Consider the following 144,179-nt stretch of genomic DNA (forward strand, 5'->3'; position numbering starts at 1 on the left):
TGAAATAAAAACTAATTACCGAAAAAAGAAAAATAAAATAGTGAATCAAGACTAAAACTTCATAACATATAATACCAAAATCGTAAAAAAAAAAAAAAACATACAAAATAAAAAAAATACAGTTTTCCACTAATATTATTATGTTCGCAATTATGAAGAACAACAATTTGCCATGCACAACTTATTTGTGATAACTGATTAAGATTTTATGTGAGTATTTAATAATAATACAATAAATAAATAAGTAGTTTGGATGCTTATGGTGAGAATATAAAAAAAATAGATTAGGAAAAAAGCATAAGATTCTAATATATCTTAAGTGAAAGAAAATTAATTGGAGTCAAATATTTCAGCCTGCCTGTAAATATCGATCGATCACTTTTTTGACGAATGTACCATTAATGGTTATGCGGGTTCAAATCCGTACAGAAATATATATATATTTTTAATATATTTTATTCGTTAAAATATATATAATTAAAATAAATTAAATCAGGTCATTAACCATTAATTACTCAATAATAATTATCGAAGTCAGCTATTGTTGAAACCTAGACGTAATACGTTGCTTCTTCGAATTGAATTTCTCATTCTCATGATAACGACAAATTTAAATTTGATGAAGTTATTCCTACACGCCTACACCATTCGTATTTGTGAATATTTGTGACCACCACTACAAAACGAATCGGTGAATTATAAAATATTTTTTTAAAAAATAAGGTTAAGTAAATTAAATCGTTCATATATAACTTGAAGTAATTAGCATATCCCTAATTAATTAGTTTAATATATATCTATATATAATTTTGTCTAGTGGATCAAAAAATTAATAAGATATAATTATAAACTGATTATTATTATAAAATTTACAAGTAGAATTAAATAAATCTTCTGTATATTAGCACATGTTGAAATGAATCGTGCATGCAAGATATGGATATGACACAATCTAAATCTATTTCACATCTGTATATAAATGCCGCATTTTTTTTCCGCATTTTTTTAAAAGCTTCTTTCATGATCGTGCTGAAATTAAAAAATATTAATTTAAGTTAATGCTCAGTAAATGCACCAATTCGGTTAATGGAGATGGCATTCATTATTATATACATTTCGATCAAAAGATAAGTATCAAAAAAAAAAAAAGTGATATCTTTAATCAATTAATTTTTTAACTTTTTCTTTGTCGATCTGCCAATAAGTGCTTAATTTTCGAACCAAAGTTTAAGTGACACGGTTATTTAAGGTAGTTTATTCAGTTGATTTTGTAGTGTAACACGTTTTTTCTAGGAGTTAATTTCTTAATTAAAGCAGATTGTTTACTTTTAACTGTTTGTCCATTATATTAATGTAAAATTACACAAGGACTATGATGCCACTTGCTTGCGCATGGATGATCGATCTCTTATACCTTCATTTATGATATCATAAAGTTGTTATGTCTGGGCAGGTCGACGGAGAGTGATTCCCGATTTCAAGAGGTTGTATGAAACGACGACTTTTAACAAATTTTTAGGTGAAGGGAAAAATAAATCATCCTCACGTTGGAATGAGAAAGTGAGATTTCAAGATTGTATAGACATGAGACTGTAAAGATAGTTTAAAAGATTTGATAAATACTACTCATGTTTATAAGACAACTTTTTTTTCGAGATCTCATCGCATAAAAAATCTAAATTTAGCGTGTTTGACTTGGAGTAATTTCGAGATAAATGACCATTTGAAAAGACTGTTATTGGTACTGTAGAGACAATCATTAAATATAATCTGAGACTTTACGTGATAAGTTTATCCCAATTGCTACACACATAAAATAATGTTTTTGAAGACCATATATATATATATCACCAGACATTTTGGTATATCGTACTGATAAATGAACGGTTAATTATAATTCAGTCTCCAAACTTAAATAAAAATTAGTGATCAGTCCCTGTCAAAAAAAAACTTTGTTTAAACTCCTTGGGCCCACATGTTTTGTTTCGGATAAAATTCGATACAAAACATGAAAAATATGGTATAAGTACATGATATTTGAGTATCAACTGTTTCAAATCTAGTACTAATATATGATTTTTGAGTACTAAAAAAATAGTGATATTAATAAAACATTTATCTTATTTGGATGGAAATCGGTACAAAAAATTAAAAATATGGTACACATATATGATATTTGAGTACCCAATGTGTTAGATTTGGTACAAATATATGATTTTTGAGTACTCAAACATATGTTGCAAGTTTACATTAATAAAGATGTTTAGATTTTATATTCAAAATCTTATTTTTTGTACTCGATCTTGAACAATTAGTGCTCAAATATTATATAATTGTACCATATTTTCAATGTTTTGTACTCAATTTTATCCGAGAAAATAATGTGGGCCCAGGGAGTGCAAAAAACTTTTTTTTGATAAGGAACTGATTCTTAATTTGATTTTTGGTTTAGGAACTGAACATCAATTCACCCATAAATGAATGTATTCATGCAAATAATTGCGTTTTTCCTCGGAGTTTGGGAACCAAACATGAGGGAACTGTACCGAATGCTACCTCGTCTCTTACGTTAATGCCAAGATTCATGATATTCTACTAATCTTGGACCATATTTTATATATATAATCTATTAATCATTCATTTTTATTTTCAAACACATATAGACTTGTAATTGATTACTTAGGGATCGGATCAATAATTAATAGCGATGGAGAACCCAATTCCGTTTCAAATGAAAGGATGGCGGAGAAACCGTAACGTGTAATTTGTCTTGATTCAAAGGTTTTACAAAGGACAGATATATTACAATATAATTTTAGTTACTTTATAATATATGCTTAGGGCATCCACAATGCATGTTAAATGGGTGTTATTAACACCCATTTAACATGCTCTCTCCATTATTCCCCATTGTGGAGGGGAATTAATAATGGAGAGAGAGGGTGGACGTTCAATGTTATGAACGTCCCCCTTTCGATTTTTTTTTAATTTTTTATGTTAGTGGGTGGGTCCCACGTGTTGTTCCAATTATTTTTCCTTTTTTTTAATTGTCTTATTTTTTGAAATATATTGATGGTTTTTTTATGTATTCATTTTGTATTTTTATTATATATTTAATTGCAATTTAATTTATTACTAAAAACATTGAAATTTAATTTTTATATTTGAATTAAATAATATATTAAAATAATAATATTATTATTTAAATAAAATATTAAAAACGGTAAATAAATAATTAATAAAATTTTAATAATTTTTAATTATTATTTATTTAAATTCATAAAATAAAACTAAAAAAAATAAGATTATTATTTCGAAAATAATTATTATTTTAAACATATTTAAAATGTAGTTATTTAATATAAAATATTTTTATATTATTGAGTGGAATGCGGGACCCATAAATAATGAGTGTTAATGTTAATAGGATTGTGGGTGGAAAGAATGATGTGTTATTAACAATGGGACCCATAACTTTTGATGATGTGGATGATGTTATTTGTGTTATTAATGAGATGGGTTGTGGATGCTCTTATAAATGATCAGACTGATGCACACGTATCATATTATATATAATTTATTTAATTCAATTCAATCTTTGGACAATATCTTGCCATTTGTGAAGAATGGCATGAAGAAACTTGGTTTGATTCTAACATATATATTGAGAAAATTGGAAATAACTAAAAGTCTAAAATGTTTAATGTTCATCTTCAAGATATCTTGAAGCCAAGGAATGCTGATTAGTGATTCCCACCTTTGTATATTTTCCTTGATATATTACACATATGTCGGTCTTAAAAAAAAAAACCAAATTCGTTTTCCTTAATCATTTTATTGTATTAAAATAAAAAAACATAAGCTAAGCAGTTAAACGATATTATCATTAATCACTTATAATATTTTTGGTTCAATTCAAATTTCACATCGGTCCATCAAAGGTCCATAATATCGTGCACGAACTTTATCTAAATGATTAGAAGAAATTAGATATGTCTAGGAATCAAATTTAATTGGTCTTGAATCAAAACATATGCGATGTTATTTATCACATTGTTTAATAGCTCGTAAAAGTGAATCCCATTATTTACAAATTTGCCACTTTTGAGTCCACTGGTAGGCGCACTCGCAATTGCAAAATTAACGTCAACTCAACTCAACTCAACTTAAAATTTTATCGAGGGGGCAAAAAAAATAATGCTAGAGGTAATACAACGATATTTATAACAATTATGTCATTATATTTTGTTATTATCTCGTGAGATTTTGATATGATATCGTGAGTTTTTGCATTTAATGTATCGTGAGATTTGATAAATTAAAATTTTGTATTGAATTTTTTGTGGTGTAAAAATTGTTGTACAAATTTGATTGTACATATAGCATTACTCGGGCAAAAATACCTTCTCACCTTTAACTTTGTTTAATTTCTTCTATAAGAAAATATCTTCTTCTTCTTCCTCTTTTTAATGACAAAAACAACATGGATCTCTCTTACTTCAATTATGAGTCGATCGGTTCCCCAACATGAGGAGAAAGAGTTACTCACATAATCTGACATTTTGTATAACATTGATTGCATGTTATTTGAATTTGACACGATAGATATCGCTATTTATATTATACATACATAGGATAGGGTAGAGATGGGGTGGGTTAATTCAAGGAAGGTGGTAGCTTTGAATTTATTTAGGAGTCTTACATAAATCTAAAATCTAGTTTGTACAAAATTAATCTAAAGTTTAGAAACCAAATCACATAGATTTATAATATTAGATGAAGCTACATGTACACTAAAGGTTACACGTTGGGTTATACGTTACACTTGACATTACATAAATATCCTTGATGTATTTTGGAAAAAAAAATTTCAAATAAAGTGGAGGGATAATTTTGTAATTTCATGTAAAATGTGTAACTCAATGTGTAACTCTCTATGTGCATGTAGCATTTGCCCTATAATATTACATCCGAGTACGAAACTAACCCTTTTACCAAAATAATTAACCAATGGCTAAATCAGATTATGTCTTCTGTAGTTCTGTCATCTGTGCAACTATCTTATATATCTATATCCGTCGAATGCCTCGAAACTTTTTCGCGATCAAAGAAATTAAAATGTTGATAGACTCCTCGTCGCATGAAGCTTCCTATTTTGATCGGGGTAGACCGAAAATTAGGAACACATTTTGAACCAAATACGTATGATATTTAGATAATCTATTTCCACTCTGAAATTGAGTGGGGCAGTCTACTCGTTGACAAAGCGCGTATCTTTTGTCCTAGTGTAATAATCAATTCACCTGGCTTCAGCCAACCTCACCTTTATCCTCTGTATATATACCGCCAACTCCCCTCTCCATTTTCAAACAAATTCAAGAACCCCATTCCTTTTCTTAATAATCACTCGCAAAATTCTTGAAAAGTGTGACAATTTCTTGGAGTGAATTAAATTCAAACAACAGGCGAGGAGAACCCTGTTGGGACTGGTGCCGATTCCATGCACCGAATTTCTGTGAAGAAACTGGAGCATTCAATACTCTGATTGATCTTCACACTTTCTTGTCTCCCGCCGTGGAACTATACATATATATATATATATATATATATATATATTCTGAAATTAAATTTAATATTTTCTTGGTTTTCGGATTCCCCAACAAGAAAAAAATACTTGCAAAAAAAAAAAAAAGATGGCTGCCGAGAATACAGGATCGACCCAGAATCGCCAACCACAAGCCTTGGATGTCTCCATCAATGTAGCTACTGATCAGGTTGGCTTCAAGTGTTACGACGACGATGGTCGCCTCAAAAGAACTGGTATAGTTTCTTATATTCACAGCCAATTTTTCTTTCATGTAAAGTTATGTTCTTGATTGAATGGTTTTCTTTCTTTCTCTGCTGTGAATAGGTACTCTCTGGACTGCAAGTGCTCATATCATAACAGCTGTGATTGGGTCTGGTGTTTTGTCTTTGGCTTGGGCCACAGCTCAACTGGGGTGGATTGCTGGGCCAACTGTTTTGTTCTTGTTCTCTTTTGTCACCTATTACACCTCTTCTCTTCTGGCAACATGTTACCGCACCGGCGACCCGGACAACGGGAAGAGGAACTACACTTACATGGACGCTGTCAGAGCCAATTTGGGTATGTTTTTCTTGATACAGGAAGCTTGAAGTTTAATTTGTATTCATGTGAAGTAATTCTGAAGATTTTCTTGGAATTTCAGGTGGGTTCCAGGTTAAAGTTTGTGGGGCGATTCAGTATTTGAATCTTTTTGGAGTTGCCATTGGTTACACCATTGCATCATCTATAAGCATGATGTAAGAATCAAACTACTACTTTTTACAAAGATTTTTCTTTTAATCTGTATGAGAATTAGTGTTCTAATCTGTATGGGAAAATTTACTATTAATGGAACAGGGCAATTCAGAAGTCCAATTGCTTCCATTCGAAAGGAGACGACAGCCCTTGCAGAATTTCCAGCAATCCTTATATGATTGCATTTGGTGTGATAGAGATAATTTTCTCACAAATCCCAGATTTCGATCAGATTTGGTGGCTCTCCATTGTTGCTGCAATCATGTCCTTTACTTATTCCACCATTGGTTTAGGCCTTGGAATTGGCAAAGTTGCAGGTGACTTTAATTTTCCACACCCCCTCTTGGATTTTAGAATTAATACCATTTCATAAAGAAGTATATTTTCTGATCTATACCGAATTTTCGAAACAGAAAATGGTAAAATTCAAGGAAGTCTCACCGGAGTAAGCATCGGAACAGTCACCGAAACTCAAAAGGTCTGGAGGAGTTTTCAAGCACTTGGAGCCATAGCTTTTGCCTACTCTTACTCCCTCATTCTTATCGAAATTCAGGTATATATATATATATGTTTGATTTGATTTGATCATCTTTTGAACTAAAACATGAAATAATTTTAGTAACCATGTAGTCTACTTTGTAATTTCATTACAGGATACAATAAAATCTCCGCCATCAGAGCACAAAACAATGAAGAAAGCCACATTCCTGAGCGTGGCCGTGACAACGGTTTTCTACATGTTGTGTGGTTGCTTTGGCTACGCCGCATTCGGAGACAGCTCCCCCGGAAACCTCCTCACGGGTTTCGGATTCTACAACCCCTACTGGCTTCTGGACATAGCCAACATAGCCATAGTGGTTCACCTAGTGGGGGCATACCAGGTTTACTGCCAGCCCCTCTTCGCGTTCGTGGAGAAAACCGTGGCGGGATGGTACCCCAACAGCAAATTCATCGCGAAAGAGATCGCGGTCCCTGTTCCGGGACTCAAATCTTTTAAACTGAACTTGTTCAGGCTCGTGTGGAGGACCGTTTTCGTGATCATAACCACCGTGATTTCGATGCTGATGCCTTTCTTCAACGATGTCGTGGGGATCCTCGGAGCCTTCGGGTTTTGGCCGCTGACCGTTTATTTTCCGGTGGAGATGTACATTGTGCAAAAGAAGATTCCGAAATGGAGCGCGAGATGGATCAGTTTGCAGATTTTGAGTGCTGCTTGTTTGATCATTTCGATTGCTGCTGCTGTTGGCTCGTTTGCTGGAGTAGTCTCTGATCTTAAGTCTTACAAGCCTTTCAAGGGTGTTTCGTGATCATCGGCTCGTTCGGTTTGGTTACAAGCGAGAATTTATACGGAATGGGGCTTTAATTTTAGTAGTTTATTTTCATTCGAGAATTTTATTAGGGCTATGGGTTTGGATGTAACAAGGGGAGAAAAGTGGGCATTTTTAAGTATTCGATGGGAGTCGAGAATCACACATAAATTTTTCTCCATGTAATCTTTTCTTTGTTTATTATGAAATATTGTGACACTCAATTCAAGTCCTATAAAGTCTTCGGTTTCACCTAATAATTCTTATTTAGAATTCCAAATTCAACCTGAATATTTAAACTTTCAAACTAAACACATTAATCGTTATCCTACAAATAATGTTAATCAAATAAACCGTAGGCCAGTCGTATGCAATGAATCAACTAAAAAAATATTAGTATGAAAAATTAAACTGGTCACCAATGGACACCGTCGTCACCCACCAGAATAAGTTAAGACAGTACGTACCCACATCCCTAATGCTGTCCTTAAGCTACCCGTGACTAATGATTATGGAATCAATACCATTATTAATAAAACAGCACACGGTTAGGTTCACTGCTTGTCTTCAATTTTTTTTTGAAAAAAAAATAAAAATGCAAGACCCAATTTTTTTTTTTTTTGTTTTTTGAAAAGAATGTAATTTGAAATCTACAAGTTATGGAAAAATATATATTGATGCGACCCCAAAAAAATATAGATAAGATTAGAGTTGATAAGAACCATGAAATGTGTGTTCCCCCCAAACACACCACTGAAGGAAGATAATAGTTAAGTATGCGGTCCATGTTGAACGATTTAGAACCGATCAAATCCATTGCGCAAGCTTTGATTTGGGTTCACTAGTTTGCAATAGAGCCATGTTTTAAAAAAAAAAAAAAAACAACAGAAATAAGTTACTTTAAATTACTACTTTTAAAAAAATCATTGATTTTATATTTTATGCACAAGTTTTCGGAAAAAGAAAAGAGAATTGTATATATTTTTATCACATATGAATTTAAGGAGCGATGAGTAAACCCGTCTCATCACGTGGACTCATATCTTGATTCTTGGAGTCAACACAGATAGTTTTAACCATTTAATTAACAAAATTAGACGTGCTAGTTAGAGGTGTTCAGAAACCAAATCAAAAGTATTAAACGAAGTCAAGATGTATGATATAATTTTACTTATAACCATTCTAGTTCACTATCAAATAAAATGTTTAACTTTCATACATTAGTTAACCGTGAAATTTATCACTTAAAAATTAAAATGAATCATCTAAACTAAGGTCAATCTGAACCACATCCAATTTTATGGTTTGGGTTTGAAATTTTTGAAAACCAATTAAATATTGTTTGGTTAGAGTACTCTTTATAAAAATCGAACCAAAACGTAATTGAACACACATATATATAGTGTGCTAGGCTGCTAGCTCGATATTCCCACGTAGGCACGTACAGTATTTTTTTTCACTCAAAATATTTATTTGAAAATAGTTTTCCCACAATTTTTTCTAGAATTATATCTTTAATTTGTAGCTCGAACTCGAATTCTAATATATAAATTTTTAATCTAATGTTTTATTTTCACTTTGCAATTATTTCAGTCAGGTTTGAACATATAGGTACAAAAGTGAAGTTTGACTTTGAAATAGAGTGCTTAGAAAATTTGTCACGCTATTACTAGTCTCTCTGACTTGCAAAAGCCACTCATTATTTATTGGAAAATATCCCAAAACTCTATTGGATAGAAATATTTTAAAACATATATCCAATAATTTTTCAAAGATTTACGCTACCTAAAATATTTGTTCTTTTATTTTGTATAAAGTTCCTAGTATGCATGTATTCTCGTGTGATTAACTTCATATATAATTTGAAAATTACATATTATTTTGAACTCTATTAATTACTATGTGCAAAATACATACTAAATATTAAATTATTTTTTAAGTACGTTCGTTCTTTATATGCTTGGAGAACTATTTCTTTCAAATATATACGGGCTACATTCTAAATTAAATAATACATATACTACATACATTGTGAATCCATAAGCCCATATAAGATCAGATGACCACATTGCCTGGACCAAACACTAATGCACCCTATGGCCCAATTAAGAAAATACTATACCATCCATTTTCTGAGCCCACACACAAACACACACATGTATGTGTATGTATAACATGTAGGGGATATTAAAGGAACCATCTACATTAATTTTGCCATATGTGATCAACACTTACTACTACAATAATGCATGTCACTGAAACTTTGAAGATATATAATTTTCCTTACACAATTTTAATTTGCAAACACACATATATATATATATATATATAGATAATCCTACGTTATGAATTTCTTCACAGAAGCATGCATGAAGAAATCGAATGATATCTCCCATGAAATCACGAGTCCCTCTCAAGTGGCGCCATAATCGCTCTGCAAAACAATATATTTCAAAAGTCATATATATACCAAATTCATAAAAAAATGGTGGATTATAATCTATATATATTCGCGATCGTTACGTACCGACGTGCCGAAATCTTGAAGATTAGGATGGCTAGGCTGCAACCTATAGGGATGTGGATTCTGCAGAGTTGCTAATTGTAGTTGCACAGAACTTGGCTGTTCTCCAATATCTTCTCCAAAGAATGGAAACTGGTTCAGTAATGGCTCTTGTTCCATTAATCTGAGCTCTTTCATGGCCTCTTGATTGTGCTCTATTTCTGCCTGTTTCTGAATCTGACTGCCCATTAACTGTAGAAATATATATATAGACATCTCATTTGAAAAATGTTGCCTGAATTTTGTCAAAATTTGATCCAAAGGGTATTGATTAAAAGAGAGATTTTACAGTACCCAGTGGTACATTTCTTGATTTTCCTTCTCCAGCAGTAATTCCTGAAGTATAACATTATTTGGAACAAAAGTTACTGAAATATTATTTATAGGGAAAATATCAGATTGATAATTAAACAAGATTTAATTACCGTCTTCTTGAGATTTTCCAGCTGCTCATGAAGTAGCTGAAACTGCGTGCATGCATGCATTCAATCCAACAATCGAATAAAAATTATATCCATGAACTACCAAAATTAATCATCATGAAAACCAATATTATATGTATAGTAGTTTACTAATAATTTTCAGATGTAGTTGGTAATAAATAATTCTACCTTCCGGGCGCGAACCTTGTCGACTGAGTGCTCGAGCTGCTGTTCGAGTTGGCGAAGCTCCTCGAATTGCACGCTGCTCAAATCATCTCCTTTGTATCTCTGAAGGGTTAATTGAAGATTCAAAGTTTGCCTTTTCATTTGTGTTAGTTCTTTGAACATCTGACCCTGGTATTAATATATATAAATTTATTTAATTATAAACAATAGTTATGATATAGTACTTTTAAGTTTGTAATATATACGTACATTGAATGGGGCTGGTCCTGTACGATTGTTTCCATCTGACAAAGAAATTCCCTTGGACTGCACGTACCTATCTATCATTTGCTTCATGCTGTAAAAAAATATTTAATCAAAATGAAGATATTGTATGTATAATCGGTTTGTGGCGAACCTCGATCTGAATATATAACTCACTTTCTTCCAAATCCCAAACTTTTCTACGCGAATTTTAGTCGATTTTCTCATAAAAATTTTGGAATAACTTAATTTTGACTGACTAGTCCTTCAAATTGAATACACAGAGTTATAATTTTATCTTCATATTTTGGCTCCTCTTGAACACATTTTTTCAGACAATTAATTTGGCTGTTTTGAAATATTTTATAATATACTATAATCCACCACGTCGGATGTATGAAATTGTATAGTCCTCAATCAAATAAAACTAATTCAAGAAACCCTTGAAGCTAGCTGATTATAGTTGCTTTAGGCGGCCTAATCAAACAACAAAAATCAATGCCTTCAATAATACAATATAATTAATGAGAAAATTAAGGGAATAAACAAGGAAAAAAAGAATGAAAAGGGCTAAGCTAATTCCCTTTTATGTGTGCTTAGTATAAATATTAGATCAAATTAAAAAGAATATATCATATTAGCTCATCACAACCAGTGACCAAAGACATCCACATAATATACATGCATTTCAAGAAACCCTTAAAAAACCTAAAAGAATTTCATATGTTATACTTTGAAACAAAAAAAACAAGAATAAGCTGGGAATTTCATAATATAATTTTTTAAAAATGAATTTACCTCGACTGAGGAGTGCAGTATTCAGTGAGCTTGCCTTTGCTAGAGAAAACAATGAGTCCAATCTGAGCATCACAAAGCACAGAAAGCTCATGTGTCTTCTTCATCAAACCGGCCCTCCGTTTCGAAAACGTGACTTGCCTGCTCGTGTTGTTCTCAATCCTCTTCACTTCTATCTTCCCTCTTCCCATATCTAACTTGCAAACTATATATATATATTGTGAGAAAAAAATATCCAAAACAAACAAAGAGATTAGCGAAAATCAGAAGGGTGGAGCAAATTTACTGATTTAAGATAAAAGAAAGCACTTAGCAGTGATTATCAAGCAAAATAACTCCAGTATTAGAACGATGACAAGACTAAACAAAGGATCTAGTTTGGTAAAATTTACTACAAAATAATTATCTTGATTAACCATGGCTGAAGCATTGTGACAGACCAATATTTATATTATATGTATAAATGTATAATACTCAAGAGGCTAAAAAAATCTTTTCGAAACTGAGATAATCTGAAGTAGAAACTCAAGATTTTTGGCAAAAAGAAGCTGAACGAAACTTACTGGAATCTGTAAGAAATTCTTAAACTGGAGAAAGTAGAATTTAGTTGGGGCAAAAGAAACTTTGTTTTACCTTGTTCTTCTGTGCCCTGTAATTTGTTGGTATTTGGGATTGGGCTGGACCGTGTAATATACGCCATGTTTGATTATTGCGTCTATTATATATGTAAGACAAGATAAGATGATCATGCATGCATGAGCATGTAGTCACATGCATTCAATCTCTATATATACATACACAATATATATGTATATATAATATTATGAAATTAAATGAGAGTTTCTTGACATGAATAAGCATTGATTTTATCATGCACCATGATCAGGAAATTATTTCTCCAGCCATAAATCAAGATGTTAATGACTTAAATGCACTAGTTGATACAAACATGAGAGTGCTAGATTATTGATTTTTAGCTAGGGAATTAATTAACTGCTTTTCGAATATTAATTATCCATGAGATTTAATGACAAATATTTGAGAGGGTGAATAACATGAATTAAAACTACAAGAATAGTCAAGAAAGTGACAAAGAAATGGAAAGAATATATATAATATTATATTAATGCATGGATGTATGTATGAGGGACATTAAGAATTTTGGTGTTCCATCCCTCTCATGCACTTATATCGGTAATAATAATATTGTGACTTTTAGCAGTTAAAGTTTTCTTTTGCTGTAATAGTGTAATTAAATTCTTGTAAGAAATATGTCCTCCTTTGTGTTTGAGGAAATACATCGTTGTTGACATTTAACCACCACTGCTCCCCCAAGCTACCAAATATTCCTGAATTTTCCCCATTTTGGCTGTCTTTTAAACGCCAAAAATTCAATACGCTTCTTTTAAAGGGAAGAATTGGGCTAAAAAACCTTTGTCATAAATAGACGGGACAAATGTTATCATGATTTTATTCCCACCATCCTCTCATTTAAGTCAATATAGATGAGTACTAACTAGTCAAGCCAGTCGATGGTATGATCGATTGTTTGTCATTTTATCAAAAGCTGATTATAACGATAGACTAAAATATTTTAATTTAAACCGTACATAGCTCAACACATTTCAATTGCTCTAGCCAAGACAATTATTGCAATACCCAAACATCAGCCTCGAAATTTGTTATATATATATATAGAAAGCAAGAAATGGGATCCTATTCAATAATTTATGGTTGGTACAGGATTTTCATATCAGCAATATTAGGTAGCTTATTAAATGAATCCGACTCCGATGTACCAAGTGATTATCCTAGTAGTGTTCATGATCAATATTGTAATAAATTAGTAATAAGCCTTGTTTTGACTTGTCTTTAATTCATTCATTAACTTGGGTTAAATTCTGAATGAATCGGGCAATAAATCACAAAAATCTTTCAAAATTCCAAATATTAATACTAAGATAAAACGTACGGGGCCACAGTTCGAGGTTAAAGGTTGACAAAAGGGTCTTCCAGATAGCTCTCATGATATTAATAGTCAACATATTGAATTATCAGAAAACACATGCATTATGTTTGACTCAATTCTCAGTCATTGATTATGATGTATCATTAAGCACAAGTTTCAGATGAAATTTAAAAGATTATAACTTTTACTTGAAACAGAACCTGCTCCAATATGGTGGCCAGGGAAGACTGAAATCTATTTATTTTCCAATTGGGATTTTGAATTTGAGCTTTAAAAGGCGAGCAAGTTTCTTAAAATTGTTACACTAATAATTTTCTAGAATACATATGGACACGTTGCCTCCAGTGAAGAAATCTAACTCCATCCTGCAACAAATTCTGAGCTCATATATATCGGCTGTACAGATGACATTGTTACACACTTACACTTCCAACCATTAAGCATGACCTTTGCTCCAATCTAAAGGAAAAAAGAAGCATAAGCAACGCACAAAATTTGGTTTGAGTCACGTTATGTGAATGAACTATGTGCAAAAGAAGAGAGACGTAAATTTACCTCATTCAGTCAGCATCACCTAGACCATCACTGCCATCTCCTCTCTTGGATATAGGAGTAAAATGAGATTTACCCTTTTTCTTTTGAGAGGCGAATTCAGCATTTTTGCGCAAGACTGCCCCTGGAGACGGATAAGGCCGCTGCTGAAAGAGGGGACCCTGAAATTTGAAGTTTCGGGGCACAACAACTTCAACAAAAGGAATCACATACCGATTATAACATCCCAGTAAGGACATGCATCACATGCCACCAAAATAAGAAACATGATTATCGACGAAGGGAATCAAAAACTTGTTTATTCAGGAAGCTGTGCTTGCTTATAAGGAACATACAGCTTCAAACTACGTTATGTCCTTCTACTCGGGCATCGAAAGTAATAAAGCATCACACTGAAACTCTTGCTAACAAATATTTTTTTCGAGTTGGCCTTTTTTTTCTTCTTCCATTTTTTACAATTTTCCACATTGTGTTTCTTTCATGTACACTTTGAAGGTAGGTATACATTCAAAATAATAGTTTTACATACCGTGGCAGTGGTGTCTGCTGCTCTTGGTTGTACTCCTTTAAGTCCAACAACCCTGTAAATTCAGCAGTATGCTAACTCAAAAGTGGGAAGTGCGCTTCTTTAAGATCTCGAATAACAACTAAATTGCACAATTTTGAAGAGAGTATTTTGTAGCTCTATAAAGTAAGTAAAAGAGATTCTTTGTCGCAATGCTTGACATGAAACTAGTATCATACCAGCCACCACGAGGAGCATCTGAATAGGAACTTGGATCCATTGGATCCAACTCATCATCCTCGGCATGGGCTCGCTTCTTCCCACCCTTTTTGAAGCCTTTACTAAGCGGTGGCTTAAGATCAGATCTGTACTCCCAAATATGGCAATTAAACTAGAGGTACTATAAGCCTGTGGTCTGTGTAGCAATTTATAGAACATATAAAATCACATTTCCCCTGAGACTACACAAACATGACGAATTCAAGGAGATTTGACATGCAAAATGAACCCACCCAACCCTTTGTTTGTTTCTACTTTATCATTATCAGTTTGCACTTTTTTATCCTTTTAAACTTAAGAAAACACCATTTGCCTTGCCCCAAAAAATGAAACCACACCATATAAAAACAGGACTGATACAAAGCAAAGTGAAAGAGAATGTGCATGAGCTGGACGACTTAAAAGAGAATACCTGTTTTTCGTGGACTTCTTGTCCAAGTCTTCATTACTTTTAGCAGCAGAGGTCGTTTGCTGCAGGCTGTCTGTGGAGGCTGATGAATACTGGGCTTGTGGAAGATTGTGAAGTCTGAACATAAAAGGAAAAATTAAGATTTGTAGACTCGCATCATCCGGGAAAAAAACTATGCACAAATCTATCCTCCAATTATCGGAGATTAAAAAAAAAAACCACTCACAAGAACTTTAATATGAAACTCCTAAATTATACCCACAGCACGAACCTTGTGCAGTGACGACAATAGCCCCAAGACTGGACAAGATCCACTCCCCACCCACCACATCCCATGCATTTAGGAAACTTGAAAGGCTGATCTCCCAAATTTCCAACCACTGCAGTAGCAGAGGGTATTCTGTCATAAGGTTGTGAGTTGAGTTGCTGTTGTCCACTTGGATGCACCCACTGAGACAAATTAGTCTTTTGGTTGTAGTAATACTTTTGACCTGAGAAAGCAGTGGTCTTACATTTGTGCAGACTTTAGTTTTAAGAGAACGGACAACAGAAGACTAATTAATATCAGAACATTTGCATAGATGCAAGGTTGAGAAGTGAGAACCTGAGCATCACTCGATGCTTCAAATAATGGCATCAACCAAAAAATAAACAGCACATATAAATTTCCGACTGAAAGTCTGTATTAAGAAACAGCTAACAGATGAGCTTAGTATCATATGTGCACACATATATTATGGATCAGATGAAAAATCCCCGCAAGTAGAGAATATTGAAGATTGCTTGTCAAGCTGAATAGCAAATAAACAAAGAAATCAAATTACTTGATTTTCATCCACAAAAAATTTAAATCAGAAAACTGGAAAAAATATAATATACTTACTGAACCATAAAATAATACAATGGATTCTGCAATTTCTCATGTAACTTTTATACAATACGATATCTAGATTTTGAAGTTATTTAAACCGGTGGTACCTGTTGTTTCATCAAATGCCTCTACCCAATTTTCTGGAAGAGGAGGCGTCGCCAATACATAAATTGAAGCAGCATTGAGAGGTCTTTCCCACTGACTTGTCCTTGAATTCTGATTATAATAAAATACAGCACTACTTTCGGGGTCCCTTCCCTCAATCTACATAATAATTTGGAGAAGAAAGACAAGCAAGCGATGAAATAATAAAATGATGCTACAAGGTAACTCATGGTATGACAGGATATTAACATATTTTCTGATGTTCAAAACAAAATGCTATAAATTTCGGTAGCAGATTTTTGGAGAGTTTCAGTTCTAGTGATATCACAGAATCACTTAAGATGCATGGAATCAAGAAACTGATCTCTTGTTAAAGTTCCATAAAAAGTGAATATGCATACCATATTCACATCAGAAGGTTTAACAAACAGGTAAATAAAGGGAGAATCAACGTGTATGAAAGATGGATTGGTCTTCTATGAAAGCAGATTTCAACTAGCTACAGTACAATTCATGTTTCAGCTAATTCATTTCAAGAAATAACAGTCATAATTTTACAATGATATATCAGAAGACAAGAAACTGATGCTCACCCATCCCGGAGGCAGGGTTGCCTGAAGTGAATGAGTCTCCAACCTCTAGAATGCAAAGTTCCACATAACAGTTTAATAAATAGTCATGGAGATATCAAAAGGAAGCATAGATGAAATAAAAATGAAAACCGCTAGAAAGTGATCATACGACCCCAAAACTCATTAGGATAGCCATGTAACCAGGAGTTTGTTTCCTAACTCAAAACTCTTGATAAATAAACTAAATAGGAGGATGAATAAAAAATACAAGAAAACGATCAACTAACATGGCCCGACATGCCAGGATTCACTGCATTGTGATCATCTTTCAGGATACCCCTTGCTCTAAGTTTCTGCTTGAGATATTCAGGTAAATCTTTAGCCATTGACTTCTGTCCTGACTCACAATCAAGCCCTGCTTTGTTTTGGCTCGTTTTCTGGGCATCTCTTTCTAATGATTCAGAGAAGCTTAATGTCAACTATTTTTTCAGTGAACTGATTCAGGGAAGAAAACTATTTGTACCATGGTTTACAACGTTGGGAATGGAAGCGCCATAATAAGCACCTCCACCAGGAACTCCATATCCATTTCCAATCTCTGAATTGCCTAGCCAAAAGAAAAAAAAAAAAAAAAAAAGAAGAAGAAGAAAGAAACTCATATCAGATTTAGTCATTTCTAATACCTAATATTTTAGCTAGATATCTTTAGACAAAAAGAAATATTTTCTGAATTCTATATTCTTCATCATCACTGAATCGGTTTCACAAAAGCTCAAAGTTTACTTAATGAAAGGCTACAGTAGAAGTCTTTAGATCATATTACAGAAAATCCCAAATTAGTACTTAGTTCAAAATGCGATCCTTAAAAAGTATTATTTGGCAGAGATTGTCTAGCATCCTTCAAGTATGAGACAAAAGCTAAAATTCACTGTTCATGTTGAAACATCATGACTCTTTCCATTAACTAATTAACTAAAATGATGATAATATCACCATTTTTTTCAAATAATTGTCCTGATACCAACTACAGTTGTGGTCAAGTATACCACTGTCACACATAATGAAGTTCACAATGCAAGGTCAGAGTCAGTTAAAAAGAATACATCGGCACATCTGCGGTGATATATGTGAACTGTGTGAGCAGGTAACTTAATCAGGGTGGTGAGCAATTTCCACGAAATAATGTAATGTTAACACAATATCCTTGCTATGATCAGGAAAAAGGGCAAGGCAGGGAAAAGCCTTTAAAGAAAACACATAAAAATACCTTGCCCTGCAATTGAGTCCAAAGTGATGAGCTTATCATGATACTACTTTTGGGAAAAAAAAATCACTTTATTGAGCCAAGAACTAACCACAAAGTAGGTTCATCTATTACTGAGAAGAAAGGAATCAGTCCAAGCTAACATCCCAAATCAGATTTATTATTCCATGGACTAGGACAGGGAAATATTTTAAAAGTTTTCTCAAGCATCTTTTTCCAATAAATGCATAAAAAAATTATTGAAAAGTACAGTATTCAACCATCCTCCATAAAGGTCGGCTTTCCACGTTTTAAAGCCATTTCTGTTCGATGATGAGTGGCCATTTTAAGTAAATGTTCCTGTGACATAAAAATAGTCAATTGAACTAAAATAAGTCGCCAAGGTGTAGAGAAATAAATTGTCGCGAGGATAATTATCAAATGGAAAGAGGACACATAATGAAAATAATAGAGAAGGAAGTAAAACGGTGGTAGATATATTAACCTTGAGAGCATTTGGGTCATGGTATTCAGACAAAAAGTCTTTACGGTACTCAGAAGGACCAGTTGCAACAATTGATTCTCTGAAATCATCATACATGTAAAAACTTATTTTAAAGCTGGTTTCATTGTACCATTTCCCACGTAGAGCTTAAACCTATAAGATGAAATTTTGGTACAAACCTGTGGCTTTGAATGATCTTTTGCGTGGAAATTTCCTGAAAAAGTAACAGACAATTGTAATATGATTAGAGCATCAGCGGGATACCCTAACGAATAATTACTAATTACTAAAACGACGTACTTGTTCATGAAGCACAACATGCTGAGCCGCAGTTTCAATATCACTATTACTCTCAAATTCTGCTTGAGAACCATTGGATACGGGGATATACTGGTGTGGAAAAGTTTGATTGGGTACATTCGACTGGCGAAGAGGAAAAAGATTACTCCTAGAGTCAGCAGCCGATACAGAGGTCACATCGTTGGATGTTGGTACTGGTGATATATTTTGCAGGGATTGGGTACCCTGGGGAAGCAGCTGATCGGTCTCGTTGCCCATAAGTTAGGGCAGAAATCACTGGAAAGTTCAAAAATAACAGGATAATCTCAGGAAAAAACTATCCCGAACATAAAACACTAACATCACCAATATACTTGCACGAATACTCATCTTCCAAGTTGACGTTTCCAAACGCAAAAATCGCAGCTAGCTTACACTCAGAGAATCCAATAACGCACACATCAAGAAAAATATATATATAATGACGATTTATTCAGACCTAGATTGCAGCATTTTACAAGAAAATCAGTGAGAATCAGAATGTATTGAACCTGCTTCAACTCTCCGAATACATATACTCGCTTCAATTGAGCCGCGCCCGCAGAGGAATCTGACTATGGGAGTTTGGCACAACTGGGAAGCTAAAGAGAGGAAATTTTAAAATGACCCGATATAAAACACCTAGATGTACCGGGGTTGAAGCGCAGAGTACAACACCTTCGTTGATTTTATAGGAACTCTGTGTGGGCCAAAACCCCTACTTTCTAGCCCATTCTAATGGATAAATAAGCCAATTGAAGCCCAAAATTGAACTTCGTGAACCCATAACATATTCTAAATTCATGGGATCTAGATGGAATCTCAGCATACTAAACAGATATTATAAAATGATGATGATCTTGAAATTTACAAATATATAGAGTTCGACTTCTATTTCAGTGTTCATTTTGCAAAAACTGCAGAATTTATAAATCATAGACAAAATTTGTACCGTTGAATGGCAATGCACATAAACAGCACATAGTATCAGTTTTGGCTATGATTTACCGTTGAATAGCAGAGCACATAAATAGCACAAAAATAGCATGTAAATGGCACATAAATAGAACATAATATCAAATTTGTATAAAATCCACATGTAATTATGTGATTCTATCGGTAAATATATAGTTTTGTGGTTCATACAAAAACAGCAGCATATAGCCCCCCTCCCTACATGGATCATATCAACTCGGATGCTCATTCCGAAGGCGGAGCTAGGCGGAGGAACGATTTCGGGACAGAACTGCGGTGTTTCAGCAGGTCCTCCGCCTGTGAAACCTGCAAGTTCTCCAGCGAGAACCGAGCTTCATCCACCTCTCTGTTGGAGCTTCCCCTTGCTCTTTCTTGTTTCTTCTTGTCTGTGCAAGCAAAACTCATGGGGGCAGCAGTGTGAGCCTCTCTCCTCCTTGCTTCTCTAGAGTATGGAGGAGTGTCTGAGCAACATTAATAGCTACTGAGTATCCATAATTCACTAAGGCTTTAAAAGGCATATCATGAAGTAAACGGCTTCTAATTTAAAAGGCAAAAAACAAGACAATACGCAGCCAAGATGTAAAAAAAGATCTCCATACCATCGTATAATTGCTCGGTAAACCCCTCCTTCCTTTCGCTCTTGATATCGCATCCCTGATACCAAGGGCATCCATGAATCTACTAGGCCACAATGTTGCAAGCTACATTTATATGCGAAACACGTACTTTTAATCCATAACATTTACAAAAACTGGCTGATTTAGTGCGAAGTAGTCCATTTTTCATTTCAGTTTTTTAAAATATATATATATATATATTATAAGTGATAGCTATCCAAGTAACCTTGAATATCAGCACAGTATGACAGTAAGAAAAGATACTAAATCCATTGCATCATAAATCCTCAACACTCTATTGCATGTTTAGTACATGTCATTTCCAATAATTGCAAAAGATTGCACAATGATTGTCATTACCGAACCATGAAAGATCTTTTATTACACGTATCACTTGAGATGATGTGAGATACATCATACATGGATTGTCTTAATTCAATGAATTGGGGAATATGTTGGATGGAAGGAATAACTGCAGTGTCAATGTGCATATGGTAACCAGATGCAAAGATTGGTTTGTGCACCTAATAACTCACAATTCATACACTAGCTCGTAAAACGAAAATGTGAAAAAATTGCATGTGAGAGTGATTCAACGATAGACGATATTCTGAAGAAAAAAAAATTCTAGTGATAAAGCATAGGAGATCTGGTAAAAAGTCATACCTCTTTGTAGAATGCTTCGACTTGCGGACCTGAATTTTCCTCTTGTCTCTGGAATGAAAGAAATTAGGGATACATGATCAAAATTTACTGGTGGAAAGTCCCTAAAAGGAAAAAATGAAGTATCTATTACCTCGACATAAAGGTCGTATAAGACACAAATTTTATCCTCCAGTGCATCATCCATGCTGTATTTTCGTATCAAAGCTTCTTTCTCTGCAGGACCAGATTCTCAAAAATCATTTGAAGTCATAATTATCTTCTCAACCTGCAAATTGTGTGGATATTCAGATGAAGAAACAAAAATGAATATTGACACTCGGATCTCCTCACAAGCACAAATTATGCACAGTGCATAGTTTTAGCTTGTTTTCATTGTTAAAATAAGATATCTATATTTGATAGGTACAATTATACCAACTAAATCTCAGCTCTTGAAACCAAACAAGCTCAAAGTAAAAGGCATACTTTGTATTTCATGAATGGAATCCACAACTTAGCCATCTCTTCAACTTCTTGTTTGATCTTGCGCACCCGTTAATCTGTCTCCGCTCTGGCAAATAGGCATGACTCAACCATGACTTTATGGTATCTCTGCCAGACCAAGTAAGTACGCTTGATTAATCAGGAAAGATGGAGATTATAGTGCATTAATCATGCACAACACTTAGATGCAATTAGTTCCTAAAATATGAGACAAATAAGATTCCAATAAGTATAAAAAACACACTCATACAATATAGTGCTTGAAGGACCTACATATACCTCTTGCAGCTCCCCAAATCCACAAAATAAACAGAAAAGTAAAACAAAAATAAAAGTAATCAGGCTAAAGCATGGAAAAATAAATTAGCATGATTTTGTTTTGAGGGAGTACGAGCGTCCATCTTATAATTAAACCGAGGAATAACAACCGCGCCTATCCTCCTATTTCTGTATTGGATCATAGGTTAACAATGCAACAAGCAATCAAGGCTTAAACAGAGAAAGAAGAAAACATTTCAACCTTAATGCCATGATACAACGTGGCAAACCAAATAAGATGGTTTTGTAGATAAAGATATTCACAACGACAACCAACATGTATTTCTTTCCTCCATTATTTTACATAACTAATAGTCTAATATGTGACATTTAGAACTTCTAGTTAAATTAATGTCACCAGTTTGACATCTCATTTATGTTAGAATAAATGTATTTTGTTTGACATGCATCCCAAGTATGGATATTTAGCAATAAATAGTAAATAAGCCTACTATTTTTGCTGTGTTTCTAGCAAGGATGCAAATGAATCGAGCCAGCTCGCAATCTTTTTGAGCTAACTCAAAAAATATTCGATTAATATTTGAACCAAATTCAAACATACGAATGTTTTTTCAGCCGACTTTGAGTCTAAAATATTTTGAGTCTTTATTTTCGAGCAATGGTTCGAAAATTTCACAAACGTGCTCAAATTTTACTACAAGAAAAACATGCGGATAGAGACTAAAAAAACCGTCGCTGTCCGTGGCAAAATCGCGACGGTTTTTACTACAAAATCGTCGTTAATCCAGACCTATTCCAATTAAACAAGGCGTGTGCCAATAACGATGCATTTCAAAACTATCGATGCTAATCGACTTTGGCAATGGTTTTTGCAACAGTTTCGGCAGTCGCAAATTCTGCATTTTTCGTAGTGTATTTCGAGCCGAACTCGAACTTGAGCTCTAGTTCAAGCCTATATATTTAACCATTAGTGCTTTATATTGAGCTCAAAGTTCAAATATACTTATTTGAGATAAAATTCAAACCTTAGGTTTTTCTTAATATTCAGACTGATTAGGTGCTATATACCCTGCTCGCTACGACTATGGTCAATGTCGCTCCTTCGGGCGACTGACCTTTTTAATCTAGTATTGTGTCGAGCTTCATATCTAGACACCGATACTCGAGTCTCTTTACTGGTTAAGTGTTGTTCTAATTGATTAAGAAATTGTAACTCATTCGACTAGACATTAACGAAAACCCATATCGCTGCTAAATCTTCTCGTTCATGAGAACAAACGCCTAGTAAATGTTACCAAAACCACAACTATGTACATCTTAGAGAAAGCTTTACCACAAAAACAATAAGAAGAATATCATTCATTTGTAATAAAGGTCTGCCAGATTGAATAACCTATACCAACTTGAACTAATCATCCGAGTTTCAAGAGGGATTAAAGCCAGGGACCTGGGTTAGGGAGGACAAGATTTTTAATCAATCATTTCATAATGTTTGTGGAAGTGACGCGACAATATTAAACTAAAGTTGAATATACTTATTTAAGCTAAAATCCGAGCCTTAAATTTTTCTTATTATTCGATGTATTAATTCAGTTTTATATACCCTTCATTTTCATGTTCTATACTCAATACTTTTGTTTCTTTCCTAGTTAAGTGATGTTCTAATTGACTAAGAAATAGTTAATTGATGTTTCGATTGATTAAGAAATTGCAACTCATTCAACTAGACACCAATCACCAATGAAAACTCATATCGTAGCTAAAATTTCTCATTCATGTGAACAAAAGCCTAGTAGATGTTCCCAAAACCACAACCCTGTACTTTTTAGAGAAAGCTATAAAGAAAAAAAAAAGGAGTATAATTCATTTGTAAGAATGGTCTCTCGGATTGACTAACCTACACCAGCTTGCACTATGCATCTGAGTTTTACAAGGGATTCATCTAACATGTGGTAGATTAGGTAGCCGAGGTTAGGGATGACAACATTTATAACCAACCATTTTCATAATTTTTTAGGTAGTGCGTGCAACGAGACAATATCAAACTAAAGTGGAAGGTTTTTCTAAAAAGGTAAGAAGTAACTTCCCAGCCAGTGGGCGCAATCGGCCACCCTGGCTTGTACGTTTCGTTCTAAAACGAAGGACATCATCAATTTACATTTGGCATGAATATAGAATTTGAAAACCTTTGGTAGAAAAAATGCCTTGGCACAGTATAAGTGTTTTAGATGATTCAAACACTTCAAATTGCGAAACATACATGTAATGAAAGTCAAGCAGAAAGTTGCTATCACTTTTCGGTGTTTCTGTGCATCACAGAATCAGCTTGTTTCATATAAGATGTATGAAATATTAGATAAAAATTATAAAATTTGGTAATCATATAAAATTGTGTTCAACACCACAATCCATCTTAAAGTTAAGACATCATTGATTGACGTTCCTACAAATCATGCCCAAAAAAGCATCTAAGAGCAAAGGATGTTCAGAAGAAAGCCATTCCGTTTTTTGGTCTTTAAGATTAGATTTTCTCTTAGCCACCACATACCTGTCCCTCATGAGAAATCTCTATCACCACAAAAATGTAAGTAAATAAAATAGCAAATTTCGTAAAGACGAATGTTAATAAAGTGGTTGGCTTCATGATTTTATTTAACTTTTCCAAGTTTTAAGTGGTTCTAGCCCATCAATGAAGTGCTACACATGAAGAAATTTGCCAACAGCCACATCATTATCAGTAACTTCACAATCTTTATACCCAAGACAGCAAAATCATGGGATCAACCTTATCTTCAGTATCATTGCTTTAGATACCAATGAAGAAAGGGGGAGCAGTACAACAGAAAAAAAAAATGCAAAACTCGGTGATTGCTCATTAGTAATTTTTTACTAAAAGAATACCTTTAGAGTCCTAAGCTGCATTAAGTGGCCAACAATGTCCATCAGACGAGCAAGCACGTGCTTTGGGGGCTTATCATATGTATCGTCCTACAGCATAAAAACAAAAGATAATTTCTCCCGAACAAAGCCAAATGGAAGCCCAAATACATAAAGTAAGCAATTAGGTACAAAAACAAACATGAACCAACAAGACATTTGCTAGTCACTAAGTACCATCAATCTAGCAATTTTGGCAAGCATCTGCTTTATTTCACCCGAAAGCCTCTTTTTGACCGCCTGAGAAGAATTATCAGGATCATGGACTTCTTTTGCCGGTGGTTGGACTGTTGATTTTCCAAGGATACGAGAAAAAGGTAAATAACTCTGGCTAAGTTATAGTAAAGGAGAGAAAAACAGAATAACAACAGAAGTAATCAAATACATTCGTCAATTATCAGACATTTGTACAAAGATTGTAATCTAGATGGAATCTCAGCGTACTAAACAGATATTATAAAATGATGATCTTGAAAAATTTACAAATATATAGAGTTCGACTTCTATTTCAGTGTCCATTTTGCAAAAACTGCATAATTTATAAATCATAGCCAAAATTTGTACTGTTGAATGGCAATGCACATAAACAGCACATAGTATCAGATTTTGGCTATGATTTACCATTGAATGGCAGAGCACATGAATAGCACAAAAACAGAAAATAGCACATAAATAGCACACCATATCAAATTTGTATAAAATGCACATGTAATTATGTGATTCTATCGGTAAATATATAGTTTTGTTATTCATACATAAACAGCAGCATATAGCCCCCCTCCCTACATGGATCATATCAACTCGGATGCTCATTCCGAAGGCGGAGCTAGGCGGAGGAACGATTTCGGGACAGAACTGCGGTGTTTCAGCAGGTCCTCTGCCTGTGAAACCTGCAAGTTCTCCAGCGAGAACCGAGCTTCATCCACCTCTCTGCTGGAGCTTCCCCTTGCTCTTTCTTGTTTCTGCTTGTCTGTGCAAGCAATACTCATGGGGGCAGCAGTTTGAGCCGTCTCTCCTCCTTGCTTCTCTAGAGTATAGAGGAGTGTCTGAGCAACATTAATAGCTACTGAGTATCCAATTCACTAAGGCTTTAAAAGGCATATCATGAAGTAAACGACTTTTAATTTAAAAGGCAAAAAACATGACAATATACAGCCAAGATGTAAAGAAAAATCTCCATACCATTGTATAATTGCTCGGTAAACCCCTCCTTCCTTTCGCTCTTGATATCGCATCCCTGATACCAAGGGCATCCATGAATCTACTAGGCCACAATGCTGCAAGCTGCATTTATATGCGAAACACGTACTTTTAATCCATAGCATTTACAAAAACTGGCTGATTTAGTGTGAAGTGGTCCATTTTTCATTTCAATTTTTTAAAAAAGAATATATATTTTATAAGTGATAGCTATCCAAGTAACCTTGAATATCAGCACAGTATGACAGTAAGAAAAGATACTAAAATCATTGCAGCATAAATCCTCAACACTCTGTTGCATGTTTAGTACATATCATTTCCTATCTTTGCAAGTCATTACCGAACCATGAAAGATCTTTTATTACACGTATCACTTGAGATGATGTGAGATACATCATACATGGATTGTGTTATGGACTAAAGTTTCATGGGCTTTCTTATGAGTTTTGATAGATTGGATTGAGGCTCAAGAGTCTCAAGCCCATAGAAAAATCTAAAACGTGGGAGTTGTAGCTGGTTAGGGATATTATGTTATTATTTTGGATTTTGTAACTAGCTTTGGCTAGGGAGTTACTAGCAATTCTGCTAGGGTTTACAGACTTTGCTCTGGGATATATATATATATTCTATATTGAATTAATTCATATAAATCGGGATCATAACAGATTGTCTTAATTCAGTGAATTGGGGAATATGTTGGATGGAAGGAATAATTGCAGTGTCAATGTGCATATGGTAACCAGATGCAAGGACTGGTTTGTGCACCTAATAACTCGCAATTCAAACACCAGCTCGTAAGACGAAAATGTGAACAAATTGCACGTGAGAGTGATTCAACGATAAACGATATTCTGGAAAAAAAATCTAGTGATAAAGCATAAGAGATCTGGTAATAAGTCATACCTCTTTGTAGAACGCTTCGACTTGCGGACCTGAATTTTCCTCTTGTCTCTGGAATGAAAGAAATTAGGGATATAGGATCAAAATTTACTGGTGGAAAGTCCCTAGAAGAAAGAAGTGAAGTATCTATTACCTCGACATAAAGGTCGTATAAGTCACAAATTTTATCCTCCAGTGCATCATCCATGCTGTATTTTCGTATCAAAGCTTCTTTCTCTGCAGGACCAGATTCTCGAAAATCATTTGAAGTCATAATTATCTTCTCAACCTGCAAATTGTGTGGATATTCAGATGAAGAAACAAAAATAAATATTGACAATCAGATCTCCTCACAAGCACAAATTATGCACAGTGCATAATTTTATAGTTTTAGCTTGTTTTCATTGTTAAAATAAGATATCTACATTTTGTGGATATTCAGATGAAGAAACAAAAATGAATATTGACAATCAGATCTCCTCACAAGCACAAATTATGCACAGTGCATAATTTTATAGTTTTAGCTTGTTTTCATTGTTAAAATAAGATATCTACATTTGATAGGTACATTATACCAACTAAATCTCAGCTCTTGAAACCAAACAAGCTCAAAGTAAAAGGCATACTTTGTATTTCATGAATGGAATCCACAGCTTAGCCATCTCTTCAACTTCTTGTTTGATCTTGCGCACCCGTTCATCTGTCTCCGCTCTGGCTGATAGGCACGACTCAGCCACGACTTTAAGGTATCTCTGCCAGACCAAGGAAGTACGCTTGATTAATCAGGAAAGATGGAGATTATAGTGCATTAATCATGCACAACACTTAGATGCAATTAGTTCCTAAAATATGAGACAAATAAGATTCCAGTGAGTATAAAAAAACACACTCATACAATATAGTGCTTGAAGGACCTACATATACCTCTTGCAGCTCCTCAAATCCACAACACAAACATAAAAGTAAAACAAAAATAAAATTAAGCAGGCTAAAGCATGGAAAAATAAATTAGCATGATTTTGTTTTGACGGAGTACGAACGTGCATCTTATAATTAAACCAAGGAATAACAACCGCGCCTATCCTCCTGTTTCTGTATTGGGTCATAGGTAACAATTCAACAAACAATCAAGGCTCAAACAGAGAAAGAAGAAAAAATTTCAACCTTAATGCAATGATACAACGTGGCAAACCAAATAAGATGGTTTTGTAGATAAAGATATGCACAACGACAACCAACATGTATTTCTTTCCTCCTTTATTTTACATAACTAATAGTCTAATATGTGACATTTAGAACTCCTAGTTAAATTTAATGTCACCAGTTTGACATCTCATTTATGTTATAATAAATGTATTTTGTTCGACATGTATCCCAAGCATGGAGATTTAACAATAAATAGTAAATAAACCTACTATTTTTGTTGTGTTTTTAGCAAGGATGCAAATGAATCGAGCCAGCTCGCAAGCTTTTTGAGCTAACTCGAAAAATATTCGATTAATATTTGAACCAAATTCAAACATACGAATGTTTTTCGAGCCGACTTTGAGTCTAAATTTCACAAACGTGCTCAAATATAACTACAAGAAAAACATGCGGATAGCGACTAAGAAAACTGTCGCTATCCGTGGCAAAATCGCGACGGTTTTTACTACTAAATCGTCGTTAATCCAGACCTATTCCAATTAAACAAGACGTGTGCCAATAATGATGCATTTCAAAACTATCGATGCTAATCGACTTTGGCAATGGTTTTTGCAACAGTTTCGGCAGTCGCAAATTCCGCATTTTTCGTAATGTATTTCGATCCGAGCTCGAACTTGAGCTCCAGTTCGAGCCAATATATTTAACCATTAGTGCTTTATATTGAGCTCAAAGTTCAAATATAATTATTTGAGATAGAATTCAAACCTTAAGTTTTTCTTAATATTCAGAATGATTAGGTGCTATATACCTTACTCGCTACGACTATGCCAATGGTCAATGTCGCTCCTTCGGGTGACTGACCTTTTTAATCAAGTATTGTGCCGAGCTTCATAGCTAGACACCCGATACTCAAGTCTCTTTACTGGTTAAGTGGTGTTCTAATTGATTAAGAAACTGTAACTCATTCGACTAGACATTAACGGAAACCCAGCTAAAACTTCTCGTTCATGTGAACAAACGCCTAGTAGATGTTACCAAAACCACAGCTATGTACATCTTAGAGAAAGCTTTAGCACAAAAACAATAAAAAGAATATAATTGTCTGCCAGATTGAATAACCTATACCAACTTGAACGAATCATCCGAGTTTCAAGAGGGATTAAAGCCAGGGACCTGGGGTCAGGGAGGACAAGATTTTTAATCAACCATTTCATAATGTTTGTGGAAGTGACACGACAATATTAAACTAAAGTTTAATATACTTATTTCAGCTAAAATCCCAGCCTTAAATTTTTCTTATTATTCGATGTATTAATTCAGTTCTATATACTCTTCATTTTCAAGTTCTATATTCAATACTTGTGTTTCTTTACTAGTTAAGTGATGTTCCAATTGATTAAAAAATTGCAACTCATTCAACTAGACACCAATCACCAATGGAAACTCATATCCGCTAAAACTTCTCATTCATGTGAACAAACGCCTAGTAGATGTTCCCAAAAGCACAACCTTGTACTTCTTAGAGAAAGCCATAAAGAGAAAAAAAATAGTATAATTCATTTGTGAGAATGGTCTCTCGGATTGACTAACCTACACCAACTTGCACTATGCATCTGAGTTTTACGAGGGATTCATCTAACATGTGGTAGATCAGGGTAGTCGAGGTTAGGGATGACAACATTTATAACCAACCATTTTTATCATTTTTTAGGGAGTGCGTGCAACAAGACAATATCAAACTAAAGTGGAAGGTTTTTCTAAAAAGTTAAGAAGTAACTTCCCAGCCAGTGGGCGCAATCGGCCACCCTGACTTGTACGTTTCGTTCTAAAACGAAGGACATCATCACTTACATTTTGCATGAATATAGAATTTGAAAACCTTTGGTAGGAGAAATGCCTTGGCACATTATAAGTGTTCTAGATGATTCAAACGCTTCAGATTGCGAAACATACATGTAATGAAAGTCAAGCAGAAAGTCGCTATCACTTTCCCGTGTTTCTGTGCAATGACAGAATCAGCTTGCTTCATAAAAGATGTATGAAATATTAGATAAAAATTATAAAATTTGGCAATCATATAAAATTCTGTTCAACACCACAATCCATCATAAAGTTAAGACAGCATTGATTGACGTTCCTACAAATCATGCCCAAACAAACATCTAAGAGCAAAGCATTTCAGTCATTCCGTTTTTTTGTCTTTAAGATTGGATTTTCTCTTAGCCACCACATACCTGTCCCTCATGAGAAATCTCTGTCACCACAAAAATGTAAGTAAATAAAACAGCAAATTTCGTGAAGACGAATGTTAATAAAGTGGCTGGCTTCATGATTTTCTGTAACTTTTCCAAGTTTTAAGTGGTTCTAGCCCATTAATGAAGTGCTACACATGAAGATATTTGCCAACAACCACATCATTGTCAGTAACTTCGCAATCTTTATACACAAGATAGCAAAATCATGAGATCAACCTTATCTTCAGTATCATTAATGCTTTAGATACCAATGAAGAAAGGGGGGAGCACTACAATAGAAAAAAAAAATGCAAGACTCGGTGATTCCTCATTAGTAATTTTTTACTAAAAGAATACCTTTAGGGTCCTAAGCTGCATTAAGTGGCCAACAATGTCCATCAGACGAGCAAGCACGTGCTTTGGGGGCTTATCATATGTATCGTCCTGCAGCATAAACACAAAAGATAATTGCTCCCGAACAAAGCCAAATGGAAGCACAAATACAGAGGAATATAAAGTAAGCAATTAGGTGCAAAAACAAACATGAACCAACAAGACATTTGCTAGTCATTAAGTACCATCAATCTAGCAATTTTGGCAAGTATCTGCTTTATTTCACCCGGAAGCCTCTTTTTGACCGCCTGAGAAGAATTATCAGGATCATGGACTTCTTTTGCCGATGGTTGGACTGCTGATTTTCCAAGGATACGAGAAAAAGGTAAATAACTCTGGCTAAGTTATAGTAAAGTAGAGAAAAAAATAGAATAACAACAGAAGTAATCAAATACATTCGTCAACTATCTTCTTCAACTCTGTAATGGCATCATCAAGCAGCACAATTTTTGCATCAAAATCAGATCCGTCTACTCCCGGTATGAAGGTTACATCCTGCAAGTCAATATTCTTGCCCTTTCTGATAGCAGACGGTTCTGCAGGATCCTGTGCACTAGTTGTGCCGGCAATGTTCTTCTTCAATGGAAATGAAACCCCAGAAGCAATGGTCGGAAAGGCTTGAACTTGCGCATCTGTCGCAGCCACTGTGAGTGACTGACTTGTTGATTTTTTATTCATCGACGACGACTCCTTTTTACCTTTGACAGCCAATTTCACATGTTTAGTCCCATCATTTCCATCATCACTTCCGCCATGACCTTTCGCCAAATCTTTGTGCCTCCTCTTTCTTGGCTGCTGGTTATGTGGTATGGTGGGCTCACTACATCAAAGTAAGGGTAAACCATTACTCAATCAAATAAGTGGTACTCCGAAGACTGACTGACTTTCACATAACGCAAAGAGTAAATAAAGTACAGATAGCCTCGCAAAACTCACATGTGCTCCAATTTCCCACGATGGACGAAGAAACCATCATGTTTTGTTTCCATGTTATCAACCTTGAAATACTCATCCTGCACAAATAAAAAAACTTGTAAGGAGCTTAGCAAATAATGCATAAAATCTACTTTCAACTTTGCCATAAGGTTGAGTTCGCGTTGTATCCGCAACATAGCCAAAGGATTGTCGTGCAACACCTACCAACTCAGTATCATCGATGAAGGAATCATCTGTGTCATAATCATCATCATCATCTGGTGCGTCATCCAGCATCGCATCTTCGTCATCACTGCTTCCACTGCCCTGTAAATTCGACAAAAGCACATGAAATGGAAACCAAAAATTACCCGGTTCACAAAGATTAATTTTTTAATTAAACATTAACATGATCAAACAAAGTATTGAAAGCTGGTAAATAAATTCTCACGAACGTTAAAAACATTAAATTTTTTTTATTAACATAAATCTAGCTTAATAAATCATTAAGCTGCAGAATCCAATCCTGTGTGATTAACGACGTAAATTAAAGCAAAGATCGATTTAAATGAACATGCATCACTGATACTGCATCTTTATCAACAATGCAAGCATGATTTTTCATTTTTTTCTCCGAAATTTCAAACACGAAGACATTAAATGCGCAAAAAAACGCGATCTTTATTACCTTGTGCTTCACATAATTAAATCGTTGAATAACCAGACATGCATTAAACAAAAGCACCGCCAAACAAGAACTTCGACGCGAAACCTTAAAATTAACATGAAATCGTTCGATTCAGTTCGACGTACCGCATACATGCGTTCGATTCTCTCGATCACATTGTTCAGACGGCTCGACCCAGCCTGGCGCTGTGAGTCACTGGCCTCTTGCTTCGGAAAAGTCGAAGCCATCGACGTAGGCGGAGGCTGGGCTTCCACCTGAGGACCCGAAGCTGATGCGCCAGCCTCGGTTGAGTTACTGGAGTTGGCCTCTTTCAGAAGCTTCTTCCAGGAAACGACTGTGGTTTCTCCGGGAACCAGCTCCACGTGGAAGCGGAGGCGATCACCGGAGGACTCGACGGTGGCAGCCGGTTTAGAGCGGCGGACCGGTTCAGGCGAAGAGCTTCCACCGCTTTGTTCCATGGTTGATGAAAGGGTGTAATGCAAATTAGTGAGGGAGAGGGAAAAAGACTGTTGGCTTGCAAAATGTAACGGCTGCAAAGGAAAACTAATATTTCTAGTTTTTATTTTTTATTTTTTTTTTTTATATTTTCAACCAAATAATAAAGAGGGAATCAAAAACAGGTGGATTCTTGTAATCCAACATGTAATCATCATTTATACCAAGTTGGACTTTCTACTACAGTACAAATTTATGCAATAAATTTTTTATTTTTTATTTGAAAAAAAGTTAAAATTATTTTATGAATTTTTAATTCACTTCAAATATGCAAATCTTAGTTTAAAAATCATTTTCTTTGAGGATTTTTCTTTACAAAAATGAATCAGATTTATCTTTGGGTACAATAAATCGGGAGACAATCTTTTGTATTTTTTGAAAGATAATATAATATAACATAACATAATCTAGTTTCTACTTTCTACCATCTTTTCTTTTAAAAAAAATATTTAAAAATTTGTAAATTTATATTTTTTTCAGTCGTGTTTGAATTTAAATATAAATAAATATATTTATTTTATTATATATTTATTGATATTCAATATATTTTAATCGTGTATATGATTTATTTATTGAGTGTAGGTTTATAATATATATAATTTTTTTCAAAAAATGGATGATTATTTTATTATATCTTACTATATTATTATAATAGAGACTATCTAATTAATTAACTTTTAATTAATTGACGAAGCTGATTTGAAATTTTCATTATATCCTAACTTAATTTTCATTAAAACAAAAATATTAGGCTAATTAGTCATTTTATATGACTTCCTCTTTTTTAGTCATTGTATGTTTTGTTATTTACCAAAATGACACTCAATTTGTGCCATTTGATTTTTTTTATTTACAAAAATGTCTTCCACTTTATAAAATTGATATATCTATTGTATTTTTTGTGAATATTTGTTTAGGAAAACATTATATATTTTTTATTTTTTTAAAATTTTAGAAATTTTTTTTTTATTAAAAGAAAACGGACTATATGAGCACGCAACGGGTTTTCAGCAGAATTATAGTATTTATTAATATTTATAAATATATTATATTTGAGTAAATAATTTATTAATGAGTAAAATATAAATATATTATTAAAATTTTAAAATAATACACTTATTTCTTATAATTTTTAGATAAAAACATATATAATTGAGACGGGCAGAGTTGGTGTCATAACCATGGAATTCATGCATACATTTGTTTGTTTACACGCAAATACTGAGTCGGTGTCATCACCTTCGATTTCGTGCATATTTTCGTTTGTTTTCAGTGTCCACATCCACCGTATTTGGTGTGTTTAAGGAACAACGAACTATTTTAATGCATCTTTCTTGCATTCTCTCGCATTCCGGCCAACACTCAATTCTGTATTCCGCTGTTTGTATTGCTAAGAGTTGTAATATTAATGGAGTCAAAAAAAAAAAAGGAGATTATAAAAATGTGCTAAAAATTTTCCCCACAAAAAATGAAATTATCATGGTAAATTTAATCAGTAACGTAGCAAAATAATCAAATCTAAACTCTTAAACCACTTAAATGGATAGAAATAATTATGTTCCTCTGTTCGATAGTGTTGCAAATGTTTAAAAAAATGATTCTTAACTTTTCTTACAAAGTTTTCAAATTTTGTAAAGAAAAGTTCATAATCATTTTTTAAAGTATTTACAAACACTACATTAGTCTGATATTTTTTTACAATGACATTTGTGGAATTATAGCGGTAAGGAATAATGTAGTTGAGATAAATTTAAAAGTGGCACGCCATAGAAATCAAACTAGAGCCATAAGTTCCCACTCCTTTGGTATACGACGTTGATTTGTAAGTATTTTATATTGATTTGAGATTAATAAAGTTAACAATCAAAATTAAAAATAAATGCACTCCTTTACTTTATGAATAAAATCATTATTATTTTATATATAAAGTGGAATTTCAGTAATAGAACATTTAAACATAAATAACACCGAAGGTAATATAAGGTAGTAGAGGAGGTGAAATTGCATACAAAATGAATTATACTTTATGCATGTATTCTTCTCTTCCAAAATGTGAGAGAAAAAAGAAATCATATAGAAGCAGATGGAGGACTTTATTTTTATATTTCAGGACTGGACTCCCTTGAACCTTGTTCAAATTTCATGTCCATATGTATACACTGGTTCACTCAAAATTCACTAAGCCTCCACCTTAGTCAGGTTCCTGGATTTTCCTTCATAAAAATTCATACAAAATCCAAAAAGCCATGATCACAAACAATGCATTTACAACTTAAAAAAATCGAACCCCTTCGATCTTCCACTAATTTCTCCCAGACACTTGCTAATATCGTTTGAGTAAACTTCTGGTTTGTACTACACACCAAGTTTTCAGCAGTGTCTTGTGCTTCCTCCAACCATCAAAGTACTTTCCAATCACCTTTTTATAGCTAGGCCTCTTCTGCATCAAGTCCCAATATTCGCATAAATTTGGCCTGCTGCTTATGTATTTTTCTTCTAGATTCATCAGAACCAATCGACTGAGGATAGGAATAAAAGCAACATCCGCCAATGTAAACTCTTCTCCAACAAGGTATGTTGTTTCACCAAGTTTAATCTCTGCTTCATCAAGAATTCTTTTGAGATGTTCTTCACTCAATCTCACTGCCTCTGACTCGTTCAATTTATCTTCTGTTTTGTATTCCTCTTTAAGCTTACGATGATATGCACTGGCTAATTCTGGGCACTCAGCCATCCTAGCAATTATCACGCGCCTCAGGAATCTTGAAACAGAGAGGCGATGCTTTGGGGGAAGGTGGGAGAGGGTGAAGAACTTGGGATTCCACTCTTGTAACTTATGAATCCATTCGACAACTTCTCTGGTGCTAAGAGCTGTGTCATCACCACCAGAAGAGACCATTGCTATTTTCTCAATATACCTGTAATAGTGGGAAAAAACAAGAAACGGATAAAATGAACTGTTCCCTGAAGGGTTGATCAAGAAACTAATGGAAAAAGGGAGATGAGACATACAGGATGATCTCTACAGTATTGAACAAAATGTGTGAACCATTTTGGAAGACTGGAAGTTTGCCACTTGGGTTCATCCTGAAAAAACCGGAATCATAATTCTTGCCTGTGACGGGATTAACGTGGAACGATGTGTAGTCAATGTTCTTCTCTTCTAATGCAAGCCTCACTCTTTGGCTGTTCAATGAATAAGGATGATGATATAGCTGCATGATGTGATAAATTATACTGTTTGAATGTACACTTTATCATTCAGTATTCGTGCAGTGGCTCACGAAAATCACTCGCCTCACTTTGAGATGAAAAACCTGCACTTAATAATGGCAAGTCATTTGTCTAAAACGGTGCACATGATAAAAGGCAGCAATAGTTCTATTTCAGGGATTAATGGTCATATCTCCTTGTTATATAAACTGGGAAGCTACAAATTAGGTATACAGTAAGCTTGCTTTGCTGTCCGACTTAGTACAAAGGGCAAAATTGGTGTGGAAGCAGAAGGTAAAATATGTTCATATGATCAGTACAGACAAGTAGTCCACTGGACATATTTTCACACACACATAGAGACTCATTTTTTGCACTGGACATATTTTCACACACACACAGGGACTCACTTTTTATGTAATTTTACTGAAATAAATAGGTTTTGCCAGGCCCAAGTCTCTCTTTCTGAGATTCTGGTCCTTCAATGAGAGCAAACCGCATCTTATTAACACCAATCAACCATCATCATTACAGCATAACCACATAACCAGAACCGATGACAAATACAGAAACAAAAATAATACAACAAACTGTATTGCTCAACAAACCAGTGAATTCACTACCAAGACAGAAGTCAGCCAGGTCCAAATCATCCCCCAACCCCCAAAAAAATCAGTGTTCTTTCTCTTAATGCCTAAATTTCGCTGTTTAATTAAATTATACAGCAATTCAAGTAAAATCACACATTCGCAATAATATAAACACAAAAGTAACTAAATGAAACACAACCAAAAACCAAGTATAGCTAATGTAATGAATAACAGAAAAGAAGTAACATCATCTAATGAAAGCCCTGAATTCACTACCAAGATAGAGGTCATCGACTACAACATATACTACAACATACTATATTGCTTTAACAAAGCACTGAATTCACTACCAAGATAGAGGTCATCCAGGTCTACCAAAAAAAACTAAACTGTTCTTTTTCTTAATCTTATCTAAGTTTCGCGGTTAATTAAATTATATTAGGAAACCAAGTATAATCCACACGATTTGTAATAGTATAAACACAAAAATAACTGACTGAGACACTCACCAAAAAACCAAGATAACCAAAAATCACACTCTCCAAGATGCCTGAGAAAAAAAGATTAAAACTTTGGGACAAAACAAAAACAACGGATACGGATTGCACCAAGAAAATCAGAGGAAAACCAGATGATCTCAGGGAAAAAAAGACTTTCTTCAGAAAATTATGGGTTTTATTGTGCAGATATATTAGGAGCGAACCAGATCAGAATTAAAAGGTCGTGTCTTTACAGGAACACTTGATCAAAAAGCTAAAAGGGATATAAAAAAAAGCTAAGAATAAAGGAATAGGAAAAATTTCGACAACGCGGGGCGACAGTTTCTGCTGCTTGATAAGAATTTATTATGCAGAGGAAAGGTACGAGAAGTTAACTGTGATACTCGTTGATTGATTCTTGATTTCTTTTTCTTTTTTTTTTTTAAGGGATTGTTCTTGATTTCTTAAAACAATAATTTCCCACCACCCCACCATTTTAATGATTATGATTATTAATTTTTAGAGAATTCCCCCCGATTTTATATTGAACTATATGTTTAAAAAAGAAAATTAATCAATTGGGTTCAAAAAATAAAAATAAAAAAATAATCAATTAAGTTTGTCGGTTCATTCTCCCTTGAGGACAAAATAATCAAATGTCGAGATTTATGTTGGTTCGATAAAAAGAAATGAAATCGGACGATGGGTAACATAGTATTTCATTTTTAATTGACTCAAAACATAATTTAAATGATTTTATTTTATTTTTTATAATATATTTTTCCTCTCAAAACGTATACCGTTGCCTCGACTGGATTCTGAAATTCGTTTGTTGTTATTACACGATTCTTAAATTCTCGAAGTGATCCCCCGTTCTAGCATTTGTCTGTTAAATTGTGTGGCATACATTTGTCTTACTTTTTAAAAAGAGAATTACAAACATGATTCCTTATCCACAAGTCACTGGTGTACATAGCCCATTTGCCTCCATACCAACATTTCAACAATACTCTGCATATCGCAAAAATAAAACAAAATAAAAGTAACAAGAAGCCATGGCTGCAACTTCAATCAACATGGCCTCCACCGGCTTCTCCATGCGCGGGTGGAGTAATGACCAAAAACACCTCAAAAAGAGAAGCTTGTTCTCAATCTCAGCTCAGCAAGTAGAGGTGCAAGAAGAAGAAAAAGAAAAGGATAGCATGAACCAGAAACAACAGGCCGCAGAAGCAACGACGCCATTGAGGCCGGTAGAGCGACAATTGAATGTGAAGAGTAAGAACATGGGCAAGGAATATGGAGGGCAGTGGCTGAGCAGCACAACACGGCATGTAAGGATATATGCAGCCTATATTGATCCCGAAACATGCGAGTTCGATCAAACGCAGATGGATAAGCTTACCATTATTCTTGATCCAACTGACGAGTTCGTGTGGACAGATGAGACTAGTAACAAAGTTTACTCTTATTTCCAGGAGCTTGTGGACCATTATGAGGTAATGCAACCCCTCTGTGTTTCTTTTCCAGCCTTCAGCAATTGGTTTCCAAATAACTGAAATCTCAAGATAAAGGAAACAAACAAGGGTGTTCTAACACAAATTGCAAACAGAAACACTATAGAATGCAAAATACCTATTGTTAACATAGTAATGCTACAATGAAACAGGGAGCTCCATTGACAGAATACACACTACGCCTGATTGGTTCAGACATTGAGCACTACATCAGAAATATGCTTTATAAAGGAGAAATTCAATACAACATGGATGCCAAGGTCTTAAATTTCAGCATGGGAAAACCACGGGTGGGATTCAATTACGATGGACAGCTTCAAGATGTGCAATAGTGGAAGTTTCGTACATAAAGATTCAAAGGTAGGGAGACTTATATGCAAGGAGAATGGAAATCATATCATCCAATATATACACTATAAATTTTTTTCACCATTTTGTTTCTCAAAAGTAAACTTCTAATGCTAATTCAGAGTGTGCAAATTCTAATGGTTGAACTAGTAGCGTAGCAAAATGGACAACCTTGATTTCGAAATCTTGAGCCACAAACATCCCATTTTTAGCTTTTCCTTCTCCTTTTTGGGGAAAATCCAGGATGGCAAACTTCTGGACTTATAGCCAGGCATTCTGCATCCATCCAAGGTTCAAATGATTCTTCCTGCAAAAATTTCTGGTTTCACAAAGGAAACACAAATTTTAATCAGGGGATAGAACCTTGTAACAGATAATTAAAATATCAATAGGTCTAGTGCATGCTTGATTCTGGAGTATTTTCATAAGATATGCTGCATGTCACGCTTGTAACTTCTTTCACCGTCTAGTCATGAAGTTGTCACCATCTAGTCATGAAAGGGTCTGCTGGCTTTCGACAAGGGCAGACTACCCGTGGCAGAGGAATGTACAATGCAAAGAGGGGCATTGAAATGCAATTGGCAGGGATTTTGAGTTGAGTAACTGACTTAGAGAATCATATAATTCAAGCTTAGGAGAATGAAACTAAGGGATTGAACCATGAAATTAAGTACCAGATTAGTTCATCGCACCTAAATAAGTATGTTCATAGATTTGGTTAACAAGCAAGGAAATTGACACTGAACAAACATCTGCACTTTTCAAAACCAAGGAACCATTTTTTTTTTATCCCAAATAAATTCTATTTTATTTTGATATGCCGAGGTTTTGTTTCAAAACTTTTGACTTTTTGAGTCACCTACTTACCAAACTGAGTTCACCCAAAAACTTCCATAAACATACCTCGACCTCCGACATTGACAAAAAGAGAACATAGACGACAGATGCCCACATGCTTCTTTTCAACCAAAAAACTCCACATCTTATTTTGGATAATTATAGACAAGTGAACCAAAAAGAAAGGATTCGACTTATGTGATTTTATTCACCAGCCACGGAAATAATTGCATTTTGTTACAAAACCATGTGATAGGGTAGAAATGAACTCTGACAAAGACACCGACCTGAAGCCAGAAGAAGAACCCACGTAAGAGGTTCAAACATTTAGGTTCATCAACTTGGAATTTTACGAGCTGTTTTCGCAGACCTGCATTCATTAAATGCATCAATTTTCAGGAGGCAATTATTCCAAAAACATGAGCGAATTGGGAATAAATTCATAAGCAGATGGAAACAATCAAATGATGTTGAAGCCACAAATTGGAGGACAAACAACAAAAAGCCCATGACAATCAGCAAGGACAAGATGGCTGGTGGCCACGGTAAATTCACAGAAAAATGATTTTTGCAGCGATTATAACTCAAACAGACAGATGACATATTACTTAATTATTTAACATGAATTGGAATGTGAATAATAGAGATTATGTCAAATTCTACTTTCAATTTGAGAACATAGTGAACAAGAGACTTGTTACTTCATCTGTTAATTAACAGTATACTTAGCATTCCCAACAGTGAACTGACGAGAAAAACACCATCAACTCTCTCCACTGACAGTTGTAGTTCATCTAAACAGCAATCCAGACGATGATTTTGGTGATCTTGATGCAACAGACACGACAAATCTCAGAAGCGCAGTAGGCAACTTTATTTACACTGCAGGCTGAACAAGAAAAACTCTACACACTTCATTTTTACACTACTGGCTGAGCAAGAAAAGTTCTATGCAAAAGGTTCAGTCATTCAAATTCTTAACAAAAGCGAATTCCAATGGTAAGTATAAGAACGAACGCAAGCCAAGGAACAACCAGCAAGGTTTAAGAGCCATCAGAGAAGTTCCCTCAATGACCAGAGTTTCTAATTCAATTATCATCAACAGAGTTTCTTTTATTCGTCATTTTCTCACAGTAAATAACCAGTAATAGAGTTTGGAGCTAAATATCACATAAGTAGGTGATCTGCAACAAAAGATCTTCAAATCTGTTGCCGTCCCAGTATGGATATAACATGTCAGACCACAGTATAGTGTTATAAAGTACAATGATAGACTGTTTAAGTGCTGATCAAGAGTTTCAATTATATTGATTACGAGAACCAAAGGATGAGAAAGGTCATCGTAAGGAATGGCCACATAAACTGCTTTACCCGATCCAAATGATTCCAAAACAATAAGAATCCAAAACTTTCCTTCCACAAATTACCCAGATTTTCATAAGACTGCATTTCTTAATATGAAACTAACTACTCAAACAGCCAAAAAATTAATTAAAGAGATGCAATAACTTCAAGACAAAACTCACATGCACAGAAATCAAAGTGATCATTAAACATGAAAAATTAAGACATGGTAATGTCAATCTAGAGAAAAAAAAAACAATATCTGACCAGGGAATCTATCCATGTAAGATTTTCCAATTTTTTCTGTTGCACATGACCTTTCCCTCCCTCCACGCAAGTCCATATGGCGATCTTCTGGTTTGCGGATTTTAACTTCTTGCAACAGCTTCTTGTGCTCCTCTTTATCATATGGTTTTCTAAGAACAGCTACTAATTCTTGCCTAAAACTAGATTGCATGGTTTGACCACTGAGGTTCCGGAAGATGTTCCCATTCATCATCTGCGTAAGTAAATCAAAACTCAGAAATTGGTATGGATTGTTAAATAGAAAAGGAGAATTGGTGAAAGTGTGCCGCACTAGAATATCAGCAAACATGTTCACTAACTTCAGGTGAAGCATTCACAGAAGGTTTCGACTTTCCTTCCTTGTAGAATGCAGATGCATCTAGGATTTCCACGTCAGAAGAGTGCTCATCATCAGAATTCTCTTTCTCCTGATTATTCTCCATGTCAACCTTCTCATACACTATTGTACCACCCCCAAATGTGCAAACATAGTAATCATCAACAAATTTGGAACTTTGAAGGAAAGTAAGATAGTCCAAATCTGACACCATTTCACTAGTTGCGTGTTTTCCTGCCTCTAACTTCAGGTTCTTGACCTCTTTCTTGGATTTTCTTGGGGTCAAGTTCTCGTTCATCTCAACTGAAGTAGATCTCAATAAATGCTTGCACTGATTTTCTATATGAGGCATCCGATTTGGAAGTCCATAATCATGTTTTATCTCACTCCTTAATCTCCTCTCAGGTTCTGAATCACATTCCTCATCTAAACTAATTTCTCTTTCGTATTTAATGGCCCATGGTGAACCAGCTCTCTCAAATTGAAATACATAAGACTTTTCATGTTCCTTCAAATTTTTTAAAAACATTTCATATTGAGGGTCATTCTTCGCCTCCTCAATGTAGCAGTCATCATCACTATCATTCCCAACGACTTTGTTGCTCGTCTCTTTTCGCCTCTTAACTGGTCCAAACTTTTTGTCCAATGTCAGGATGTCCAATATAAAGTGACTGTAGTCCATATCCACATCATGACTTTCCTCCATATTAACAAGCTGTGCGCCCCTTGACCCGGAAAGTACAAAATCATTATATGCATCATGGTCACGTAAGTTCTCCAGTCCAGTAAACTTCTCTTGTTTTCGAACCATTTGACTTGGACTTGGAAGAGACCACTTATTTCCTCCTTTTTCTGGGTGAGGCCGTTCTCTTCCCAGTTAGAGCCTTGAAAGATCAACCATCAGAGGAAAGGAAAAATCCAATCTTGAAACGGGAAAAAATGTCATTGCATATGAAAAACAAAAGTTCGAAAATCGGCATGAAATATCAAAATCCCGTATCTATTCTTGCCCAAATAACAGAATCACAGAAAAAATGACATCGCAACTGCTTCCTAACGTTCAATATGAAATAAAAACGAGGCAGTAACATGGAATTCATTTATGACCGTTTAAACATTCAATAAGTCACAATCCCAAGCCACGTAAAATATAAAAGAAGCAAGAAGCGAATCGTGTGGCAAACCTAAGTATTAACTCCACGCAAATTCAAAAGATTTATCTGCCACCACTAAACAATACCCAGATTCCAAAATCATCAATAAATTCATACCTGAACTTCTTCATAACACTATCACTCAAAGGCCAGTAAACAAGAAGATATACATAAATGGTCGTTCCGATACAAACGTGGATTATATTTATTTGCGGTGAAGAGAAATTGTTGCGATTGCTGCGAATTCTCCAGGAAAACGACGGCGTTCTGCGCTGCTTGTAGCTGTAGCTGGTCTATGAATATGAGAGGACGCATCTTGCGGGTTAGGGCGTCTTAATATTAATATTAATATATATGGGGAAACGAAGTTATGAAAGAATTATTGTTTAAAAGATTTTGGAGGTGCAGAAGAAAGATAATTAGATATGATATATCTTCTTGTTCTTCTCTCCATTTTTTTATTACGAATTTATTAAAATATATGAGAAGATATAGATATATTACGAATTTATTTTATACACTTGATTGAAATATATTTTGTGATGAAATTTTTTTTATTTGATGAATAAATTTTCAAATAATAATAATTTGAGTACTTTTGAGAATAACTTATTATCCGAATTGTATTTAGATCGTGTTTTGCTAAACTTAAATGCGTTTGGATTAAAAAGTTAAAAGAGAAAAAAAAAAATTAAAAATTGATTTTATTATTTCAAATGTGCTTGGATATAAAATCACTTTATTATTCAAAATTAAGTAATTTTTTTTAAAAGCTCATATTTATAACTTTTCAAATGTTTTTTCTTTAACTCAACTTAAAAAAGTGCTTTTAATTTATTTATTCAAGCATAAAATTATAACAAATTTTACTTAAAATTCAACTTGAAAAAACACTTTTTTAAAGTAAAATGCTCTGGTTTAATAGCTTATAAGCTGTCACGATTTATTTTAAAAATAAGCTGTTAAATGTTTGGATAAACTTATTTTAAATGAATTAAAGATGTTGATGTGTTTGACATTATAAGATCATTTTATTGTCAAAATTACCAAAAAATATAATACTATGAATGTTATTTAAAAATAGTTTTAAAATTTTATCATAAATATTAAACCTATATTACAATAAAATAAAAATATTTCACATTTTAATTTAGAAAAATCGATATTAAAAACTATTTGACTGCTTATAAGCTTTTTGACCAAATAATTGCCAAACAAATTCTAAGATCTTATAAGCTTCACTGTTTTATAGAGCTTATAAGCTCAACCAAACCATCTATTAATTTATACACTAATTCCACAACTATGATAATACTTGAGGTAAATCCATATCTTATCTTTGATATTCTAATATTTTTAATATTGCTAAAAATATATATTTATCATTACCTATCCATTTGAATTTTTGTTTAACTTTAATAATGATTAATAAAATAAATTTCTTTTTTTTAAAAAAAAAATTACTAATTCAATTGGAAACTAGTAACAATAGAATCATAAATTAAAGTGCAAGAAGTCAATAACTAGTACAATCTTCAGAAAATCATTTGAAGTCCACGAGAAAAAAAAAAACATGAAACATGATAAATTTTGTCTAAAACTAATGTAGTCCTCACAACAACAGCAGAAATTACAGAATTAACAAGCAGCAAACCAGCAAGGCATACTCCACAATGTTGCCTTTGAACTATATCTCATGCTGATCCAGATCATATATCAAAACAAGGTTGCATCCACTTTAAGGCACTCTTCATCTTCCCATGGTTTGAACGATCCTTCTTGCGCCAAATTCTGATCAACAGACACGAGGTTCTTGAGTTCAAAGATCGAAAAAGAGGAAACTAAGACGGGAAAAGGCGAGATATAACATGTATAAATAATTAATATGCAACAGCTAGCCTGAGAAAAAAAAATGTGATCTTTAAATCAAATCAAATTGCTAAAATGCATCCTTCTTCAAAAAAAACCATGGAGTGGATCATGTCACTGACCCTCATTGTTCTTCGAAACGTGTTTTTGAAAGTATGCACGATCAGAACAAAACTCAACCAGAAAGAAACAAGTAGTGATTTTTCAAATACAATATTAGCTTTCATTTTCAATGTATGCTCACAAATAAGTGATCAAGTACTATGGAAACCAAACGAAGATGCTTAATTGACTCAATGCAATGAGTTGTGGCAAACAATGTGATCAGAAAATTCACTAACCTTGACCCAAAAGAAAAATCCACGTAAAAGGGCCAAGCATTTTCCCTTTTTTTGCCGGAATGTCGTGAGTTTTTTCAGAACCTCTTCATGCAATAAAAGATGAAAGCGTTGTTTACTCAAAGGATCCATATAAATTGCATTTAGTAGCACCGGCACAGAGCAGAACTAAACATATTACTCGTAATAGACTTAGTGCTACATTAATTGAGGCACAGGTAGAAGACTAAAGAATCAAACATATAAAAGGATAAAATGCTTAATGTCATGATTTATTGTTTCTTTTGCCTTCATTGTAAATTAAATTAGATATAATTGTGACTTTTTTGCTTCGTTCTAACATAAAAGACCGCAAACTGACCTGAATGGAATTTGACATAAGTTCCGGCCATGAATTCTTTCTGAAGCCTCTTGCTCTCCTGTTTGTCGTATGGTTTCCTTAGAACATTCATGACCTGTCTCCTAAACACAGATTGCAAACTCCTCTTTCCAAGTAACTCAATGCCGTCATCTTCCATCATCTGATTAACAACATCAACATGGAATCAAAATTACAAATTCTTCGCAAGTTTTTTTCATAAATGCAAAGACAACATACACTTTTGTGAGATTTCTTTGAAGACGAGATTGAGCGTTGGTTCGCAGCCCTGTAAAATGATGCACTGCCTAGGATTTCAACATCAGAATCACTGTCATCCAGCTTGATTACTATTTCTTTCATGGTCATTCTACTGCTTTGTTTCGGACGAGCTTGATCAATAAAATTTTTTGTCACCTGATTTTTCCTTACACAAGGCTTGTGAGACAGAAGTTTATTTTCTATTTGAGCTGCATTGTTTCTGCTGGCTGCATCATCTACTTTAATCTCGTGATTTCCAAGGACCACTTTCCTTAATTTTCTCTGGCTCTGCGCCTCGTATTTCTTACCTGGTTGAGTTTGATCAACATCTTTGTGATGATGTTCTTCCAGCTTCTTCTTTGGACTAGGCTTCGGATACAAAGGCTCGTTGTCTCTGTAGCGCACAGCCTTTTTGTTGGCCACACAGTGATAAGTCACCACATTCTTTCCCCCCATCACTTTTGGCAAATTTGGCTTGCGCTGGAACTCCTTCTCTTCCTCACTTGGTGCGACTTGATTGACTCGATCAACCTGATTTTTTGTCATGGAACTATGTTTTGGTTCAGGCTTTAGATATACATGTTTCTTTGTATCCAGGTTGTGCTGGCTTAGAACTACATTTTTGCCTTTGAGAACTTCTTTTCTCTTGATTGTTTGAGCTTGACCAGCAGGCTTACTCTGATTCTCTGACTTTACATTATCTCTCGGGCCAGGACTCTGATACTGATTCCCACCGTCGGGCACGTAGTGTGCCTTGGCCACATCCTTTCCCTTGTCAGCTCTTCTCAACTCAGCTTGGCTATCATGAGGTTCACTATGATGTTTAGTTACAATATTTTCTTTCCGGACAAAAGTCATATTTTTGGATACTTTACAGCTTCTCAAATTGTCCATCCTTTTTCGTAGAGATTTGGAAATCCCAACCTCTGATTCTTTGATGATCCCCTTATTCCTAAGATCAGGCTTCTTCTTCAAGATTTCATTTCTTCTATTGTCAGATGCAAGCTGTTTCACAGGTGGCTGTTTATGTGGAAGCCTGGGACTCTGATCAGCAGCAGCACCATCGACTCGTCCGATATCCTTCCTCATCTTCCTTGCACCTTTAGGTTCAAGCTTTCCACCAAATCTTCTTTCTCTTTCGTATTTAACACATACCGGTGCACCATTGATCTTGCCCTCGAGAACATACGACTTCTCGTATTTCTCGAGGCTCTCGAAGAAGAGTTTGTACTGAGAGTCACTGATCACTTCATCAGTATCATCATTCTTTACACAAATTCGTTTGACGTTCTCCTTTTTTTGTGGTTTGTAATTACTTTGTGGTCTTCTCAAGTTGGATAGCAGAAACTTTCGGTAATCAGGATTTACAGTCTCAGACTTCAACTGTTTTATAAATTCATTCATTTCATCATTCGACCTGTTTCGCTTATTCATTGTTCCTTTCAAATCCTGTGCTGCACCACAAGCATTTCAGCCAAGAGCATAAATTATACATGCAGGTAACAAAATCACAAACCATGATCAGCTAATTTAACTCTCTACTGTGACGATTGGCGTTCCAAAACAAGATGGAAAAACTGACACAAGAATTTATCAAAAATGTTAAGGCATGTAACGCTTTTTAAGGTGCATGTGAGATGATTGCAATGATATTGAAAGATACTTTGATTTGGTGTTTATAATTAAAGAAAGCTATCAAAAACACTGACCCCATTTGTTCTTACACTTCTCGGAAGTCTCAGAGTTTTTTCACCAAAACCTCTTCTGAAATATCAAAAACACTTTATCGCCTTGAAAATTGATAAACTTCCCAGCCCTTTATGGGAAAAACACGATTTACCCTTGCTAACTTAATTTTTTTAAGAGACATCCGTATCGCATCTTAAAAACCAATTTTAAAAAATATTTTGTCCAAAAAGGTCACGTGGATTTTCTATACTAGAAACCACGACCTTCGAATGGTTTCTGGCTCAACCTTGATGTGTGATTAACAAAATAGCATTTTTGTATATTTGGTGTAAAATCGTTCAAAAAACTGGTTTTTGAGCCACAAAAAGTAGGTTTTTCAAGAAATCGCATTTATAGATTAACAAAAGACTATTTTCGTAAATTTGGTATATAATCGTTCAAAAATAAGTTTACGAGCCATAAAAGTAAGCATTTCAAAAAATCGCGATAGCAAGGATGCATGAATCAAGTGATTTTTAAAAAAATTCAACGACTTACATGTCTGTTTTAATTTCTATGGCGTCGACACAATCATCCCCCATATTTCACGTGGGATTTTGGTTTTTTTTTTTTTTTTCCTTTAAAAAAAGGAAAAACTCAGCAGTCTCATTCTTAACTTTCTCATTTTTTTAAAACTGAAAAACCAATTATTTTTTCACTCGTCAAACGTATCCCATTTGAAACAACACAAAAAATTTCTCATCTTTTCAAGCTTTTCCTCTAGTCATAAATCAACACAAGTACATTTAGACAAATGATACACAGATCGAAAAAAAAAGCAAATGATATTCAAGAGTTTAATGGTGACAAATTCACGGGTTTATCGTGAAATAAGTTATAAAAACGTTTTAAAAAGAGAGTAAATTAACTACATACCCAAGCCACGGAGAAATCGAGAACTCCGAGATCCGCCGAAATCAGTATCCCTTGTTAATATGAATGCTGACAGTTGGTGTGTGTCAGTGTGTGTATTATACTTGTTGGGAACATAAATCATTGTCAGCATTTTTGGTAAACCTCGTACATTCAATGCAATAATATAATGGTAAACATAAAACAATGTGTATATATATATTATGTTTTTTTTTTTTAAATCAATATTATGTTATGCATTATAATTCTGCTTGTAAAAGATTTATGTAAGTTGTAATCCCAACTAGGATTAACTTTTCTTTTTTCTTTACTTTTTGTATGAATACCGTTTTAGGAGACAAATCTTAAATATTTAAGTGATATTTTATAAATAATAAATCTACATTTTTTTTCTTTGGAAAAAATAACGATGCAATATTGTGGTTTTTTCAAGGCAACCAAAATTTCCAACATTTATCTAGGGGTGAGCAAAATTTCGGTTAAACCGAATTAACCGACCGAACCGAATCAATTCGAAAATTCGGTTCAGTTAATTCGAAAATTCGATTTTTATGTTATAAAATTTCGGTTAAATCGGTTAATTCGGTTCGATTTTCGGTTTTAAAAAAAAATTCGGTTAATTCGGTTAACCGAATTATAAATAATTAAATTTTGAATTTTTTTTTATTAGGCCTTATATATAATTTATAATATATTTTAAATGTTTTTATATTTAATATTTTACTTATTTTTTCTTATTTTAATTTTTTAAGCTCAATATATTTTTAAAATGATAAAAATATCATATTTAAATTATTAATTTTATAAATTTTTTAATTTTTTAATTTTTTTAAAAAAACCGGTTAATTCGGTCGGTTAACCGAATTAACCGATTTTTAATTTGGTTCGATTAAATCGGTTTTAGTATAAATTCGGTTCGATTCGGTTAACCAAAATGCAATTCGGTTAATTCGGTTCGGTTTCTGACCGAATTAACCGAATGCTCACCCCTACATTTATCTCTATTTTCAGATAATTGATTGGTCATTTAGACACAAATGTTTTCAAATATTCGGTTGTCAAACCAATTATGTACTTAATCTTTTAGATGAACTGCTAAAGGTTTTTTTTTATATATATATAGCATGTTTCTCGCGAAACGATATCACGGATCTATATATATCATATAAGACGAATCGATACAATCCATACACACAATAAAAAGTAATAATTTTGACATAAAATAATAATTTTTCATAAGCCAAGTTCGGTCGAAGATCCATATAACAAAATGGACTGTCTCATGCATGATATGAGTTTTTGTATTTTTTATAATCCTTATTTGGACAATATTCCATAAGTGCATGCTGATAAACATTAAGAAATTATGGTGAACAATGGTGAAAAGTTCAAGAAAATCATTGTGTTGGCAAATAAGAAAAAAAGATAGTTTGCATCTAACTTCAAATATAACAAGAGTTCTATATAAAGAAATTCCAGCAGTTGTTACGAAATTTGATCAAAATTAGTATTTATTTGTTCTTGGGTTGGTTTTTCACGTCCTGGTTGCAAAAATTTGTTCATCGATGTTTTATTTTTTATATTAAAAAAAATTGAATTTGTTTGGTTCCACTGCCGGAACCACAAATTTAACAAGAAGTTTAGCTTGATTAATTTACAAATTGCAACAAGTTTATTTGTACCTTATTTGTGTTGGATTTCGAAGTGATGTCAAATTATCCCAACCGAATCATTTGCACCAACATAATTGTGGAAGTTCAAATTATCTTCAAAATTGATAACATTAACGTCATTCTCACGAGCACCACCACCATGGCTTGAAGAAGAGGCCACTATAAAAACTATTGGATAATAATATTAAATTAAAGATAGTAATGATTTGTAGTATACTCAAAAGAAATAAATTATATGGTGGGAAAAATAATTTTGGAGAGAAAACTGAATGATTTAGGCAATTGGTAAACTTTATAAAATTGCAATAATTGTTGGAACTTAGAAATTAAACAAAAGATAGTTGGAATTGACAAATATGTGATATTTTTAGCAAATGAACAACTATTTACAACAAAAAAATTTGACAATATGCAGATAAAACACCTCATTTGGGGGCTAATATGCAATTTATTGACTTATAGCCGTTGAGAGTCACACGAAGATTATAATAATAAGGACTAATATGCAATTTATTGGTTTATAGTCGTTCAGAGAGTAGTCGGTTGGTCCCAAGTCTCAACGACTATAATGGGCAACAACTATTTAGCATAGCCGATGTACATTTTTAATTAGAACCAGAGTCGAATTTGGTCTTAATTATGAAGAGGTTTCGGAATGCAAATTACATATGCATCTCTCAGGTTTGTATCGAGCTTATATTTACAGCCTTTTATAACTTTAAAATTTATGTATACTTCACTTAAAATATATTTCATTCTTACAATTATCCCTAAAATATGAGTATTCAAGAAATGAGTTCAATTAACTTTACTTTTAATATATTTAAGTGAAAAGTTAAACAAAAAATTATAATAAAAGTTAACAACAAATTATAAATTCAAATTATATGAAATAAATTTTGGTTCTTTTCTTTTTTCGATTTTAATTTAAAATACATCAATTAAAATATAATATTTTGAGTTTTAAAAATTCACCACCAAAATATATAAAAAATTTCATTTTCATTTTCAATTTGGTTTTATTTTAATTTAATTTTAATTTATTTTAAATTTTTTGTCTTAAATTAATTTATAAAATCCATACTCTTTAATATCATGAACAAGAAGTGGTAATTGTAATGTATACAAAAACTATGGGGAGATATACGTAATTTTTAAAATTAGGTGTAAGTCATGTAAGTTTGATACAAACTTAAGGGAAGATATATGTACTTTTCAAAATTAGTTGCGCTTTTTTTAGTTATGATAACCTAGAGAAAATATATGTAATTAACTATTTCTTTTTTTTTAATGAAATGTAATTAAATATTTATTTTAAAATTGTATATGAATTTTTTTATTTCGAATTATGTTAATCATGAAAAGTCAATAAAACCATAAAACAATGTACGTTATTATACTGCATACATGAATACATATCTCATATACGAATTTTGAATAATTTTCTGTTTATGATATATTCACATAAATAAAATCAACACAACGATTCTTGTAATATTGTTAGTTAAAAATAGGCCAAGCATGAGATGATCAGTTGCATTTCATTTGGAAATTTTTTTTATTTGATTTTTATATATCCTATTGAGTTACATATATAGAATTAAAAGAACTTTTTCTCGCCTTCTTCACTTGTGGTATGGTGACATAAATCTCTCCAGATAGAAGATATACATGTCCGGGGTTGATTCGATGTTTTCTATTTAATAAAAAAAAATTAGAGAGTATTATTATATCTCCGTGGATAAATGATGAGTACTTGAAAAAAAAATTTAAAAAAAATGATTACAATTATTTCTTCTCGTGTCGGCCGGTCGTCATTTGATTATAAACAATTAATCATGAATTTATTATCGCGTTGATAAATCAAGAAAATATAAGCACCTCCAACGACTTTTAACTGTAAATGCGACTTCTATATATATCGACCAATCGGAAAATAGGAAAGAGAAACTTCCGTAAGAAACAAATAACAAAAGATGGAGAAAAAGGACTTGGAAAATTGGGAATTGAATTTTGTAATCTTGTAATCATTCTTCTACGTGATATCCTCATATATGCATACATTATAAATTATACGCTGATTTGCAGGAATAATTATTCTCATTAATTATATTGCCAGTGTTTAACTTTGAATATCATATATTAATTATATTGTGATCACGTTAATTTTATATACGTGGTTAGACTGACATAATATGTTGACTAATCATCATTGAATTAATTTAAAAAACACATACATATCTGGTCTTATAATCATAAATATATCAGAGAGTTTCATAAAAATTTTTGTGTATATGATAAACGAGAAAAAATAAAGAATTATATTATTTTAAATAATTAAAGGTTGACGGTGCAGTTAGATATTATATTACAAAATATAGAGTAGACATTTTCATGTAGCCGGTTTGAATAGTTATTTGTCGGTGCGCCTACGTATATAAACTTGATTTGGTCATAAATACTTGAGAATACTATTAATTACTTCCCTATATAAGAAATTAATATTATAGCCGTTTCGAATAATGGAATTTGATTGTAAAGAAAGGAAAAGAAACGGCCATTAAGATAAACCTAACATATACCTGAAAAAATTTGTGTTACGGTTCCGAGGGATATTCAAGTTAGTAGAGAAGGTGAGCGTTAGATCAGATGTAAGGATTTCGATTTCTCCTGTCAACACTTTCTTGTATTAACCTGTCGCACATGACTTGTCTAGTGCGGTTTACCTCATTACTAGCGTAAGTTGCAGGCTATTGCATTAGTTTAAAATTTAATTACTCAGTGCACACCGAAATGTATCGGCGACAAATTCTCAAGTCATAAAAAAACAAAAATTTATGTGCTACGTTTTGAGTTTTATTAATGTTTATTCATATTGATTCACACGAATATAAGATAAATAGAACACAAAAAAAAAAAAAAAAAAAAACAGGGTCATGCAAATTTAAAGCAACATCATAAACACCCTAACGAAATATGAGAAAAACTATCATGAAACTATATGATATGTCAATTATACATGAATCGAGCCGATCCGTCTCACGAGCATATAGTGCGCACACCCCACACATGAATTGATAAACGAGAGGTCAAATTAATGTGGCCAAATCAAAACCAAGAATTTGGATCGGATATCGAAAAATCCAAAGCGGGCCGGGCAATAGATTCTATATTCATCGTCATGAAATCTCTGGGATATGCGTGGAAAATGAATAAATAAAATGAAGAAGATATATATAGCAAAAAAAATGAATTAAATTTCAGAATCCGATGTAGGAGGACTAGACATCATAACCTTAAACTCCTCAAAATCAAGTGCCCCGTCCAAATTTTGATCATAAACATGAATCATCTCCTTGCAATCTTGTCCACGTTTCTTGTCCCACAAACCTAATCTCGAGAGCACGCTTTGCAGCTCCTCGCTCGAAATGAATCCATCGCCATTCAAATCAAACACTTTAAAAGCCTTTAGAAGATCGTCGACACGATACTTGTCGTCGTGTTCGATATGATCGTTGGAAGAACCATCCTTACTTTCGGCCATTCTGGCCTTGACTATTGTCTCGTAAAAGAACAAGAAATCCATGTACCCGAGACTCGTGTCACCCACGAGCTTTTCGAGCTCTTCCAACGTCGTGTGGATGCTGACGTTTTCGAGAAGATGGTGCAGCTCATGTATGCTTACTCGGCCGTGGTTGTTCTTGTCCAAGTTCTTGAAAATCCTATGGAGGTCTTCTATGGTAACAGCAGACATTTCACTTTATGTTATTATTACTAGGAAAGAAAAGAAGAAGCTAGAGGGGAAATAATATAGTATGAAAATTTGATTTTAATGTGGTGTTGATTTGTTGAGTTTATTTATGTATACAAGCTAGGCAAGGGTATTTAAAGGCTACTATATATCCGTGTGTGTTTAACGGTCAAATGATGAATAATGGAGGGCCATTAAAGTGTTTTAAATAAGACGATGTTGCTTGGAAATTTAATACAAGAGAGGGTTCTATGTTTCTTCTTCTTCTTTTTTTTTTTTTTTTTTGGAAAAAGGAAGATTCCATGGCTTGTATTTTTAGTCCTATATCACGAGTCCATGACCTTTGGCAAGGGGAAAACTTTATAATATAATGTTAGATTCTTTTCTCTTTTCATATTTTCCATATTATTCCTTTTTCATTTCCATTCTATTTTCATGAATTTTCCAATTTCAAAATGGTTGTTTAAATTGATGACACATGCGTATTGTGTATGTGCTAGCATATATTAAGTTCAAATTAATAATTTCTGTAGAGACATTTTGGTCATTTTGAAAAGACGGTCATGATAATAACACTAATTTTTGGTGTCCTATTTTAGATTAAAGTTTTCTTACATCCTTTCCATTACATTTTTCGAGCCTTAACTGTAACAAAAAATCTCTTCCCCCAACTTAAAAAAAAAGATTGGAAATAAATTAGTTGATGAGAAATTTAAGAAAATGGACGATAGGGTCTTAATTATTTTACAATGAATTTCCATCTAAAATTCATTTCCCATCTCGTCCACAGTATGAAGTGGTCGGCATGTTAATCTCGTGTACAGTTAATTATCCCATTATTATAACTTATAAGTCGATTTATATCACATAAAATAATTTCTTAAAGCAGCAAAATCTACAAGAAAACTATATTCCAATCCTCAACTTGCACACTAGCTATTTTTTTTTTTAAAAAAAAAAGAAAATTCTTACAGATAAAAAAAACAAAGAAATAAAGAAAAATCCTCGACTTGCACTTGTATTATGATTTATACAATTTTATATTTGGCGTGTTTTCCATTCTAAATAAATTAATCATGTCTAAATTATAAATACGTGTAACAAAATTTTTAAGAATATTTTGTATATATTTCACAAGTCATCAATATCATTATCTAACAAACAAGCATAACAGGCAAGCTATAATCAAGAGTCAAGACTCAAGACCACCATTAATTAATAATAAAAAAAACTAATGGTCTTGACACGCGATATATACGGCATATGTATGCATAAATTTTAAAATCAAATATAATTTTAGCCACAACAATATATATATATATATATATATATATATATAGAGTTCTTTTATGGTGCCCAACAATATATGCCCACCTCATGCCCATCATGTACAAGTAAACTCATCTATTGTATCTAGGGGTGCAAACGAATTGAACCTGTTCGTGAGCTTTACGAGCCCGCTCGATAAATATTTGATTCGTATTCGAGCTTAACGAACTCGAGCCGAAATCGAACATGTTCGAACTTTTTTTCGAGCCGAGCTCGAGCCGAAATTATACTGTTCGATAGTCCGCGAATAGTTCGCGAACCTTAATATTTAATTAATATAATATAATTATATAATAAATATATATACATTTCGAACTTTTTTCGAACATTTCGAGCTTTTCGAACCATAATATCCGAATAGTTCACGAATAGGTTCGAATATTTCGAGCCGAACTCGAACTCGAACTTCATTTCGAGCCGATCTCGAGCCAAAATATTTGAAATTATCGAACTTCGAATCGAGCTCGAACTCGAATACACTCTTATCGAACCGAATTCGAGCCTTAAAATTTTACAATTATTCGGCTCGATTTGGTTCGTTTGCACCCCTAATTGTACCGGTCACACTTCAAATTTTGAGTTCTATTTTGCCGTGTTTTATTTATTTTTTTCCCTCGAAATAAAGATATTATGTGGAAGGAATATTTTGGAAAAAGATAAAACCTATTGAATTCTTATATATACTGAGAGATAGTATAAAGATTGAGGGAGACACGAATGGTGCAAAACCGTCAAATTTGTATATAAAAATTCAATACAATTATCTACGACTAATGAGATATATGACCAACATATATATATATATATATATATATATATATATATATATAACCAAAAATTGGTGTTCAATTCTCCACCTCAAAAACCAAGAATAACGGACACCATTAAAAAAAATGTCAAATGTTGTTGGAAATAGATTCTGATTTCATATATGTTTTCAAAATTATGAGGAAAAAAAAAAGAATGAATTGTCCTAAAATTCCTAATACTCTTCCTAATTTTATTATAACTCTCTAGGCAAAAGATTCTTTACTATAACTCCCTAGAACCACCAAACTTGAATATTTTAATATTTAATTCTTGTGCTGGATTTATGCTAATCTAGACTTGAAATCTATAGGTTCTATACTTAACTTGTAAAGGTTTTATGCTTGAATCTGAAAATTTTGTGCTCATTTGCAGTATAAAGAATTATGCGGAAAAATGGTATCAAAGCCTTAGGTTAATTATTCAGACATAATATTATTCGTTAATTCATGCTTTTCTTTGTTGAGGAGAAGATTTTACAAAAAGATGACTTCAAACGAAGGTTTGAATCAAGAGGATTTTATTCATACGAAATATCCTATAAACAAGTTAATCTATTCACAATAGATTACTTACAACAGGTTGCGACTAATTCTCTCAAATTTGAAGAGATAAAGAAAAATGATTTCTAACTCTAAATTTTTAGAGATTACCCCAGATTCCTCTAAACTCTCCGGAGATCTTAAAAAAATTCAAAAGACGGTACAATATTACAGCACTCAGTTGTATGAAATACCTCGGAAAATTGAAGAAATCCTTAAGAAACAAGAAGAAATTCTTGGAACTCTAAAGGATCTTCAAAATAAAATCCTAAACCTAGAACATACTTCTGGTTCTAGAAAAGGAAATACAGGAGGAAGGTTACCACTCTCGTTTGGTACCGAACCTTTGTTAAATCAGAAAGGTAAAACCAAAATGGTTCAAAAACCTTTAACTAATGATGAAATGATGATTAATCTTATAAAAGCAGTATCAGAGAAAAACACTATCTGATGACTACTTTAGAAAGATTAAATCTCGAGGATCTACAAGATCTTGCGGATTTTTTTGCGAATCTCAAGGTTGTAGATCTAAAAATGAATTCCCCTAAGGGTGAATAAACCATGGGAAATCCCCCAAGATATGTGGTAAAAACAGAAGAACCACATAGTGAGTTTCATGTGGGAGAAAATTCACATCCAGCAGGAACCAGATCAAGAAGAAGTAAAATACCACTACATCAAACTCCTTATGGAAAAACTGTTTTAGACCCGATACATCCTTATGGGGTTATGTTAAACCTTGATGTTTTGGACTTCAAAAACAGAGAAGATCTTATAGATGATTGGACGTCAGCTATGAGAATTGCAGCAGGGACATTAGATCTCAATAAAGAAGGATTCATTAAACTTCTAGAAATGAGTCTAATGGGATCTGTCAAGATCGCATTGGAGATGACTATGCCAGATACGAAGGAATCAATCTTAGCAGGAGAATCCCTCAGCGAGATTGGAGAAAGAATGGCCACCCTATTTAAAGCACAATTCATAGGGGTAGACTATTTCAATAATCAAGATACAGAGAAAAAGAGAAGATATACTTAAGCTCTGTATAGCCTCGAGTTACATGATATCTGTTTAGTTGATGAATACATTATGTTATTCACTAAATACAGATGGAATTCGGGAGTCGAGAAAAATGTAGCTATTCAGCTATTTTTCGCAAAAATGTCAAGTCCCTGGAGAGAAATGCTGATTAAAGAATACATTCCAGGTAATCTTGATACATTGGCAAGACGCGCGTCCTTTTTGAGAGGAAAATTGGCAGAATGGTGCCATATGGCAGCATTACAAAAGAACTACAAGAAAATAAGGGGTATAGATAAGCGTACACCTTTGTGTTGTAGAGAAAATGATCTTCCAACGATCATTGGAAACAGAACACAGGGATTTAAAAGGAAGAAATTCAGAAATAATCCCTATAATAAAAGAATGAAGAGTTCTTGGAAACCAATAACATTTTGGTCCAAACAAAAAGCCAGATCCTATAGATCAGGTAGAAGAAGTGGACCTACAAGAACGTCCCCAGCAACAGGCTCATCACAAAGCAGGAGAAGAACACCATCAAGAAGAACTTTCAGAAGAACTCATACAAGGGCAAGTGAAAGTTTCAAGGATTGCAACTGCTGGACATGTGGAGCAAAAGGACATATATCTACAAATTGTCCAGAAAACAAGAAAAAAGGAGTCAAACTCTTTGAAGCAACACCAGATATGGATGATGCGGTTTTCTTTCAAGATCTAGTCTAATTATATCAATTTGAGGATATCCCCTCAGATGAAAGCATATACGAAGAAGAGATATTATTTAGTCAAGAAGTTTCTGAGGATGAATCAGAATCAGAATCAGAGTAAAGAGGAGGTGTTTCGACATGAAACACATGAAAGTTTGGCTGGGTTCTTTAGTCAAACCACGATATCTCATAATATGGTTCAAAGGATTATGAGAGAAAATCCAACACTACAGAAGTACCAAGGATTTTCGGCAGGACAAGTTGAAAGAGTTTTAGGAAACCTAGGGCTAAGACAAAGAAGACATAATTTGATTTATAAGGTATCCAGAAGGGAAATGGCGATTCCTATGGAATTAACCAGTAATCAAATTGAGATGCAGTTGATTCCCTTTGAAGAAATTCGAGAGGAATTATAGAAATTAAAAGCAGAAGTAGCAAAGACAATGTATTGGATTCATATTGGAGCAATCCAGATTATGATCAAAGCTACTTTTAAAGAAGGAATAGATTCACCCATAGATATCGTAGTATGCGATAAAAGAATGAGGAATATACAAGATGCGGTTCTAGAAACTATCTCAGGAAATTTGTGCGCAGGAAAAATTGTGGGAGTTATTTATCCAAGAATAGCCTACAATTTAGCTGATAGAGATTTTAGTCGAGCCTTGACGTTGCATCAAAACTTCAAGGAAAAAAAACTAATGAAGGAAGGTAATAGGCCATATTCTATTACATATCAAATTTCATATGCTCTTTCTAATACTCAACATTCTGAATTATTTATTAGAAATGAGTTCATTGAAATTCCAGAGATATTTGGGAAAGTTGCTCATGCAATATACCCGAAAAGAATCGAGTTTCCTTTAATTCAGGAAACAGACATTCAAATTCAAGACAGACCTGTTCTATACAGAGACCTTAAAATAGAACCCTGAAGGTTATCTTTCCAAGAAGACCGAATAACAAGTAGGAGATGGGACAAATCTCCTATTCAAGAAATTCCACCAGAAGAAAAGGAGTTTTCTATAATAGAAAAACTTAGATCTCCAGAAGGATGGAAAGAAGTGAAAATAGTATTCGAAATTACAAGTCATCGGAATCAGTTTCCTTGTAACTCGATTTACTATTTGGAACAACAAGAAAAAGGAACTTACCAAGGAGTGATAAATATTGGAGAATTGGAAGTTCAAATCTGTGAAATTCCAGGAAAAGAAATGGATCAGCTCATTCTTGGCCTAGAATTTCTGGAGGACCATAAACCATGGAAACGCCTTGAAAAAGGAATAGAGTTTATGGCAAAAGAGAAGATTTGGAGGATTCAATAAAAATTCTACGAGATGGAAAATCAAGAGAATTGGATAAGGGACAATCCCTTAAACAGATTCGAAAACTCTGTTTACAAACAGAGGAAGAAGCAACTATTGAAATTAGTAAGTCATAAACATGATTTACTAGGACGCATCAAAGAAGTAGAAAGAAGTAACCATACTCTACCTTCTGAAGCCTTAGGAAAACTAAAGGAGAAAAGTCTTAATCGGATTACTGAGTTGCAACACAGTCTGTTAAAAATGGCAGGGCCATTTAGTAATCCCTTTAAAAAGTGACAACAAATCCTTTCTCCATATACATTCCAATAGGAATGTTGTATGAATAATATAAGGCTGAATACTTTGCAGCTTATATTGACTCGGGAGCAGGAATTTGTACAGCAAAAAGAGGAGTCTTCCCTGAAGAATATGAAGAAGAATTGCCAAAAATTGCTGGACGGGATTTCTCTAGAAGAATTTTAATTCTTTGCAAAGGAATAAAACAAGCAGAAATCCTCATGGGAGGAGCAGGTCAAACACCTTGGTACAAGGTAAAGACACCACCAATCTATTTCCATGATACAGGAGCTGATATCCTGTTAGGAAATAACTTCTTACAAATTTTTAAGAAGTACACACAAGATAATGAGTCAAGAAGACTTATGTTCACTACAATTTGTGATCATAAAATTATCGTTTAAAGACTCAAAATTGCTTTTTATCAACAATTGCCGATAATATTTCGCAGCCAGCGTGGTGATAAAGGAAAACTTTTTCACCCAAAAATGAAAGATCTAAGAAGGTTTGGAGAAATCATGTTGAAAATAACAATAGAACAAGAACTCCAAACAGAGGATATGGAGTTTCTCAAGGTGACTCTAAATCTCAGAGATATAGAGTTAGAAAATAAGGTATCTCTTGAAGATGTCAAAAAAAGGCTCAAAGAAAGTTACAACGAGCATCCTTTGGCATGGTGGGATAGAAATCAACTCAAAGCTAGTCTTACTCTAAAGGAAGGCAAAGAGTATGAATTCGTCAGATATAAGTCTATCCCGATGAACATAACAGATCAAAGGGATATGAGAATAATTATCAAGGAACATTTGAACCTTGGTCTAATCAAAGAAGGAGTTTCACCATATAGCAGCCCAGGATTTCTGGTCAGAAATCATGGTGAAATAAAAAGAGAAAAACCCAGGTTAGTTATTAACTACCAAGGTATTAATAAAATCCTGGAGTTTGATGGGTACTTCATACCGAGTAGAGAACACCTAATTAGTTGTGTACGAAATGCTAGAGTGTTCTCAAAATTTGATTGTAAGTCTGGATTTTACCAGATTCGAATGGAAGAAGGCAGTAAGAAATTTACAGCCTTCTCTACTCCACAAGGACACTATATTTGGGAAGTTATGCCTATGGGATTGGCTAATGCACCCCAGATATTTCAAAGAAAGATGGATAACCTTTTTAAAGATTATTTCAACTTTATGTTTGTTTATATTGATGATATTCTTATAGCGTCAAAAAATATAGACGAACACGTTAAACACTTAGAGATTTTCTCTAAAATTTGTAAACAAGAAGGACTTGTCTTATCTGAAAAGAAAGCAGTCATAACAACAAGGAAAATTGAATTCCTTGGTATTGAGATTGATGAAATTGGAATAATTCTACAACCCCATATTGTGAAAAAGGTAAAGAATTTTCCAGATAAACTCAAAGACATAAAACAACTCCAGAGTTTTCTTGGAATAGTTAATTTCGCAGGGATGTTCATTAACAACCTAACAATGTACAGAAATGTGTTCAGTCATTTGTTAAAAAAGGATGCTAGGTTTATATGGACAGAAGACCATACTCAAGGGGTAAACCAATTAAAGAAGATATGTAAAAATCTCCCAAAAATGGCTATACCTGAAGATGAAGATGATCTGGTTTTATTTACGGATGCTAGTGACGATTGGTGGGCAGCAGTCCTTACCAAGATCACTCCGGATGGAGAAATACCATGCAGATACTGTAGCGGTCTTTTTTCAAAATCAGAGGCCATCAGATGACATATCAACAAAAAGGAATTTTATACAGTTAAAAGAGCTTTCGAAAAATGGCCATTATTTTTACTTGCTAAAAAATTCACGCTAAAGGTTGATAACACCCAGGTAAAAGCTTTCTTAAAAAAATAAGATTGAATCTAAACCTGAGAAAGCTAGGTTATTAAGATGACAAGCATTATGTCAAAATTATATTTTTGATATTGTTATTATTAAATCTCATGAAAATATTCTTGCAGATTTCTTAACAAGAGATGGAAGGCAGTGACGTGGATTCCATCATGAAAATGCAGAGGCATCTCAGGGAACACCTTGGGTTGCTTCAAACCGAGTTCAACCAGTTAGCCATTAATGCTGAAATGGCCGGCAGGTTACAACAAGCTGATCGGATCAAAGTATCTAATCGAATTACAGGGTGTATGCAAGCCAAACACAACTATGGGAAGCTATTCAAGGGCCAATTGTGAAAGCCATAGAGAAACCATTGGTTTCTCATAAAAAAGATATGCTAAAACCATTGGTTTTACAAAAATAAGAAATACATCCACCGGTTGGAAAACAAGATGTTGAGGAAGCTAAAACTCAAGAAACAAGTGCTAATCTATCATCAACTTTTGATGATCTAGGTGAAGCAACAATTGATGAGGATTCCTCATCAAGTCAACCCTCCGCCTCTAGGGTAAAAGAGGAAGAGATCAATCTTAGGTCCAACACTGACAAGGGCAAATCTAAGATCGATACTAATCCAGCTATTATTTCTCCATTTCAGGTTTATCAACAGAGGTGGGAGAAATTAAGTACAAGAAGTGAAATTAACTCTAACACTTGCAGGGTTGATGTTGCAGGGATATATCCAAGGGTATGGCTAAAAAACAATGTCAATCCTAAGGATGTAAAGCTTTGGTATGAATTTGGAGCCTTGGCCTCAGTTTATACAACGTCACCAATCTTTCCGGAGATATCACAGTTACCCAAATGGATTCAGGAAGCAGTCCAAGAAACATGGGCAAATAACGACCATTTGTCCAGAGGAGATGTGCTTGAATTATATTTCTTTAGTGCAGCTCCAGAACCAACAGGGAAAGGATCACACGAACCCTTTCATTTCATCAAGCTAAGGAGACCTGACATGAATAATCAAAGATTCATTAAGGACCCTATTCCTGAGGAAATACCATTAGTGTCTACTTTTGGAGAAAATGAAATCTCAACCAGAAGGGCATGGGGTATTTGGGTTTGTCTCACCGAGATGGACAAGGTCAAGTTTTCGTTCAAATTTTATCAGAATTCTGTGAACGGATCATTCTTGTTAAACACAATGACAGGAAAAACTACGGCTTTTGCGGAAGAACTCTTCGAAAAGAAGAGAAACTTTTTATGAAATAACAAGCTGTCGGGGAGTAAAGAGACTCGCCAAAAATTTTGTAACATGGCTCATATCGGAAGATGGTCAGAGAACATCTGCCCAGAGTGTCCCAACCAGAAGGAGCCAGAATTCGAAAAAAACTTCAGACCCCGAATGGATCGAAAAGATTTTTTCGAGACAAGCAAAGGTGGACAAGGACCACCAAAGATGCGTTTTCACAGGGGCCTACTTCAAAAGCAAAAGATGCCCCGACAACAATAAAGCAGGCATGTGGGGAGAATAAAGCCAAAAGAAAGTGGCAGGCATGTGATTCCTCCACTAGTAAAAGATGCCATCAATAATGACATAAAAAATATAAGACAGCTGCCTCCTCCACTAGTAAAAGATGTCATCAATAATGACATAAAGAAATAGAAGATAGCTGTAAGATTCCCTGAAGTTTCTCGGTGAAACGAGTGAAACCTCAGCTATAAATACAAGCGTTCAAGGAAGCTGAAGATATCGATCATTCCCTTCAGTTTTCTTACAAATAAATTGTTGTAATATTTTTCTCTTTATTGTATTAAGTTTTCTTTATGTATTACAAGAACAAGGCTACTATGAGTAGCTAAACAAGTTGTCTTCACATTTTCAAAGGAGTTGATTTATGTAATAATATCATGTGTCTGAATAATTTCTTTAAAGCCTCTTGTTCTTTCATGCTCATATTTTATAATTAAATTTATATATCATACGCCTTAAGGTAGAAAACGAATTAAGGCTGTGCTGGGTGTCGTTGAAGGAGCTTGTGCAGAAACCATCTGTTGCGACTGCGTGGTTGGAGTGTGAGGAGCACTTCGTAAAACTCGGCAGGTATGACCCGACGACATTTTGGTCAAAGCGGTATTTAAATTTATTTCATCTTACGGAAGTATGTTGGACCCTAATTCGGAGTATATCGACTGGAAACCTTGCGTAACTGATAGTCTTGCATGGATTCAAAAATGAAGACCACTAGGGAGTTGAAATAAAGAAAATTGTGATTAGAGAGTTAAGATCGTAGGGATTTTTAAATCATTTACCAAAAAAAACAAGATAAATTAATTGCAGTACGATCCGCTACGAGTGATTTTCTTTGTAATATGTATTTTTAAATATTTTTATCACGTATGTAATATAATACAATTAACGATAATTTTATTTATTAAGATTAAGAAAATAGACGAGAAAGATCTACAAACTCGAATAAATTCACCAAATGGCTAAAAAATATGCCAAGTTCAGTCGCTACTCATCTTTAAAAAATACGTGATCAATATATAAAGAGAATACTGATCAATATATAAAGAGAATACCGAACGAGTCCCCTATAGTTTGTCAACATTTTTTCGACTCAATTTCATTTATTATTGATAATGAAATGCTTAAATCAATCCGTCGTGTACACAAGTACTCCATCAATCAGAAATTTCACACTACCTAAGTGAGTTGAATATTTATAATATTCTACAAAATAATCGATTTCTCATGGTCGATTCATGGTCTGCCTCAGGATTTGAGAGTTGTAATGTAAATATAAAACCAAACGAACCAACCTTTATTGCGAAATTCAATCTTACGGCTATAGCAAGAAACTTTCAAGCTCATTTTATGGCTTCTGCAGTTGCTCGACTTTGTTTATTCGGAAACCCCGGATCCTCACTTCTTCTGGTGCTGAAGTATCCTTGTAATCAACATCTTCAAAGATCCATCCCTTGTTTTGTACAGAACCCCCAACTTTAACCTGTCAAAGAAATGCACAAACGTATACAAGTGAAGAAACATCTTTTTGTTTAAAATAAATTAGAATCCGTCAGGCAGAAATGGCGTCCATTGTTCCTAGTTATTGTTTTTGAAAACAGAAGCCCTTGAATGAGATTAATGGCTTGTTTATTTTTCTGGAACACAACTGATAAATGTGTTTTGATTCTATCATACAGGTCATTAGGGTCAAGATACCGCAGATAAAATTTTATGAAGTCACGTGTTCAAGGGTTAACCAGATCACAAACTGGCATTGTAAGGTTAAAAAATTAGAGTACCTCAGCACCATCGTCCGTCCCATTTATAACAAGACCTCCATCTAGGGCAAGATCTTCAAGATAGACGTTTTTGCCATTAATGACGATGGTAGATTTTGCTGTAATGGAGCAATTTCCCCTGACTTTGCTTCTGATGTCTGAAAAAGTGAGCCCCCATTTGGGCTGCCACACGATACGAGGCCATACTTCCACTTCCTGTCCATTGAATATGCGATGAACTGGATCGTCTACCTTAACACCAGCCTGTGATAACACAAGAAGGGAAATGATTTAGGTTAAGTAAAATAGTAAGGGATTTGTGGTATTGGGATTTATGAATCCACTCGAGTATTCCACGTCCTCATTATCTCCTCTAGGTTCATTTTCAACGTCAAACAGATCTTTTGTTTCTCTTAGAAGTGTCGAAATGGATTCCCATTTCTTTTCTAGATAGAACAAGACTGGTTCCGGATTTCTCCTCGATACAAGTTTAGTAGATGTTGTTAATCCATTAGAGACACACGTATATATTCTTCAATTGAACTTTCAAGTTTCAACTTGTTAGAGTTTTAAACAAAGCAAATACCTTTCTCAAAATTAAGCTGTTCACTTTATAAATGGCCATTTCCCCGGAAGTAGCGCTATGATATGGATTGCCTTTAGGAACCTTCAAAATAGGAAGGCAGGTATATATGAGATCCAGAATGTATTATGAAACATTATATTCATAAAATGCAAAACAAGACATTACACGACCCCAGTCACAGAAAAATGGTAGGACGAAAACAGTATACATTGCGATAAATCATTGATAAAAGCTGATCAATATGTTTAACATCCACATGCACTGCATGTATCGGTTTCTCTGAACAAAGAAAATATCTCCAGAGCTCATTTGCCTCAAGGTACCAACTCATCAATTCAATTCAAAGTTTTTTTCTCTTTCAACTACCCATTACGTTTTTCCAAACATAATATCAATCTTCAATGATAGTTTTTCCTTCATGCATACAATAAAAATGATCTTCATACCTTAGCCGCATCTTCAGGATTGTTCTTCACAGGTGCATAAGCCAACCAAGTATCCATCACCTGCGCGGTTACCCGAACAGTATTTGTTTCATAACTGTAAAACTGTATCAAAATATTCTAAAAAAGTAAGCCACAGTTTCCGCTTACAGTAAATCCAACTCTAGCAGAAGGAGGAAGAGTCTTAGGATAATCTTGCATCATGCATTCAAGTCTAGTGGATGACTTGAACGCGGTTTTGGTGGCATCTTTGTATCTGCATACAGAGAGAAGTTTATTAAATTTTAGCAAGCAATTGAAGAAATAAGTCAAAGTAAAAACCAAACCGATCTGAATTCCTAGACAAGCAGGGGCGACCTAAGGAAAATGAAAACTAAAGCACTTGAAAAAAGAATCACTAACAATCATCTGCTGTTAGGGTTTTCTCTTCCATTAATTTTGGGAATAAATGCCATCATTCAGCTTGTACTCCACGAATAGACAATGTAAAAATGAAGAAATTCTGCTTTACCCTCTCAAGCAGAATGAAAATCAGGTTAGCCCATATTTTGTTGGATAAAAAACTGTTCTACTTGATTTAGATCGAAGGCAATCGTATCTCCATCGATTTGAGAAAATAAAAATGTACCATCATTGAGGCATGCAGTGAGCTAAAATTCTCAAGAAACATTTGGTAACAATGTGACATTACTTAAGACTTATGATCTAGAAAGATTGATCACATGAGATTTCAGATAGCTTTGCCTCAATTCCAGATAGCACATGAGTTTTATACAGAAATGCAGAGACAGTGAAGGAGAATTTACTTGGGGTTAACAAACTCCTTTATCGCACCTCCTGTTTTTGAAAGTTCATCCAAATAAGGTGGGATTTCAATGATCAACTGCACCAAAAAAAACAATATGTGACTTCATATGCAAACAATTCGGTCAGCAGTTAGATTGTAAATTCATTGCCTGCTATCAACTAGAACCTGTAATCCATGGTCTCACAAAAAAAAAAAAAAGTTTACATGATTCAACACTTTCTGCAGTAGCCTCTAGACTATTTTTTTTCCCAATAAAATGGGTCCACAGAGAGAAAAATCTACAAACTAAAAGTGATTCAGCATAAAGATATGCAAACTAAAAGCATTACCCACTCTAGTTCAAAAGATGTCACTGGACTTACACGGACATGCTCATGCAAACATATAAAATTGTTTGTCGTACTCTCTTGCCTGAGACTAGCGCATGGAGGCGACCAAAAATAAATAAAATAACTTTGGGACATCACCAAAAGAAAAAATTCAAAACAAATGCATAATGACTTTCTGTAAAGTATGTACTTGGTTAATGTTTCCAGGAAAAGGAGAAAAGCCTGTTTCAGAGTTGACATCACCATCTGGATAACCTGTAGCTCTCAGCAAAGGGTCAAGTTGATTGTATTCCACATTGATCACCATTGTCCTCCCTGAGCAAAACATCTGCTCAGTGACAAACTAAATACAACAGCACAAGCAGCTCTTTCAAAAATTAACAAGAGCTAATACAAATTGAAACTGCTGCTGACATGCAAAAAAGTGTGGTCATCAATTTAGAAGAATATTCCAGAGACAAGAAAGTGAGAAACAAGTTTAGCAACTTCAAGACTAAGCCAGAAAAGGAGAAATTCTCTAAAGGTGCATTAATTTTATGGTCGATAGGCCTTATTGTCGATAAAACACACCATCTTGATGTGTAAGCTTGGCAATTCCACCAATAGCTTCCTTAGCTTTCCGCGGAACTGCAAGAGAATTTACTTGGTAGCCTTTGGTGGCGCTGACACCCAACGAAGCTGCAATTCCCTGTTATAAGGCATAAAAAGAATGAAAAGTGCAATTCTATGGAACATATATATTAAATTTTAGAATCCCAGATGATTGAGTTTTAACAAAACCTTAAAGAGAAGACCATTAGTATCTTGGAAGAACACAACCCATTTTCGACCAGCATCAAGCCTAAACGTAGAGCAGAGTATAAATCATCACACCATGATACACTTGCAAAAAGAGAATAAGCTTCAAATAGCATGATAACTTGCAGGTTTTCTAGTACCGCAAAAACCAATTATCTTAAACAAACTAATGGCGTGAAGGCCAAGATATCCAGGCATGAAACTTACCATTCTTTAAGGATGCCACTGGAATAAAGAAGTGAATGAACATCACCATGACCATGAGGCTTTGTCTGCAGAAAAATTGGAACAAAAAATATACAATCATATTGAGTTTCTGCACCGATAAGACTATGTGGATCACATCAATCACTTCATATGACAAGAGTTCATGCATCCCATTGACAACCAAAGCTACCTGAATTCTAAACTTATTTTGTGGATCCACGGCTAGCCTGGCATCATTATCATCTAAACAAGCAACCTTTTCCTGTAAAAATGCAAAGGCCATATAGTAGTCAAATTATTACCGCCAAAGTAATTCCAGAAGTCAGTGTACATGATCGGTTGAGTACCTGCTTTAGCAGTCTTATTTGAGTGGATTTCATCCCAAAAGAAGCATTTGATTCTAACAGCTTTAAGGTACGCGTATGAGTGTCATCTGATGTCATTATGACCAAAGGAATCTCTGTCGGTCCTCCACCTACATTTATGGAGAGAGGAAAAAGAAAGAAATATGACCAAATCAATTTTTTTTTTCTGAAGAAAACTGTTTATCATCGAACTCAAGGCAAAATAAAATATTATTCTGATCCTCCTATTGACATGATAGGACTGAAATCTCTGGTTCACCCAATTTTATGTGATATAATCGTATTATTTTCAACAAGCTTCTGTAGATATGAAACACAGAAAAGATAACCAAGACTCAGATTATGAGAAGTACATAGAGTGACACTGCTGTGTGTGGAAAAATTATTGCAGGGCATCAATACAAGATGCAATTCAAGAACCAAAGATGCTTACAAGTAATATTATACGCCTTAATAGAAGTTCATGGACAACTTCAGTTACCGAAATAAAAACCTCAGTAAACGAACCTTGGGATAGCCTACAGCTAGTCTCTTGCAAGGCTAGAATAGATTCAATGTAGTGCTGTAAGAAACATGTTCCAGTAGTTGATTCTAGAGGCAGAGCAACCTGCAAAGTGGAAGGATAGTGGTCAAAGAACTGCAGTTGATTCTTTTCTGCTATAAGACATTAGATAGGTTTCTACTAGGCTGTGTAAATTTTTACACCACATAGTCTACATTCTGACTAGTCCTTGTAACTATTTACACATTTATTAGTTATTTTTTTATTTTGTTTTGACCAGTTGAATATCACAAAGATCAACCTGTCATCAATTCAAAATTAACTACTTCAAAAAAAATTACAAATCAAATATTCATGGATTACGTTTACAGTGAAAAATGCCCCCTACTCATGCAAGTGACATTGTCTAACCTTTATACCATTGTAGCCTAGTCGTTCTCCAAGGCCCCCAGCAACAAGAACAAAGGCAGTCTTCCTTGCCTCTTGGACACCAGCATATTCATATTGAATGAAACTATCATCACCGAAAGTCAAAATTTCTCCAGATGGAACCTGTTAAAAATCATACAGAATTCCACTTGATAAGATTTTGTAGGTCAAGTTAAAGAAATGAGCAAATCATATATGAATGCGTTTTAAGGGAAACCAGCATAAACGATGGCGCCAAATACACTTTGCAGAATAATCGACATAGTAGGTTATGTCACCAAAAGCATGTGCAGTAAATTAATAGCAGGAAAAATTTCTCCAAAAATCTAAAAGCTCATTCAAGAAAGATATTTAAAGTCAATAAAGAACGGGGGGAGATACAATTAAAATCCTAATCCCAGAAACAAATAAACGGTCATCCAAGGTATTAGATAAACTTCTTCGAAAATTAGAAGCTCAAAGAGACCAATAACTTACAGAAGGCGTAAATCCATCAAATGGGTTCTTCCCAGCTTTTGAATCTGCCAAAAGTTCCCTGGCAGTTTTGATGTATGATGATAGACCTCCAGGATAACTTGCATCAAGTCGAGCAATCTTGAAAGAAAAAAGGAAAATAACACATGCCAAAAAAGTGTATTCACATTATTCAAAGTGGAAATCAGTTTTTCATCTAAATAAATAAATGGACAGGAAAACATAAAAATAAGCATTTCATTTCGCGCAGAGAGGATGAAACAAAAGCCACATTTGTCAAACTGGGTTGCTATGCACTAAGCCACTAACTGAGTTACAGGATTCATCGGAGCAAAATAAATTGCCCTTGGTAATCAAGATTCCATATCCTAGATATCCTAGACCATTCAACACACTGTTGAATTAGGAAGTTATCGATAACATTATTACTGAAAAGATCTGACACTTAATTCTCATATTTTATATTCTATTTCATAAATGAAATGAAAGACGAGAAACATATACAAGATCCATCAAATAAATAAATAACACAAAAATTAAAATTGAAACCTTACATCAAAGGTCATGTCCTGATTCATCTTACCATACAAAGGTCCCATTTTCCCAATGGATCTGATGCCATACCAAAGATCTTGCACTTGATCTAAATTCCAGTTTTTTTTCTCTAATAATTACAAGATAGAGAATTGTTCATTCTCATGAAGAAACGTAATCAATTCTCAAATTCTTTATCAGCATTGAGATTTCGTTAGAATTAAAAACAAAGATGCAACCGAACGTATAGATGCAATTACACAGATGTTCACATGAGTGGCGTCGCTCAATTAATGTAAGAAAAAAAATAGCGGACCTGATCAAAGAAGGCGAGCTTCTCATCATCACTGATCCCAGGCTCTGGCCAGTGTTCGAACAAATGGCTCTGATTCAATCCCAGTAGCATCTTCGCCAACTCCACCTGTCCACACGCACATTCAAAACGCCCCCAATCATAATTCTAATACAATTCGATCATATTTACTCATGCATGATGTACACGATTAAAATTTTAGCAGTTCAGTAAGAAAGATAAGAACCTGCTGGGGAGAGAGAATAGAAATATTCTTGCGTAGATTAGGTGCAGCTGATGCCCAGTCATCGATGTTGAGTCTGGAAAGGCCACCGGCAGCTGATTCGACGGCGGAGGATGCCATGACGTCACTTCACGGTGAATCTGACGTGTTTGTTGAAGGGTGGTGAAGCCGAGGAGGTTAATACGTGATTGTTAACTGAACAGTTCAGGAAATAAATAGTCGCGCGGATATTATTATTATTATTATTATTATTATTATTATTATGTATAGCTAGTTTACGTACCTACACTATGTTTAGTAATTTAGAATTTAAAATATAGTTTTAGTGTTTTTGTAAAATGAGATTTGAAAATATGATTGATATTTGATGGAATATCATAGGATTTTATTCAAAAGTATAAATTCAAAAAATTTCACCCTATTTGACACTTATCTAATAGTGCAAGCTTAAGCGAGCTTAAAACGAAATTAAGGATAGTAAATTATCAATATAAAAATAGTTAACCTCAAAATATTGATAAATATACACCTTTTAGATGATCTTGCAGCCGTATCATACAAATAGAATCTATTGATCTAATTTACCTTATTAGATAGAGTCATACAACTTACAAGTAAGATCTAATTTAACTCGTCTGATCAACGTAGCGTGAAATAGAAACTGCTTCTTTATTGTTTATTATTATATCGAGGAGCATTTTGTTTTAATAGATGTTGAAATCGAGATTTTGTTTCGAATATGGGACCTTTCATTTAGAGTTTAGACTATAAACCAACGAGGGCTTACCTTTATCTATCTTAATATTAATATTAATATTATAAATCTTATATACGAATAATTGAATTATTATTAGGTTACATGGCATCTAGTATGAAAAATGTGACCTAAAATATATTCAATCATGATACGTATTTCTCAAAAATATATTTTTTGATAGGGTGGTAGCCTACCATACCCTATGCATCATTATATTATATTATTAACCAACCAAGAGGTCCACGTGAAAAATTACATAAACAAACAGGTAACAGTACATTGATTAGTATTCTACATCTCACTCCTGGTTTGGCATATTCCTTCGAACATCCCTTCTTTGCGAATTTTTATGCCATCAATTTGTTATTACCTTTTTGGATAAAAAGTGGCTTTGCGTGAAAGTAGACTTTTTACGGTTTCACAATTTCCACCTTTTGTAAAGGGATTCCAGTATCATCCACGTCTCGAAGGAAATATTTTCAAATTCATAAAAAGTTTGTCACCAAACTATACATTAGCCCAATCCGAGATTGCCCATCTAAAGCCACTGAAGATAATTTATATATATGCGGTTCAAAAGATAAAATTACCACCAACTATAGGTACAGCTCACGGTTCGAGTTACACTGGATGTGGATGTGGATGTGTAAAAAAAATAATTTACCAGACTGGTTTTCCCCAGTTTTCCAAATAATTAAGCCAGGGTTGCTCTTTTGCCCTTTGCATCCCTCGACTGCGTGAAATGCGACAAGTAAAAAATCATGTAAGTTGTTGAACAATCAGCACTTGTTCCGCATGTTACTTCGTGTGTGCAAGTGTGTGTGCATTTGTAGCGTGAAGAGAAGAGAGAGACCTGTGCCGTGACAGATCGCTTTGCATCAAGAAACTGGCCGTAAATGTCGTATAATCTCCGCTTCTCGGCATCTGCAACTGATGGTTTAGCCATGGATGCAACGGACTTTAAAAGAGCATCGGTGATCACTGGCATCTTTCCAGACGTGTTGCCACCTTCGCTGTCCAGAAGCTTGTGGACTGCTTCAAGCTGTGTATCTGAAAGGAGAGCTTGAAGGTCAGCTCCACTAAAGCCTTCGGTCACATAAGCTACATCTTCCAGGTTTACATCACCAGCCATTGGTAACTGCGATCGAAAAAATGGAATTGAGGGATCACGAAGAATGGGGTTGTGAGGGTTCAAATGTAAGGCGATGGTCACTTATTCACATAACATCCGGTGAAAGCTAATGTCTAGCACTTGACGAAACCATCATGTAGGAATAATCCATATTCTATGCAAAAATGTCGACTTGAGATATCATAGCCACGAAATGAGTTAATTGTTTGAGCCTTCGAGAGTCTATGGTAACCTTGCAAATACTGGCATAACCCAGTTCGGCAGTTCCAACTGCAAGAGGCCAACATGGATAATTTGCACCGAAAAAAGGTGTCTTGTGACTAACCATGCTTTCCCTTCTACATTTTGCCTGTGTCCTCAGATTGGCAAGAAAAGAAAGAGGAAAGAAAAATCCAAATGACCTTGTTCCATAATTGCTCAAAAACCTCAGTAATTTGTTTAAATTAACTCAGAAAGTAGGCAAACAACCAGGATACGAATTAAGTTGGATCCAAGAACGAAGATTGCATTTCCAAACACAAAAACAAAAAACTAAAGTTTATCAACTTTTAAGCATAGATACTTACCTTTCTTGAAAGGACTGCAAGGATATCCAATCTTTCTCGTCGTGATGGAAAGTCGCAAAATAAGAGGCGGTCCAGCCTGCCAGGCCGTAGAAGTGCAGCATCAAGCAAATCTGGTCGACTGTTCGGCATTAATCAAGTGCAAAGAGTCAACATCCATCAGAAAGCAATGTAAAAAGACCACTTAACCAGATACCGAATCTTCTATATGTATTTACATAACAAGTAATCATCACAAACAACATAAAGATAAGAATTCGTAACTTGGGACTGAAGCCTGGAGGTGTATTTACATAACAAGTAAATGAATAAAACAAAACTGCAAGCGATTTTCAAACAATGATCTCATCCTGCCTGTGGAAAGTCTATAAAGAAAGCTTAAAAAATATGGACTACAGTAAGTGGGTAGCAAGATCACCTTGTTGCAGCAAAAACAAAAACTCCAGTCAACACTTCAACTCCATCCAATTCTGTTAGAAACTGGTGAAAAGTACGATGATGAGGTCAAGAAAAGAAGGAAAAAAGACAGAAAAGTATGGCAGAAATAGACAGGAGATAAAAGAACCAACTTGATTGACTACTCTATCAGTCACTCCGGTATTATCGTGCCCTCTTTTTGGAGCTATAGAATCAAATTCATCAAAAAAGAGAAGGCACGGTGCTGCGGCTGCTGCTTTAGAGAAGATATCTCGAACCTGCAACAATTAATAGAATTTAGTTGGCTGCCTACGGATTGTGACATCGGATGTTTTATTGCCGCTGTTTGTAAGAAAAATTAATCTACTTACAAGGTTATTGATGTTTATTCAAACAAACAACAAATCAGAACAAGCATGCTAAATGGTTCATCCTTGGCCAAAATAAGTCACCACACATGATCTTTCTCCTTCCAAATCATAAATTAAACTTTCGATCCTGAAGTTTTTTGTGGGAAAATAAGGAAAAAGGAACCAGCTCATTATTCTTGTTTGTGTTTTCCTCATGTCCTAGGTCACTAGCTCTTAAATCATTAGAAGCATTTTTATGCCTCTCGGTCTTCTTTTCAAGATAAGGTCATTGTAGTTGACTGTAGACATCTCCAGAAGTTAAATCAATCCGCCAGTACAGTTGATATCTTCCGGGACCAACTAATTTAAGATCTAAACAGAAAACTAGAATTGACTTGCATGATGTTCACTTATTTTTGGTCCACGGGATTATTATTATGTTACTAAACATGGGAATTAGATTAGACGTGGCATCGCCAATTCAAATTCCACACTGGAACTTCAGGAGAACACCTCCAATAAATAATCAGCACTAAACATAATCACTCTTTTGAACTGCTTTACCCTTGTTTTACAATCAGTTTTATGATATTTCTGTAATTCTATTAGAAATTACTTCAGCATTCACAGTGGCTGCTGGTCAACCTATAAACCAGTGGTAGAAAGAAGAGAGAAAGAAATATGAATAATAAAAGAAAGAAGGTAGAAAATGGAATAGCTTTAAAGTAGATAATGGGAAGTCTACTATGCAAAGAATGTCTTACTGCTTGTTCAGAAGCACCTATGTATTTATTGAGTAACTCAGGCCCTTTCACTGATATGAAGCGTAGTGAACAGGCTGCAGCAGCAGCACCAACAATATGGGTTTTACCACAACCAGGGGGACCATATAATAGAACATTGGACCGCATTCTCAATGGAGCTTGTGCAAAGATATTTGGAAATTTTGATGGTAGCTCAATCATCTGATGACAGAAATAGGAAACATTATAAATGCTTTAAACTAACTCAGAATTTTCAAAGTCATTATGAACAAAAGCGCGTAGCTTGAAAAGATGTAATAACCTACACACTGCACCACTACTAGTTAAAAACATTGACCAAATTAATTATACACACAATCCAAAAGTTTTGAGAAAAAAGTCACCCCAAAAGAAGAATGACTTGAATGATAAATATTAATTTGTAAAATTTCATTTCTAGGGGCAAAATACTAACTGAAAAACAGATTTTCTAGTATTTCAAATACAACTTCAGGATTAAAATCTTTTTAGTCTACACTACCTGCACAAAAGATTTACCTCTTTAATAGCATTCCTAATATCGTTAAGGCCTCCAACATCCTCCCAACCAGAGCGACCACCATCAGTAGACGGTTTAGTGATGTCACGCATGGCCACCGGAAGGAAATTTTGCAATGCTTGCATGAAGTCTTCCTTGACCAAAGAAGGTTTCTCATTTTGTACAGAATTCGAGTTAGCAGACAATAATCGACCAATGGCAGCATGCACAGTTCTGTCGACCAGTATTTCCTGCAGTGGAGACGTTTTTATCTAATATATCTCCTCGTCGACTTCGGCATAATAATTTTTCGTAAGAATTCCAAATCCAAAATTTACAGAAATACTACAGTAATCTAAATTTCAGTCATATTTTAGTCAGTTGCTTCCAAATTTAAGTATCAATCAAGTACCAGGTCATAAGCGTCATATCCATCACATTTGGATGAAATATCTAACAGCAAATCATCAGAGCACTGCAAGGATCTCTTTCGGATCTCATATTTCAATATCGCAGAACGTTCTGCGGCAGCAGGTACCACCAGTTTAACATGAAAGTCAAATCTTCCTGAATCCAGTTAGTTTATTTGTAAGGTTGAGCGATTCAACAAAAAAAATTTACAGGATACTTTTCATGGCATTCTGCTGTCAACAAAATGAATGGTAACTAACCAGAAGAGCTCAAGCTCTGTGGGACACCAGTTAGGGACTGGGAAGTGGCAATAAATGCTATGGGGCCAATTCCACATGTGGCCCTTCTCTTTTCCTGATACAAACCAAAACACGTAAATTTCTGTCCAAATTTGTATCATAACCTGCCCAGTGTACGTGTCCTAAATAGAAGATACTATAGCCAAAGAAAATTGTGACGGCTGCAGTATAACAAAAACTACATGCCAGATGAGACATTATATATGCATTGGGAGACGGAATACTGATGGAGCAGAAGAAAGCATAAAGGTCAAAAAGATCATCAACAGTCGCACACTGCTCAACTAACACCAACAAGGAGAGGGAAAACAGACGAAATTTTCCATCCATCCAGAAACAATTCAGCGTCAAGTCATTTTTTCAAGTGCAAGTTTTAGAATGGTAACAAAAAGACAACACATTAGCATTGGAAAGGAAAATGTGAAAGTATAAAGAACTTGCCTCGTATTCATCTAATATATCTGTAAAAAACTCTATGAGCGCTGCAGATGTTTGAGATTGAGATCCCTCGAAGTCCGAGGAAGGTGCAATAATGCTATCAAGATCGTCAAAGATGATGACAGAGGGTGAGTGATCTAAAGCCTCAGAAACATAACTTGACAGTGCTTTGTGTATATTCGAAGACTTCTCCAAAGCTAGTCTAGAACAAGATACAAACACTCTGCAAAATAAATTTTCAAATTGAGAGAACATTCGGATTCACCATTTAACTTAATACGATTAAATTGAGATTTTACATAACCCATAGAGAAACGAGTAAAAATTTTACATATCTCAACATTTATACTGTGCTCCAAAACCACAAAAGTCCAAATTCCTAACAGAAAAGGACTCACACATGTGCCAAAATATCTTTACATCCTTCAATATATTTTGCAGAGGCTTTGGCCAATAATGATTTCCCAGAACCCTACACAACACAAAATCTTAAATAGTCAATATTAAAGCTTTGCTTGCATGTACAGGCATCTGTGTCATATCCTTGCTCTTTTCCCTGAGATAAGCTTATCATTGGGAATGCAATAGAAAATGAGAAATGATCATCATCATTTCAGGCACGCCGCTTTATGTTTCATCAGATGCCATCAAACCAGCTCAAGGCACCTATTAATCTTTTTATCCCATAAAGAAATACAAATAGAACAGTAAAATAAAATAAAATACGTTGTTGATCAATTTAACTTTCAGAGCTAATCAGTGACACAGAAATCCTCTTGGGTACTAAAATTACACAACATTTCAACATAGTCCTTAAAGTGAGTGTAAAAGTTATTTCTTATTGCTTTTCTCTATGGCCCTAGAAACAATGTTTAAAATAAAAAAAAAATTAAAAAAAACGTGGTATACACTTAGTGATCGCATTCATGAGCAGGTCCTTTGCAGTACATTTTCTTTCTTTCCCCTACTTCATTTATCAGCGTCTCCTTTCACACAGCAATCTCAATAAATTCCAAACACCCAGCAAGGAGCATAGGAAATAGTGAAGCTAACCATATCAGATTACATAGAAACTTTCATTCTCATTGATCATTGACCTTAGTAACAAATGAACTACAATGTATGAGACTTACTGGAGGTCCATAGATTAGAATATGCCCAGGCAACGGAAGATTATAACTACTGAACAACATTCCAGAAGTAGGAGATAATAAAGCTTTCAACCCTGTAGGTTATCAGCAAAGTTAGAAATAAACAGTTATGCGCGCACACACACATATGTATATATAATCTGCTACAAGGGAAATGAATATTTCACGATCAAGCTGGAAGAACGTAAATAAATGACAGCAAACAGCCATTAAGCAATAAGTATAACTCAATGGTGGTGGCTTGGAAGGTTATTCACACATCCTTCTGCAGTCAAGCATGTTCAGTAGTTAATAAGTAGCAAAAAACTACATTTAGAAAGGTGAAGACAATGAAGAAATGGCCAATCTGGCAGATTGGGAGTGATACTGCGCATTGAGGATGCTAAACTCCATACCTATGGAGCAGGATTCCGGGGGACTATTGCTTCACATTTTGAGATACATTAGTTTTAGGGTGTGGGACATAACCAGAGTAGGATTAGTGTTGCATACAGTGCCAAAAATCTGCAGAAAAGCTAATGTATCCTTGAATCATTCACAGCATGGAACTATGCATGTATCTGAATATTGTATTGCACTTGACTTGTTTGTTTCCTTGAGCTTCATCTAACATCAGTAGTATGCTACTTATTAGCACACCGAAGGATTTTACTTCCCTAATCACAAATAGGAGTTCAGACAAAAGGTACTCTATTTATCATTAGCTCATCCAATAGAAGAATCAGAGAGAACAGTGGATCAAACTAAAAGAAAATTAGGTGAGAGAATACCTACTGTTATTTACATCAGCTGGAGCAGTACCCATCCAATCCAATGAAGATATATCAGAGCAAAGGAAGTCTGGAGATGTCTCATGGGGTGCAAGGAAGGATACAAGATCACCAAATTGCAGCTTTCCAAGTAAAACATCTGAACTCGAAATATAGTTGTCTTCGCTGTTTTCGTCAAAGGCAAGTTCATATGCATTAACAACATCATCATTCTGAGATTCTTCCGAAAGAGACAAAACATATACGGCATCAACCCATGATTCTTCAGCTTTATTTCTGTTTGCTGGAAATCTGTTACTCTGTGTTTTTACCTTGACATGTCTTTGCAAGGAGGGACTTTTTATTCTTAAATGAACTAAAGTTTTGCATCCTATAACCATTGAACTTACTTGCTCTGCTGCATTGGACTTGACAGTCTCAATCTGAGCTAAACACCATGCAGACAATAAAGTAGATATGCCATTTCTATAGCCAACCTTCATATGTGGTTCTTCATTCTTAGCATTTATTTCTCCGGACTTTACATGGGAAGACACAGAAGAAAGAGATGAAACAATCTTCTCATGCATTGACCAATCACCGACGCCAATGTCAGGGTTTGAACTAATTCTTCGAAGCAGGTCTTTTTGTTTATGCTTCTTTTGGTTGTTTAGGACTTCTGAAGCGCTCTTCTCAAGAATTTTATCATCCTGATACATCTTGAAATGGCAAGGTGAAATTGAAACTTGTGAGATGTCTTTTTTGACTTCAATGTTGCAAGTTTTCACATGTACCCCTGGAAGAAAATGAATAAAATCACCACACGCATAATAACCCCAGAAAGTTAACATTAGTTAGGTCTCTAAACCTCACCAAGAAGAATAAACTGTCATAAACCACCACTTAAGATCTTTAAAGAATAGAAACTAGCCAATGCTAGATTCAATTACATACCGACTTCATGAAAATCAGGAAAGATGCAAATCCGAGTAAGATAATCTAGCTTCGAACAGAGTTGCCTTACTGCTTGCAAAAAAATATTCTAGTGCCACTTATAAGTCAAATTCATCCATTTAATGCAAGTTCTTGGATAAAATGAAGGTAATGAAAACAGGCATCCTCAGATTTTTTTGGGGGAAAACAAGACAAAAAGGAAAAGCACGAAGTAAAAAGTGATAAGATCTTTGCTCACTTAAAGATTTAAGAACCATATCGGCATTCCTTTTAAATAAACTTTCGTCGCGTAAAATAATTTGTTCATTCTTTCAAAATGGCATTAGTCTTTCCAACTAACCAGCGCACTAGTTGGAAAGTAGAAACATCTCACCCTCCATGTCCAAAACATTCTATAAACCTAATCCATAACAATAAATTACTAGTATAATAAATGAAATCTACAGAACCCCCAATGTTGTAATCATCAGACCAGCTCAAACCTATATGAAACTTTATAAATGAATTCAGGAGTGACAGACACCAAACTGTTCTTACGGATAACAAACAAGAGAATTAAAGGCAATCTCCCAAGCTAGGAAATTCAGAGCTTTTCCATCAAATTTTGCATCAGGTAGGCTAAACATACCCTAGTGTGAACACGTCCAAGTTCAAGAAACAATATTTCATAACTAATGCACAATTATCTAAATCACCCACAACGCCACATAAAGCTATCTACAATAGTGGAAGTATCAGGAGATCACAAGAATAAAATTGATTGCAGAAATGTAGCTCAAATTAATCAAACAGCAAATCAACCAACTCTTCAAAGAAAGCAACATACAAGAGTGTAATCCAGCTCCCAAATAGAGACGAAGAGACTGAGGCAGGATTATGTGTCCTCTAGCCACCGACTCTGACAATAATATACGAACGACAAGATGGCGATGCTTCTTATGATTGAGATTTCCATTGTTGGCTTCTTTTTCAGACTTGCTGCTTTTAGAATGCAAGTTATTCATGCTCTCTTTGGATAGCAATCGAGAAGATATCACAACCAGCTGAAGAGAACCGAAAGAATGATTTTTTGCTGTTTCTGGATGAATGAAAATACCAGAAGTGAAGACCACATCCACTTTCACTCCATTCTCTTCGTATTTATAAATGCATTCACTGTCAGAATCTTGGACTCGCAACAGTAATTTGACGCTTGAATTAGCACGCTCTGAAGATTGTAGGGATGGATTTTTACGTATCTTAGGAGCAACTGCGACTTCAGTTCCGGGCACAAGTTGGACTGGAAACAATCTCGCATGTTAGACATAACTGGATCGAGGCCGAAAGCTAACAGTTTCTTTTTTATTTGGCCAAAACGGAATGAAATTCACCAAATTATATCTTGTAGGAAGTGAGGAATATCACCAGACGAGTTACTAATGGTGATAAATACCCAGAATATTCTATCGACTCCAGAATTTTAACAACTACAACATGTCATAAAACGTGAAACCACCGGGCATATAACCTGAAGGACTCTAAAATAATAGCCATGCTGTTACCTACTGGTTTCTTGGGAAAGGTTGACATGACAAGAAATGTAACAACCGTCTGCCCATGCAACCACAAAGGAAATATCATTTCTTCATGGACAATTCCAACCTGCATGCAACACGATTAATGTCAGTCTCTCAAACTCCAGAATTTGCTACATGTATAAAGGGAGAGACATTTCCACCACTTTCATAGAACATATCTTTCCGGCTAAGAATGGGAAACATTCTAGATGCATGAAATGGTGAAAACAAAGCAAAAATAGATACCAACCAACTCCTAGCATATTTATCAAATTGAGTTCTCTAGATATACTGAAACAAACCAATTGAACCAAATTATCACCAGCTATCGTTATTATAAAAGCAAAAAATAGGCAATCAAGTAATACTTTACTTCAACGCATGCCATGGTTGACTATATGCGAGTTTCATTGAAGACCATCAGATGTTTGTAACCAAACCAACCAAATCCCGGTTGATTATGCCACAAGACTATTTTCACCTTCCCTATCCCCAAGCCAAAACATTGGCTAAACTCTATATCGACATAAATCAAGTCACAAAAGCACATAAATGCAAGCAAACAAACAAACAAACACACCTGCTTCAGAATAGCACTTTCAGCAAGCTCCGAATTAAGCTCCAAAATCTCCCAATCATCCTCCGTCAATGGTTCAATAGTCACGAGCGTTGCCTTGGGTAAATTACTAACTACCCTCACTCTGACCAAGGTACGGTCACTCAAGCTAATGCATTCCGCATACTGCCCAGCAATCTGCAAAACATCCGAAAAGTCAGATAAAAATAACACCCAACAAAAAATTAAGCGAGAGACAATAAATACTTGTAGCTGCACCTCAATTGACGAGGGTGAAGTGGAAGCGGAGCCACACCATGCCACGTGCCAGTGGCGCGCGCCCGAGCGGAGTTCAAGAGCAAGAACCGGAGGAAGGTAACCGGACTGAAGCGTTTGGATGAGTGAAAGGGGAAGCGAAACGAAGCAGCTTTCTCCTCCTCCAACGATTCTCACCTCAAACTCCATCACCGTGCGTCTTCACTGTGAAGTCAGTTGAATTTCTTACTTCGCAGCATTGAATTCCCTGATGTTTCAGAGCGGTACTGAATCACTGCCACGATTTTGCGAAAATGGCATAACTAGATGAGATTTCAGTTTAAACGGGAGAGAATTGGAGACAAGGTAAATGGAGAGGGCAGATGTCATTTAACTACGTATCTTTCGTATTGGGAAGCGTAGTTCGGCTGCGAGGGCCCATTTATTCTAGAAACTATTGGGCTCTAGTCCCTATAACAAATATGTTACGGTCGGGTAACAGGCCTTACTTCAGTATTTCCCCGTCTAGGTCCATGGTCCATTGATTTTTCCGTATAACTTATAGTTATTATTAATTAAATACTAATTAAATGGAGGTCAAATACCTTGATAGTTACTCTATGGTGCTCTATCTTTATAATATAGAATTGATTTATCTCTATATACACCTTGAGGATATTGATGTAAGTGTAGCTTGAAATTCGCAAACCAATTAAATTTTTTAAAATTTCCGTATACTACTCCCGTGAACACTTGAAATTGCTTTAAAAATACAAAAAAATATATATATGAATTTTCTGTATTTTCAAATTTTGAACACACACATCTCGTTTTTTAAAATTTTAAATATACACTCCCTTAATTGTATATGTTTCCAGAGGTAGGTGTCCCTATGATTTAAAACACGAGAAATTAACAATCATAATAGATTTTCGGTCATCTTGGGGTTTTACGTACGGCGACGTATGTAATTAATATTTTATTTTTTCCGAAATTTAGTGTTAGGAGGCATAATTCTTTGATTTTGTATCTAATAACATGTATAATTGGTTAACTCATAATACACGTCCATATATAAGTATAACGTCAACATGTGCCACTTTGTACTCATTGGACACGGCTTGTCTTTGTTGAAGACAAAATTGTTAGAATCAATCAAAGGTTTGTAAATTTCAATTAATACGCAATATTAACATGACATTTTTTGCAAATTTAATGTACAGTGGGAGATAATTTCTCAGTGATTATATAGAATTTTCTTCGGGTTTATATCGAAATTGTTTCAAAATTTCGTAAAATTTCCCCGTATAATATATGTAATTTAAATTGTAACAAAATAAAAAAAAATACGGTTTCCAGAGACGTGAGAATGGGATGTTCTAACTTCTATGATTCAATTCACTCGGTGGATTTTGACCGTTCTTGGGCTCGGACCCCATATAATTATGTGAGACTCGGGCCCCATGAACTGTGGATGCTGCACCGGGTGAATTCACCCAGTGCAACGGGAAAGTCTATGTTACTCTTGGAGTGGCGTGGCAATCCGTGATTAGTTAAAATTAGTGGGCCCCACGTGAAACCCAATGATTTTAACCAATCATACTTGATACTCTAACACGCCATCTCAAGGGCACGTGGGACCTATTGATTTTAACCAATCATACTCTGACACGCCAGTGATATTTGATCATTTGATACGTCACGGTCTCACATATGAGCTCATGCATACGCTGTCAACTACAAAACGACAATGTGAAAATTGGAAAAATGAGTATTATATGCAAAATTACATATTTAAATCGCACGCGGCATGTATATTATATGTATGTATTCAAGACTACGTACCAAGTATTGGGCCTACATGTACTTGTACTACACACAAACACACACACACACATGCATATACATACCATCATCTACTTACGTGTGGGTCACTTTCCGGGAATTGCATGTTGTTTTCACGCCGGGTCACCATCAGCATGCAAGGTTATGACTTTTTCCACGTTAAATTGAAAATAATGTACTCCCCTGCCAAAACTTAGAAGTAAAATACTATAACATGTTTATATAAATAATGATGATGATATTGTACATTTACACACACCAACACACGCGATTTGTTGGTATTTACATTAGGATTTCAATACACACACATACGACCACACGATAGGAAGCAAAGCACCACAAGTCCAAAATCATCGTACATATATACAAAACAATATATGATATGTAATGCACAGGTGAAAAAATCTGAGAGAAGCCCACACTCCCCCACACAGACACACACATCTACATTTGCATATCAAATATACCACATTTGGGCAAACTTGCAAGGAATTAGCAACAAAATTGCAAATAATCACTGAAAAACGAGGGGTTCAAGAGCTAGTATTCCCTATAAATAGGATGCAGTGCAACTTTCATCATAACACCACACATAACACGAAATCTCCAGATATATAAGATAAGTAGTTTATTTGTATTGTACAAGGAGTCGAAACAAAAAATGAGTTCCAACTACGGAGAGAGTAGCAACAAGTATGGAACACAGTCAGGCAAGAAAGGAAGTACTGTTTTTCCTAAAGAAAGGGAGCACGTTTCAACAATGATGGGCAAGAAAATTGCCGAGGTTGGGAGCAAAGCTGCCAAGTCTACTTTTAGTGCAATCGGGAATCAGTTCAAAAATGGCAAAAAGTAAGTCCTGGGAAGTATTCAAGTTGGTTTCTTAGAATTATAACCTATGTAATTTTTATGTACTTTGTGATTCATAATATATATATATAAGAGGGCAACATATATATAATTACGTACATACAAGTCCTTGTACAGTTCTTAATTCCTATTTGTCATGTTCAGGATGTTTTTCTTTGTATCACTGTATGTTTCTGAATACATGTAAGTTTGTGTTTTACTGAAATGTTTGGTGTTTTTTTATTAAAAAAAAAAATTTAAAAATTCCTTCCTTCCAGTTTGATGGACTATGCTACCTGCTGCACCTCAGGCTTTCTTATTAGCAAATTAAGTTATAAAAGATGCTTTTATTAATAGGAAACAAAGAAAAAGTAAATCTAAACAACCAACAGAGCGGCCAAATAAGAACATGGATCCAGCTTTCTTGATACAAAAAACCCTCTTAGTTTTGAAACGGTCGCGTTATAATCATGAAAACATGAATACTCGTCTAATATCGCGAAAACAAAAGAAAAATCAACCATCTTCTAACCATGCATTAAGATGGAATCATGTTACCACGTCCCCAGGTTCTACTAATCAGCATCGCAAAAGCTGTTAGCTAATTAATTATATGTACGTCCCATGTTAACTAATTAATTATATGTACACTCGATCGGATTAGTCCTTTTAGATTTTGAAAACATTTATGTCTTTCAACACAACACTGACAAATAAGAAGAAGAAAATGCTCTGCTCCTTCAAGAACTACACCATGCTCTCAATGTGCCAAACCCATTCACTATTGAATCATAAACTCAAAAACCTTATTAATCCAGAAATCATCGGCCAAAAAAAAAAGATTTGGCACAACTTTTCTTCCGTACAGGATTCTTATGGCATGCTGCCCCTAATCCCTATGGATTCCAAAAATCAGGGGTACCAAGAAGCATATCTACCTTTCTGAGGAATAATAGCCCCAACAATTAACGGCTGCTTAATTGTTCTCTCCAGCTTTCCTTTTCGAAGATTATCCTTATTTTTGCCGTTGTTGCCGCGAACAAAATAATTTGCTTCCCAAAGATAATGAGAAATTAAACCCCAAGATCTAAGGAACAACAGAAAAGGAAATTGATGCGGCCTCAGCCCGATCAGCTATCTCTGAAATGACGTCGGAAAATTCCGGCGGAACACTAATTCGGGCTTGTTTGATTTGAGCCCGCCAGCAAGATTTGACAGTATAAAGTAACTCGAACTCGAATGTAGTGATAGAGGAGAGATAAAAAGTTAAAATCAAACGTTGTCCGCACAGATTTTAAGGAGATAAACTCTACGTGGTTTTTTGTGCTGTCATATGTTTCTCGAATTTTGATTAAATTATGATATTTATATAAAGACAAATTGTAGATAACTTTCTAAATCAAACATAACTTTCAATTTATTTTTTATATTTGTTTTTTCCAAAAATGCCCTTGTCGTTATTTTAATCATTATTATTTCTTGAATTATCAAATGTGGAATCGGATTTAAAATCTGATTCACTTGATTCATCAAGATAATAAATATTTTCATCGTCGGATGAAAATTCAATTGTTTCTACGGAATAGAATCCAATAGTATATATTTCTTCAAGAAGTTTAATTTTATTTTTATTTTCGATTAGTTTTGGACATTCATTCGCATAATGTCCTTCTTCGTTGCACAACCAACATATGCAATTCTTTCCTTTACCCTTTGAGCAAGGTGGTTTTTTGTTATCAAACTTTTTATAAAATTTTCTTTTATAAGGTTTTCTGAAGAAATTCTTTTTAAATTTCTTTTTCTTATAGGAAATAAATTTCTTATTAAAAGATTTATAAGGTTTATTAAATTTATTCTGTTTCTGTCGTTTTAAATATTTGTGTGACATGTTTGTTTTGCAACCGTATTCTTTTACTGTGAATTCCATTTTGTCACAACAAAGTTTATTGTTTTGTTTGTAGGATTTAGAGATTCTTTTATTTAGTGTTACTTCATGACATTTCTTTGTTATTATGTCTTTGATGAATTTAATAGTTCTTCTAAAGTTTTAGCATAAGGACTAGTTAAGAATTCATCTTTTCTGTGTATAGGTATATTAGGTATCTTATTAAAGATACTGAGTTTATAATGTTCCTTTTTATCAGCATCTATTAATTGATAATAGTTTGTTTTATAATCACAAATAAATTCTTCTAAGTAACATAAATTGCATAATTTAATATTATCTAATATAAAGATTGCTCTATTTTGTTCTATATTCTTAGCTACCAAATTAGCATCATTATTAGAAACTCCAAAAAATTCTTGGTACAAGGCATCAACAAATAGTTCGAAATATCGATGTCCTGTCATTCCTTGTGGTAGATTAGTAATTACTAGGTTTTCAGCCCAAACTCTTACTGCTCCTACCAGTGTCATTTTTATCATCCCATGAGTTAAAACTTGAATATTCTCACTTTTGTCTAATAATGGTGTTAATTGAATTTGTACTGATAGTTCATTTGCCCAATGATCTATCTTTGATTTCCTTTCTTTGGCTGTTGAACAACCTAAATCTAAGATATTTTGTTTCACAAATCCTGATGTTTTTGATTCTCTAAGAATATCTCTAACATCTTTATAAGATCCAGAGTATTGGTCTCTGTTATATTTAAATTCTTCATCATCTCTTCCACCACTACCTTCTACATTCGTTCGTAGATTTAATCGTGGTCTAGAATCATCTTCAGATTCTGATTCTGAAATATCCATATCTCTGTATTGTTCTGAGTCCTGATGTGAATGATATAATTCTTCTGTATTTACTCCTATTTGTTCAAAATCAGATGAGTCGGTTTCACTAAACATCTCCATACTTATGTTTGTCATACCATGATTCAATTTTGAATGGTGGTTCTTCTTCCATTTTTCTTTTTCCTTTATCTATTGGAAGAACTTCCTTAAGATAGTTTAATATTTCATTACTATGTCTTTCTTGTTCAATTATTAATCTAGTCGTTGCTAAATCAATATATTCTTTGAAATTATTCTCTAATTCTTGTATTGATATATTGATCTTATTAATATTATTTTCTAAATCTCTTAGATCTTTTTCTAATTTTATCAAGGATGTCATTGTGATGAGGTTGACTCATTAACAATAGCTTGTTTAATTTTAAAAATATTTTGATTCATGGTTCCAATCTTATCAAGAATATCTTCATCATTTCTAGCAAATGATAATGATCTTCTTGGTACAGACTATTTTGTGATTTGGAGGTCATCTGAACTCCATATTTTATAGGGATTTATTGTAACACCCGGTATTTTTAATCACATAAATCCGCCTGCATAATTAGGATATTTAATTATTTAAATTTATGATTTATGGGTTAAATAATTATGTGAATTATTTATGCATGATTTAATTTATTTTTAAGCATTTAACCCATAATTAGTGATTTTTATGATTTTTAGTATTTTTATTATTTAATCGCGTAGACGGGACCGTGGACGGACGAGATGACAACTTTCCATCCAAATTATTTTATGAGTCTTTTTAGAGCCTTAAAATATTATTTTGAGTTTTATTATCTCAAAATTTTAAGTATTTAATTTTATTTAATTTTAGGTGTCATTTTTATCCAAAATTAGTCAAAATATTGACTTTTTAGTATTTTTAAAATTCCCCTAAAATTATATTTCGAGATTTTATTTTATGTTTCAGATTTTTTAAAGGTTTCTTTTAGAGTTTTAATTAAGTTATATTTTATATATATGTTATATCCTTAATTATATAATTAATTACCCTATTTCCTAATTAAACTAAAACCTAAACCTACTAGCCGACCCTTTCCTCCTTCCCTAGCATTAGCCGACACCACCCCCATTCTCCATCTTCATCTTCATCTTCTTCCTCAAGCCAAGGTGACTCCATAGCTTTTTCGAAGGTTCCAAGCGAGCCGTCGTCGTCCCGTCGTCCCGGAGCCCGTCATACACGCTTGTTGCTCTTTAAATCGGTGAAAGGCATGAATTCTTTCCCATTTTTCGTACGATATCAGTATTATATTATATGGATTATGGTAGGCATCGAAATTCCTTTAAGCTTTTCAGAAAAATCGTTTTTCATGTTGTTGTTGTGCATTGTGCTTCGAATTCTTGACATGCTCACGGTCCTTCCTCTCTAGGCTTGGTTCGACTGATGGCTAGGGTCCCTGGGATGTGAGTGCGTGGTCTGGGTTCGGTTGGCTCGAGTGGTTCGAGCCAAACGAACCCAGGTGGTCACCTTGTTCAGTAGGGGCTTCGGCCGAGAGCACAGTTTAGGGTTATGGGTTCAGAAGCTTCGGGGTCTTGGTTCGGGTTGCATGGGGACGGGGGCCGGTTATGGTTCAAACCGGCAGGACCCTGGGGAGGTCCTGCCGGCGGGGCTCCGGCCACGGCGGCCGGAGCTGGGCTGCAGCAGGCCGGGAAGGCCTGCTGCACATGGGAGTCGGCGGCCGAGAGAATGGAGAGGTAAGGGGGTTCGGGTCCTAGGGTTTCTGATGGGTCCGGGTCGGGTCTAAAATAATATGGGTTAAGTTAAGTGGGTCCAGGTCCGGGTTATTTTATTTGGGCTCGGGTATTTTTATTTTTAAGTTTTTAAGTTAATTAGGAATTAAATGGACTAATTAAATTCCCAAAAATTTAATTAGTACCATTTAAATTATTTTGGTGTCCATTAAATTATTTTGGGTTAATTTAATTATTTTTGGGTTTTTTAATGATTTTTATTTAAATCTTAAGTTGGCCAGAAATTTTTATGGGCTTTGGAGCCCATGAAAGTTATCGGGCCTGTTAATGGGCTTTTGGGCCCCTTGGGCCAGAGACAGTGTTATTGGGCCTAAGCTAGTCTTAATGGGCTTTGATATGTTAGTGGGCCAAGTTTTAAGTTAATGGGCTCGAGAGTAGGGCCAGCAGTTCAGAACCATCCATGAGAAAATTTGCATGTGTCCTGATTATATATTTAATTATTTTTATGCATTTAAGTTATTTTAATATTTATATGTTAGTAAGAAATTTAAATTAAATATATATGATGGACACACATATTTTATTCAAGTACATGCATTCATGAAATAATATTTTATGCATGATTTAATGTTTAAGTTGAGCAATAAAAATATTTTATGTTGGAAGTTGAAGTAGTGTGACAATTTAAGGGGGATTCGTCCCCATATGATTGAAGGGCAGTTTACTGCCAATTTAAGAGGTGATTCGTCACCGGCCACGTACGTAGGTTTCCACGCTGATCAGTATTTAATGTATGATTTAAGGTTACACTACGGATACAACCATGCTATGTTAGAAAATAAATTGCTCAATATTGTTATGTATTATGTTATGTATTATGTTTATTTAAGTAAGTTATGTTATGTAATTTTTAAGCATGCTCATTCATGTATACGTATGTATTAGTATTAAATTGGTTTTAATTATTTTAAACCCTTGTTATGTTAGCATGTTGGGCCTCTAGGCTCACTACACTGGTATGGTGCAGGTGAGTACGCTGAGGATGACATTGTACCCACCGGAGGCGAGGGCGTATGAGCATGCATGCAGTGGCCCCGTGACCGTGAAATATTCTGAGTCGCTATGCATGTTATTGTTCTTGTCAGCATGATACATTTTTATTATTTTCAGTGATTGAGGGTCTAGAATATTTATTTAATATTTTCAGTGCATGCAAACTTTTATTTACTTATGCAGTATATTTTTAATTAATGTTTGACTCAGATATTTATTATATTTTTAAGAATGCAATTTTTATTTAAGTATTTAATTGTTTATTCATTTTAAATATTTTTATTCTGTGCATATATGTATGGGCATATATGTACATATTTTATTTAGTAAGCATAAAAAAAAAAAAAAAATTCCGCATATTTATTTATTATAGAGTTAGGGTCGTTTCATTTATTTCTTCAATAAATGCTTTTCGAGGGTGTTCAATTCTTGTAATATTTTCAAACATTCTTTCAACAGAAATAGTTGGTTTTGTTGAAATTATTCCTGTTTGAGAATTATTACTTATTGCTAAACCGACAACATAGTTTATATTGATCGGATGGTTTTCTGTTAACATAAGATTATTTATATAAAAGTAATAATCTAATGTTAAAACGTCATTTATGTTTTTATCAAAAAGAGATATATTGTATTATGGATAAATACAAAATTTCATCTTTTTGTAACATAAATTTCCTTCAATTTTTTCAAGGATAGAATCCTCGAAATTACGTATTCTTTTGTCACGAACTGTTATTTCAATTGGTGTATCTATTCCTTATCGGTAGTGAGCTGATATTATTATTTCAATTCCTTCGATATGAACATATTTCAGTTCAGATCGTTCCTTTTCACTGGCTTTTGCCATGATGGTGTTAATATCTTGAGTTGTTAATAACTTTAGAGTATTAGACCTTGATTCGTTATTTATTTTACAAGATCGTTCTTTTGTACGAATCGAATAATAAATTAAATTTTTTCTGGGATTAATAAAATTTGAAATCTTACTTAGTATTCCTGGTTGGTCTATTTGATTTGTTTTTAAATTAGAAAACCCTGTTTTCTGTATTTCAGCAAACTTACTTTGATTGAATATAATATTCAAATTATACTCTTGGTTTTCTTCAGATTCTTCAGATTCATCGATCAGGTTGTTTTGATTTGGAATTGTTACTTCTGTCATTTAACAGATGATAGAACTTCTTAATTTTTTTAAGGCTATTAAAAGCCTTTTTGTTGAATCTATCTGTTCTAATAAATTCTGAAAATCTTCGAAACTATCAATTGAAGATTGACCATTTTTAAGATGTTTCAAATTGTTTTCACAATTTTCTATATCAAAATTTATATTTTGAGAATATAAATTAAAGATATTCATTTTTGTATTTTCATACATTTTCCATTTAGTAAAAATTGTTACTTTTATTATTTTGTTTTTGTTGATCGGATTTCGATAACAAAGTTTGTTCTTATTCATAACATATTTTTATGTCTTCAATTTCATCGTTTTCATAATTTGAATTATCATTTTCCAGTTGCTTGAAAAATGTTCTTTTTTATGATTTTTGAAATAAAAGGTTTGGAGATCTTTTATTTTATTTCATAATTGATCTATTTGACGTAAATCTTTTAGTAAGATTATTTTATCAAATAAATTTTTAATCTCAATATCTAAAGTTAATCCAGACATTAATAATCTTCTTTATTTAAGCTCTGATAGCAGGTTGCGGAATTATTCAAATTCTTATAAATTTTCTTATTCATGGATTTACAGATCTGATTCATGGATTTACAGATCTGATTCATTTATAACAGATAAATGTTTTCATATTAGTTTGGTTCCATTCATGGGTTATTAATACAAATTTTAGTTGATAAATTGATTCAAATATGGTTAAATCAGAATTATTTAAACGATATTCACGAAATGTATCATATTCATGATCATCTTCTATTTCGAACCAGTTTTTTATTATTAATCTTCCATTTCTTATAAAAGGATGATGACATGATTAATGTATTTTGATTATTTCTTTGAATTAAGGGCTGCATGAGGTTTAGGAAGGTTACCTTGTTTGAATGAATCTGGTTTTGAGCAGAGGCCAAATCCTTGCTTTCCCTTAACGATCACTTGATCAACTGGTACTTGCTCTATGGATCTCCAGGTTTACTCTTAACAATGAATATTCAATGATTGGTTTCCAACCTTATCCTCCTTACGTCCTGCTTGTTTAGTTATTAGCCATAAGGCTTATTTTGTTTCTGATTTTATGTTTCTTAGTTTCTGATAGTTTTCATACGTCTTGTATGAACCAGATTGTAAGAAACTTTAAGAAGAGAGAGATACTCAAACTTCACTTCTTCTTTTACAGCACAAAACATCTCTTTTTATAGGCGTGGAGAAACACATACATAATTAAAAATAAAAGAAAAGAGGGGGACCACCCGACACTACATAATGGAAACAACTCATTTTACATCTGAGTGGATGCCTTTAACATGTGGTGTGGTCCACGATTTCATTTGTTTTTACATTGTGTCACTCTCTGAATCACTGGTGCATTCAGACCATTTTTTTATTGGTTTGTCTTCTTTGACAGCTGGTTTGTCCTCTTTGACATCTGCTTCTTCTGTCTTAATGGGTTGGCAATGTCCACATTTATGAGTGGAAATCATTGTTCTTAGTCTTTGACATAACATTTGTTGGGTTTCTCGGGTCATGTCAACTATTGTTTCATAGATTGGAGCTTCGAATTGAGCTAACATGGCTTGTTCTTTCTTTTGGATTGTCTCCTTGTGTCCAGTGGTTAATAAAATTTTATTGGTTTCAAAATTTATTTTAACCTTTGAGTTTCCATCAATCTTTCCTGTCTTTGAGATCATATCAATCAATGTCTTTATTCTTATCTCAGGAAGTGTTGAGATATCCATTACTGGTTTCTCTTCATTTGATCCTTCGAATAAGAACTTGTCTTTTTGTTTTCGACATTGAATATATACCATTGGTTGATAGAATTTGTTATCATCCCAATCTGGAAGGGTTGAGTGAATACTCAATGTTAATACTGGATCGTCCTTAAAGACTGCTTTCTTGAACTGGATGATACTATTTCTCAACTGATATGGAAATAGTTATATTTCTTGATTTTTGGGACTGACTTTCAATCCACTTAATAATTTATTTGAAAAGAATCTTGCGACTTCATGCGCTGGAGCACCTTGCAGTGTTCTTGCTCTTGATATGCTCTGTGTGTCACAAGTTTGTAGCCAAGATTCTGCATATGGTTTGGCTATTCTCAAATAGTTTAGTGTTTCAAAGAATTCAGTCTTGAGTTTTTCTGAAAAATTTATTTTTTCAAAAATTGGTTTTGGTGGTCGCAGATTGACCATCTTTCTTTCTTTCTTTTCAAGGGCACTTTTAAACGTCTTTTCTTCTTTTTTATTTTTCTCGGTGCTGGCTGTGTCCATCGGTTCTTTTTTCTTTTATTTTTATTTGTCAGTGTTGGTTGTGACCACTGACTGTTTCTCTTTTATCTCCATTATTTTGTCAAATGGAGTTGCCATTTTGATTGGTGTTCTTGGTGAGGATGATGATGATGAAGTTATCATATTTTCTTCTGTCCTTTGAATTTTTCTACTCAAATTCCTTTCTTTTAGTTGAAGAATTTGAATTTCTTCCTGCAATTCAATCAATTGTTCCTTTAATTGACTTAGTTGCTCCATCTTGATTATACTCTGCACAAGAAAACATATTTATATATATAATGGTTAGTAAAATAACTCTTTTCGTGAGTAATTCAGATAGTTTTATTATGCGTATCATTGCATTTATAAATTCTTTTGCAAGAATTGAATCAATATTAAATTGATTATTTTACTCAAAGAGTAATTTTTGTTTCTGAATATAAATCTCATTTCATTAATTTATATTTCTCATGCTTTCTGAGGCATGTTCGGATGACTGAAAGTCATAAAATAATTCATGTTTCTGAATATAAATCTCATTTCATCAATTTATATTCTCCATGCTTTCTGAGGCATGTTCGGATGACTCACAGTCATTTTCTGGATCACTTAGGATCTCCTTTGTTATTCCGTTACTACGGATAGTATAGTTTGGATGAAGTTCTCTGGTTAATGCGCCGGGTAATGAATTATCCGTTCCTTTGACATGTTGGATCTCGAACTGATAATGGTTCAATTCCAATTGCCATCTAATTAGCCTTGCTGCATTTCTCCCTGCATTTCTTGATATTTTTCTTGTTTTGAAATATGTTAAATTCATATTATCTGTTCTTACTAAAAACGATTTAGAAATAAGATAAATTTTATAAGTTCTAATTGTGAATATTAAAGCTAATAATTCTTTTTCATTCGAATGATAATTTAATTGTGCACCTTGAAAATTTCCTGATGTATAGTTGCATAATTCTTCATTATTTCTAGTAGCTGTTTTAGTAAGTTCTTCTAAATTTCTTTTTCCAGTATAAGCTTTTAAACATGCTCCCCAGTATTCATCTGAAGCGTCTGTTTCAACTATTATTATATCTTTATTTGAAGGAAAATATAATTCAGGAAGATTACTAATTATTTTTTTTAATAGTGTCTATGTAATTAGTATTTTCTTTCGACCATTTCCACTTATAGTCCTGTTTAAGTTTTACCTGAAGAGGTTTTCTGATTTCTGCAAGTTTCTTAATGTAATTTCCAGAATAAGTTAATAATCCTAAAAATCTTCTTAATTGATCTTTATCCTTGATTTCACTAGGAAAATCATGAATTTTCTTAAGTATATGCGGTTGTAAACAATGTTTTCCATCTTCTATTTGTAATCCTAAATAATTTATTTTTGTTTTGAATAATTGTGTTTTCTTTTCAGAAAGTATAATTCCATCTTTATGATAAATATCTAAAACTATCATGAGATATTTATAATGTTGATCTAGTGTTTTTGAATAAATTAATATGTCATCTATATAAACACAACAAAAATCTATATATGATTTAAAAGATTCATCCATATATCTTTGAAAGATACCTGGTGCTTGTTTAAGTCCGAAAGGTAATACAGTTCATTGATACTGTCCTTTTGGACAACTGAATCTGTAAGTAATTGTGTTTGTGGTTCTAGTTGAATTTGCCAGAATCCTGATTTACAATCTAAACTGGAAAAATATTTCATTTCTCCTATATGAGATAGTAAATCATTCTTATTTGGGATATAATATCCATCCATAATTGTTGCTTTATTCATCTTTCGATAATCAATTACCATTCTTTTCTTATCAGTATCTTTCTTACTGACATAAAAGGCTGGTGAAGAGTGTGGACTTTTACTAGGAATGATTATCTTAAGTTTTAATAATTCTTGAACTTATTTTTTAAATATTTTTACATCATCCATGTTACATCTTCTTGGTGCTTCACGGATTGTAATATTAGGGTCTTTGAGTTTTATTGAAGCAATGAATTGTTTTCTTTTCTTAATTTTGTCCTGAGGATTTTCAGAACATATATCATGAAATTTTCTCATGATTTCTTTTTCAGGATTAATCGTTAAAATATTTTTTATTTTTAGTTCTATTGGATTTGTATTTCGTTTATGAAAATTCTTTGTAAATCCTTCATTTCCTACGCGAAATGCTGTTCGTACTTTGGGAATGTAAATCATTGATGATCTTTTTTTAAAGTTATGTGATCTTCAAATTGTGTAAAGGGAAGATATTCTCTTAAAAAGTTATTTCCTATTATAATGTCCATTCCTGATTCTATTTGATATATAATGGGTATTACAAATTTTGTTTCTTCTATTTCTATTTTTAATTTTTCTGCTACTGTATTAAGCATGATTATTGATCCATCTCCTATTCGAACTTTTAATCTTTTATCATATTTCTTTCAATAATGATTTGGAAGTATATGCTTGCTTTCTAAACACATACTTGCTCCTGTATCAACATAAGCATGTATATGATATGGTTTATGTTCTTTTATTTTAATTTGAATTTTTATATATCTACTATTTGGATTTGTTTTGTTTTTATTATCCATTCTCTCATTTTTTTTAAGAGATAAGGGTAAAATTGGTATTTAGAAACAAAAATTTCTCTCTCCAGGGAGTTGAAAGTAAGTTTTATTTATGTAGGGATTTATAAATAAGTTGTAAAGTGGTTTAGAGAGTGATTGACAATTAACCCTTTATATAATTACATATAATATGAGATTCAGTAATAAAAAAAAATGGTATTATAATATTAGAATAGAGGAATTTCAAATACACTCTACCATATTGTACCGAATAAAATTATAGTAATAAATAAAAATTCAATCATTTTCGGCATAGTAATTTTGGGGTGATTCTATGCTACACCCGGTGAAACACTCTCTAATTTTTGTATCTCATCCAGTGTAGAATAGAATCACCCGTAATTTTGAATAATGAATACAGCAACGAAATATCACTGCGGTAGAAAATGTTAGTATGCGTCAGCAGTTGAAGTCAGCGTGTTGCGTCATATCATGGATGTTCAAGTGGCAAAGCGTGACATCATGTGGTGCTACGTGGAGCATACTACTGCCATCTATCATTTGGCAAATATTAGTTACTTTTTTGAGATAATTTAATATTTTATTCACATTATATAAGGCTGGGGTTTCAATTTGATTTTTAAAATTCAATAACATCATCACGTTATTGGAAACGTTCAATCTCGAATACCAGGTCGTATGACCAGTCATCTTCATAAATTTTTAGTTATATATTTTGCGTAATGGTGTTTATCCCGATAATCATATTTGGTTTCAATAACATATAGATAGCGATTGTAGTTCTTATGTCGTTAAAAAAAAAAAACCAAAGTGACAACGTTATGCCTCTAGAATGGACCCATGAATTTGAGGCCTGGAGATCAATTAGTTCATTTTGGATCAGTCAAAAAGTGGCATGGATTTTCGTATTGGATAGCAAAGGACACAATTAATACGAAAGTCGAAAGTGGCCAAAACATGTCACCTCAATAAAGTATAAAGCACTATAAATACGTATTTAATAAAAAATAATAATAATAAACACGTATTCCAAATTTCAAGCTGGCTGCTGGCCTTTTGCTCTCTGTATCCCATTATCTAACATTTATGTTGTAATTCTACCCACAAAAATTAATAATAATAATAAAATCATCTTTTTGGATCCCATTACTAATATTGGTAGAAAATAAGGCAACAAAATCAGCACTTTTACTAACTTATTATTATTATTATCTCGTGTTTTTAGATTCAACATACGTGTGGTATAAATTTTTTTGGACTAAAAATCGTTATCATCTATGCCATATATCATAATTGTGGAAATGGATAAAAATCAAATTACTTTAGAAAATAATAATTCGAATTTTAAATTAATTTATGAAATAGAGAAAAAAAAAAGGACATTTATTTTAAATTGTGGCTTATCCATGCCCAAAATTTCCTAAATTCTATCTCCCCGAATCTGATCTGATACTTCCTTTGTTCAGATATGTAAAGTATATGCATTACGACTTTGGCAACACCATACTTTAGGTGGGGCCATTATGAAATGCCTACTACTAATAAAATGCGGAAAAACTTTTTTTTTTTTTTTAAATATTATATACATATACGCCCATACATATATGTATAAACATTAAAAATAATATTACAAATAATAACTCGCTTAATTAACAAAAATAAAAATAATAAACAGTTATTTGATAAAATCTTGAGTCATGCAATAGATAAAATAATGTCTATAGTGAAAATTTATAACTTATGTCTACTAAAATCATGAAAAATCAATAATTAATCATAACCACTGAAAACATAAAAATATCCTGAATATATAACTCATGCGTAAATAAAATCCTAGCGAGACGGTCACGGGGCCACTGCCATGCTCGCTCATACGTCCTCGCTACCGGTAGGAGCTACATCATACTCACCTGCACCATATAAGCGTAGTGAGCCTAGAGGCTCAACATGTCTAATCCTTTATAACAAGGGTTAAAATAATGCATCACGTAGATACTAATACATATACATGTACATGAGCATGCATGTAAATATTTTTCATAACATAAATGCTGAATCATAAATCATAAACATAACATAACAATCTTCAACATACATAACATAATTGAGCATGTCATAAACATAAAAACTGAGTATGGTCATATCCATGAATGTGACTAATAATCGTGCCGACTGATCAGTCTAAAGAACCATCGTACGTGGCGGTGGATAAATCCACCTCTATGCTGGTAGTAAACTACCTCTGTGCCAGTGGTAAAACCCACTTCTATGCCGGTAGTAGAACTACCTCTGTGTCAGTGGTAAAACCCACTTCTATGCTGTCACATCACTTCAATTTCCATAAAAATATTTTTCATGCTCAATTCTTAATCATAAACACATCATAAAATATTTCATGTATGCATGCACTTAAAATATGTCCGTAATATATATTTAATTAATTTTAATAATAAATATACTTTTACTTAAAATAGACTTCATGCATAAAAATAATTAAATATATATTTCGGACTTAGTTTATTTTCATGGGTTGGTCCAGACTGCTGGTCTCTCTACTAAACCCCTTAACTGACTTAAAGCCTGTTAACTAACTTAAAGCCCATAATTAAATAACTAATTTTAAAAATTATAATTTTTACTAAAATAAAATACTTAAATGTTATTGGGCTTAAATAAAAATATTTAGGCCCAATAACTAATTAATTCATAAAAATTCCTAGACTGGCCCAATAAAATCACTGACTAGCCCAAAAATTCCGATGGGCCCACGGGCCCATAAAATTATTGGGTTAACTTAAAAATAATTTAAAAAGCCCAAATAAAATTATTTGGAGGCCCAAATAATTTTCTAACTAATTAAATGGCCCAAACAACCAATTAAATCATTAAATATTTTAAAATTAAAATACTCGAGCCCGGCCCACCTAGCCCGGACCCGAACCTGCCTGACCCGACCCTAGACCCTACTGATCCGACCCACTACCCTGACCCGACCCGGAACCACCCAAAAATCCCCCCTACCCGACGCCCCCCTCTCCTTGCCCTTGGCTGCGCGAGCAGCAGCCCTTTAGGGGCTGCTGCCGCCTCGCTCCGGCCGCCCCTGGCCGGAGCGCCGCCGGCAGGACCTTCCCAGGGTCCTGCCGGTTCGAACCCAGCCTTGGCTCGGCTGGGTCATGGCCTAGCATGACCAGCCGAGCCCCCCTTCCACTAAACCCTAAACTGCCGCCTCCCATGACCAACCTTGCACCAGCTTGAACCCAGCCGTGAACCAGCCTGAACCCCTGGACCCAGCTCGACCCTAGGCACCCTAGGACACCCCTTGAACCTGACCCAGCAGACCATGCTTGTCCCATGCCAAGAAAACGTGAGCATATGCCATCCAAACATGAAAAACGTGAGCTGTTCATTATTCAATTCAAGATCTTGCATGCACTCAATGAAAAATCAGAATAAAACATAAAAGATCTGCCATAAAAACGTGTATGTAGCTTATATGGTGTTAAAGAAAGGAGTTAAACATGCCTTTGATAATTATTTGACAACGATTGATGCGTTTACGGGACTCCGGGACGACGAACGGACCAAAAACCTTCAAAGGTGGAGCTTGGTTGGATCGGCTATGGGGGCTTGAAACCTACTGGAACGAGAGAATGGGAGTGAAGGGGATGGGTGAAGTCGGCTGATGGGTTTAAATTGGTAGGGTAGGTTTTAGGTTTTAAATAAATTAAATAGAATAAAAAAAATAGGATATTAATTTAGGAATAAAATCATGTCTAATTAAATATTTAAAACCCTAAATAAATAATAATAATCTGATGGAAAAATATTAAATCCCAAAATATCAAATTAGGGAATTTTTAAATATTAATAAAAGTTCTTAAAATGACTTATTTTGGCCAAAAATCAATTCTTAAATTAATATATACTTAAATACTAAAATTTTCTTGACACAATACCTTAAAATAATATTTTAAGGCTCAAAAACTCATAAAATATTTTTGGCTAAATATTTTGGCATCTCGTCCGTCCACGGTCCCGTCTACGCAATCCACTCAATAAAATTCTTAAAAAAATCTAAAAATACAATAATTATGGGTTAAATGCTAAAAATAAATTTTAATCATGCATATAATTCACATAAATGTCATTTAACCCAAATATAAATTTTTAAATAATTAATTTCCCTATTTATGCATGCGAATTCACGTATTAAAATTTCCGGGTGTTACAATTCTCCCCCCCTTAAATTGAATTTCGTCCTCGAAATTCGACGGATCAAATTCTAATAACGGAGTTCTTCAAAATCCAATTCACTAAACTCATTATCACATATCTAGTTCCCAAGTTTCGGTATCCCAAAAGTAATGCTTCTGCTGCGCACTCTGATAAACAAAATATTTTATCCTTCCCAAATCTATTTATTTAAACGTAAATCGCAATGCATAACTTAAGGGTTCTAAAAGTTTACTAACATGAAAATCTTAAATCATTACATATTCTTCTTATAATTCATAAGAAAACATTTAAAACTTACAAACCGGTAGCAGGATTTCTGAGCTTCACGTGGCAGATAGACACCCTCCAAGGACCGTGCTTTGATACCAATTGAAACGCCTACTACTAATAAAATGCGAAAAAACTTTTTTTTTTTTTTTTAAATACTATATACATATACGCCCATACATATATGTATAAACATTAAAAATAATATTACAAATAATAACTCGCTTAATTAACAAAAATAAAAATAATAAACAGTTATTTGATAAAATCTTGAGTCATGCAATAGATAAAATAATGTCTATAGTGAAAATTTATAACTTATGTCTACTAAAATCATGAAAAATCAATAATTAATCATAACCACTGAAAACATAAAAATATCCTGAATATATAACTCATGCGTAAATAAAATCCTAGCGAGACGGTCACGGGGCCACTGCCATGCTCGCTCATACGTCATCGCTACCGGTAGGAGCTACATCATACTCACCTGCACCATATAAGCGTAGTGAGCCTAGAGGCTCAACATGTCTAATCCTTTATAACAAGGGTTAAAATAATGCATCACGTAGATACTAATACATATACATGTACATGAGCATGCATGTAAACATTTTTCATAACATAAATGCTGAATCATAAATCATAAACATAACATAACAATCTTCAACATACATAACATAATTGAGCATGTCATAAACATAAAAACTGAGTATGGTCATATCCATGAATGTGACTAATAACCGTGCCGACTGATCAGTCTAAAGAACCATCGTACGTGGCGGTGGATAAATCCACCTCTATGCTGGTAGTAAACTACCTCTGTGCCAGTGGTAAAACCCACTTCTATGCCGGTAGTAGAACTACCTCTGTGTCAGTGGTAAAACCCACTTCTATGCTGTCACATCACTTCAATTTCCATAAAAATATTTTTCATGCTCAATTCTTAATCATAAACACATCATAAAATATTTCATGTATGCATGCACTTAAAATATGTCCGTAATATATATTTAATTAATTTTAATAATAAATATACTTTTACTTAAAATAGACTTCATGCATAAAAATAATTAAATATATATTTCGGACTTAGTTTATTTTCATGGGTTGGTCCAGACTGCTGGTCTCTCTACTAAACCCCTTAACTGACTTAAAGCCTGTTAACTAACTTAAAGCCCATAATTAAATAACTAATTTTAAAAATTATAATTTTTACTAAAATAAAATACTTAAATGTTATTGGGCTTAAATAAAAATATTTAGGCCCAATAACTAATTAATTCATAAAAATTCCTAGACTGGCCCAATAAAATCACTGACTAGCCCAAAAATTCCGATGGGCCCACGGGCCCATAAAATTATTGGGTTAACTTAAAAATAATTTAAAAAGCCCAAATAAAATTATTTGGAGGCCCAAATAATTTTCTAACTAATTAAATGGCCCAAACAACCAATTAAATCATTAAATATTTTAAAATTAAAATACTCGAGCCCGGCCCACCTAGCCCGGACCCGAACCTGCCTGACCCGACCCGACCCTAGACCCTACTGATCCGACCCACTACCCTGACCCGACCCGGAACCACCCAAAAATCCCCCCTACCCGACGCCCCCCTCTCCTTGCCCTTGGCTGCGCGAGCAGCAGCCCTTTAGGGGCTGCTGCCGCCTCGCTCCGGCCGCCCCTGGCCGGAGCGCCGCCGGCAGGACCTTCCCAGGGTCCTGCCGGTTCGAACCCAGCCTTGGCTCGGCTGGGTCATGGCCTAGCATGACCAGCCGAGCCCCCCTTCCACTAAACCCTAAACTGCCGCCTCCCATGACCAACCTTGCACCAGCTTGAACCCAGCCGTGAACCAGCCTGAACCCCTGGACCCAGCTCGACCCTAGGCACCCTAGGACACCCCTTGAACCTGACCCAGCAGACCATGCTTGTCCCATGCCAAGAAAACGTGAGCATATGCCATCCAAACATGAAAAACGTGAGCTGTTCATTATTCAATTCAAGATCTTGCATGCACTCAATGAAAAATCAGAATAAAACATAAAAGATCTGCCATAAAAACGTGTATGTAGCTTATATGGTGTTAAAGAAAGGAGTTAAACATGCCTTTGATAATTATTTGACAACGATTGATGCGTTTACGGGACTCCGGGACGACGAACGGACCAAAAACCTTCAAAGGTGGAGCTTGGTTGGATCGGCTATGGGGGCTTGAAACCTACTGGAACGAGAGAATGGGAGTGAAGGGGATGGGTGAAGTCGGCTGATGGGTTTAAATTGGTAGGGTAGGTTTTAGGTTTTAAATAAATTAAATAGAATAAAAAAAATAGGATATTAATTTAGGAATAAAATCATGTCTAATTAAATATTTAAAACCCTAAATAAATAATAATAATCTGATGGAAAAATATTAAATCCCAAAATATCAAATTAGGGAATTTTTAAATATTAATAAAAGTTCTTAAAATGACTTATTTTGGCCAAAAATCAATTCTTAAATTAATATATACTTAAATACTAAAATTTTCTTGACACAATACCTTAAAATAATATTTTAAGGCTCAAAAACTCATAAAATATTTTTGGCTAAATATTTTGGCATCTCGTCCGTCCACGGTCCCGTCTACGCAATCCACTCAATAAAATTCTTAAAAAAATCTAAAAATACAATAATTATGGGTTAAATGCTAAAAATAAATTTTAATCATGCATATAATTCACATAAATGTCATTTAACCCAAATATAAATTTTTAAATAATTAATTTCCCTATTTATGCATGCGAATTCACGTATTAAAATTTCCGGGTGTTACACATTATCTCGCATCTTTACGATAGATTCCGTCACAGGTTTTATTTATTTATTATTGTAAAATATATGGTACTCAAATTTGACGATCTTCTCTTCAACATTTATAATTTTTTCAATCCAAAAGATTATTACTATTCAGGGGCGCATCCCAAGTCTCCAAGCTAGCAAGTAAAAATGTTTATGAAATAAACGTTGGAAAAAATTACATAACAATCTTTGGTAAACAAATACCGTCACCATGATTAAAACAATACTAATTAGATGCAAAAACAATGACATATAGATACGAGTTAAAATCGACAGTAGTAAAAAAGAAAAAAAAAAATTTCCGAATTCAAAACCACCACAATACTTCTATATGAGATGGATGTAAAATAAATTTCAAGAATTTGGAAACACAGCAGTACTCTTCTCCTTGCAGCTGCTAGCTCCGTGATTTTTCTTCAAATGATGCAAGGTTCCGCTTGGCGGCGGCGGCTGCTGCTCTGTTTTGAAACACGAAATGATCGAATCAACCATCATTTTCTTCACCGATCTCCTCTTCGCCGGAAATACGCTCCCTTTCATAGCTCCGGCGACTTGCTCCTCCGCCTCAGCCACCATTCTGCTGCTCTTTCTTTCTTTTTTTTTTTTTTAGATAGTTATACTGATTTTACACTACTATGTATTCAGTGTAATAAATAAAGCAGGGGGCGCAAAAAAGAAGCTTGGGGGTTAAGGCTTTTCTTCGGGGGCAAGAGAGGCTTACACTTGTCATAAGATTATTTGATTACAAGTCAAACTCGTTATTTTATTAATTATTATTATCAAGAAATTAACATATGTTCGCGACTTAAGATGGAAATATTAATGTTTTATGGCAAAATGGATATCTAGTGTTGGTAGACAGGTGGGTATGAGCTGTTGCAAGCTGCAAATTAAAGAGGAACAGTGTGTGAACGACGACTACTACTACTATAGTAATAGTGTGAAATGAATTATATTTTCCGTACGGAATGAAAGATCTAAAGCGAATGGTGGTGATTGTGCTTATTTGTAGGTACCTTTTCAAGTACAAACCCCAATGTCACGGAGCTTGGGACGATTCTTCTGGATGATATATTCTCTACACAAAAAGTCTCTACACAAAAAGAAAAGAATTGCAAGACACTATTTGGTTTGAGTGATGATATATAAGTAATACGTAATATAATGTAATAAAAAATAAATAAAAAATGATAGTTAAAATAATATTGGATTTGATTGATTTATTATAATTTATTTGATTTGATTGATTAAATTTTATATAAAAATGTTAAATTACTATTTTGTCATTTTAACAATAAATAAAATAAAAATTATATCATTTATAAGGGGTAATATAGTAATTTAAAGTCAATGATTTGATTGATGTATTATAAATAATTAATGATTTGATTGATATAAAATAAATAGTTAATATATGGATAAATAATATGATGAGAAGAACGTGAGATGTAATAAAATTAGTTATACATATATTAGTAATATGGTAAACAGAACGATGTCTTAAAATGCATTAAAGTCCATTGTTTGATTTCGCTGCTACCTAGGAGTGGACTGAATTTCTGAAATGTAGTAATCTTCTTGGTATGGGAGCCACTGACATTTTGAGTCGCATTGTTATCACTTACCTGAAGCTATAGTTTGTTAAAATTAAGAAAAGACGAGAAGATTAATAAAATGATTCATATTAGAAAAAACTCGAGATAATGCATGTGTACTATACAAAATAAAGAATTTTGATTATGGTTGGGCTTAATGGCAGTTGAATCCACTGAAGAAAAATTGGCCATGGAGCCCAATGTATTAAATTTAGCAACCCATAAGAAATTTGCATAAAGTTCAGTTGGTGTAATGAGTTTGCTAAGATTTGGGCCCTAAAACAGAACAGTTTATCGAGATTAGAGTGGTCAAAATGAGGTAGACTGTTGAGACATAAAATATACGAGTTTAAATGATAGTTTTCCAACATATCAAAAATGTCTTGTCGGCACTAGGCCACCTCGTCTCATCTAGATGGAGAGTTGCCATGGGTGCGGCATAGCTCACCCCGTTGCTCGTATTAAAATATTTGATTGAAACAGTGCATTCTATCGTTGAAATCAAAAGTTAATTGATATTTACATTTCTCCCAATTATATAGGATAATTATTTTTTTGTCTGTCTCGAATATATAGAGAATTAGCAGTACTATTCACTTTCTATCTCTGTATGACTTTAACTTTAATACAAGTATAATTTGATTTTTTTAAGAGACTTTATATTATTATAAAATAAAGTTTTTGCAACAGATTTTAACCGTGTAGGGATATAGCATTTTATGTAACTTATAATTATACTGAAACAATTTTTTATTGAAAGTCACTTAAATATATATATATATATATATATATATATATATTAAAAAAAAAGATAACTTAACTATATAATATTGATTCCACCTTGTACCATATTTGGTGAGAATTCACCAAAAAAAACTCCGAAAACTGACGAGGCAGGGGTCAATTGGGTCTATACATTTTTTTTCTATACATTTTTTTTTATCGACATTACAAATATTAATAAAAACATATGAGATAAAAAAATTTTAAAATCTTTCATTTTTTGGGGGAAAAAAAAAATTTAAAATCGTTCTCTGCCAATTATAATATTTTGTACAGTGATTCCGTGTATGACTTAAAAGTCTAATCAGTAGCTACCAGCCTAACACACACACACACACACTCTTATTTCCATGCATCTTTTATTATTTATTAATTTTTCGAAGTGGACTCTTTTATTAACACGGTCATATGGAATAAATAATTTCCTCATTATTCTAATTCATTTATATTAAAAAGTAAGCAATTTGGAAATCCAAAATTTTCAATTAAATACACTAGTTTAATCGAATTTTCCGTCATAATTATTAAGCTAATACTTTATATACCAAAAGAAACTTTACATTTTTAACACGCATTACTCAAATTTCAGTTTTAATCTTATACATTTCGATTTTAAAAATTTTAATCATTTTTCATAAAATTTTTGTGCCCCATCAAAGCCACATATTGGAAAATGAACTAAAACCATCAAAAAACGAATATATCAAACTAAAACTAAAATTCAACAACATAGCGTAAAAGAGACGCAAATGTATATATAACCAAAAATACAATTTTCCCTCGGCTAATACATGCATGAATATGGACGCCAAAATTAATTCGTTTTATTTACTATTAAATAAATTAATGTTATAATCTAGTCAAACTAATCAGTCAAAAAAAAAAGGCATTATACATTGATATCCGATAACTAAATTTCATGGCAGAATTTAAACACGGAACACAAGCTGAATTTAAGCTAATTTGAAAGAAACATAAAACGTCAACTGTTTTCTGGAAAAAATTGGATATTATATTTCCAGCCAATTTCGACGAAGGGCTACCGTGGAACTTTTTTCCACGCAAGAACTTTCCTTCGATTTTCTGATGTCTGAATCAAGACTGGCATAATCCTTAATAAAACCAAAGGCGATGTAATGAAAATGAAAATGGAGTTGTTTTTATAACTTACAGCCTTTTTCAAAGTATATATTTCCCTAGCGTAGGCCCATTTCAGACACTGTCACAGATCCATGGATTCTCCAGGAATCATTGTGCTAGTAACGTTAATATGGACTAAATTAATGTTGTTAGCAACTGAAACTGATTCATCATCATTTTTAATGCCAGGTTGTTCAAGTACCAGATGTGGAAATCTCACCATCCCTTTTCCATTTGGCATCATTGCTCACTGTATTCTTGATGATTCTTTCCTCATCACTTGCAACGAAAGCTACGATCCCCCGAAGCCCTTCTTAGGAATCACTGAAGTTCTCGACATATCAATCGATGGATTAATGAAAGTTAGATCCTCTGTCGCAAGCAATTGTTACGATCATTCGGGTTCCCAGATCAGCGGCAGAGCATTGGAGCAAACTTCGTATCGGTTTCGGGTACACGGAACAAGTTTACGGCCATTGGCTGTGATACGTACGCTTTATTGGAAGGGTAGGAGGGTTCGAAGAAGACAAGTGCAGGATGTGTATCCTTGTGTCATAGTAATGACAGTGTAGTGGATGGGACATGCTCAGGCATAGGCTGCTGCCAGGCTTCGATTCTTCCAGGTGTCAAGAATTTTTCGGTGGATATTAGAAGTTTTGGAAATCATTCGAAGGTCAGGAATTTTAATCCATGTGGTTATGCATTCGTCGTTGAAGCCGGCGCTTTTGAGTTCTCGTCGTTAGACCTCGAGAATCTGAGGAACAGAACGAGTGTCCCTGTGGTTCTTGATTGGTCGATAGGAAATGTTTCGTGTGAAGTTGCTCGGGGAAAACTTTCGAGCTACGCTTGTCGAGCTCTGAATAGTGAATGTCTCGATGCAAGCCATGGACTTGGCTATCGTTGCAGCTGTGCGAAAGGATTCCAAGGGAACCCTTACCTTCTTGATGGTTGCCAAGGTACTAATTAACAATATCTTTGTGTTCAAGATTGACGTCTTGCTTGTATGTACATTTACTGTCTTTGTGGATTTTGGTTTTCATATTCATCATGGCCTGATTTCACGGTATATTTCGCAGATATCGACGTTTGTAAAACTTCAAATCCTTGTATTGGAAAATGCGAAAATTTGGTGGGAAACTATTCATGTTCTTGTCCGGAAGGGTTTGAAGGTGATGGAGAGAAAAATGGTTCTGGTTGTCATCTCAAAAGTCACCACCCGAAAAATGAAATACAGGGATCTACATTGTTCTATATTGCATCTGGTATGAACTTCAAATATGTGAAACTCTCTTTGATTTAAGCATTTCTGTTGCATTGTTATGGGAAACCATTTATGCAGTCCACTTTGATATCACATACCCGGGATGACGATACCCCGGGTGGATTGGACCCGGAAAGATGGTATTAGTCTCTAGGGACAGCGGAGCAGTTCCTAGCCCGACTATCTTTAGGAAGTGTGATGATATCACATACCCGGGATAACGATATCCCGGGTGGATTGGACCCGGAAAGATGGTATTAGTCTCTCGGAACAGCGGAGCAGGTCCTAGCCCGACTATCTTTAGGAAGTGTGATGATATCACATACCCGGGATAACGATACCCCGGGTGGATTGGACCCGAAAAGATGGTATTAGTCTCTCGGGACAGCGGAGCAGGTCCTAGCCCGACTATCTTTAGGAAGTGTGATGATATCACATACCCGGGATAACGATACCCCGGATGGATTGGACTCGAGAGGATGGTGTAACTACGACATGTTAAAGAACCCGGGACTGGGGGGCAGTAACATGGGATCTGCAAGAAAGGCTTAACCTGGGAGGTCTTAGCATCCGGACCGATACAGGAGATCGAAAGGAACCCGGGTAAGGGGCCTGGGAGCTAGAACCTCCCGGAGTAAGCCTTCGGAAATTAGGAAAGGAAAGGAAAACCAGTGGGGCCCCGACCTTTCTATTTTTAGGGCCAAGAAACGGCCACGTTTCAGGGTCAAATCACAAATCAAATCATTACTAAACAAGATCCAAAGGAATGGGCTCTGTCCGGAAATTATGGGGGTCTAAATCACACGTTGTAACCATCTTATCACCCTAAAAGTTGTCAGTAAGGCCATATCCAGTAATCATTGAGGACCCGGGTGAGCGAGTATAAAAGCCCATTCTGGGGGGCAAGGTGAAAAAAAAAGGAAAAAAACTCTCAAAAAAAGAAGGCGGGTAGAACTTCGTCTCAAAACGGACAAGATATTCATATATTTTGTATCTTCACTTATTTTTTCCGCTCGGGAATTTACCCATCCCCGGGTAGTCATTTTGTGATAATCACATCACACTTGATGCTTAGAAGACTTAATTTAGATTAACTGATGGTGAGAGCAAAAGTATATTATATGATTTACTAAGAGTGCCTCAAATCTTCAAACAGGTTTGATGATTCCTGGAGTCGGGAGTTTTTGGATATTTCGGATACGCAAGTTAAAGAAAATCGCGAAACTAAGACGCAATACATTTGAAAGCAACGGTGGCTTAATGCTAGAATATATGCTTTCCACCCAGCGGACAGCTATGCTTAGAGTTTTTACAGCGAAAGAGATGAAAAAGGCTACAGATAATTATGCTGAGAGTAGAATCCTCAGCTGCAGTTGTGTTTTCGGAACCGTATGTAGGGGGAATTTGGATGATGCCGGAGAAAACAAGCTTGTAACAATTACAATTTATCATCCACGGGAAGAAGAGATAAAGGTTTTCATCAGGAAACTAGTCTCCTTTTCCCAGATAAACCACACGAATGTTTCGAAGCTGATCGGATGTTGTTTAGAGACACAAGTGCCACTTTTTGTCAATGAATTTGTATCTGTTAACACCCTTTCAGATTACATTATAGACGATGATCTCGCGTCCTCTCTTTCGTGGGATATTCGTCTGAGAATAGCTGTTCAAACTGCCGGAGCACTCGCATACTTGCATTCAGAAGCCGGATCGCCCATTATTCATGGAAATCTCAGCAGCCTCAACATATCACTCCTCAATGGATCAACTGTGAAAATCCACGATGTTACGTTCACCAATTACTGCGATAGTTCCGCGGTTCTGTACTGGATGGGTGCAAGTGGCCATCTAGACCCTGAGTACTTGTACTCTGGTAAGTGGACGGTAAAGAGCGATGTTTACGGTTTCGGAGTCATCCTGGCAGAGCTATTGACGGGGAAGAGATCGATAAATTTTTTCAGGGTGAATGAATATTTTCTCTTCAATCGGAGGAGATTCGTTGCTTACGATTCTTGACAAGCGTTTAGCCATTCAGGGTACTAAGATTGAGCAGCTAACCGAAGTCGATAATCTAGATGTTGGAATTTAATGCTCATAAGAAATAAATCGTGTGTACTTTTTCAGCGAAAAATAAGCTAGGCACACGGTTGTTGGATCTCTGACTCGATCTACAAGCAAATCCCTCGAACAAATCCCACGAACAATCTTTAGTTCCTTTTGCGGTCGTCGAAATATTACTAGAATATTTCGATCATGTGCACACTTTAAACCCTTAGAGATTTCTGGCGATGCTCCAAGAATTAGCAAAGGGAATATTTAGTTGTGTGTATTGTGTGTTGTGAATTCATTCTTCGTCAGTCTACCAACTGAAGGCTACCTATATTTATAGGACACCTAGTATGATATGACTAGAATTCTACTCCACCTCAAACTGTGGATGTACTTTGATATATCAAATATTCTATATCAAATAATATATTATGGGATAATAATATTGATATATCTAATCTTTTGAATATGGTATATCTAAAATACCAAATATATAAAAGATCACAATAATATCCAATAACTCCCACTCATACACATTTTGAGTAAGTGAAGATCACTCGCTTCAACACATTTTCTCGTAGTATGGCACATTCTGTCATACATGGAGTAAAGCGTGCGACCGAAGGAGAACAAACATTGAGGAGAATTATATTAAGTCATCACCAAACTAACATAACTCATCAAACTCCAAATTTTGGTTCATATACCCCAAACCATGTGGTCGCATCAGACCAAGCATCTCTGACCCCTCATTATATAAAGCATGCTTGACTCTCTCAATTATGTATCTATGCTCATGACTCTGTCAAGAACAAATCTCAACTGAGTCGGCCGGCCTATGAGCCATAGTACAAAAGGATGCGTTACATCTTAGTTTTTCCTCGGCCCCAATGCCAATTAGCTTTGGTTTGACCGCTTTCCTAGACATGCTCCGACAGGCCGAATCAATCATGACCATTAGATACATGCTAAAGTAGCGTCATCAAACTTACACCTCATGACACGGTCCAGAGTCTCAAAGGGTACAAAAATAACAATGAAGCGCTCACACAGTGATGAAGCAGGGATCCATTATGTCACTCCGCTTTTGTGGTCGAACTTACGAAGCACATGTAGTATGCATACATGCTATGATGGAGCTCCCACTCAATTTAGGCATGTCACGCTCAAAACATCATACGAACATAAGTCCAGTTGCTACTAAAGCTACTGACCTGCGTATTGCGAGACTAAATCTACCAACAATCCTCACGTCTGGCTATAAACAAACTTTCCATGAAAGTGGACACACTTCATAGCCGATCTAGTCAGATCTCATCTCAGCCTCTATGCTAAGGCGACTATAAATTTATTATAATAACCTTCCTCGCTCTTCGAAGCGCGAAGGGATCATTTACACATATTCTCTATGTGAACTCAAGATCTTGAAGTCTCATCCTGCTTGCTACCCAAGCGCAGGGCGATTGCCTGTGTGAGTAGGCCAATCAAAGTCTGGTGACATTCTCATGTGGGCACAATTCCTCAACAAGTCAATAAGAAAAATATTAACTTGTGCAATACAGTATCAAATGAAGAGACATCATCTACATGCGCTGAAACTCGCAATCTTTGTAGAGATCCTTTTAACCAAATTGTCTCATGTACTGTTGATGTGCATGCAATTTTATCCTGCTTTCAAGTAGAAGATAGATATTTACAAGGCCGCTTCTCATCACTTCAAGTGATTATTGCGTCTCCCACTATAAATGCATGTCCCAATATAGACTTGCGTTTATCTCTATCACTTGAACAATCAACATCATTCTTTCCAACAAATCTCAAACTATCTCCATGGTCACATAAAGAAATATCATTGTGTCTGCCATCTAATAGCCGATCTCTAGATTTCTCTTATATCTACTCACCGTCCAACTGTCAAGTATAAGTCTAGTTGAGTACACACTATTGCGTACATCAAATCCTTTATAACACTTGCATATGGAACTTCGTTCATATGTTTTCCTTGCACATATTTTAGGCACAATATTCTGCTAGGTAGAATAAATTAACTTATTTTGTCTCTTGTAAAGTCACAACCACTTGATAATTAGTTGGCTCGTCAATATTCATAAAAGCAAGCATTAACGAACAACTCCCCTTCAATGATAAATATCATCAGAGAATCATTTTACGCTTGATATATATATATATATATATATAAAATTTGGATGTTGAGAGACTTCTTTCAGTGAAATGCTCCCACTGAATTTGAGATCGCTTTCTTTCTCTTTATTACTTGCTAGACAAGGCCTCATGCCAAATCTTAGCTAAAGATTCTAGCGTCATCCAATGGTTCATGCAACTCATATAGTTGATGTCCCATTTGACTTCAATCACAAAATACATATCTTGAAACTCTACTTCAGTCATTCCTCTACTTGTGGTGTTCATAGTACATCACATAGGCTTTTTGAAAAAAATATTTTATAAAATTTATTTTTTCTGTAATGAATACTATGACAACTTCCACTTATCACTTAAGGCGCAAAGCCTCCAAAAGAGGTAGTCTGTCATGCCAAAACTCAAAGTGAATCGAAATGACTAAATTGGAAGACATCTTATTGTGTAGGCATCAATCAAAATATTATTTCGCAAATAATATTGAAAGATTTACTTGCGCCATCATCATTCCATTTCTCACACGTACTTGTCTAAACTAATCAGACATATATTCTCGCTCTCAATCGGTATATAGAATGTTTTTTTAAAAAAATTCTTCTTTTAATTCTCAACCCCTTTCAAAATCACTTGACATATTCAAGCGCTTTTGATTGATGAGATAAAATATATACCAACACATAGCATGAATTTAAAATTTGTGAGAAAATATGATGCATCATAATATGACTTCACATTCATAGTTTCGCATATGTCTGAGTGAACTAACTCAAAAAAATATATTTTGGCAGTTTCATACTACCAAATATTTTGCACACACTAGGAGATTGACTTTAGCGAAAATTGCCCAAAAAGAGCTTTCTCAAACTAACATAATCATCCACTTTTGCGCAATATATATTAATATATATTAGTGCCATAAAACATAATCAATGAAAATAAACATATGAAATAATAATGCGATAATAAATATCCATTATTCATAAAACCAAACCAAAAAAGTTTTTGCCAAAAAATGGACGAACTAGATTGCTCAAACATAATTAAAAATCAAGTCCTAATAAGCAAATTAACTTAAAAGTAAATTACATCAAATACTAAGTCCGAGAAGGTACGAAACCAACTTCAAGAATTTCCCCTTATGTGCCAACTTCCATGGTAATGTAGTGGCAACATTCTTGTATTTGATGATAATATACAAATCTTTCTCAATCTCTCGTCATATATCTTGTTGCTCAAGTTTCTACAATCTACATGAAGAGAATTAGCAACAAGAAAAATATTTGTACTATAGAAGTACTAAGAGCAAGAAATGTGTGTTACCGTCTTAGACTCAGTGCAATCACGAGCAAAGTGACCCATCTTGTCACAGTTGTAACACTTGACTTTGCTTATGTTTTGTTTTCCACCCCTTTTGCCTCGGCGAATCACTTTGGTCTGGCCACTTCGTGGGGCTAGGTTTCGATTTCTCTCATTTTCTTGTCCAATACTTAATTGCTTGTTCCAACGTCCACTCTTTTGGGGTTTTCGTTGACTAGCATGTGTGACAAGAGCATCTGTTTGTGTACGTTCAGATTCTTTACGGTCAGTCTCAAGTCTTAAGTGACTGGCGACACTATCGAATGTTTTAATATGCTCATTGTGGGTTAAAACAAGTTTAACATGTCCCCAAGTCTGCTCAGGTAGAGATCTAAGGACTACCAATACTTGTTATTCATCAGTGAGCTCACATCCAACATTCTGAAGCTCTCGAATCATATCCTTCATCACATCTAGATGTTGGATCATCGAGTGGCTTGGGTCAAGTACATACTGATTAAACTTGAGGGTAAGAGCCCTCAATCTAGTAATCGAAGTGCTACCATACTTGACCTTCAGAACTTCCCATAACTCTTTAGCTGTAGGATGTTTCTCAAACTCTCTGATCAGATTATCGTGCATGCAGCTTAGCATAGTAAAGCGCGCACTTTTATCTTGATCCACCCACTTATCGTACGCGTCTAAATCGCGAACATATTCAAGAGTCGATCCATATTTTGGTTCAGTAGGTTTAGCCATAACAGTAGTGAGATGATCAAGTAACTTTTCTTTGTGAAGTAAAAATCGAATTTTTCTATGTCACATGGCATAATTTTGGCCATCAAGTTTGCCACTACCATGGAGTTCTAGAAAGACTGGTTGAATATCCATAACTGTATTTTATGCACAATAAAATAAGGTACTTATCCACAAAAAAATACTTTTATTTCGGATCCAAGTAAATTTTATTATTTTCTCTAATTCATTAGGATCAAAAATTTCGCTCCAAGTGGTAGCTAGTAATCATCTCCCTTCGAATTAAAAATCCTAATAAATTTATCGATCTCAGAAATAAAATATATCCATATATCATGCATGATATAACAATTTAAACAATAATATCATAAATTGCATACACAAATAAATGCAATAACTCATATATGATAATCAAATTGTAAGGTCGTAAATTGCATTAAAAAACGCAACAAATCATGCACAAAATATATCTCCAAATTGCATATCTAATAGTGCGAAAATCATGCAATAATCTTAACCATTTCGAAGCATGATTCTCACTCAAAAAATATCGTGGGAGATTTAAGCTTTTATGACAAAAATCATCATAAATTATAACTCAAAATATTCGTGAGCTATAATAATTTCTAATATTAATTAATATTATTTCAAGCTCAAGTAATTAAACATGTGATGCACAAAATATCTTAAATCACTTTATAAACGGCCGGGGCATGTTATGCAATATCACAAAATCGCATGATCAAACAAAAACAATAACCCATGCCATAATATCACGAAGCGATCCAATAATCATCAATATCTAATTTTATTATTATTTTTTTTTAAAAAAACCCAATTTTTAGTTAGGTGCTTTGTTTTCAAGATACGAACTTCACTCATTGGATATTGCAATTTTAATTAAACCCAATGGGCTATTAGAAATGCGTACAAGAAGTAATTAAGCCCAATCCATTAAGGTTCATCTCCTATCCTAACCTAACCTACTGCCGCCTCATCTGCTTCACTGCAACAGCGGTAACACCATGAATCACGGGTGCGCACAGAGTCACGCATTTAAAAATCGAGATTGCGGAGGAAATCGTGGGTAAAACAAGGGCTGATGTGTGCACTTGGATTCACACATCGTCGCTGCACACTTCCGTTGTTGCCGCACTTTGCAGCGGCTATCGCTGCGCTCTACTGTGCGCACTATCGAGAAGTTGCATCTGTTTCGCCCCTTTCAGAAAATCTTTTATTATTAAAAAATTATACCTCCTTCTCGAATTGTTGTGATTTGTATTCACTGCTTTCACATCCGGAGTTCGCGTACCTTTGTCGCAAATTGCCGTCCGGATCATGCTGCCTCTAACTTTTGGTTATTGTAGGAAATAGGAAAATTACACTAATGTAAGAAAATTCGGTTTGTTCCGTAGAGGAAACCCATTCACAATGAAAAGATCGTTCACTTGGTGATCACATGAAATTGAATTCAAAATTTATTCTACTAGTGCCGATTTTATTGGATGTAATTCACACATGAATTTCAAACAAAATTTATGAATTAATCGCACGTGTTTGTTTTTGCGAGGCCAAGCCAAGATGGCTCTGATACCATAGTTGGAATTTAATGCTCATAAACAATAAATCGTATGTACCTTTTCGACGGAAAATAAGGCACACGGTTGTTGGATCTCTGACTCGATCTATAAGCAAATCCCTCGAACAAATCCCACGAACAATCTTTAGTTCCTTTTGCGGTCGTCGAAATATTACTAGAATATTTCGATCATGTGCACACTTTAAACCCTTAGAGATTTCTGGCGATGCATTCATTTTTCGTCAATCTACCAACTGAAGGCTACCTATATTTATAGGACACCTAGTATGGTATGACTAGAATTCTACTCCACCTCAAACTGTGGATGTACTTATTCTATATCAAATAATATATTATGGGATAATAATATTGATATATCTAATCTTTTGAATATGGTATATCTAAAATACCAAATATATAAAAGATCACAATAATATCCAATACTAGCAAAGAAGTGCCTATCAGATTCATCGACGGAGAGGCCAATAATGAAAGAAGTGGAAATGGCCTTGGCATCTATTATAAGTGGAAGGAGCCCAGACGATGCAATTGTTAGCCAAAAATCAACTCAGGTTGTCTTTGCTCGTAGACTTTTGAGACGAAATAAGAGCTTATAATAACTTTTTTTAACGGCTGCGGCCACTTTGTTTTGCGATAAGAAAGCGGCTAAACCAAGCAATTGAGATCGATTGTCACTTTGGTTCGAGAGAATACCAACCTTTTATTGTAGCATTTTTAATCTAAATTTATGCAAAGATCAGCATGCGTTTTTGCTGTGAACTTGTACCAATAAAAGCGTCTCTTTTATAACGCTTTTCATTTAAGGCTTTTTCTTTTAGAGTTAGAAGTACGTGTATTCAGTTACTTGGGAAGATTGATCCCGGAGCGTATAAATCAAGGGCGGCCCTGACGTAGGGTGGGTTGGGCGATCGTTCGGGGCCCCACCTTCAGACGTGCCTCAAATTATTTTTAAATTAGTATTTATATTAATATTTATATAATTTTAGTAAATAAAAAATTATTAAAAAAATTTATTGTAGGGTTTTATGGCAGAAATTTTTCTTGAATTGAGTTAAATCACCACAAACTCTCGTACCCCACTAATTTGTTTTTAATTTCAACTTCTTTCTTCATGCGGCCCTGCAAACAATTTATTCTAAACACGAAAATTTATCGCAAACCTCCATTGCTTCATAGGTAGGCATATCATCAAGTTTTTCTTACTTATACAATTAAATCATGACGATTACTCAGATTACAAATTTAAAATCGTGTGATTTTACAAAAAATGTAAATTTTTTTTTTTCATTTTCTTCATTTACTAATTTATTATTGCATTGTTATTTTATTAATTCATATTACGCTAATTTATTATTATCATATATATATGTTTTTTTATTTGTTTTTTATTTCATTATTTAGTACTATTTTATATTACACATGAGTTTAGTTAAAATATTTTTATTCTTGCACAATTATTCATCGTACAAAAAATGAAAAAAAAAACGACGAAATTACTTCAAAAAATGCAAGAAGAGTGCATTTTAAATAATATTAGCTGTTAAATAGGTTATTTTTTGAGAAATTATGTAGATATTTATGATGTGTATTTTTATTAATTACATATTATAGTTTACTTTGATTATAATATTTTATATATATATCACACTGTTCAAGTTATTGAAGGACCTTTTTTTATTCGCCCCGGGCCTAATTTCTTTCAGGACCGCCCCTAGTATAAATTAAATAGGCTTCTTATTCACTGATAACCCTTCGATAATGTAAAAAAAAACCCTTCGATGGAATAATAAATAATAAATAAGCTATAGGAAATTATGAATGATAAAAATAAAAATTGATAGGTGTATTCATATATATATATTGATGGGTTATGACCCAATTTGACTTTATCAAGACCCATAAATTTCTAAAAGCCCATAAGAGGCTCAAGCCCATAAAACTCTCCGACTATCTATAAATAGCTCAAGTTCTCTTATTCTTAAGGTACACACTCTATAGTCACATGCTCGAGTTCTCTAGAACTTTTGTTGGGCAAATATTGACTTCAGCGTCGGAGTGTTTTCGCCAGGCAACCCCCGGCGCCACCCACTTTGCTTTGTGATGCAGGTGACAACCCACGAAGCTCGGTCTTTGGAACAGTTCGAGTATTAATCCGGCTATCCAGATCTCCACAAGTTACCCAGATTTTTTCTCTAATCGGGTAATATCAATTTTTTGCTACATCATATATATATATATATATATATATATATATATATATATATATATTTCATGTAATTATAGAGTATTTGATGTATAGAGCAAGTATGTCGTCGAGCAATTCATCTATATGTATCGACTCGATCTACGTAAATAGTATGAAACTAATAGTTTTAATGTAAACAATAATATTTTTTAATGGATTGAGTAACAGATAGTTGATTTGAAAGGTAGATGTGTTGATTGAACATCCAAATTTCATGGTAACATTGATTAAATATTTGGCAAATACTTGATTGGGCTCTTGAGTGGCAGTTGAATCCATTTAAGCAAGGTGGTCCATGGGGCCCAATGTATTAAATCCAGCAACCCATATTTTTTTTTATGCATCCAGTAACCCATATTTGGTCTGAGGAATGGGAATAGGTACTAAAAATTAGAAGTACGAATCATTAGTATGATATTATTTATAATACGATGATTGACACAAATTTCAGTGGCGCCATAGAAGGCCCAATTCGGTCCAGCATAAACAAGACCCTCTAAAAAGGTATCTAGACAAATCATCCTCAAGTTTTCTCCGGACTCCACCTACAAAAATAACAATTTTCCTCTATTAGGCCAAAAAAAAGTTACTTTTATATAAAAAATTCTAGAAATTAATAAATGCAATTCTTAAACTTTCGAGGGATAATTGATTTTACGATCGGCAAATATTGATTACAGGCTGCACTTTTCTTTCTTTGAGAAGAAAATTTATAAATAAATAATAGAATTCCAGGATAAGAATTGGAGAAATATCCTTTATTAATGTCAACACTTGATCAAGATAATCTAAACTCCAGTTTAACAAAGTGCAGTAGTCAAATCTTTTTTTTTTTTTTTTTCCAACAAAAATTTAAAGCGAGACACCACCATTTTACTACCCGGAAAAATATATATTTATTTTAGAACAAAAAATTGAAAAAAGTACGTACAGTTTTTAGTATTTATAAATTTTATAGTTCAAAAATAAATATTTATTTATATTTATAAATTCGATCCTCCATGGATGTCAATTAATACTTTGGTTAGCTTGAAACAGCAGAAGTAGGAATCTTACAAGTCCACACGTTTAGTCCTCAATTTTTATTAATCTCAAACGGCTTTTGGCATACATACATTTAATCTAACAATAAATAATAATTAGTAGAAATATTAAGCTAATAATAACAGGACTTAACGGCCTTAACCATCTCCACCTAACCTATGGCTATTTTAAAATTAAATATTGTCAAATGTCATAATAAAACAACCCCAGAATCATACATTAAACAAAGTTATCGGAAATATTATTGAAACTCCAGCTTATCCCGTAATCTTGCGTCAGAAACAGATTATTTGGCCAATATATATGTATTATTTACTCATTAAAAATTTATTTCTTTATTAATTTTAACGAATCTAATGTCACAAGTCCAAGTACACAAATAAAATGGTATACATGCGAGAATTTAGGGTTAGAAATCGAAAGAAGATTCGGAGGCAGCATGAATCGTGACATAATTACCACTCTAATCTATATAGGTGCCAACGTTATACTCCTTACATTAAACATATCCCATTATTATGAATGGAATAAGTTGGTTATTGAACCTGGAAACTTTTGTATTTGTCAATCTGCAATTTTATTTTTCTACATTGACAAATTCTTATATTGGTTGTTATTTTTATAATTTAGTCATTTTTTCGATGTTGACGGTGTAGTACTGTTGATATTTATGAAGTATGTATATGCAATATGTACAGGTCTGTCGAGACAACGATGATATGTTTAGTGTCATTATTACGAAAGCATGAGAATGATTGTTCGCCATGAAAGCGAAATAGAAAAAAAATCATGAATCAGAGTGTGATGAGCGGATTTGAGTGGGAGTGAACCTACTCTGCTGATACCATATTACGGATTGAAGATGAAATTGATTGATATCTCTATTGATTCATAATGAGAAGAAGTACTTATTATGGAATACAATGTGACTAATTTATACAAAAGAAAATAACTTCTTATCTAATTAACTACCCGTAAACTAATTGAGTAACTAACACTAACTATATGTTTGTTAACTCTGATAGTCACGTTAATACTTACGCTAAAAAATAACTAAAATTATCAAAAAAAAATAAAATATACGGAACTAAAAAAACCAATCAGAAAACTTTTTATATTCTTCGTGTCATAGCTATATATGTTGATAATTTACCATACCTGTTAATTAATAAGTAGGATAAATTGTCTTTTTAAATATAAGCTAATACAAAATCCTTCTGAATTTAATTGAATATACACATAGAATGATAGCACCGCCGTTACAAAACCTTATATTACAGTTATATAACATTTATATATATCATGCTACAAATAAAACGTAGGAATAATTTTATAATTTAAACTATACTTCGAAACCCAACTCAATTTGTAACATTCATTTTACATATATCATTTTCTTTCAAATATATAGTTTCACTTTAAAATATTCCGGATATAGTGTGTTAAAATGTTATTAAGCGATTGATTTGTTAAGTTTGACTTACATTATAATTAAAAAATTAGAAAATAAATTTTCATTTTGAAAAAGTTTTTAAAAAATATTTTGTGAATAGATAATTCATACAGCATTCTTTTGTTTTAAAAAAATATAAATATATATTTAACAGAAGGGAAAAAAAAATCAACTGTATAATCAAGATATGCTAGCTATGATGCTACGAGTCACATTCTACGGTGTCAAAAACTACAAGCATCGGCTATATTAAATTAAATTAAATAGCATTGAGTTGAATTCATTTAAATTAAATTTGTATTAAAAAAATACACAGAAAAGAGCGAAGCATCTTCTGAACTCAGACGTGATAGAAGTTTATTACTACCTCCCATTTCCAAAAAAAAAGAAACCAAAAAAAAAAAAAAAAAAAGTAAAATAAAATAAAAAGAATTCCTGGTTTTACATTAATTAAAAAAATAAAAAATAAAATCGATTTCATTACATTTTTCTCCTGTGAAGATTCTTCAACCAAAAGCGCACATATATATGCATGTACAGTACATTGGTGGGGCGACTAGATTCAATTGGAAGACACAGAAATGAAGCGGAGGAGAGAAGCGGAGATGGCGCCATCGGAGATAAGGTCCGCCATTGAGGAACTGTCCCTCATGGCGGTCAACGTCAAAGCTGACGGCGGCACCGCCTCCTCCTCCTCCTCCTCCTCCGGCGCCGATCAACTTCCACCTGCGGAGCCGCATCAAGTTCCCATGAAGCCCTTTCTTTCTGTCTGCAACTTGCTCGTTCAAGTTCTTGGTTACGTACAGTACTCTTTTTTAATTAAATTATTATTCTTCTCTCACACCAAAACACACACTCGTGACTTTGGCATATATGCTTCGTTTTTTCCCGAACAATTTCACGTTTTTGAGTCCATGATTTTATAGATAGTGGAAGAAGATTTTTATGATTGATGACTAGCTTTTACTTGAAAAGGGACACTTCTCTCGAAATTTTGGTACTGATTATTACTGAAAAAATTGCATCTTTTTGTGGTATCAATCATGATCATATTCTTGCAGATAAGATAGGGCCGACAATGGCGGTATTGAGACAAGACATACATCAAAATATAGAGGTAAACAATTGGATTTAATTAAAGAGTGAAAAATATATATGAATGAGGTTATGGACAAATTTGTCACTTTCGCAATGTGTGTACAACACACGCAATATTCATCCCCACCAAAATGTCTACATCGGATGCTCTTCCATGGCTAACCATCCATTCATTTTGACTTTGCGAGAGGATGAGTATTCGCGCCTCGTATATGTACCATTTTGCCACCTATATGAATCGTGTTAGAATTTCAAAAATTTCAACTCAATGTGTTTAATTCCCAAGAAAAATAAAATCTTTTCGTACTTTTTTCCTTGTTCATGTTGACTCTCCTCCACCACTCAATAGTCAAATGGCAATGATGAACTTTTAATGGGCCAATCCAAAGGGGTATTCACGTCAATTGGTTACGAAACATTAAATTATGAATTTTGCCATCATATTATAGTTGTTCATACATTACAATTGGAGGGTCAGTCCAGGGGATTCTTTTGTTGTTACATGGACTTGAACTCTATGTATTTCACAAGGGAGTGAGAGCTGTTTATGCCACTTAACCAAGCGGCAGTAGTTTCGTATAAATTTTTGAATAAGTATTTTTTGTGAAATGGTATCACGAATCTATATCCATAAGACTTGTCGATTCGAATATTTCTCTCACAAAATTGACATGTTTTACAATCTCAAGTAAGTTTACTCGTTTTACGCTTAGTTTTTTTGTTCGGGTTTTGATTTTTTCAATATACATGCATATATATATATATATATATGTATAGAGATTAGAGAAGTTTCATGACTCGGATCCTTCTATATATTGGGACGTGGTTGAGATTTTAAAGAAAGAGGTGAATGAAGGCAAGGTAAAACAAGGCCCCACATGCAGTAAAGCCTTCGTTTGGCTCACCAGGTCATGAATTGTTTTTCCCTCAACTTAACAAGCCCACGCATTCACCAATTTCTCACATTAATTTTATATCTTCTCTTTTAAAGTTATTCAAGATTCATTTGATTCTCACTTTTCTTGGATTATATATATTTGCACCTTGCAGGTCTCTTGATTTCACTCTATGTTTACTAGAATTACTTGTGAAAGATTTCGATAGAAATATGGAGCAAGCGGTGGAAGAGTCCTATAACACGACTTTAAAGCCATGGCATGGTTGGATTTCTTCTGCTGCTTGTAAAGTAATGAACTTCCCATAATGTAAATTACTCGGTTTTGCCTCAATATATAACAAGATTCTACAAAGTGTGTGTGTGAAATTTCTTTTACAGGTAGCTCTTAAACTTGTGCCCGATAGCCCGAATTTAGTGAACATTCTCAAGAGTACCAAAGATGAAGATTTGGATACGCTTAAAGAGCAAATGCAGAGAATGATTGAATTGCTTGCCCCTGTATTAAACCAAAACCATGACATTCTGGTGAGCCACAACAATTGGCTTGTTTTTTCGATAGTTCGCGAACATAATTAAGATCGGGAGAATCGTTATCTCATATCGAATATGTATTTTGGCTCCATTTCGCAGAAAACATACGGATTGGACAAGTTGAAATCTACATGAATGAGGGAGATATGCAAGAAAAATTGTAGAATCTGTACAGAATCACAGAAATATACGTGTATTTGCATGGCCTTCAACTATATATAGCTCGTGCGCTAATGATGTACATTGAATCACTGACATATTGTACAGGTGTTTTTCCAGAAAAAAGAAGACATTGTATATACAATGAAAATATGTAATAAAGTTCTGCTGTCTTGTGTAACCTCAAAAGTCAAAATACTTAAATTAGTTAATGTTTATTAGATTTCTTTATGATCAAATATATTTAAATTTGAATTAAGATATGATCAATGGCGAAGTCAGGAATTTCAATCTACTCGGGCTAGAATTTTTAGCTCTCGAATCATTTAATATTCTAAATTTAATTACCCGGGCTAGTATCAAAATATTCCAAATTTTTTTGAATTTAATATAAAATTAAAGAAAAAAAATATCCCATCCAGGCTAAAGCCTAGGTGAAGATAAGTGTGGCTCCGCGGCTGCAGGCCAAGATTAAAGACACGACTGGCCTTTTCCTGCCATATCTTTGAAATATAAAAAGGAACTGTTTCCAGATTAAAGATTTTTGTTCACTTAGTTAATTTAATCCAAAAGTTAGCCCAAATATACTCAATATAAGATATTTGGGCCCAGGATATTAATCCAACCCAGATTTTGAAACAGTTGTTGGCCTTTGTTTGCGATCCATTTTTATTTATTAAAGTATCGTTTGGTTTGAGTTATGGAATAAGTAATATATAGATAAGTAGTATAATATAATAAAAAATAAATAAAAATGATAGTTAAAATAGTATTAAATTTGATTGATAGATTTTATTAAATTTTATATAAAAATGTTAAATGACTATTTTGTCTTTTTAATAATAAATAAAATAAAAATTATATTATTTACAATGGTTAATATAGTAATTTAAATTCAATGATTTGATTGATGTGAGATAAATAATTAATGATTTGATTGATGTAAAATAAATAGTTAATATATGGATAAATAATATGATAAGAATAGCATAAGATATGATGAGATAAGTTATATATATATATATATTAGTAATACGGCGAACAAAACGGTGCCTAAATGCACATATATCGCAATTATAATATTTCAGCGGACACATATGACATATGTAAATAAAGTGACATGTATATATTACAAATAAATAAAATAAACTCATAGCAATGAATTAATATCATTAATCTTAACCCCTTTAAATCGGACAATTTTGATAAATTTTGTTTACATTAATTTAAACTCTTTATCTAACATAAAATTTACACGAGTAGTTAGTAATTATTCAATTAAATTGAATATTTATTTACTGGAGTTTTTGTGAATTAGGATTTGTATACGTGATTTTTGGAGTACCTTTAGCAAAAAAAATTATGTGTTGTATTTTCTGACATTAATGTTTTTTTTCTTCCGGTCTCTAGTCCTACTCCTACCCGCTGCGATTTGCTCGATACCGTTGACATTTTCCTCTTGATTTCTATTTTTTTTCGAATATTACATTCAACATGAATTGAAGTTCAGAGGAAATCAAAGTTCCTCGTACTTTTTCTGGGAATTCTTCAAATTTCCAGACTGGTCGATATTTAATACAGCATTTTCGTGTTCTTGTGCTGAATTTCTGATCTGGGCTCGCTTCAGGTTCACCTTTATCGGTTGAAAATTACGTTTTTAGGTTTCTTTTTTTTTTTCTCTATTATCCCTCCAGGTTGTTCGTGATTGATTTCATTTTTTGAGTGGTGGTGATTTAAATTTCGCATGGTGTTGAGATCGAATGGTCTGTTTCTTGGATATCTATGCCTTTTACTGTGATTATTGAGTTTATTCTGTAATCTATGAAGATAAATTATTCATTTTCGTCTAGTAATAGTCCCAAGTCGTTCAAGACCTATCCAAGGGGTGATTTTGACTTAGAATCTGGGATTGGTAAAAAGTCAAGAAGGCACAAAAACGTTCCTTTGAGAATGCTAAAAGCTGCAGGGAATAAGATTCAACACTATTTCAAGCTCCACCCCATTATGCTCTTCTTGATTTTCTTGTCAATTGGTATGACAATCCTTATTGTATTATCTATGCATGAGGGCCGTTTCAGAATGATGCCTGGTTACGACAAGCTCAATGAGAATGTGGAGAGTTATCCATTTCATAACTTCAAAAATCTTGTAATGGTAGCTGGCCATTCGATTTATACGAGTAGTAGTTGTGAGAAGGTTGATAAGGAGGATGCTTGGTATTTGGAATCATATCAGAAGAATCCAGGTCAAGCTGCTACCTTTATTACGCATATACAGAATGGAGTGGAGATCACGGCCAATGATGATGCGGCATTGCTCTTGTTCAGCGGGGGTGAGACTCGGAAGAATGCTGGACCAAGGAGTGAAGCTCAGAGTTATTGGGTTGTAGCAGAGTCCAAAGGATGGTTTGGTGAGTATTTTGCGGTTGTGTTTCTGGATTTTATTGATGCTTTCGATACTTTTTAAATGGTAGCATCTTTGAAATATGATGCATTTTAGTGTGAAAAGGCTTCATTCAAAAGAAATAGACAGTTGAGCGTATGTATGCCATCAAGATGTCAATTAAGGTGAATCAAGAAATCTGTCATGTGCATTAATGGAAAGCGAGAAAAGTTAATTTTGTTGTAGATCTCGTCATAAACTTATGTGTTTCTATTTTGTTGTTACCATACTGTAAATATTTCTCTTTGCTGTATAAATGATGTAGCAGTTAGTTTTAGACCACTGTTGGAGCCTTTCACATCTGTATCTTGTGCCTCCATGTAGTCTATTGCTTGAACTACTTAGGATCAGTTACCACATTGTTGGATAGGAGTGTGTTACTTTATCATTAGCTTTTGGGATGCCTTGAATTTTAATGATCATAGTTGTGGTCTGGAACAGGGTATGTGAGGCAGTAAAGTTCAAGCACATACATTGTTTTCACAATACATGCATCTTATGATTTTTTGTTGTTCTCCAAAAAATACTGTGAGACCTCATACCTGCAATGAGGTAGGATTGAACTTGGAAGTTCCTCTTTTAAAAGCTGTAGAGACTGTGATTAGCTGGCAAATTGAATTTTGAGCTCAAGTAAAAAGGTTGCTTTTTTATAATGAGATTTGGAATTGTTTGAAGATTATTTTTTATTACATTAGTTTAGCTCCAATTGTTTTGGCTGTTGCACTGATCTGGAGCTTCTACAGATATATCCCAAAATTTTACTCGGTTAATTTTTTTATGTGACCAAGCATGCTTTACTGAGTGCTCCAGTTTTTGTTTTACAATTTCTCTCAAGATAGAAATTGATAAAATTTTGAAATGGGGGTATGAAGAACTACTTATAATTTACTCAGTTCTGCTAAAACAACTTCTAATTTGTGCAGTTGGAAAATTCTTAATAACTTCGAAGGCATAAGAGCAAGTTGAAGTTTGTTTAGCTCGATTTCAATTATATGCTGATCATGCACAAATGGATTATTCTACGTGGTAAATTCTGCAGGCAAGCAGGATCAAGTGAGAGGGAGATCACTAACAGAAGAACATGCGAGGGACAGCTTTGAGAATCTTCTATTTAGCATATGCCGATTCCGGGAGCTTACTGGCATGTATCCTCACAATATAACAGTAAGAACACAAGATTACATGCATTTCCGGTTATCTACAAATTTAAAAGTTCAAGTATCTTTAAGTGACGTGTTAATTACTCGTAACAGCTTGATGTTTAGAGTGACATATAGCAATGGCCTTATATATCGTTGGTTTTGGGTTTTTTGAATCAATGTTCAGGTTGTAGGCTATGATTTTAAGGAGGAGAGGTTTGTTCATCTTCATCGCTCGGCAATTGGATTCCCCGAATCGAGGTTCTTGTATTATGGCACGCCATCCACTCAAAATTCGAGGGAAGCAGCATTAAAAGGTGAATCATTGGTAAGATCTCAATTTCAAGAAGATCCTTACGGTTGTTCCGGAATGTTGCGCCGGAAAAAACTTGGCCGAGACCCCTTTCATCGGTTTATCCCTTATCCCAATGGGTGCCCAGAAATTGAAGGGCTGTTCAGATATTGTGGGACTGATCCTTATCCAGGCCCCCTCCCTTGGGCACATTAATTTTATTCAACTTCTCTTTTTTTTTTACCCTTTCTATCCCAACTATTTTGGGACCGAGGCATGTGCTTATCACTTGCCTGCAATCATTGTAGAAGATAAGTCACTTGAATACGAAATATATTATTGTTTATCCATCAATATTTCACACAATATCCCATCACTTCAACAAGCATAACATAATTTGTACACACTCATACAAAGTAAAAGCAACTTACACATAAATAATCAAACTTATTCATACAACACAATCATACACAATGTCGAAAAACACATAAGGCTCACGCGCGAACTACTAAAATACTTTGTCTAGATCAAGCCATGAAGGGGCAAGCTGAAGCAGAGGGAACTTCGCTGGCTGATCCATCAGATTTCTTGCCCTTCATTAGGGGGGATAGCAATTCTCCACGGTCACAGAAGAACTCAACCTTCACAACCTTGGAGTTTTCATCCAACTGTTTCAATTGTGTTGCACATTCTTTTTAGCTAAAAGGGTTAATTTGAAAACGCACTTTTCGTATTATAATCTATTCATCAAGAAATGTAATTACCTCAACGACTGAAATCCCAAAGAACTCCACCAACTCGCCAGTAGGTTCGTATTCTTTGAAAGGGCCCTCCATGTAACCCCAGTGCCTGAACTTGTAGCATATCGCCGGAGGTCCCGAGTAAACTTGAAGTACTTCTAGAGCAAACCCACGAGGAAACGTGGCCTTAAACGCCGTCTGGGACGAATCGTACGTCTCTTGATCGGGGTCGTAAAACCTCAACGACGGAGGCAAAGAAGTTTGTAGGAACATATTGTAGCTCCCTCCAACCTTGGCAACATCTCCGAGTGTAAAATACTTTGTCCCTGTCATGTAATCAATTGTACTCACTCATGATGCATGATGTCCTAATATCATCGAGTGTGATGATCATGAGTTTATTCAAAGAAGAGAAGCAACCCACCGTTGATGCCGACGACGAATTTCTGAGGGTCGACTGTTTTGTAGTCACCGGGATCGGCTTTGTGCACCAACTCCATTTCCCATGTCTTGACAAGAGTTTGAACTTGCTCCTCAAGTGATCCCACGGGCCATATCTTACATTCAAATAATAATAAATCATAATTATTAAATTTCAACAAATATATATATATCAACACTTCAAGAACATCATGAGATTAGTATTAACTAACAGGAAAGCTTACTTACATTAGTTCTGCCTTCTTCGAAGAGCTTGTTAACGACGTCGTAATTAGGCGGACCAGCTAGCCATTTTGTCGACTTCAAATCGTCTTCAGTCAAGTAGGATCTGTATTTGTCTCCTCCATTCAAGAACTCACATTTGCCATATTTGACTAAATGACTTGAACTGAGGGCTAATTATTGGAGGATAAAGATTTCCCTATAGTATGGTATTTATATAATATGACATGGTATCCTTTAGTTCGTGAGATATGATAATTAAGCATATCGTTTCGGTATACTTATTTTTATCGTGAGATTATCGTGAGATAGGCAGGCAAATTGGTATTTTTTGGGGAAAAAAAATCACGTAAAACACATCATGAAAATTGACAATACTTTGGAAATACTTTGGGATATGTAATCGAATTGAGGCAAGCCGAATACTTTAAAGTTTGGGTTTGGTTCGTTTATATATTAGTCGGGCTGAATTTTATTTAACGAATATATATATTAATGGTTCACGAGCTTATTGAGCTAAAACAAACTTAATAAATATAAATTATAAATATAAATACTCACTGAATTTATTAAAAACTATATTTTATATAATGAGAAAAATATAATACTTATTAAAACTTGTAATTTTATTATAATAATAGATTTTTATATATTTGGAATAATTAAAAGTAAAAATATGTAAATCATAAATATAAAAACTATTTTTTTTTCATCTAAGAGCTGACTAATAAGCCTACTGACGAACATATTCACGAGCTAACGATTTAAATATCGTAAAGCTCGAGCTTGATTCGTTTATCTTAACTAACCTCGTTGAACGAGCTACTATCTTTTATCAAATCAAACTTCTAATAGCTCACACAAGCGATTTAATATATTTATATCTTTAAAAATAATGCTATTAGCCGGAAGACAAGAGAAAAGAACCGATAATACAGAAAATAATTATATTATATTATATTATATTATATTATAATTCGAAAATACACAAAACGTGCCTCAAATATCCATGGGCAGCTTTAGGCGAAAAATAGTTGTCATGTCAAAAAATAATAATAAAAAAAAAAATTGCCACTTGCTATCACATTTATAATTATTTCTCATGGGCCATGAGCGGTTGGCACAAAGTGTGTGTGGATAGGGGAGATTTGGGCTTTTTTTATAAAATTAATATGAAATTTAAAATATATTATAAAAATATAGCATTTTGTATAGCTTTGTAAAAGTATTATAATCCGGGACTTAGAGTCCCGGATTTGGCAGGCCTTCTGCCATGGTTCTGTAAATATGGCAGAAGCCCTGCCAAATCAGGGACTTAGTCTCCCGGATTCCTTTCTTTTTTTCTTTTTTTTTTTTAAATTTGAAATTAGTAGAAATAATAAATAAAATTTAGTTAAAAATATTTAATTAATAAATCAAAAATTTTAAAGATTTTTATAGTAAAATAATTACTATAAAATGAAATTCATTCCATTTAACTAATTACTCGTTCATAAATTAACTAATTGACTAAAATTTTAAATTATAATTAGTTTTATTAATTATAGTATTAAGATAAATATTAAGTACTTAAATTAGAAAAAAATTCCTTGTGCTACGCTAGCACAACTTTACGGCTTTTTTAAAAAAAATAAAATAAAAATAATTTTTTAAATAAAATAATTAGTTTTAAAATCTTCGTTAAATTAGTACAATTCGGAAAAATTTGTCCCAAATTCAACATATGCTCTCTCGTGAATTCTATAATAGGTGCACAACACTTACTGAATTCAGGATAGAGTTTTCGAGATTCAAAAAGTTTCATTATATTTTTTTTTACCCGTAAATGGTTTTGGATAGAATAAGAAAACAAAAAAATATAAAATAATATTTAATTAAATGGTATTATAATTAAAAAACATACGTGTGATTGTAATAAAAATAATATTTAAATGTTAATATTAATATTAAAGTTATTTTATTAATATATTATAATATTTTATTATTTTTAAATGTAATTTTTTAAATGATAAATACAGTTAATATTTAATACTAATGTTAATATTAATCTTAAAGTAATTTCATTTTTTAAATTATTTTTTATCATAATACTTTTAAAATATGTTTAGATTATAATCTTGGTTGAATTTGTTTATGATTTTATTCGAATGATTTGTTAAAAAGTAACATGTTTAATTAATTATTATCAAGAAATATACAATTAATAAAATAATTAATTAAACATATATTTACCTTATAACAAATAACTCAAATAAAATTAGAAACAAATACAACAAATATGTTTATAATCTAAGAATATTTAAAAATATTATGTTAAAAGTAATTAAAAAACATAAAATTACTTTAAGATGAATATTAACATTAGTATTAAATATTAACACTATTTATCATTTCACAAAATGATGCATTTAAAAATAATAAAAAATTATGATATATTAATAAAATAACTTGAATATTAATATTAACATTTAAATATTATTTTTATTACATGCACACAATATTTAAGTTTTTTTATTATAATTTTATTTAATTAAATAACTCAATTAAAAAACAAGTTTTCTTTCACTTTTTAATTCTATCCAAAATATTTTATCGCAAAAAAATTAATGAACTTTTGAATCCGAGATACTCTCTTTCGAATTCAACAAGTGTTGTGCCATTATAGCAGAACATTGTTGAATTCGGAAAAAATTGTCTTGGATTGTATTAATTTAATGAAACTTTTAAAATTGATCTATTTTATTAAAAGCATTTACTTTCAAATTAATTTTTTAAAAAAAATTTGAAAGTGTGCTTACATAACAAAGAATTTGTTTTTAAATTAAGTACTTAATATTTATATTAATAGTGGAATTAATAAAACTGACTCTAATTTAGTCAATTAGTTAATTTATGAAAATTCGATTAATTAAATGGAATGACTTTAATTTTGTGGTAATTATTTTAATAAAAAAATCTTAAAAATCTTTGATTTATTAATTTAATATTATTGACTAGATTTTATTTATTATTTTTACTAATTTCAAATAAACAAAAAAAACAAAGGAAAAAGGAATCCGAGAGACGGGATTTGCAGGAGCCTGCCATGGTTCTGCTACCATTGCTACCATGGCAGAATCTCTGCCAAATCCGGGACTTAGTGTCCCGGATTAGTATAGTTTTGTAAAGTTTTTGAAAATGGTATATTTTTATAATATTTTTTAAGTTTTATATTATTTTTATAAAAAAGCCATTGAGATTTTAATATGAAAATTGATTATTCGAAACCTATATATATGGAAAATTTCTTTTAATAAATCGTTTATTCGGATAAATATGGATTTTGAAATATATTGCCGGCTTTAACTTTGGGTTAATTTTTTTTTTTTTCAAGAATCTCTTCCGCATTTGAAAATATTAAGAAAGTTTCAGGGGATAAAACTCAAATACGTCCTTAAAGTTTTCTAACTTTCCCAAAAATATACTAACACTTTATTCGTTCCTAATTATGTCCCTTATTTAACAAATAGTTTTCTTAATATGTCCTTCAAACTAAAAATTGCCTATAATACCCTTATTCTAACAATTATAATTAATATTTCCTCTGGGCTCACAAAATGGTATCAGAGCCTAGGTAAATTTATTCAAACTTTATATTATTCATTAAATCATACTTTTTCTTTGTTGAGGAAGAGATTTTCAACAAATCATGGATTCAAACGAGAGTTTGAACCAGAAGGATTTCATTTATATGAAATCTCATAAACAAGTGAATCTATTTAAAATAGACTCTTTACAACAGAACTTAAAGAGACTTAGGTCTTTTATACTCTCTGAAGAGATTAAGAAATATGATTTTTAATTCTCAATTTCTAGAAATCACACCAGATTCCTCTAAACTCTTCGGATATCTTAGAGAAATTCAAAAGACGGTACAATATTACAACAATCAGCTGTATGAAATACCTCATCAAATTGAAGAAATCCTTAAGAAACAAGAAGAAATTCTTGGAAACCTAAAGGATCTTCAAAATAAAATCATAAATCTAGAATACACTTTGGGTTCTAGAAAAAAAAATACAGGAGGAAGGTTACCACTCTCATTTGGTACCGAACCTTTGTTATATCAGAAAGGTAAAACCAAAATGGTCCAAAAACCTTTAACCAATGATGAAATGATGATTAATCTTATAAAAGCAGTATCAGAGAAAAACACTATCTGATGACTACTTTAGAAAGATTAAATCTCGAGGATCTACAAGATCTTGCGGATTCTTTTGCGAATATCAAAGTAGTAGATCTAAAAATGAATTCCCCTGAGGGTGAACAACCCATAGGGAATCCCCCAAGATATGTGGTTAAAACAGAAGAACCACATAGTGAGTTTTAGGTTGGAGAAAATTCACATCCAGCAGGAACCAGATCGAGAAGGAGTAAAATCCCACTCCATCAAACTCCTTACGGAAAAACTATTTTAGATCCAATACATTCTTACGGGGTTATGTTAAACCTTGATGTTTTGGACTTCAAAAACGGAGAAGATCTTATAGATGATTGGACGTCAGCTATGAGAATAGCAGCAGGGACATTAGATCTCAATAAAGAAGGATTCATTAAACTTTTAGAAACGAGTCTAATGGGATCTGTTAAGATCGCATGAGAGATGACTATGCCAGAAACTAAGGAATCAATCTTAGCAGGAGAATCCCTCAGCGAGATTGGAGAAAGAATGGCCACCCTATTTAAAGCACAATTCATAGGGGTAAACTATTTCAATAATCAAGATACAAAGAAAAAGAGAAGATATACTCAAGCTCTTTATAGCCTCGAGTTACATGATATCTGCTTAGTTGATGAATACATTAAGTTATTCACTAAATACAGATGAAATTCGGGAGTCGAGAAAAATATAGCTATTCAGCTATTTTTTGCAAAAATGCCAAGTCCCTGGAGAGAAATTGTAACACCCGGTATTTTTAATTACATAAAGCCGCCTGCATAATTAGGATATTTAATTATTTAAATTTATGATTTATGAGTTAAATAATTATGTGAATTAGTTATGCATGATTTAATTTATTTTTTTTAAGCATTTAACCCATAATTAGTGATTTTTATGATTTTTAGTATTTTTATTATTTAATCGCGTAGACGGGACCGTGGACGGACGAGATGACAACTTTCTACCCAAATTATTTTATGAGCCTTTTTGGAGCCTTAAAATATTATTTTGAGTTTTATTATCTCAAAATTTTAAGTATTTAATTTTATTTAATTTTAGGGATCATTTTTATCCAAAATTAGTCAAAATATTGACTTTTTAGTATTTTTAAAATTTTCCTAAATTAATATTTCGAGATTTATTTTATGTTTCAGATTTTTTTTAAAGGTTTCTTTTAGAGTTTTAGTTGAGTTATATTTTATATATATATTATATCCTTAATTATATAATTAATTACCCTATTTTCTATTAAAATAAAACCTAAATCTACCCAACCCCACCCAAAACCTCACGTCACTCTCAACTTCAGCCGCCACCCCCACTCATTGCCTTCATCCTCTCGACCCAGCAATCCCAGAGAAGCCATAGCCAAGAGGTTCGAAGCTCCAAAAGCCCGTATTTTCGTCCCGTCGTCCCGGAACCGTCCCACGCTCGTGTTTTCTCGTCATCTACGGTGAAAGGCATGATTTTCTTCCCTTTTTAAATCCTATATCAGTGTATGTATGTGTGTGGGTGTGTAGGACCGAGATTCATCATGTTTGGACAGCAAGTTTTCAAAATTTATTTCTCTATTGCACTCGGTTGGCATTTTGATGATTCATGCTCACGTTTTCTTGTTCATGGCTGGGTGGGCTGCTGGTACATGGTTAGAGGGGTTCCTTGGGGTCCCTAGGGTCGAGTAGTAGGGTCGGACAAGGGCTGGAACGGGCTAGGTTCGGCCTGGACCGATCTGAACATGGCTGCCCATTTTTCTGCGCAGTTTATTGTTCTTGAGTAGAATGGTTCGGGCTCCTGTTCCTGGCTGCATGGGGGCTGGGGCCTGGTCAGGTTGGGTCCGCCCGGACGTGGGCTACGTCCGGGCGGCGGCGCTCCGGCCAGGGGCGGCCGGAGCCGGCCGGCAGCAGGCCAAGAAGGCCTGCTGCTCACGGCCGAGAAGCAATGGGAGAGGGGGGATCGGGTTGGGCTGGGTTAGGGGTCTGGGTCGGGTCTGAGTGATCCGGGTTGGGTCGGTTAGGTAGTGGGTCGGGTTAGTGAGTTCGGGTCCGAGTTTGGTGGGCCGGGCTCGAGTATTTTTATTTTTAAAGTATTTTACGAATTTATGGGTTTTTGAGTCAAATAAATTGAAATAAAATTATTTGGACCCCCAAATAATTTTATTAGGACTTTTAAAATTTTAATTAAGTTAGTCCATTAATTTTAGGGACTTTTGGGCCCATAAAAGTTATTGGGCCAGTCTTCGAGTTTTTGGGCCCAATGGGCCAGTTTAGGTGTTTAATGGGCCTAATTAAATCTCAAAATTTATTTGGGCTCCATTTAATTACTTTGGGTTGAGTTTAATTATTTTGGGCTTAATTAAATTAATTAAGTGAGTCCATTAATTTTTATGGGCCTTGGGGGCCCATGGAAGTTATTGGGCCAACCTTCGGGTTTTTGGGCCCAATGGGCCAGTCTAAGTTGTTATTGGGCTTAGTGAATTTTAATGGGCTTTATTAATTTAATTGGGCTTAGAATAATTATTTGGGCTTAAAGTTTAAGATATTGGGCTTAAGTATGTTAATGGGCCAGATTTAAGTTAATGGGCTTGAGTGTAGGGCCAACAGTCCAGAACCATCCATGAGAAAAATTGCATGTGTCCTGATTATATATTTAATTATTTTTATGCATTTAAGTTATTTTAATATTTATATGTTAGTAAGAAAAATTAAATTAAATATATATGAAGGACACACAATTTATTTAAGTACATGCATTCATGAAATCAATTTTTATGATATGATTTAATTTCTATGGTTGAGCAAATAAAATATTTTAGGTGGAAATTGAAGTAGTGTGGCCATTTATGTATGGGCAGTTTCTGCCATTTATGTATGGGCAGTTTTCTGCCATTTATGTATGGGTGGTTCGCCACCAGCCTCGTACGATGGTTTCTTAGACTGATCAGTCGCACTATGGGTCACACTTACGGATAGGACCATTCGATGTTCAGAAAATAAATGCTCAACAACTTATGTATGTATGATATTATGTATGTTATGTATGTTTATTTATGTAATTTATGTTATGTAATTTTTAAGCATGCTCATTCATGTATATGTATGTATTAGTATTAAATTGATTTAAATTATTTTAAACCCTTGTTAGTATGCATGTTGGGCCTCTAGGCTCACTACACTGATATGGTGCAGGTGAGTACGTAGAGGAACAGGTTACTCCTACCGGTGGTGAGGACGTATGAGCAGCGCTGCAGTAGCCCCGTGACCGTGACAGCTTCTGAGTCACCATGTTTGAGTGTCATGATACATTTTAATATTTTTATTGGTTGAGGTTTATTGGAATATTTTATTAAATATTTTTAGTGCATGACACATTTTATTATTTTATTTATGCAGTATATTTTTAATTCTAGGGTTGACTCAAATGTTTAATTATTTTAAGGATTGCATTTTTCTTAAGTATTTAATTATTTATTTATTTAGTCATGTATTTATTTTAAATATTTTATTCTGTGCATATATGTATGGGCATATATGTACATATTTTATTTAGTAGTATAAAAAAAAAAAAAATTTCCGCATATTTATTTATTATAGAGTTAGGGTCGTTTCAGTTGGTATCAGAGCACGGTTCTTGGAGGGGTCACTACTGCTATGCGAGCTCAGAAATCCACGCTACCGGTCTGTAAGTTTTAATGTTATTAGTATGATTTAAATTTCTAGAATTTAAGTTAGCCTTAATTTTAAACACTTAGTTATGCAAGGCGATTTACGTAAATAAATATGTGGTGGTGCAGAATGCCTCCCAGACAGGTGAATCGACGTGGGAGACCTCCACATCCACCTCCACCTCCACCGCCACCTCAGCAGCACCCCATGACAGCACTGGAGCAGGCCAGTGCCACGATGATGGCAGGTATTACTGCCTTGCTGGAGCAGCAAGCAGCCCGTCCCAGACTGTCCCACGAGGAGGACGTCGCAGAGAGGTTCCAGAAGAAGGGGCCTAAGGAGTTCTTGGGGACCACCGATCCGTTGGTGGCGGAGGGATGGATTCGCTCTTTGGAGTCCATCTTCGACTATATGGGGATCACAGACGCCGACAGGGTGAGCTGTGCTACTTACATGATGCGAGGCGATGCAGCCCTATGGTGGGAGGGTGCAGTCAGAGGAGTCCATCTACCTACACTGACATGGGCTGAGTTCAGGCGTATCTTCTACGCCAAGTATTTCACTGAGGACGTGCGCAGTCGCATGATCCGTGAGTTCATGAGTCTCCGTCAGGGGGACAGGTCGGTTGTGGAGTATGTGAGCCAGTTTGAGAGGGGCTGTCATTTTGTGCCCATGATTGCTGATAGTCCGCAGGAGAAGCTGCGACAGTTTGTGGAGGGCCTGAAGGCTGAGATCAGGCATGACGTGCGTATGGCAGACGTCTTTACATATGAGTCTGCAGTCAGCAGTGCCTTGCGTTCCGAGGAGGGTCGGAGAGAGATACAGAGAGAGCAGCAGGGTAAGAGGCAGTTTCCGCAGACAGGGTATCAGCGACCAGCTTCGCAGCCACCTGCGAAGAAGCAGTCTACAGGGCCATCTAAGGGCCCGAATCAGCAGAGATCTCAGGGGAAGCCACAGCAGCAGACTAGGGGCGGGGCCCCTACTCCAGGGAGATATCCAGTGTGTCCGAAGTGCCAGAAGATGCATTCCGGGCAGTGTCTTTTGGGAGCAGGAGTCTGTTATCGCTGCAAGGAGCCAGGGCATCAGATTGCCAACTGCCCACAGAGGCAGAATGTCAGTGGGCGAGTATATGTGATGCAGGCTGAGGAGGCAGATCCAGATACCTCCTTGATCACCGGTATACCTAACCCCTAGAACTTTTTCAATACTTTGCTTTTGGTTATTACGATTATATCTGAATGCCTGTTGCATGAGTTTAATTATCAGCATGCTAGAATAAGAATTTTGTTTCTTTGTGATTAGAATTAAGGTATTGTAGTGTTTTAACCTTGGGAGCATAGTGGTATGAATTGTTGGGAATCTTCTGCGTGCAGGGAGAGTTCTAGTTGGAGGCAACTCCACGTTTGCGTTGCTAGATTCAGGAGCCACGCATTCGTTTATCTCCCGAGATTTTATCAGACGGATAGACATTACACCAGAGGTTGTAGACAGTGGTTACGATGTTACCATGCCATCCGGACAGATTATCACTACCACTAGTGTCATCAGGGATCTGGCATTGGAGCTGCAGGGACACTCCATTCGAGCAGATCTAGTGGTTCTTCCATTGACTGGGTTTGACTTGATTTTGGGTATGGACTGGCTATCAGTTAATGGAGCTTCGATTGATTTCCGACGTAGGACAGTATCAGTGAAGCCAGCAGGAGGTGAGATGTTTACTTTCTTTGCATCTCAGTCTAGCAGTATTCCTCAGATGATATCACTTGTTCGTGCGAGGAAACTGTTGCGCAGTGGATGTCAGGGTTTTCTGGCTAGTGTGGTCACTACCTCAGATGTTTCTAGCAGATCTTTATCAGATATAAAAGTGGTACGTGACTATCCAGATGTTTTTCCTGACGATGTTGCAGGAGTTCCACCAGTGAGGGAGGTGGAGTTCAGTATTGAGTTGTTGCAGGATACTGTGCCTATCTCTAAGGCACCGTATCGACTTGCTCCTACAGAGATGAGAGAGTTGAAAGAGCAGATACAGGAGCTGTTGGAGAAGGGCTTTGTTCGCCCTAGCTTTTCTCCATGGGGAGCTCCAGTGTTGTTTGTGAAGAAGAAGGACGGCAGCATGAGATTGTGCATTGACTACCGAGAGCTCAACAGAGTCACAGTGAAGAATAAGTATCCGCTACCGAGGATAGAGGATTTATTCGATCAGTTGCAGGGAGCTTCGGTATTCTCCAAGATCGATCTGCGATCTGGTTACCATCAGCTGAGGGTCAGAGATTCAGACGTGTCTAAGACTGCCTTTAGGACACGATATGGACACTATGAGTTCTTGGTGATGCCCTTTGGGTTAACCAATGCTCCAGCAGTGTTTATGGACCTTATGCATCGTGTCTTCCAGCCGTATCTAGATCAGTTTGTCATTGTATTTATTGATGACATATTGATCTACTCGAGGAGCATTGAGGAGCATACACAGCATTTGCATACAGCCTTGCAGACTTTGAGGGAGCATCGACTGTTTGCAAAGTTCAGTAAGTGTGAGTTCTGGTTGGAGCAGGTGGCGTTTCTAGGCCACATTATTTCTAGAGACGGGATTGCAGTGGATCAGTCCAAGGTGCAGGCAGTGAGGGATTGGGGGATTCCAAAGAATGCTTCGGAGATTCGTAGCTTCTTGGGTTTAGCAGGATACTATAGGAAGTTCATCAAGGGTTTTTCCTCTATTGCAGTACCCTTGACTTCCTTGACCAAGAAGAACGTGAAGTATAGTTGGAGTCCAGATTGTCAGAGGAGCTTTGATCAGCTGAAGGATGCACTTACTTCAGCACCGGTGTTAGCTATGACAGTGTCACATGAGGAGTTAGTGGTGTACACCGACGCGTCCAAGCTTGGGTTGGGCGCAGTACTTATGCAGAGTGGCAGAGTTATCGCATATGCGTCGCGACAGTTGAAGATTCATGAGCAGAACTATCCGACGCATGATTTGGAGCTTGCAGCAGTGGTATTTGCGTTGAAAATCTGGAGGCACTATCTTTACGGCGAGAAGTGCAAGATTTTCACCGATCACAAGAGCCTCAAGTACTTCTTCACCCAGAAGGAGTTGAACATGAGGCAGCGCAGATGGCTTGAGCTTGTGAAGGACTATGATTGTGACATTAGCTACCATCCGGGTAAGGCTAATGTAGTAGCAGATGCTTTGAGTCGAAAGTCGTCAGTGGTATCATGTTTGACTGTACAGTTACCACTACAGACCGAGATTCAGAGGTTTGGTTTGGAGTGCTATCCGAGAGGCTATGCACCGAGCTTGTCAGTGTTGACGGTGCAGCCAGTTCTGCGAGATCGGATTAGAGAGGGACAGTCCACTGATGAGGAGCTACAGCGATGGAGACAGAGAGATGAGGCCAGAGGTAATCTCTTATATACAGTGGAGGATGGCATCGTTCAGTACCGTGGGAGGATGTGGGTACCGAACGTTGATCAGTTGAGAGCCGAGATTCTAGCAGAGGCTCATGCATCTCCGTACTCCATTCACCCCGGAAGTACGAAGATGTACCGAGACTTGCAGTTATTGTATTGGTGGCCTGGGATGAAGAGTGACATCGGGAGAGTGGTGTCAGAGTGCTTGACTTGTCAGCAAGTCAAAGCAGAGCATCAGCGTCCAGCAGGACTTCTTAGACCTCTCCCTATTCCGGAATGGAAGTGGGAGAATATTACGATGGACTTTGTGGTTGGCTTACCGAGAAGTACCAGAGGGTGTACAGCGATTTGGGTGATTGTGGATAGACTCACCAAGTCAGCTCATTTCTTGCCGGTAAGGACTACTTACACTTTGACACAGTATGCAGAGCTTTACATCAGAGAGATTGTTAGACTGCATGGCATACCAGTGTCTATCGTGTCAGACAGAGATCCGAGATTCACATCTGCGTTTTGGAAGAGTCTGCACACGGCTATGGGGACTAGGCTACTGTTCAGTACAGCATTTCATACCCAGACAGATGGTCAGTCTGAGAGAGTGATCCAGGTGCTCGAGGATCTTCTGAGAGCTTGTGTCATTGATTTCGGGGCTCTTGGGAGACTAGACTGCCATTAGTGGAGTTTACCTATAACAACAGTTTTCAGTCGTCTATAGGTATGGCTCCTTATGCAGCATTGTATGGGAGGAGATGTAGATCTCCTGTGCATTGGGATGAGGTTGGTGAGCGGATTTTGCTGGGTCCTGAGATTGTGCAGCAGACAGCTGACATAGTGACTCAGATTCGAGATCGGATGAGGACAGCGCAGAGTCGGCAGAAGAGTTATGCGGATGCCAGACGATGCGATTTGGAGTTCGCGGTAGGTGATCATGTATTCTTGAAGGTGTCACCTATGAAGGGAGTAGCGCGTTTTGGACGGAGAGGCAAGCTTAATCCGAGATATATAGGGCCATTCGAGATCTTGGAGCGAGTTGGCACGTTGGCCTATCGTTTAGCTCTACCTCCAGGGCTAGCGGCAGTGCACAACGTGTTCCATGTATCCATGCTTCGGAGATATGTCTCCAACCCGTCGCATGTATTGGATTTTGAGCCCTTACAGTTGCCACCAGATCTTGTTTACGAGGAGAGACCAGTGCGGATCTTGGCTAGAGAGGAGCGGAGGCTTAGGACGCGGGTCATACCGATGGTCAGAGTACAGTGGCTGAATCACTCGGAGGAGGAAGCTACTTGGGAGACCGAGGAGGATATGAGGACTCGCTACCCGGAGTTGTTCGGGTAAGTACTTTAATTTCGAGGACGAAATTCAATTTAAGGGGGGGAGAATTGTAACACCCGGTATTTTTAATTACATAAAGCCGCCTGCATAATTAGGATATTTAATTATTTAAATTTATGATTTATGGGTTAAATAATTATGTGAATTAGTTATGCATGATTTAATTTATTTTTTTTAAGCATTTAACCCATAATTAGTGATTTTTATGATTTTTAGTATTTTTATTATTTAATCGCGTAGACGGGACCGTGGACGGACGAGATGACAACTTTCTACCCAAATTATTTTATGAGCCTTTTTGGAGCCTTAAAATATTATTTTGAGTTTTATTATCTCAAAATTTTAAGTATTTAATTTTATTTAATTTTAGGGATCATTTTTATCCAAAATTAGTCAAAATATTGACTTTTTAGTATTTTTAAAATTTCCCTAAATTAATATTTCGAGATTTATTTTATGTTTCAGATTTTTTTTAAAGGTTTCTTTTAGAGTTTTAGTTGAGTTATATTTTATATATATTATATCCTTAATTATATAATTAATTACCCTATTTTCTATTAAAATAAAACCTAAATCTACCCAACCCCACCCAAAACCTCACGTTACTCTCAACTTCAGCCGCCACCCCCACTCATTGCCTTCATCCTCTCGACCCAGCAATCCCAGAGAAGCCATAGCCAAGAGGTTCGAAGCTCCAAAAGCCCGTATTTTCGTCCCGTCGTCCCGGAACCGTCCCACGCTCGTGTTTTCTCGTCATCTACGGTGAAAGGCATGATTTTCTTCCCTTTTTAAATCCTATATCAGTGTATGTATGTGTGTGGGTGTGTAGGACCGAGATTCATCATGTTTGGACAGCAAGTTTTCAAAATTTATTTCTCTATTGCACTCGGTTGGCATTTTGATGATTCATGCTCACGTTTTCTTGTTCATGGCTGGGTGGGCTGCTGGTACATGGTTAGAGGGGTTCCTTGGGGTCCCTAGGGTCGAGTAGTAGGGTCGGACAAGGGCTGGAACGGGCTAGGTTCGGCCTGGACCGATCTGAACATGGCTGCCCATTTTTCTGCGCAGTTTATTGTTCTTGAGTAGAATGGTTCGGGCTCCTGTTCCTGGCTGCATGGGGGCTGGGGCCTGGTCAGGTTGGGTCCGCCCGGACGTGGGCTACGTCCGGGCGGCGGCGCTCCGGCCAGGGGCGGCCGGAGCCGGCCGGCAGCAGGCCAAGAAGGCCTGCTGCTCACGGCCGAGAAGCAATGGGAGAGGGGGGATCGGGTTGGGCTGGGTTAGGGGTCTGGGTCGGGTCTGAGTGATCCGGGTCGGGTCGGTTAGGTAGTGGGTCGGGTTAGTGAGTTCGGGTCCGAGTTTGGTGGGCCGGGCTCGAGTATTTTTATTTTTAAAGTATTTTACGAATTTATGGGTTTTTGAGTCAAATAAATTGAAATAAAATTATTTGGACCCCCAAATAATTTTATTAGGACTTTTAAAATTTTAATTAAGTTAGTCCATTAATTTTAGGGACTTTTGGGCCCATAAAAGTTATTGGGCCAGTCTTCGAGTTTTTGGGCCCAATGGGCCAGTTTAGGTGTTTAATGGGCCTAATTAAATCTCAAAATTTATTTGGGCTCCATTTAATTACTTTGGGTTGAGTTTAATTATTTTGGGCTTAATTAAATTAATTAAGTGAGTCCATTAATTTTTATGGGCCTTGGGGGCCCATGGAAGTTATTGGGCCAACCTTCGGGTTTTTGGGCCCAATGGGCCAGTCTAAGTTGTTATTGGGCTTAGTGAATTTTAATGGGCTTTATTAATTTAATTGGGCTTAGAATAATTATTTGGGCTTAAAGTTTAAGATATTGGGCTTAAGTATGTTAATGGGCCAGATTTAAGTTAATGGGCTTGAGTGTAGGGCCAACAGTCCAGAACCATCCATGAGAAAAATTGCATGTGTCCTGATTATATATTTAATTATTTTTATGCATTTAAGTTATTTTAATATTTATATGTTAGTAAGAAAAATTAAATTAAATATATATGAAGGACACACAATTTATTTAAGTACATGCATTCATGAAATCAATTTTTATGATATGATTTAATTTCTATGGTTGAGCAAATAAAATATTTTAGGTGGAAATTGAAGTAGTGTGGCCATTTATGTATGGGCAGTTTCTGCCATTTATGTATGGGCAGTTTTCTGCCATTTATGTATGGGTGGTTCGCCACCAGCCTCGTACGATGGTTTCTTAGACTGATCAGTCGCACTATGGGTCACACTTACGGATAGGACCATTCGATGTTCAGAAAATAAATGCTCAACAACTTATGTATGTATGATATTATGTATGTTATGTATGTTTATTTATGTAATTTATGTTATGTAATTTTTAAGCATGCTCATTCATGTATATGTATGTATTAGTATTAAATTGATTTAAATTATTTTAAACCCTTGTTAGTATGCATGTTGGGCCTCTAGGCTCACTACACTGATATGGTGCAGGTGAGTACGTAGAGGAACAGGTTACTCCTACCGGTGGTGAGGACGTATGAGCAGCGC

General features: G+C 34.5%; 12 protein-coding genes and 1 pseudogene across 17 annotated transcripts; 5 read left to right on the forward strand and 8 right to left on the reverse strand.

The window, feature by feature from the left end:
* Window positions 1-5,371: 5,371 nt before the first annotated feature.
* On the forward strand, window positions 5,372-7,850 carry LOC140862952 (amino acid permease 3). Its single transcript, XM_073265984.1, has 6 exons — window positions 5,372-5,820; window positions 5,912-6,145; window positions 6,228-6,321; window positions 6,422-6,636; window positions 6,733-6,872; window positions 6,973-7,850. Exons 1-6 carry the CDS (start codon window positions 5,694-5,696, stop codon window positions 7,624-7,626), a joined length of 1,464 nt encoding a protein of 487 aa, XP_073122085.1. The 5' UTR covers window positions 5,372-5,693; the 3' UTR covers window positions 7,627-7,850.
* Window positions 7,851-9,914: 2,064 nt separating this feature from the next.
* On the reverse strand, window positions 9,915-12,758 carry LOC140867079 (MADS-box protein defh21). Of its 3 annotated transcripts, none has more exons than XM_073272156.1 (8): window positions 12,469-12,758; window positions 11,839-12,040; window positions 11,047-11,134; window positions 10,801-10,899; window positions 10,615-10,656; window positions 10,484-10,525; window positions 10,154-10,381; window positions 9,915-10,060 (listed from the first exon to the last, which is right to left on the reverse strand). In XM_073272156.1, the coding sequence occupies exons 1-8, from the start codon at window positions 12,533-12,535 to the stop codon at window positions 10,040-10,042; spliced, it is 789 nt and encodes a 262-aa protein (XP_073128257.1). In that variant the 5' UTR covers window positions 12,536-12,758; the 3' UTR covers window positions 9,915-10,039. The 3 variants fall into 3 exon arrangements, with proteins under 3 accessions (XP_073128257.1, XP_073128256.1, XP_073128258.1); XM_073272155.1 differs by having other exon boundaries at window positions 10,801-10,965; XM_073272157.1 differs by lacking the exon at window positions 12,469-12,758 and adding an exon at window positions 12,399-12,435 and having other exon boundaries at window positions 10,801-10,965.
* A 1,207-nt stretch (window positions 12,759-13,965) lies between these two features.
* LOC140863381 (uncharacterized) lies at window positions 13,966-19,810 on the reverse strand. Of its 2 annotated transcripts, XM_073266771.1 has the most exons (15): window positions 19,676-19,810; window positions 19,146-19,421; window positions 19,025-19,059; window positions 18,846-18,924; window positions 18,622-18,700; window positions 17,621-17,704; window positions 17,385-17,548; window positions 17,119-17,163; window positions 16,528-16,684; window positions 15,821-16,040; window positions 15,553-15,666; window positions 15,101-15,226; window positions 14,886-14,937; window positions 14,360-14,517; window positions 13,966-14,263 (listed from the first exon to the last, which is right to left on the reverse strand). In XM_073266771.1, exons 2-14 carry the CDS (start codon window positions 19,401-19,403, stop codon window positions 14,365-14,367), a joined length of 1,566 nt encoding a protein of 521 aa, XP_073122872.1. In that variant the 5' UTR covers window positions 19,404-19,421; window positions 19,676-19,810; the 3' UTR covers window positions 13,966-14,263; window positions 14,360-14,364. The 2 variants fall into 2 exon arrangements, with proteins under 2 accessions (XP_073122872.1, XP_073122873.1); XM_073266772.1 differs by lacking the exon at window positions 17,119-17,163.
* Window positions 19,811-35,071: 15,261 nt separating this feature from the next.
* Window positions 35,072-37,776, reverse strand: LOC140863689 (glutathione S-transferase TCHQD). 3 transcript variants are annotated; one of them, XM_073267287.1, is made up of 3 exons: window positions 37,383-37,776; window positions 36,083-36,387; window positions 35,072-35,988 (listed from the first exon to the last, which is right to left on the reverse strand). In XM_073267287.1, exons 2-3 carry the CDS (start codon window positions 36,289-36,291, stop codon window positions 35,394-35,396), a joined length of 804 nt encoding a protein of 267 aa, XP_073123388.1. In that variant the 5' UTR covers window positions 36,292-36,387; window positions 37,383-37,776; the 3' UTR covers window positions 35,072-35,393. The 3 variants fall into 3 exon arrangements, with proteins under 3 accessions (XP_073123388.1, XP_073123389.1, XP_073123387.1); XM_073267288.1 differs by having other exon boundaries at window positions 36,083-36,740; window positions 36,804-37,776; XM_073267286.1 differs by having other exon boundaries at window positions 36,083-37,776.
* Window positions 37,777-38,240: 464 nt separating this feature from the next.
* On the forward strand, window positions 38,241-39,377 carry LOC140864076 (NAD(P)H-quinone oxidoreductase subunit M, chloroplastic). The gene is made up of 2 exons (XM_073267988.1): window positions 38,241-38,848; window positions 39,019-39,377. Exons 1-2 carry the CDS (start codon window positions 38,408-38,410, stop codon window positions 39,196-39,198), a joined length of 621 nt encoding a protein of 206 aa, XP_073124089.1. The 5' UTR covers window positions 38,241-38,407; the 3' UTR covers window positions 39,199-39,377.
* Window positions 39,378-39,396: 19 nt separating this feature from the next.
* LOC140861853 (uncharacterized) lies at window positions 39,397-47,431 on the reverse strand. The gene is made up of 7 exons (XM_073264851.1): window positions 45,977-47,431; window positions 45,740-45,899; window positions 45,382-45,464; window positions 42,001-42,894; window positions 41,663-41,894; window positions 40,339-40,421; window positions 39,397-39,533 (listed from the first exon to the last, which is right to left on the reverse strand). Exons 1-7 carry the CDS (start codon window positions 47,429-47,431, stop codon window positions 39,423-39,425), a joined length of 3,018 nt encoding a protein of 1,005 aa, XP_073120952.1. The 3' UTR covers window positions 39,397-39,422.
* A 6,053-nt stretch (window positions 47,432-53,484) lies between these two features.
* Window positions 53,485-54,113, reverse strand: LOC140866431 (probable calcium-binding protein CML44). Its single transcript, XM_073271415.1, has one exon. It carries the CDS (start codon window positions 54,023-54,025, stop codon window positions 53,525-53,527), a length of 501 nt encoding a protein of 166 aa, XP_073127516.1. The 5' UTR covers window positions 54,026-54,113; the 3' UTR covers window positions 53,485-53,524.
* Window positions 54,114-64,476: 10,363 nt separating this feature from the next.
* On the reverse strand, window positions 64,477-71,410 carry LOC140863665 (UDP-sugar pyrophosphorylase-like). Its single transcript, XM_073267256.1, has 17 exons — window positions 71,208-71,410; window positions 70,985-71,089; window positions 70,138-70,254; window positions 69,643-69,783; window positions 69,237-69,336; window positions 68,712-68,839; window positions 68,555-68,626; window positions 68,365-68,429; window positions 68,140-68,200; window positions 67,930-68,047; window positions 67,550-67,674; window positions 67,029-67,105; window positions 66,373-66,478; window positions 66,226-66,285; window positions 65,780-65,860; window positions 65,215-65,457; window positions 64,477-64,916 (listed from the first exon to the last, which is right to left on the reverse strand). The coding sequence occupies exons 1-17, from the start codon at window positions 71,322-71,324 to the stop codon at window positions 64,782-64,784; spliced, it is 1,851 nt and encodes a 616-aa protein (XP_073123357.1). The 5' UTR covers window positions 71,325-71,410; the 3' UTR covers window positions 64,477-64,781.
* A 1,015-nt stretch (window positions 71,411-72,425) lies between these two features.
* LOC140862941 (peroxisomal ATPase PEX1) lies at window positions 72,426-82,457 on the reverse strand. Its single transcript, XM_073265970.1, has 17 exons — window positions 82,098-82,457; window positions 81,843-82,016; window positions 81,248-81,347; window positions 80,533-80,985; window positions 78,778-79,548; window positions 77,986-78,077; window positions 77,251-77,324; window positions 76,856-77,075; window positions 76,376-76,469; window positions 76,117-76,271; window positions 75,725-75,955; window positions 75,188-75,388; window positions 74,226-74,351; window positions 74,075-74,136; window positions 73,660-73,777; window positions 72,815-73,099; window positions 72,426-72,694 (listed from the first exon to the last, which is right to left on the reverse strand). Exons 1-17 carry the CDS (start codon window positions 82,281-82,283, stop codon window positions 72,656-72,658), a joined length of 3,381 nt encoding a protein of 1,126 aa, XP_073122071.1. The 5' UTR covers window positions 82,284-82,457; the 3' UTR covers window positions 72,426-72,655.
* Window positions 82,458-107,239: 24,782 nt separating this feature from the next.
* On the forward strand, window positions 107,240-118,528 carry LOC140864539 (wall-associated receptor kinase 5-like; annotated as a pseudogene).
* A 2,905-nt stretch (window positions 118,529-121,433) lies between these two features.
* On the forward strand, window positions 121,434-123,903 carry LOC140859911 (glycolipid transfer protein 3-like). Its single transcript, XM_073262529.1, has 6 exons — window positions 121,434-121,855; window positions 122,122-122,177; window positions 122,936-123,066; window positions 123,209-123,344; window positions 123,435-123,581; window positions 123,687-123,903. Exons 1-6 carry the CDS (start codon window positions 121,642-121,644, stop codon window positions 123,720-123,722), a joined length of 720 nt encoding a protein of 239 aa, XP_073118630.1. The 5' UTR covers window positions 121,434-121,641; the 3' UTR covers window positions 123,723-123,903.
* Window positions 123,904-125,128: 1,225 nt separating this feature from the next.
* LOC140859910 (uncharacterized protein C57A10.07) lies at window positions 125,129-127,860 on the forward strand. The gene is made up of 3 exons (XM_073262528.1): window positions 125,129-126,156; window positions 127,228-127,352; window positions 127,515-127,860. The coding sequence occupies exons 1-3, from the start codon at window positions 125,568-125,570 to the stop codon at window positions 127,833-127,835; spliced, it is 1,035 nt and encodes a 344-aa protein (XP_073118629.1). The 5' UTR covers window positions 125,129-125,567; the 3' UTR covers window positions 127,836-127,860.
* Window positions 127,861-127,939: 79 nt separating this feature from the next.
* On the reverse strand, window positions 127,940-129,393 carry LOC140859912 (pathogen-related protein-like). The gene is made up of 4 exons (XM_073262530.1): window positions 129,029-129,393; window positions 128,784-128,916; window positions 128,384-128,685; window positions 127,940-128,287 (listed from the first exon to the last, which is right to left on the reverse strand). Exons 2-4 carry the CDS (start codon window positions 128,857-128,859, stop codon window positions 128,147-128,149), a joined length of 519 nt encoding a protein of 172 aa, XP_073118631.1. The 5' UTR covers window positions 128,860-128,916; window positions 129,029-129,393; the 3' UTR covers window positions 127,940-128,146.
* Window positions 129,394-144,179: the final 14,786 nt, after the last annotated feature.

Source organism: Henckelia pumila, chromosome 4 (genome assembly GCF_033568475.1).
Source record: "Henckelia pumila isolate YLH828 chromosome 4, ASM3356847v2, whole genome shotgun sequence".
Classification (NCBI taxonomy): Eukaryota; Viridiplantae; Streptophyta; class Magnoliopsida; order Lamiales; family Gesneriaceae; genus Henckelia; species Henckelia pumila.

Bases quoted from the DNA above. Each gene is read 5' to 3' on its own strand.
- LOC140867079 (XM_073272155.1), bottom strand. From the start codon at position 12,535: ATGGCGTATATTACACGGTCCAGCCCAATCCCAAATACCAACAAATTA. The intron at 12,041-12,468 runs GTAAAACAAAGT...ATATATATATAG, and splicing joins ACAGGGCACAGAAGAACAAG to TTTGCAAGTTAGATATGGGA. The intron at 10,966-11,046 runs GTACGTATATAT...TATTAATACCAG, and splicing joins CAGGACCAGCCCCATTCAAT to GGTCAGATGTTCAAAGAACT.
- LOC140862941 (XM_073265970.1), bottom strand. From the start codon at position 82,283: ATGGAGTTTGAGGTGAGAATCGTTGGAGGAGGAGAAAGCTGCTTCGTT. The intron at 78,078-78,777 runs GTAGGTATTCTC...GATAACCTACAG, and splicing joins TCCAGCTGATGTAAATAACA to GGTTGAAAGCTTTATTATCT. The intron at 73,778-74,074 runs GTGATCTTGCTA...AATGCCGAACAG, and splicing joins TTTGTTTTTGCTGCAACAAG to TCGACCAGATTTGCTTGATG.
- LOC140864076 (XM_073267988.1), top strand. From the start codon at position 38,408: ATGGCTGCAACTTCAATCAACATGGCCTCCACCGGCTTCTCCATGCGC. The intron at 38,849-39,018 runs GTAATGCAACCC...ACAATGAAACAG, and splicing joins AGCTTGTGGACCATTATGAG to GGAGCTCCATTGACAGAATA.
- LOC140863381 (XM_073266771.1), bottom strand. From the start codon at position 19,403: ATGGGCAACGAGACCGATCAGCTGCTTCCCCAGGGTACCCAATCCCTG. The intron at 17,164-17,384 runs GTTAGTTGATCG...TTTGCATTCTAG, and splicing joins ATCCTGGCATGTCGGGCCAT to AGGTTGGAGACTCATTCACT. The intron at 16,685-17,118 runs GTGAGCATCAGT...ATTATTATGTAG, and splicing joins CAACCCTGCCTCCGGGATGG to ATTGAGGGAAGGGACCCCGA.
- LOC140861853 (XM_073264851.1), bottom strand. From the start codon at position 47,431: ATGAATAAGCGAAACAGGTCGAATGATGAAATGAATGAATTTATAAAA. The intron at 41,895-42,000 runs GTTAGTGAACAT...TTACTTACGCAG, and splicing joins CTGTGAATGCTTCACCTGAA to ATGATGAATGGGAACATCTT. The intron at 40,422-41,662 runs GTCAGATATTGT...TAATGAATGCAG, and splicing joins TTACATGGATAGATTCCCTG to GTCTGCGAAAACAGCTCGTA.
- LOC140862952 (XM_073265984.1), top strand. From the start codon at position 5,694: ATGGCTGCCGAGAATACAGGATCGACCCAGAATCGCCAACCACAAGCC. The intron at 6,322-6,421 runs GTAAGAATCAAA...TTAATGGAACAG, and splicing joins GCATCATCTATAAGCATGAT to GGCAATTCAGAAGTCCAATT. The intron at 6,873-6,972 runs GTATATATATAT...ATTTCATTACAG, and splicing joins TCATTCTTATCGAAATTCAG to GATACAATAAAATCTCCGCC.
- LOC140863689 (XM_073267287.1), bottom strand. From the start codon at position 36,291: ATGCAGCTATATCATCATCCTTATTCATTGAACAGCCAAAGAGTGAGG. The intron at 35,989-36,082 runs GTATGTCTCATC...CCACTATTACAG, and splicing joins AATACTGTAGAGATCATCCT to GTATATTGAGAAAATAGCAA.
- LOC140866431 (XM_073271415.1), bottom strand. From the start codon at position 54,025: ATGTCTGCTGTTACCATAGAAGACCTCCATAGGATTTTCAAGAACTTG.
- LOC140863665 (XM_073267256.1), bottom strand. From the start codon at position 71,324: ATGGCATCCTCCGCCGTCGAATCAGCTGCCGGTGGCCTTTCCAGACTC. The intron at 69,337-69,642 runs GTTAGACAATGT...TCCACTTTGCAG, and splicing joins TAGGCTACAATGGTATAAAG to GTTGCTCTGCCTCTAGAATC. The intron at 66,479-67,028 runs GTAAATTCTCCT...CTCTGTATGCAG, and splicing joins AAGGAGTTTGTTAACCCCAA to ATACAAAGATGCCACCAAAA.
- LOC140859912 (XM_073262530.1), bottom strand. From the start codon at position 128,859: ATGGAGTTGGTGCACAAAGCCGATCCCGGTGACTACAAAACAGTCGAC. The intron at 128,686-128,783 runs GTGGGTTGCTTC...ATTACATGACAG, and splicing joins ATTCGTCGTCGGCATCAACG to GGACAAAGTATTTTACACTC. The intron at 128,288-128,383 runs GTAATTACATTT...CAATTGAAACAG, and splicing joins TTGGGATTTCAGTCGTTGAG to TTGGATGAAAACTCCAAGGT.
- LOC140859911 (XM_073262529.1), top strand. From the start codon at position 121,642: ATGAAGCGGAGGAGAGAAGCGGAGATGGCGCCATCGGAGATAAGGTCC. The intron at 121,856-122,121 runs GTTACGTACAGT...ATATTCTTGCAG, and splicing joins CTTGCTCGTTCAAGTTCTTG to ATAAGATAGGGCCGACAATG. The intron at 123,067-123,208 runs GTCATGAATTGT...TGCACCTTGCAG, and splicing joins GCCTTCGTTTGGCTCACCAG to GTCTCTTGATTTCACTCTAT.
- LOC140859910 (XM_073262528.1), top strand. From the start codon at position 125,568: ATGAAGATAAATTATTCATTTTCGTCTAGTAATAGTCCCAAGTCGTTC. The intron at 126,157-127,227 runs GTGAGTATTTTG...TAAATTCTGCAG, and splicing joins AGAGTCCAAAGGATGGTTTG to GCAAGCAGGATCAAGTGAGA. The intron at 127,353-127,514 runs GTAAGAACACAA...ATCAATGTTCAG, and splicing joins TGTATCCTCACAATATAACA to GTTGTAGGCTATGATTTTAA.